We start from the raw sequence: 144,179 nt of genomic DNA on the forward strand, positions 1-144,179 counted from the left end.
CAGTCTTAGAGGGGCAGGGATGATTGGTGTATGTACCAGTAACTGATTGCAGCAGGGGGTCATGCTCTGAACATGGCAGTGGGCTGAAAATTAACCCCGGGGTTTCTCTGAGGAAAATGTACCCCCATTCCCTAGAGCGTGCAGGTGGATGGGTTCTGCAGACGGACCATATGCACCCAATGTTTTTGGTTGTAAGGACTGGGAGATACCACTTATCCTTGGGCCCCTGTCATGGGTGGCTGGGTGACCTGAGCAGAGCTGCCAGTCCTTAGGCCCCTGATGTGGGTAGGTGAGGACCCTGTTTAACAGGCAAAGCAATGTCAAACACCAAACACCCACCTCCCTACCGCATGGCAGAAATGGTTGGAGTCTGCCAACAAGCCTCTATTCTCCCGAAATTGGCCCACACAGGTCCATGCTGAAGGGAAAGGTGCTCAGAGTTCATGGACTGTTTATGCCTGGACAGGAGCCACTTCTGTCCTGAGCTCCCCTGGGTAGTGAAGCTGGCAAATTATCTTTTCCCCCAAATGCAATTTTTTTCCTTCTCCAAGGCTGGGAGGTTGTCTCTAGACACTCAGCCGTGCCTATCTCAGGCCCAGGGAATTTAGCCGCTGAAGCTGGCTTGCGGGTGGGGGGACATGGTAAAATATATGCAAGTACTTAGCTTTTGCCAAGAGCGCCATTCTTCTCTGGTTCTGGAGGTGTGAGTAGGCTGTGTGGCTGGCTGCTTCTCCCTGAGGAAAGTGTGGCTAAACTCTAGTACCAGCCCATTGTTGCTGCTCTGGGAATGGCGCCTTAGGGCTCCCCGCGATTCAGGTCCAGTAATTCCTCTCTGTTTCTGAACCGTCTCTTCCTCCCCCTGCCCTTCTGTTTTCTAAGCCTGCCTTTGATGCTCAGAGCTCCTAGCTTGTCATAAATATACTCATTTCACTTGTTTTTTCTGGTCTTTGTTTTAAACAAGTCTCGCAGGAAGCGTCTGACTATTCCTCCATCTTGGCTTTGCCTCAGGAATCATTCATATAAAGCAGTGGTTGATGTGATTTTTGGTGATAAAACAAACAGCAATTTATTTTTAGTTATTAAATGTGATTGGGCATATTCATTTTCAATAATGTAATTGGCAATATGTAAACTCCAAGTAGTTCATAAGAGTGTGCAGCTTGTAAAAAGACCAGACTTAATGGTCTGACAGAGACTGGAGGAACCCCCGAGACTATTGCCCCTGGACGCGCTGCTAATCCAGAATTGAAACCATCCCCAAAGCCCATTCTTCAGGCAAAGATTAGACAGAAGTATAAAACAAAAATAAAATAAGTGGGAATGTAAATCTTAGTTCAGTCAGATACATGAGACAAAAAAGGTTGCTACTGTCTAGAGGCAGGATGAGAAGGCAGGAAGGAACAGGAACTGGTGGTCCAATGGACACAGGGAAGCTAGGATGGAAAGGGGTAGTGTACTGTCATATTGTGGGGATTGCAACTAATGTTACAAAACAATATGAGAAATTAACTTGAGTTGTAAACTTCTATGTAAAGGACAATAAAAAAAGAAAAAGAAAAAAAGAATATGTGGCTGTTTTCCCTGGGTCTTTCCGTTTCCCTTTCTTCATGATTGGTGATTTGTGCTGCCTGAGCTCAAAATAAAATATTTGAATAGCAGTCATGGATATAGATATTTTTCTTTTCTTTTTCCTTTATCATACTTTAGATGAAGGTTTATAGAACAAACTGGTTTCCCATTGAACAGTTAGTACACATATTGTTTTATGACAGTGGTTAACAACCCCAAGACACGTCAACACTGTCACTTCTCAACCTTGGATTCCCTTTTCCAGCTTTCCTATTCCCTCCTGCCTTCTAGTCCTTGCCCCTGGGCTGGTGCACCCCTTAGTCTTGTTTTGATTTATAGGTCTGTCTAATCTTTGGCTGAAGGGTGAACCTCAGGAGTGACTTCATTACTGAGATAAAAAGGTGCCTGGGGGACATACTCTCAGGGTTTTTCCAGTCTCTTTCAGACCAATAAGTCTGGCCTTTTTTTGTGAGTTAGAATTTTGTTCTACATTTTCCTCCAGCTCTGTCTGGGACCCTCTATTGTGATCCCTGTCAGAGCAGTTTGTGTTGGTAGCTGGGCACCATCTGGTTGTGTCTGACTCAGTCTGGCAGAGGCCATGGTAGATGTGGTCCATTAGTCCTTTGGACTAACCTTTCCCTTGTATCTTTAGTTTTCTTCATTCTTCCTTGCTCCCAAAGGAGTGAGACCAGTGTTGTATCTTAGATAGTGCTCACAGGTTTTTAAGACTCCAGACACTACTCACCAAAGTAGAATGTAGAGCATTTTCTTTATAAACCATATTATGGCAATTGAGTCAAATGTTCCCCGAGACCATGGTCCTCATAGCCCTCAGTGCAACAATTCAGTCCCTCGGGGAGTTTGGATGTGTCTGTGGAGCTTCCATGACCTTGCCTTGTACAAGTTGTGCTGGCTTCCCCAGTATTGTGTACTGCCTTACCCTTCATAAGTTAAGGCTTATATTGTAAGCCCTAGAAAAACCACTAAGAAAATTACACAAAAGTGGAAGTGAAAAATAAACGAAAGAATATTATAGTATGAAATATTCACTTAATGCTAAAAAAGCAGCAAAAAGGAACAGAAAAACAAAACAAACAAAAAAACTATGAAATATACAGAAAAAATGAATTGCTGATGTAACTTTAACTATCTCAGCAAGAGAAAACATGAACGGATTAAACAATCCAAAAAAGGCATAAATTGTCAGACTGGGTGCCAAAAAACCAAGAATCACCTATATGCTGTCTACTGGAGACACACTTTACATTCAGACACAAGTGAGAAGTAAAATATATCATACCGAGATCATCAAAGGAAAAAGAGTAGCCTTTTCAACAAATGGTGCTGAAACAACAGGATAGCCACATGTAAAAGAATGAAGTTGGACCCTACCTTATCCCACATACAAACATTAACTGAAAATGGATCAAAGACCTAAATGAAAAAGCTAAAACTGTAAAACTCTTACATGAAAACACGGGCATAAATCTTCATGACTTGGATTAGGCAGTAGTTTTTTTAAACATGTCACAAAAAGTGCAAGCAAAAAAAGAAAAAAAAATAGACAAATTGGATTGGATCTAAGTTAAAAACTTTTGTGTTGCAAAAGATATCAACAAAATAGTAAAAGACAACCCAAAGAATGGTAGAAAATATTTCCAAACCTTGTATCTCATTAGACACCTGCACCTAAAAAATATAGAGAACTCTTAAAACTCACTAATAAAATGGCAAATAAACTCAAAAAATGGGCAAGGATATGAAGGAACTTTTGTTCAAAGAAGAGACACTGTGGCCCATACCAAAGAAAAACCAAACCCACTGCCGTTGAGTTGATTCCGATTCATATCTGCCCTATAGGACAGAGTAGAACTGCCTGATAGAGTTTCCAAGGAGCCCCTGGCGGATTCAAACTGCCAACCTCTTGGTTAGCAGCCAGAGCACTTAACCACTACACCGTGGCCCATAAGCTCATGAAAAAATGTTCAACCTTATTAGTCATCAGGCAAGGGCAAATCCAATCCACAAAATCCTACCTCACACTAACTAGAATAGCCATAATCAAAAGATGGACAGCAAGTGCTGACGAGGGAGGAGAGAAATTAGAACCCTCGGACGTTGTTGGTAGGAAAGTAAAATGGTGCAGCTGCTTTGAAAAAGTCTGGCAGTTTCTCGAGAGGTTAAACCTAGAGTTCCCATATGACCCAGAAATTTCACTCCTAAGTATATACAGATAATTATTATTATATATTATAATAATTATTATTCATAATAGCCCCAAATGGAAGGAACTCAAATGAACATCAACTGGGGAGTAGATAAACAAAATGTAGTCTATACATAGAATATAATATTATTTGGCTGTAAAAAGAAATGAAGTTTTGATAGGAATAAAGTTTTGCCTGATAGATGAAACTTGAAAACATTACATGGAGTGAAAAAAGCCAGACACAAAAGACATATTGCCTGATTTAATTTATTGGAAATGTTCAGAATAGGCAAATCCATGAACAGAAAATCATTTGAACAGAACAAAGGACTACCTTGTGGAAAGGTGTACGTCAGGGTTTGTTTCACCATACCTAGTCAATCCGTATGCTGAGCAAATAATCCGAGAAGCTGGACTATATGAAGAAGAACAGGGCATCAGGATTGGAGGAAGACACGTTATCAACCTGTGATAAGCAGATGACACAGATTTGTTTGCTGAAAACGAAGAGAACTTGAAGCATTTACTGATGAGGATCAAAGACTACAGCCTTCAATATGGATTGCGCTTCAGCATAAAGAAAAAAAAATTTCTCACAAGTGTAACAATAAGCAACATCATGATAAACAGAGAAAATATTGAAGTTGTCAGCGACCTCATTTTACTTGGATTCACAATCAATGGCGATGGAAGCAATGGTCAAGAAATCAAATGACATATTGCATTGGAGAAATCTGCTATAAAAGACCTCTTACAGTGTTAAAAAGCAAAAATGTCCCTTTCAGGATTAAAGTGCTCCTGATTCAAGCCATGTATTTTCAATTGCCTTATATACATGAGAAACCTGGACAATGAATAAGGAAGGCTGAAGAAGAATTGATGTCTTTGAATTATGTTGTTGGAGAAGAATATTGAATATACCATGGACTGCCAGAAGAAGGAACAAGTCTGTCTTGGAAGAAGTACAGCCAGAATGCTCCTTAGAAGCAAGGATGGTGAGACTTCGTCTTACGTACATTGGACATGTTATAAAGAGGGGCGAGTCCCCGGAGAATAACATCATGTTTGGTAATGTAGCAATCAAAAAGCCAAATCCACTTCCATAGAGTCATTTCTGACTCATAGTCACCCTATAGGACAGAGTAGAACTGCCTTACAGGGTTTCCAAGGAGGGGCTGGTGGATTTGAGCTGCTGACCTATTGGGTTAGTAGTCAAGCTCTTAGCAATTGAGTCACCAAGGCTCCTGGTAAAATAGAGGGTCAGCTAAAAAGAGGAAGACTGTCAATGACATGGATTGACACAGTGGCTACAACAATGGGCTCAAACATTGTGAGGATGGTGCAGGAGCAGACGGTGTTTCGTTCTGTTGTATACAGGTTCACCGTGAATCAGAACCAACTCGGTGTACCTAAGAACAAAAACATAATAAACATAAACACCATAGGGGTGGGCAGCTAAGGCATGGGGTTGGGGAGGAGAGGAGTAACTGACTATGGGTACAGAGTTTTTCTGGGGGGCCATGATGAACATGTTCTAAAATTACTGTGGTGAAGAATAAACATATCTGCAAATATATTAAAATCCACTAAATTGTACCCTTTAAATATGTGAATTGTAAGATATGTAAACTATATCTAAATAAACCTGTTGTTGTCAGGCTTATTCTGACTCATAGCCACACTATAGAACAGAGTAGAACTGCCCCATATGGTTTCCAAGGGGTGGCTGGTGGATTGGAGTTGCCGATCTTTTGGTTAGCAGCCAAGCTCTTTACCACTGTGCCACCAGGGCTCCATATCTAATTAAAGCTGTTGAAAAATCTATGACTATCTTAAAAGTAGTCTGATCTCATACTATGTCATGACAAAACATACAATAAGATTATATTTGTTACTCTTTTTGATGTAGTGTCATTTAAAAAAAAATCAGTTACTTTCCTATTCAATGATATATATTAGATGAATTTCTCTCTTGAAAAGGTGCATCTGTGATATAATATAATGTCAGAGAGACTAGATTTTTTAAGGAGCATTATATTAGGGATTTCGCATACTTATTTTTATCACACAGAGCACAAGAATCTTGACTTTAAATATATGTTAACTTTACCTGGTCTAGATGTTGATGACCACCTGTACTAATCACTAGATTAATTATTTAACTCGTCAAATTATAACTATTGAGAAAAACCTGAAAATAAATCCTTTGGGTACATATACAGGATATTAAAAAAAAAAAAAAAATTGGTGTGCCCAGGTGTTAATTTGCAGTTTCTGATTGCCAGGAACTGGGAAGCACTCCAGCCAAGACTGATTATGGGGAAATCACCAATTCTGACTCAGTCTGGAACTTTTTCTCTTTAGCCTTATGGTTTCCTACATGTTTGCCTTTGTCTTCATGACAGTCTCCTGTAAACTACAGGGCAACAAGTAACAAGGACAGGGGTGGGCATTGTCCCTCCAAAGCGTGGCCTATGAAAATAACTCAAGGAGTGTCACTCTTTGAACAAATTTACTGCGTTTTACGTTCTTAACATTAGACATCCTGGAAGACCCCCTGTCTAGAATAATCACTTCTTTATATATGGGTGTTTGATACTAATTGTAGAGAAATTTCATTCTTGCTCAACAATTTCTCTAAATTTAGAATTTTAGTACATTGAGTGAGATAACACACGATTAGCTCAGTTTTCACTATGTAGTAGATTTTCCACAAGTGTCTCCCTGACTCTTCCAAATTTTTATTTACTTTATTGACCTATGCTCTCAATTGCATGGGAATTAAGGTGGTAGGGATGGTTTTACTGCTTCCAATATAATCTGCAGTTTTCCAATTTGACTCTTGGACATGATGGTGCTTTTATGGGCACTGCATCTGTTTGTGCCTCTAATTTGCCAACCACGACCACTACGTGACGGGTATAGATTACTTTAGTGTTAATGAGAATGTAGATTTCAGATGGAGCCACACCTAAAAAATTTTCTTCCGTCCCCCAAAATTATTATAACATTATAGTTATAATAATATTTCCTGTGTGCCACCAACTCATTTGTTGGCTGCAGACTTTGAGGGATTTACATTTCACTTACTTCTAGTATTTTTGTACTCAAGATCATAAAGGCATCTTACTCTCCTCACTCAAAAATTATTTTGCTGAACCTTATATTTTATGGTTTATATAAGTATGATAATGTACAAAAGTTCTAAAATGACATGTGAATCTTTCAATAGTTTAAGACCATTCTAGACTAGTGATATGAATCAAAGAGAAATAAGCTAAATAAGTCAAATCAGATTAGTTAAGGACCAATACCTATTTTACCTTTTGTTGGTATCACTTAGTAGGTGGCCAATTTTTATAATAGTAAACGTTGAACACCAAGCTGTGGTATTTTCAATATGCATGTGAAAACTGGACAATAACTAAGGAAGACCAAAGAAGAGCCGATGCCTCTGAATTATGGTACTAGTGAAGAACATTCAATGCTCTGTCAGAAGAATGAACAAGTCTGTCTTGGAGGAAGTGCAGTCAGTGTGGTCCTCAGAAGGGAGGATGTTGAGACTTGTATCACATAATTCAGACATGTTATCAGGAGGAACAAGTCCCTGGAGAAGGACACCATGCTTAGTAAAGTAGGCAGTGAAAAAGAGGTAGACCCTCAACGAAATGGATTGACACAGTGGCTGCAACAATGAGCTCAAGGATGGCAATGGTTGTGAGCGTGGTGCAGGACCGGGCGGTTTTCTTCTGTTGTACGTGGGGTCACTATGAGTCAGAACTGACTCTACGGCATCTAACAACAACAACAATACGTTGAACAGGGATGGCGACAGTGGGTTACACTCTGCATAGTGACATCCTCCGGAACCTAACTTAAGTGAAGTTGTTCACGGTGTATCGTTTCCTTTTCTGTGCACATACACAGTGATATTATTTAAACATAGTTCATAATAAAGGAGACCCGATATTAGATTATCTGACCTACGAGAAGATGCTAGAAGAAGAAACAACTGACTTTCAAGGTGTAGAGCCCACTTGATCCACCCTTTGATACCTTCTGGATTTTTCTTTTTTTCACTGGTGGTGCTGCTGAGTGCCTTCTGGATCCTCCTCCGTCACTGAACCATGACACGTCGGAGTGTTCTAAGGCTCACCCCCAGAGCTCTGTGTTCTCCTGTGCACTCATGTAGCCCTGGCCTGAGGTACATACATACGTGATAAATCTCAATTTATTTTGGTGCTGTGGAAAACCACACAGGAGCTTGAGGCAAAGGAAAAACCAGCAGTACTGATCTTGTCTATATCCATTTCCTATTTCTGTGGTAAAAAATTATCACAAACTTGGCAAGTTGAAAATACAAAGTTTTTATGTCACCATTCTGTAGGTCCGAAGCCCAGTAGTCTCGTAGAATTTCTGTTCTCCAGGTCCTACAATCAAGGTGTTGGCTGGGCTGAGCTCCTATCTGGAGGCTCAGAGGAGAATCCGCTGTCAGGCTTATTCTGGAAGTGGGCAGAATTCAGTGCCTTGGGGTTGTAGGACTTCAGGACCCTATTTCCCTGCTTGCTGTTGCCTGGGGTTCTAGCTAGCAGTGACCCCTGGCCATTTCCTGGTTAATGACTCAGCGACACCTGTTTTCACAGTCAGCAGTGGTTGGCGTGTCCTTATTTTTCAAATCTCTAGCCACATCCCTCTGAGTGGCCGTTCTGAGGGGTCATGAGGTTGCACTGGGTCCCCTGGACAATCCAGAATGGGTGCCCTAAGGACAACAGATCAGCAACCTTCATTCCATCCACGAAGTTCATTTGACCAAGCTATCTTTATTTAGAATTTTGATATGTTGCTCACCATGGATTTTTTACATTAATTTTGATTTAAAAAATAATACTGCGTGAAATATTACTTATCTTGATTGCTAACTTTTCGCACTCCCTTAAATTTTGTATGTGAGGTGTTCAGGACTGAATTGTGTCCCCAAAAAGATATGTTGAAATCCATACTCCTTGTACCTGTCAACATGACCTGTTTGGAAATAGATTCTTTAAAGATGCTGTCAGTTATCATGAGATCATTAGGGTGGGCCCTCATCCAGTGTGAACGGTGTCCTTATGAAAAAAAGGAGAAAAGACACAGACACAAACCCAGAGAGACACAGAAAGTAAAGACAGAGACCAGAATGATGCGTGTCCAAGCCAAGGACACCTAGGGTTGCAGGAGCCACCAGAAACTGAAAGAGGCAAGGGAGGATTCTCCCCTAGAGCCTTCGGAGGGAGCACAGCCCTGCTGAGACCCCGAATTCAGACGTCTAGCCCCCAGAGCTGAAACACAACAACATTCTCTTGTTTTCAGCAACCCAGCTCGTGGCACTTTGTTGCAGCGCTCTGTGCCCAGATACACAGATGTGTCCCCAGTGTTTAAGACAGAACCTGATACCATATCTTCTCTAGACTCTAAACAAATACTCAGCCCTTGGTAGATGCAACCCAAAGGCATCAAACATAATACAGTGTGTTTTTACAGAGCATAAAAATGGGCTCACAAAGAGCCTAAAGTTTCTATATTTGCAGAAAATGGTGGGCTTTCTCCAATAATTGGCCAACTCGTGTCAAATGCTCTGAGACCACCTAGACTATGAACAGACCGCTCCTCAATCCGAAGTCAGCTGCAGGTCCCAGGATCACAGATTTATGGGTATTCATACAAATAAATTCTGTGCCTCAGACCAATGGCATTATAAACAATTTACAAGCAGGGAATTGATGGGCAAGTGTTAAGTTTATGTCACTGTCTTATTTAACCCCACTCACTGCGCCTGGCGATGCAGGATCCAGAGTTACCACAGCCATGAAGATGTGCACAGCTCACTACATCAGAGGATTAGTTTTACAGGGTTCTTGTGTGGTGACAATTTGTGCTCTATGTTTTGTTAAAAAAAATTCCAAAACCAAACCCATTGCTGCTGAGTTAATTCCTACTCATAACGACCCTATAGGACAGAGTAGAACTGCCCCATAAGATTTCCAAGAAGCTGCTGTTGGATTTGAACTGCCAGCCTTTAGATTAGCAGCTGAGCTCTTTACCACTGTGCCACCAGGGTCATGATTTGTTAGAGACAATGAACTGGAAGATACACTTTGTGTAGGAATAAGCACAACCTCAAAAAGCATACTTGGAACATTAATTCTTTCAGCAGAGGCCGATACATTCATACATGCAATGCCGAGTTAGGCGCTGTGGTGGACACAGAATACATAATAGATGTCTCTGGTCTGAAAACAAAAAACAAAAAAAAAGGCACGATCTAGTTTTGAGATATTGCATATGTACACTAAAGACTTACCTACATATAAAGGAATCAAAAGTACGAAACATAATTAAAGCAGTAACTATTGAGTAGCTACTATGTCCTGGGTGGTTAAATGGTTAATGTGCTTGGCTGCTAACTGAAAGGTTGGAGGGTCAAGTCCAGCTAGAGGCACCTAGGACTAAATTCCTGGTGGTCTAGGTCTGAAAATTCAGCCACTGAAAACCCTGTGGAGCACAGTTCTATCCTGACACACAGGGAGTCATCATGAGCTGGGGCCAACTTGACAGCAACGGCTTTACCGGTACCATGTTCAAAAGCATTTGCCAGGAGCAGTGGAGATATCTTAAGTACAGCCATCATTCATAGGTTGCATAAAACCATGAAATCCCAAAGGGTTGATTTATCCAATAAGAATATGGTAAAGTGAGGGATCAATTCATGTATTTGAGAAATTTTTATACAAGTGGAAATGTATGAGCAGGTGCCCCTTTAAAAGGATAAAAAGAGGTACAGTGTTCCAGGTTGAGAAGATGCTACATCCATGTTATAGAGACATTGTAATTATTAATAGTATTATCCAACATGTATACAGTGCTTTGTATTGTGCAGAGCGAAGGCGATTCTTGACTTAAAACAGGAAAGAATCCCTACCCATGGGCTTTAAATGATTTCTGTGGATGCAGAGAACAAATGGAATTTTAATAGTACTTTTGACTCCTAGAGACACACTGACCCCAAATTCTCATTCATTTCCCCAAGTTTCAGTGTTGAAAATGAATTCCTTGTTCAGCAGTACCTTTTAAAATTGAAACTCTCTGGAACGTTTAGGGCCTTGAACTAATAATGGATTATTTGACAGTTGGCTGAGAGCAGAGTAGGTTTATTAGAAGAGGCAAGGATGCTGAGTACAGTATCGGGCACTTAGCACAACTGAATTGCCTTCGTTCTCCTCCTGGTGGACCCTAAAGGGCTGGTGTGAAGGTACCAGTGGCACACTTGTCTTTCTGTAGGGCTTTTCCTGAGCCTGCCTTTTCTCTGTGTGTGTTTTGGGAGTGACCTTGTCGAGATTATGACAAAACACAAGGGTCATGGTAATTTATAGGCATATGATACTGTTTCTTACAAGCCACACTGAGGGCTGGGGGAGAGGATAGTGGTAGCGCCAGTATCTAAATTGGTTGATCTCTAATTTTGAAGGATTTCAAGGCTAAAGGAAAAATCTTCCTGAAAAAATATTTGCTTAAAATTCTATCAATTGTTGTCATTATTAGTTTCTGTTGAGTCAGCTAAGACATGTGGCAACTTTACGAACGATAGAATGAAACATTGCCTAGTCCTACATGATCTTCATGATCATTGCCATGTTTGAGTCCCATTGTTGTGGCCAATGTGTATTTTTAGTGTCTTCCAACCCAGGGGTTGGAATATTGAATATACCATGGACTGCCAAAAGAATGAGCAAATCTATCTTGGAAGAAGTACAACCAGAATGTTCCTTGGAGTCAAGGATGGTGAGACTACATTTCACATACTTTGGACATGTTATCAGGAGAGATCAGTCCCTAAAGAAGAACATCATGCTTGGTAAAATAGAGGGTCAGTGAGAAAGAGGAAGACCCTCAACAAAATGGAGTGACACAGAGGCTGCAACAATGGCCTCAAGCATAACAATGATTGTGAGGTTGGCTCACAATCTTCTTTTTTTTTCATTGTGATTATGACCCTGCCCTGGACCCTGCCTCTCCAGTATTGTGTACTGTCTTACCCTTCACCAAATTTATCACTTATATATCGCCTGTTTAGTGTTTTTCTATCCCCAGCCCTCCCTCGTAACCATCAAAGATTGTTTCTTTTTGTGAGTAAACTTTTTAAAGAGTTTTTACAGTAGTGATCTCATACAACATTTGTCCTTTTGTGATTGACTTATTTCACTCAGCATAACGCCCTCCAGGTTCACCCATGTTGTGAGATGCTTCTCAGATTCATCAATGTCCTTTATCGTTGCATAGTACTCCATCGTGTGTGTTTCGTTATGTTGTACATAGGGTCGCTATGAGTCGGAACCGACTCGAGGGCACCTCACAATAATGACAACCTAGGGGGCTCATCTTTCAGCACTATATTGGGCAGTGTTCCACTGAGATCCAGAGCATTTTCATTACTAGTTATCAGAAGTAGATCCCCACTGGAACTTCCACTGAAAGCCTGCTGGTGTATGAAATACCCATAGCATAGCTTCCAGTATCACAGCAACACACAAGCCACCACAGTACAACAAACTGACAGATGGAAGGACTGAGATCTATCAACAGACTTTCCCTATCCTACCTCTTTAGTTTAAGGATTTGCTCTGTGTGAAAATGCAATTTCTTCTTGGAGAGGATACACAAAAAGTCTTTTCCTAGTTTTTCGCACCCCTGTCATGTTGCACGGTGTATAAGGGAATTTTCCAAGAGCCTGCTTAACAGTGATGAATAATGAAACTCGGATAAGTGGGGAGAAGAGGGCACTGCCAAAGGGGTGGAGAACCAGGGAAAGGGAGGCTAGAAAGCCAAAGACAAGCTCTCCTTACATTACAATCTTGGTTGGGGTTTCCCTTGAGTCAATCACCTCCTGCATGTATGAACGATGCTACCTTTATTTGAAAGCATGGTGCATGGTGTGTCACTTTGGTAGTCCCATTCAATTCAATAACTATGAAATGTGTGGGTCCAGAGGAGTCATGTGACATGTCCCAGCATGTATGTGAGCACAATGCCTACAAAAGTATTAGGGGACAGAAAGAAAAAAGTCAGATAGCCTGAATGAAAGAAAGTAAAGTATGAAAATACAACTTTCTGTATTTTCTGTCCTACAAAAAACAACAGTAAAAAATTACCCATGTACTGATGTCATAATGGGGATTATTGACTATTAAGATTTCTTCTCTCTTTGGACACATCATCAAGAAAGACCAGTTGCTAGAAAAACAACATCATAATTGGTAAAGTAAGCAGTGAGTAAAAAAGAGAGAGACCCATAATAGCCACCACAATGGACTCAAACACACCAGTGGTCATGAAGATGGCACGGGACTAGGCAATGTTTCTTTCTGCTGTACATAAGGTCATCATGAGTTGGAGCCAACTCGACAGCAGCTAACGACAACAGCAATGCTATATGCCGGCACTGTTTTGGGTACACGTCAGGGAACAAAAGACATACAGATCCTTGCTCTTTCAAAACAATTTCTAGCAAAGGAAAGACGGACAATTAAAAATTAACCTAATGAGAGAGCATGTTATCTGGGACATCACGATTTGATAAATGCCACGGAAAAGAGAAAAGGTAGGACAGGGTAGAAGGACCAGGCAGGAAGAAGTGAAGGGGTGATGTGTAAGATCCACAGAAAGAGTGAATTCTAATTAATCTGTAAACATCTCTATGTCAAATGTATTTCCATGAATTTAAGACTCTTAAATTTGCCTAGAAACAGAATTTTCAGGAAATTATTGAGAGTAAGCTTAATATGTCCATCTCATTTAATCAATACTTAAAAAAAAAATTTTTTTTTTTTTTAAGTACTAGTCAATTATTCAGCTGGAAGCACTCTGCTCCGCCTTAACCAAAAACCCATTGCCATTGTGTCAATTTCTGACTCACAATGACCTTGTAGGACAGAGTAGAGCTGCCACATAGGGTTTCCAAGGCTGTAAATCTTTCAGGAAGCAGACTGCCACATCTTTCTCCCATGGAGTGGCTGGTGGGTATGAATTGCCAACCTTCGGTTAGCAGCTGAGCACTTATCCGCTGCACTCCCAGGGCTCCTTGCTGTACCTCAGCCTATACCGAAGTGCAGCACATAGTGTGTGGGGTTTTCCAGAAGGGCATTCCAAAGCAGATATGAAAGCAGGCCATTAAAGATGAGGGGGAGGTAATGAGATTTGTTATGGGTTGAATTGTGCCCCCCAAAATGTGTGTCAACTTGGCTAGGCCATGATTCCAAGTATTGTGTCATTGTCCACCATTTTGTCACCTGATGTGATTCCCCTATATGGTTTAAATTCTGCCTCTATGATGTTAATGAGGCAGGGTTAGAGGCAGTTATGCAATCCAGAAGATTAGGTTGTGTTTTAAGTCAATCTCTTTTGAGATTTAAAAGAGAGAAGGGAGCAGAGAAACAGGGAGACTTCATACCACCAAGAAACAAAAGTCAGAGAATAGCAGGTCCTTTGGACCAGGGATTCCTGCTCTGAGAGCTCCTTGACAGGGGAAAATCCATAACAAGGACCTTTCCCCAGAGCCCACAGAGACAGAAAGCCTTCCTCTGGAGCTGGAATCCTGAGTTCGGACTTCTAGTCTCCTAGGCTATGAAAGAATAAATTTCTCTGTGTTAAGGCCTTCTATTTGTGGTATTTCTGTTATAGCAGCACTAGATGACTAAGACAGGATTATAAGGACGAGTCCAAAGCCCACCGATGGTTTAGAGACTCAGGCACACAGCCTGGCGGAAGGGAGCCTGCCTTGCCTTCCGAAGGCGGGAGTCCCTGTGAGCCTGCAGTTGTCTGGAATGGGGGGAGCAGAATAAAATCGCAATCTCTGTAAAGTTCCCTCAGTGTCGAGAGCTACAGGGGACTCGGCTTCACCTATTTCAAAGGCAGAACTCCAAGTGACAGACAAGCACAGAATGTGACATTTTGATCTGAACAGAAGAGCTCTTTAGTCCAATGGTGAGTGACAGGGTTTGGAGGGCTGATTAGACTGTAGGCCAAAGCAAAGTGCTGTTGCAAAATACCATGTGTCCTTCAGAGAGACAGGCTGAGGGACTTAACAGGAAGAGAACCAGGGCAGCTGAAATCCACTCAGCACTGAAATGGTAAAGAATGGGAAGACCACATTCAGGCTTTGACTTGGGTTTTCACCACAGAAAATGAATACGAAGAATAAAGATTTTCTTAATCTATTTTCTATTATCGGAAGTACCACAAGGGGAATTTGGTGAAAATGAATTACAGTCATCTGTGTATGGAAAGTAATAAATGGTCGGTCGATCTTTGTGAATGGAAAAAAAAAAAAAAAGAATGAGAATAATTTTAGCTCTTGAATCCCAGACACTGTACCTTGCTTGATTATAACAAATGTTAATAGGTGGCAGAAGATAGGAAAAAGCACTTCTCAGATTTGAGGATGAAAAGGGAATATGAGAAAGAAAGGAAATTAAAATATCCTGAGCTACAATTGGGAGCCAGAGAAGCTGCCAAAGAATTCCTTGAGATTTTGAACGGTAATATTCCTGTCCATAGTAACTCACCATGATTGGAGTTCACCCTCAGGTTAAAAAGGTGGTGGATCTCAGACATGAACCCAGGTGTGGCCAACTCAGCCGCCCTGCTCTTTTCACTCCACACTGTCCTCACTGAAGGCAAAGGATGTAACATGGGTATAAAAGACTTCATAAGTCAATTAATTATAGTTTTATTTTATTGCACAGATTTTTTTTACATGAAATATATTGAAAATATGAATTCAGAAATCAAAAGGAAGAAAAATCATTCATAATTTTATCATGTTATGATATGAACATTTGTTTCTTGGGATATATATGCACATATATGCACATATATATACATATATACTATATATGTGTGTGTATAGAGATGTGTGTGTACAAACATATAAATACATAATTGCCGTGAGTTGGAAATGACTGGATGACAACTAACAACAACAACATTTACACAAATATTAGATTTTGTGTAGATCAAGTGGTAGCTGTAATAGTCATTCTCCTCATGATTTTCACTTATATAATGTCATAAGCTTTTTCAGTTTTTGAGTTCCCTTCAAAACATCATGATTAATTTCTGAAAATTATTCTATGGAAATACGGAATCATCATTTATATACCATTTCCCTTTGGAGAAATAAATGTCAACACCCCAAAACCTGTTTATTGGAATCACGATGCAGATGAATTCCATCCCTTGCAATAAATAATTATTCTCTCTCCCCTTGTAATGAATTTATTACAACAACAACAAAAAAGACAAAACTGTAGAGTTCTGATTGGGCGATTTCATCACAGTGGTGTTAATTAGCATGTTCCTCTGTTCTTAGTGTCACCTACCAGTTGGAAGTTGGAGATCTCACAGAGACTTGACGACTCAGGTTAGAGTTTTCCAGAAGCGCCTCCACCAGGAAGCACAGTGGGATGCCGTCCTCTCTTTTTGTAAGGTTAGAAGCCATTCATAATTATTGCCTAGATCAATTATTCACCAGGGATTGCAAAATGGTGATATTCTCATCTTAAAATCTCTTCTCTTATTAGCTGCTACACTTCTGTAGAGACACGCCACTTCTTCAAACATTTGGCTATTTTGATTTCCTATAGGAAAAAAACAAAAAAACACTGCCTTTACTAGTTTTCAAAATAATGAGTTGGATGTTGAGGTGCAGTGAATTTTTCACATGGCCCTCCTAGCCATGCATGGTCTTGTGGCCCCCACACAGTGATTGGGTGGGGCTATGCAAATAAGTTGTTTATGGCTCACTAAAGAGACTAGACAGGTTGCTAATAATGCAAATAAGGTACGTGGAGACCTTGTGGGGGTAGGACCATGCAAATAAGGTGCATGAAACCCTAATGAGGGGATTGGTCAGTTTTGCCATGCCATTAGGTTTAAAATGAGCCAATCCCAAAGGCTGGGAAAGTGAACTCACTACCATCAAGAGGAAGAGGTGGTAGTGGAGTGTATCCTTTGGATCCAGGGTTCTTTCTAGACCCTGGAGACAGCTGTGACACTAACAACGTGAGACAATGCTGTAGGTTTCCTGGCCCGCAGAGGGAGGCAGCTACAGTGGACATTCAGAACCACAGAACAAGAGAGCAGAGAGCCTACAGGGAGGAGATTTCCTGGCAGAGTAGGGTGCCTCCGAGAGCTTATTGACAGAGATAAAGAGCTTTGTATCACCTGCCCAAGCAGGGCAGAGGCCAGGCCCAAGAGGAGCCTGTCCTGAGGGGCCGTGCACAGCAGATAGAAGGGCTTGCTTGCTTGCACAGCCTAGAGCAACTGAAAGAGCTGCCCTGGTCAGAAGTTGTCGTGTGCTGAAAAAGGGAGAGGTGTGCTCTCCACTTTGGGGAAGACTTCTAGACCTTGCCTACATGCTTCCTGATCCCCAGTTGTACTATTACTTCCTTAATAAACCTCATAATCATGAGTGTGGTCTGTGAGTTCTTTGTGGCCATTGCAATGAATTAATAAACTCAGCAGAGAAATAGAGAGCACCATAGGGGGGACGGCCGGTGTCAGAATTGGTGAAAAGTTTGGGAAGAAGAGGCATGTCTGATCTTCATCTTGTAGGAGTCACCTTTGGACTGAGCCTGATCTTGATTATCTTCCCCACTTCTGAGGCTGAACGATGTCTGATGCCACCATGCTACTTTTGTAGATGTCTAGCATCATCAGAAAGGAGCCCTGGTGGAGCAGTTAGCTTGACTCCTAGCTGAAAGGTCAAGAGTTTGAACCCACCAGTGGCTTAGTGGGAGAAAGATGTGGCAGTTTGTTTCTGTAAAGATTTACAGCCTTGAAAATTATATTGGGAAGTTCTACTCTGTTGTACAGGGTTGCTACGAGTCAGAGTTGGCGGCAATGAGTTTGGTTTTCTGAAGCATCGTCAGGTGATAATTGAGGTACCTCTCTCCTATATGTATATATTATTATCATGAACTCATGGATTTAATGTTTGGTAATATTTTCAACCCACTGCGGCTCTTGCTCGTACTGATGCTCAAACTCCTCCATCATGACTAGTGGGAGGTTGAAGTTGCTCCTTGTCTTGACTTCTGCCATCTCTGTGGCTTCTGGATACAGCAGGATAGTCTGGGCTCATCTGGTACATTTTCTGCCCCACACCAGAAGCCAGATGCTTCTCTAAGGAGCCCTAGTTCTTTTAACAGGAATTGGTGTCCAGAGCTGACAATTTGCCCATTAGGGTTGCTCAATGAGTTGGTTGTTATTTTCAGTGGTGAGGGCTAGAAAATATGTGGTTTGGTGTTGTTTTCAGTGTATTATGAAATCATGATGATCCAATTCAAATTCCTGCTTTCAATGAAATAAACATAATTACTCATCCGCTCTGTCCTACAATACACACAAAACAGGCTCAGATTAAATCTATCAACAATACTAATGGGCATGTAGTGTCTGAAAACAGCTGAAGGGTTTTGCAGCGCTTCTGTCCTAATACATATCCCAGTAAGAGTGTACTGTCTAGATAAACAATTAGGATTATGTGTTTCATTGTGCTTTTTATTACTATGGATTACTTTTTACTTAGTTTGGTTTTGTAATTTATTTTACATATATCCAAGGTAAAATCTTATAAAACAAATCTTCTGTTCTATTCTCTCCTTTTCCCAATATATTTTTGTTCTTGTTTATATAAATATATACCTTCTTTTGTTGCAGAATATATTCCCTGAATTGCATTTTCAGTGTTTGTTCTCGTCTATGGCTGAGATTCTGTTTCTCTTTCTTCTTTTGTTTTTATCATTACTGTATATTATCTTTTATCTAATCCTTCTTAGGCTTTTATTTGTTAATGTCGGTAATTTTTCTCTTTCGCATTTTGTATTTCTTTTATGATCTCATTTTGTTTATTCTGTTGATCCACTGTTGTCCTTCCAGTTCAGTCTTTATGACATACTTTTTATTTCTAATTCTTTTCCTGTGTTCTTTCTTAGCTCTCTTTTCAGTTTTTCTTTTTGCCCAGTTGCTACATTTCTGATCTTTTCTAATTAAGGTTTATGCAATGCTGTTATAGCTTCTATTATTTAAAAAGCTATTTGAATTCTTTTAAAAAACATTAGTTCACAGTTTCATTTGTTTTGGGGCATGCATTTCTGGTGTTTCTTCATTTGTGTACAAATTTTCCTACTCAATGTTACTCATCAAAATTTAGTATAGTATTTGAATGTAAGCCTTTTCTATTGCATTTGTGTATGTAAAGTGGGTTTATACCCCAAGTTCTTAGGGTGTGGGGCAGATCTTGGTGACCCTCCACCAGGTTCTTCCAGAGCACCACATTTTTCCTGCCCCCCAGCGGCACTGGGATTTAGCTTCCAGCATCTTCACCCTCCATCCTGCTCCTGAGGCTCTTTCTCAGGACAGCCTGGAGTTGGCTGAGGCAGCTGGCACACAGGACAGGTAGAGTCTCCAGCCGACCTTGTCTTTAAACAGCTATGGGTGTGGGGTAATAAGAGCTGTGGGTCAAAGTTACACCCAGAGTTCCCTTACAGGTTGTGGTCTTTCTGACGAGGCAGCTGAGTCCCTTCCACATAGTGGCCCTTCCACCTTGCCCAGCACATGCTCAGCTCTGCTTACCCCTCTAGAGAGGACAGGGTCAGGGTGAATGTCTTGCTGACCTACACACTCAAGCTTTTTCTTTCCCCCTAACATCCAGCCCTCACCAAGATCACACATTGCATGGATTTGTCTTAATCTCTTGCAGGCCAGGCATGACCCCTAAGGGTGTCACCCGGCCACACCGTACTCCTGGTGCTTCTTATGTTCTGCCAATGTTGGCAAGAGAGGCATCAGTGTCTTGAAAATCTGCTTTTGCAGGGGATGTATGAGGCAAAAGGTGATAATAATGTGCAAAACGCAACCAATAAGTATTCTTTTTTTAACGTTTTTACTTTTTAGCTTTTCTCTTGACTCATGTCTTTGGCATGCCCTTAATCTGCTGTATGAGAACCACTCAATAATCTCCCTGGGGGCTTGATTGGAAAAACACACACATCCTTACCAAAGAAAACAGTGACTTAATTAGGGATAATTGACCTTTTATATACATCTTAGTGGAGAAGGGAAAATCGCTGAAGACTTATTTATCGACACCATATGGTGCTTCCTCGCGGTGATACTCAAATTATGTAGAACAAGCCTAATCAAAACTAAATAGCTCATGGAAAGGTCTTACAATCTAAGATGCTGCTCTTTTAATTCTGGAAGCTTCTAGATACCTCATCTTATCAAAAAAGCACTTTATGCGTTCCTTCCTCCCCATCCCCAGAGCATGCCAACTATCTAGTAAAGCAAAGCAGTCTGCAAAAATCATCCACAATTTTCAAAACCTGAGTGTCATTTTAATGCTTGTTGTTGTTGTTAGTTGCTGTCAAGTCAGCTTTGACTCACAGCCAACTTAGGTACAACAGAATGGAACGCAGCCTGGTTCTGCACCATCTTCTTGGTCATTGGTGTGTTTGATTCCATTGCTGTGGCTATTGTCTCAATCCATCATTGTGGGTTTCCTTCATTTTCATTGGTCCTAATGCTTTTTTTTTTTCTTTTTTAATGCTTACCATTTATTTATTAATATTTTGAATATAAGTTTTCAATAACTTGCATAACTACAGCCACATATTGTGCTAAAGATTGCAAAGATAAAATACACCACCCCTGCTCTCAAGGGCTGGCACACCTTGCACCAGAGATCTGATATGAAAGTAGTAAAATGCGTCTGAGTAAGATTCAAGCAGAAAAGAAATACGTGTTAAGTATATTGGGCATCTCACAGAGTCACTGAACACCAAGGAGCCCAGAGAAGGGGAAGGAGAGGTAGGCTGGAAGGTCAGATCTGCAGTCAAAATTCACAGCCAATGAGGACCAGTCCTATAAGGACGTTACCACTGGTGCACCTTTCCAGTTCTCTGCCAGAGACTCCCACCTGCATAGGTAAAGCAAACACATAACCACATCATCAACAACAATAATACAGGAACCTCCCTGTTCCTGCTCACCTGCTTTTGTTTGCTAACCACCCCCAGATACAATATTCTAGGCTGGCAACTAGCTCCCCTGTGCCCTGGAGCTGTCAGGAGAAATAGCTTTGATAGTGGATGGCTGGCTCAATACTTATAAAGTAGGTTATTTCCCAAACATCATAGGTGGTTCATATGGCAAGGAGAAAAAACACGAGCCAATACAACTACACACATTCAACGTGCTGTATTAAAACTCTAGATGATTCAGAAGAATATATTGAAATGCTTTCTACTCAGTAAAAATTAAATTCAAAAAAATGCCTCAGTCTAAAAGACAAAGTACTTAAGAATAAATCTAACCAGGGACGTAAAAGACATATACAAAGAAAACTACAAAACACTAGTGCAAGAAAACAAAAGAGACTTACATGAATGGAAAAACATATCATACTTATGGATAAGAAGACTAAACATTGTGAAAACGTTAATCCTGCCCAAAGTGTTCTACAGATATAATGCAATCTCGATCCAAATACCAACAGCATTCTTTAATGAGATGCAAAAACTAATCATCACCAACTTTATATGAAAAGAAAAGAGGCCCCAGATAAGCAAAGCGTTATTGAAGAAAAAGACAAAGTAGGCCTCACACTACCTAATCTCAGAACCGACTATACAGTCATTCTAGTCAAAACAGCCTGGTATTCGTACAATGGCAGAAACACAGACCAATGGAACAGAATCGAGAACCCAAATGTAGATCCATCCACCTATGGTCACCTGATATTTGACAAAGGACTGAAGTCCATTAAATGGGGAAAAGACTGTCTTTTTAACAAATGGTGCTGGTATAACTGAATGTTCATCTGTAAAAAAATAAAGAGGACTCATCACAACATACACAAAAACTAACTCGAAATGGATCAAAGACCTAAATATAAAATAAAGTGGTAAAGATCATAGAAGTAAAAATAGGGACAATGCTAGGGGCCCTAACACATGGCATAAATAGAATATAAACCATAATTATCAATGCACCAATACCAGAAGAAAAACTAGATAAATGGGAGCTCCTAAAAATTAAACACTTATGCTTCTCAAAAGACTTCACAAAAAGAGTAAAAAGAGAACCTACAGACTGGGAAAAAATTTTTGGCCATGACACATCCAACAGGGGTGTAATCTCTAACATCTATAGAATATACTTCAACGCCTCAACGACAAAAAGACTAATAACCCAATTAAAAAATGGGCAAAAGATATGAACAGATAATTCACCAAAGAAGACATTCAAGACATGAGGAAATGCTCGAGATCATTAGCCATTAGAAAAATGCAAATCAAAACTACGATGATACACCATCTCACCCTGACATTACTGGCATGAATCAAAAAACAAACAAACAACAACAACAACAAAAAACAATAACAAATGTTGGAGATGTTGCAGGAAGATTAGAACTCTTTTGCACTGCTGGTGGGAATGTAAAATGGTAAAACCACTATGAAAAATGACATGGCGCCTTCTTAAACAGCTGGAAATAGAAATACCATATGATCCAGCAATCCCTTACTAGGACCTAGAGAAATAAGAGCAGTCAGACAAATAGACATATGCACACCCATGTTCCCTGCAGCATTATTCACAACAGTAAAAAAAGAAAAAAAAATGGGAACAACCTAAGTGTCCATCCACAGATGAATGGATAAACAAATTTATGGTACATACACAAAATGGAGTACTATGCAACAATAAAGAACAATGATGAATCTAAGAAACATCTCACAACATGGAAGAATCTGGAGGGCATTATGCTGAGTGAAATAAGACTATCACAAAAGGACACCAGGGTTTTCAATATTGTATGAGACCACTGTTATAAAAACCCAAGAAAAGATTTACACACAGAAAACAAAAACGAAAACACAATCTTTGACAGTTATGAAGGAGGGGAGGTATGGGGAGGGGAACTTACTGAGTAAAAAGTAGATAAGTGTTAACTTTGGTGGATGGAAAGACAACACACAATACAGGGGATGTCAGCACAACTTGACCAAGGCAAAGTCATGGAAGCTTCCTAGATACATCTAAACACCTTGAGGGACTAAGTTACTGGGGCTAGGGGCTGGGGACCATGGTCTTGGGGGACATCTAGGTCAAATGGAATAACATAGTTCATAAAAAAAAATAAGTTCTACATCCTACTTTGGTGAGTAGCATCTGGGATCCTAAAAGCTTGTGAATGGCCATCTAAGATACATCTATTGTACCCACCATATTTGGAGCAAAGGAGAATGATGAAAACCAAAGACACAAGACAAACATTAGTCCAAAGGACTAATGGACCACAGGGACAACAGACTCTACCAGCCTGAGCCCAGAAGAATTAGAGGGTGCCTGGCTACCACCACAGACCACTATGACACAGATCGCAACAGAGGGCCTCAGACAGAGTGGGAGAAAAATGTGAAACAAAGTTCAAATTCACACAAAAAGTCCAGACTTACTGGTCTGACAGCAATTGGAGGAACTCCTGACACTACGGCCCCCAGACACCCTGCTAACTCAGAACTGAAGCCACTCCCGAAGCCTACTTTTCAGCCAAAGACTAGACAGGCCTATAAAACAAACACACGTGAGGAACGTGCTCCTTAGTTCAATCAAGTAGATGAGACCAAATGCGTAACACCTGCCCAAAAGCAACGATGAGAAAGTGGGAAGGGACAGGAAAACTGGATGAATGGACATGGAGAATCCGAGGTGGAAAGGGAAAGGGGGAGAGTGCTGATACATGGCAGGGATTGCAACCAATGTCACAAAACAATTTGTATATAAAATTTTGAATAAAGAACTAAAAAAGAAAAAAAAAAAAGACATCCATTACATGCATAATTGTAGTGGTACAGAATCATATTACCTCATGGTTTTCCTCCAAGTTACACAAGCCTGAATGATTGAAAAGTTTTTTTTTCTTAAAATCAGCATAATTCAGTCTAAAGGACAATTAGATATTGGATCTTGAATTTCATATTTGTCTGAAAAAGATCTGATCCCAGTTTATATGCTCTGAAAATTTTGAATATAAAATCTAACATGGTAGAATAGCATTAAAAACTCTCGGAATCTGTTCCCACCTAATCTTTCTGGTATCGTATACAGTCACTTTCTCCCATAAAAGTTGTGCTCTACCTTGTCCTCTTTTCTTGCTGTTTTCCGAGCATGGCCTACATTTTTCTAATTCTCAGCCTTAATTCGTGGTTTTTCCTTGACCTGGAGGATTCTGCCCCCTACTTTTCTGTCTAGGAGAATATAAGTGGTCTGTGGATACACAGCAGGAGTGCCAGTTTCCCTGTGAGCCCACCCCAAGTTCTCCAGGAAAAGACAATAGATAACTGTCTGTATTTTACACTAAGGTGCCCTGGTGGTGCAATGGATAAGTGCTTGGCTGCTAACCAAAAGGTCGGCAGTTGGAACCCACCCAGGCACTCCTCTGGAGAAAGACTTGGTGATCTGCTCACATGAAGACTGTTGTTGTGAGGTGTCGTCGAGTCGGTTCTGACTCATAGCGACCCTATGCACAACAGAACGAAACACTGCCCTGTCCTGAGCCATCCTTACAATTGTTGTTATGCTTGAGCTCATTGTAGCCACTGTGTCAATCCACCTCGTTGAGGGTCTTACTGTTTTCCGCTGACCCTGTACTCTGCCAAGCATGATGTCCTTCTCCAGGGACTGATCCCTCCTGACAACATGTCCAAAGTATATAAGATGCAGTCTCACCATCCTTGCTTCTAAGGAGCATTCTGGCTGTACTTCTTCTAAGGCAGATTTGTTCCTTCTTTTGTCAGTCCGTGGTGTATTCCATATTCTTCGCCAACACCACAATTCAAAGGCGTCAATTCTTCTTTGGTCTTCCTTATTCATTGTTCAGCTTTCACATGCATATGATGTGATTGAAAATACCATGGCTTGGGTCAGGCACACCTTAGTCTTCAAGGTGACATCTTTGCTCTTCAACACTTTGAAGGGTCCTTTGCAGCATTTTTACCCAATGCAATACGTCTTTTGATTTCTTGACTGCTGCTTCCATGGCTGTTGATTGTGGACTCAACTAAAATGAAATCCTTGACAACTTCAGTCTTTTCTCTGTTTATCATGATGTTGTTCATTGGTCCAGTTGTGAGGATTTTTGTTTTCTTTATGTTGAGGTACAATCCATACTGAAGGCTGTGGTCTTTGATCTTCATTAGTAAGTGCTTAAAGTCCTCTTCACTTTCAGCAAGCAAGGTTGTGTCATCTGCATAACGCAGGTTGTTAATGAGTCTTCCTCCAATCCTGATGCCCGTTCTTCTTCATATAGTCCAGCTTCTCAGATTATTTGCTCAGCATACAGATTAAATAGGTACGGTGAAAGAATACAACCCTGACGCACACCTTTCCTGAATTTAAACCAATCAGTATCCCCTTGTTCTGTCCGAACAACTACCTCTTGATCTATGTACAGGTTCCTCACAAGCACAATTCAGTGTTCTGGAATTCCCATTCTTTGCAATCTTATCCGTAATTTGTTATGAGCCACACAGTTGAATGCCTTTGCATAGTCAATAAAATACAGATAAACATCCTTCTGGTATTCTCTGCTTTCAGCCAAGATTCATCTGACATCAGCAACGATACCCCTAGTTCCACATTGTCTTCTGAAACCAGCCTGAATTTCTGGCAGTTCCCTGCTGCAGCCATTTTTGAAACATCTTCAGAAAAATGTTGCTTGTGTGTGATATTAATGATATTGTTCTATAATTTCCACATTCAGTTGGATCACCTTTCTTGGGAATAGGCATAAATATGGGTCTCTTCCAGTCAGTTGGCCAGGAAGCTATCTTCCATGTTTCTTGGCATAGACGAGTGAGCACCTCCAGTGCTACATCTGTTTGTTGAAATATCTCAATCGATATTCCATCAATTCCTGGAGCCTTGTTTTTCACCAATGCCTTCAGAGCAGCTTGGACTTCTTCCTTCAGTACCATTGGTTCCTGATCATATGCCACCTCTTCAAATGGTTGAACTTCAACTAATTCTTTTTGGTATAATGACTCTGTGTATTGCTTCCATCTTCTTTTGATGCTTCCTGCATCTGTTTTTTTTTTGCATCGTCTAATATTTTCCCCATAGAATCCTTCACTATTGCAACTTGATTTTTTCTTCAGTTCTTTCAGCTTGAGAAACACTGCATGTTCTTCCCATTTGGTTTTCCATTTCCAGCTCTTTGCACATGTCATTATGATACTTTGTCTTCTGGAGCCGCCCTTTGAAATCTTCTGTTCAGTCCTTTTACTTCATCAATTCTCCCTTTTGCTTTAGCTCCTTGACATTCGAGAGGAAGTTTCAGAGTCTCCTCTGACATCCATCTTGGTCTTTTCTTTCTTTGCTGTCTTTTCAATGGCTTCTTGCTTTCTTCATGTATGATGTCCTTGATGTTATTCCACAACTAGTCCGGTCTTCGGTTACCAGTGTTCAATGGGTCAAATCTGTTCTTCAGATGGTCTCTAAATTCTGGTGGGATATACTCAAGGTCATATTTTGGCTCTCGTGGACTTGCTCTGATTTTCTTCAGTTTCAGCTTGAACTTGCATATGAACAATTGATGGTCTGTTCTACAGTCAGCCCCTGGTCTTGTTCTGACTGATGATATTGAGCTTCCCATCGTCTCTTTCCACAGATGTAGTCAATTTGATTTCTGTGTGTTCTACCTGGTGAGGTCCGTGTGTATAGTTGCCGTTTATGTTGGTGAAAGAAGATATTTGCAAAGAAGTCATTGGTCTTCCAAAATTCTATCATTCGATCTCCAGCAATTTTTCTATCACCAAGGCCATATTTTCCAACTACTCATCCTACTTTGTTTCCAATTTTTGCATTCCAATCGCCAGTAATTATCAATGCATCTTGAGTGCACATTCGATGAATTTTAGACTGCAGCAGCTGATAAAAGCCTATTTCTTCATCTTTGGCCCTGGTGGTTGGTGCATAAATTTTAATATAGTCGTGTTAACTGGTCTTCCTTGTAAGCGTATGGATATTATCCTATCACTGACAGTGTTGTACTTCAGGATAGATCTTGAAATGTTCTTTTTTGATGATGGTGATCTGCTCCCACAAAGATTACAGTCTAGGAAACCATATGGAGTCGTTCTATCTGTCATTTAGGGTCACTATTTATGAGTCGAAATCGACTCCATGGCACACAACAACATTTATTACACTAGCAGTATATTTTACAATAGTTTCACACATCTGTTTCCCTCCAAGGATATGAGTCTATAAAACCCAGGATGGCATTTCACACGTGTGTGTGTGTGTGAGAGAGAGAGAGACGAAGGGTGCCTGGAACAATATAAATATTCTCTAAATATTGTTAAATGAACTATTAAGAAGGGCTGACATGTGCATAGAAAGTATCCTTTCATCTGCTGGCTCTTCAATCTCACCACAATTTTAAGATGGTGTTTTGTTTAATTCCTATCTTTAGTAGGAGCTCTGGTGGTGCAGTGGTTAAAGCACTCAGCTGCTAACTGAAAGGTTCAAACCTACCAGCCTCTCCAAGGGGGAAAGATGTGGTAGTCTGCTTCTGTAAAGATTACAGCCTTGGAAACCGTATGGGGCAGTGCTACTCTGTCCCTGTAGGGTCACTGTGAATCCGTCGGTTTACTGCAGTGGGTTTGGGTTTTTTGGTTCTTATCATTATTGTGTAAAAGTTTGGAATATATACAGAATACAGAATATTCATAACCCCAAAATACCATTGTAATTCTTAAGACACACTATAGGTGAGAAGATTAAACTACACTGGTTTTACATAGAAAATTGATAAAAATTAAAACTGACAAAAATGAAAAATGGATCCTTTATTGACTAACCGCGTACCCACGCAGACACTACACACCCATCTGCTGTGTTGCCTACTTGTCCCTTCACGTACTTTTAATTCAGAGTTTATGTGTGTGGATAGTTGGATCCACACAAGAAATGAAGGAAATTTATGTTGTTCTAGAAGCTTCACTGTAGGGTAGATTATTTTCTCAAAATATACCAGTGTTTGTTTGAAACCTAGGGTGAATCTTGACTTTTTTCCCCTAGCTATGCTCTTTTCTCCCTCATTACCGCTCAGTGTGTGGGTACATGTCATTAAGTTATCAGGCACAGGGCAAATTATCTAAAAGGCAAGGTAGCAGTATCTCATTTTTTCATCCCATCGAAGATTCTGCTTCTATGTATGGCTGCCATCTGTCTCTCTGCCAGCCCCACAGCACCTTCCTACAGAATCAAAGCCTCTTGTCACATTTACAATCCTTGAGAGTGGCAGATGACCCAGTAAGGAAGGTAAACACAGGCTTACTTACACTTACATGCTAATCTGTAGTAAACAATTTCACACGGGTTTCACCACATCAGATGTCACCACAACGGATGTCACCACATCATATGTCACCACATCGGATGTCACCACATCGGATGTCACCACATCAGATGTCACCACATCAGATGTCTGATCAGGTGGGTTTCTCCCCCAGTCAGGCAGCGGGAGAGTCTTTGCCATTTGTTGATGGCATTTGTTGGTTTCTATCATCAGCCAAGGACATTTTCCTTCACCCTCAGCTGTAACAATGGTTACCACCACTTATTAAGCAGGGAGGAAGAGCCCGGTATTTTGCCAAACACGTGGCATGGGGTAACTCTTTTAGTTCTTGAAAGAACCTTAAGGAAAATGTGTTACTATGGTCTCCTTTCAAGCCCTGAGGAGACTGAAGCTTCGGGTGGTTATACTGCAGACGTGGTAAGGGCTCAGTTCAGGTTTCTACCAGGTTTGATGTCTGCAAAGACTTGTGCTTCCCACTGCATTGTCTTTATGGGAAAATCACTGTACAAACAAATAACAGCTCTTGCAAGTTTCTTCAGATGGTGATCTCTAAGGGTGGTCTTTTTGTTGTAATTCAGGGTGCTGGTTGTACTAAGTAAGGGTGTGCTTCTGACCAATAGAGTAAGCATTGGAGGCTTAAGGCATCTGCGGAGGCTGGGTCCATATCTTGATACCTTCTATGGCCATATCCATCCTGGTAGCAATCACACCACTGTTGGGTTCTACAGAGTGCCGAAGAATGAGCCATGGCTTTAAGGTTGTCTTTCTGGGTAGGAAGTAAGAAACATTGGCAAACAAAAGCTGCTTTTATTATATTTATTGTATATAGTCCTTCGCTACCACCTATCTGTCAGTTTCTTGTATTGTAGTGACTTGCGTGTTGCTGGGATACTGGATGATATGACACTGGAATTTCAAATACCAACAGGGTCAACCATGGTGGACAGTGTTCAATGGAGCTTATAGACTAAGACAGGCCAGGAATAAACATGTGATGTCCTACTTCTGAAAATTAGCCAATGAAAACTTTATGGGTGACAAAAGAATAACCAGATCACACTCGTTGCTGCCTAGTCAATTCTGACTTATAGCAACTCTGTAGGACAGAGTAGAATTGCCCCACAGAGTTTCCAAGGCTGTAATCTTTATTGAAGAAGACTGCCACATCTTTCTCCTATAGACTGGCTAGTGGTTTAAACACCGACCTTTTGGTTAGCACTTAACCACGTGCCACCAGAGCTCCTTGACAACAGAGTAGTGTCCAATACAGTGCTTGAAGATGAGCCCCCTATGCTGGAAGGCTCTCAAAATACCTAGTGGCCTCAACAATGAACTCTAGAATTTCAGTAATCATGAAGATGGTGCAGGACCAGGCAGCGTTTTGTCCTGTTGTACGTGGGGTCACCAATAATTGGAGCAGACTTGACAATATGTAACAAGTATACACATACATAGACACACACACACATCTGTGTGTGTGTGTCTATTCCTATAGTCCTTAACCACCACTTGTCTGTCAGTTTGTCGTACTGTGGTGGCTTGCGTCTTGCTGTGATGCTGGAAGTCCCGAAGATACTGGAACAGAATAATTGGTGGGTCAAAGCAATTAAGGGTGACTTCTGACCCTGACACTAAGGAGTGCCTGGTTTTGGACTTACTTTCCACAGTAAACCCTATACAACTGGTCATATATATGAAGAAACTGCTATTAAACACTGCAGATTGTTCAGGGCTTCAAGACTTAAAAAAAATGAAGGAAGTTCCCCATTTACACAGCTTTTTGCCCAGGAGCAGTGTCTAAGCTGTCACACAGAAAGATACAGTACAAGAAAGAAGAGCAAGCTCACTGGGTGCAGGAATAGGAGGCTGGAAGATGGAATTGCCTAGGCAGCTGGGAGTCACAGGATTTCAGGATTTCCTATAGAGCTACAGTAATTAAGATAAGCGTGGTAATTAGCATAAAGCTAAACAAAATAGATAACAAGAATACACTAGAGAACCCAGAGACAGACTTACAAATATAAGTCAATTTTAATTTTAGACAATCACAACACAAATGTGGTTATTTATTTTTAATTTTAGACAATAGCTCCAAAGGAGGTCAATGGGAAAAGGGACTTATTTTCAATAAATAATGCTTAACAATTAGTTATTTTATGAAAAAAAGAGACTTCAAATTATATCTGGCACCAAACACACAAAAAATTAATAAAGAGGACCCTTTGAACTAAACATGAAATTGAACAGAGTGGAAGATTTTAGAAGAAAACATGGGAGAATATATTTTCTAACTTGTGGCAAGCAAACATTTTTAGGACACAAAAAGCTTTAACCATAAAAGAAAAAAATGAAAGAAATAAAGAAAAGGAACTAAAACTAAAATGATGAATTGGGACTCACACCAAAATTAAAAACAAAAACAAAAAATCTTTCCAAAAGGCAGCGTTAAAAAGGAAAAAAGAAAGCAACACACTGAGAAAGTATCTGCAGCATGTATATCACGTCTATCTAACAAAGCTCTCACACTCAAAATCTATGAAGAACTCCTATAAATCATATAAAAATGGGTGAAATACTTCAGCTGATCCTTTATATAAAGAAGTCAGAATGTTAAATGTATAAATAAATAAGTATATGCTCAAACTTCTTAATCATCATGAAAACGCAAGTTAAAACCACATCAAGATGTCACCACATTTCTGCCAGAATTTCTAAAAACAAAACCAAACAAAAAAATAACTGATTCTCTCAAGGGCTGGTAAGGGTGTGGTGTGGGTAGAATCTCAAAAATGTCTAGTGCAAACGTTAAATGGCAGGACATCACTGAAGTGCTGTTTGGTGGTTTCCAATGAAATTAACCATGCCACGCACCCTAGGACCCAGAAATATCACTCTTAGGAATTCACTCAACGTATGCCCACGAAAAGAATCATACTACAAAGTCCACAGCAGCTTTGTTCATGAGAGCTAACCTGGAAATGAGCCATCCGTAGGCTGTAGCGTGTATTCTCGCTATGGCATCATCCCCGTCAGTATCCAGATGCACTGCCTGATACGAACAACAACGAGATGAACTTCAAAAGCATTACTAAGTCTGAAAGACGCCAGGCAAAAGCAGCACGGATTATATATTCCTATATATTTGTAGTTTGGAAAAAGGCAAAACTTTTCTAACGTGAACAGAAATTAGATGGTGGTTGTCACAGTAGTAAGGGTGAGGTATTGGCTGGAAAGGGGACCTGGAAGTGCTGAAACACACAACATTAGCATAGAAACATCCAGTGTTAAATAAAGTTAGCAGTGAACTGGGGCTGGGTGTGTGGAGCAGAGAATTTCAAATGTGATAACTTCCCCATTTACTCCTAGGAAACCTTTTATGGCAGAACGGCTTTGATTTAGTGTAGCTCTACAAAATGACTTTTACGTGTTCTTACTGGGTTGAAAACCTCTATTAACCAAGGGTTACTCCAAATTTTGAATTCTTTATAAGGCAGACTGTAAATGGAAAAATGATATATTTAAATATTTATATATGTCTATGCCTACATCCCCATCCATGTATGTGTGATTTTCCCCTTGTTATCCAAGTCTCTGGACACTGGCTAATCAGACCACAGACAAGTAACCTCTCCTGAAGAAGTTCTTGCTATTACACGTTCCTGCTCTTCACCTCTCCTTAATTACACAGATAAGAGGTTAAAGTATATAGCTCAAGGTAGCTGGAATTATTTGGGAATAGAGAGTTGGGAAATTGTTGTCATTCGGAAACTTTTACCATAAATTTGAAAGCCTTTCCCTCTGAATCACCCTGCTTTCAAGTAAGCCCTTTGAAAATGTAGCTCTGTGTCTCTTTAATTCAATATTTTACAAGTAAGACGCACACTGCCTGGCCTGTAGCAAGTGCTCAGTAAATACTTGTTGAGAGAGAACTGTGGAACGAGTCCCGCCCATGGTAGATGATTGGTGGGGTCTGAAATAGACAGCACTGCCAAACCCACGGAAGCACGGTGCAGCACAGGACAGGACACTTTGACCCTTTTGTCCGCGATGTATCCCCAGCACCTCGTAGCAATCTTGGTACATTGTAAGTGCTCAATAAACACTGATGGAATGAATGGATGGAGGCTCTGTATGACCCCAGATCTCTAGGGGCTGCTGTTTCAGAGAGGAAAATGGTCCTGGAAATCACAACAAAGAAAGTCAGGAGGGTGACAGCAGAAACCCTAGGGACTGAGAGAAAGCAGAGCTGGATGTTCTATCCTCAAGGCTTGGGCTTGGTGGGAAAGCAAATGAAATTCTGCAAAGGACTAACAAAGAGAGTGAGCACACAGGGCGAGGCAGAGCTGAAGATGACAGAGACCATCATCGCAGAAAGTAAACTGACAGTTTGAGACCAGAGGATCCAAGTGTGTTCCATGTGAAAGACATCTGAAGAGTCATCTCCTACCTCAAGCAGTGAATAAAGCCAGACCAGTTGCTGTCAAGCTGGCTCCTACTCATGGTGACCTCATGCATGTCAACTCCATAAGGCTTTCAATGTCTGATTTGTTTTGGAAGTAAATTGCCAGGCCTTTCTTCCGAGGCACTTCTGGGTGGACTTTACCCTCCAACCTTTCAATAGCTGCCAAGACGTTAGCCATTACTGATATAAATTTCTACTAGGTGCTCTTTATTGAATCATTTTATAGATGGGGAATCCTTTATCTCATGAGACAGTTGATTGTATTTCCCTACAATGTCACTACTACAGAATTACTTCTCATATTGAGAAGAAATCTACATTTCTAGCATGTACATGCATTTTTCTTTGGACTTTTAATTCCACGCCAGAGTAAGTTACTTTCGCCACGATGAGTATTTCCGTGTTTGTAACAGAGTTTTGCTCTTAGTAAGCCTTGATCAGGATAAGGTATCTCCATTTCTTCCATCTTTTCTCACATGATATGATTTTGAATTCCTTCACTGTTCTCCTTCTTTGTCTTCTAGTTCTACAATGACCTAGTAATAAAAACACACCTGGGGTATTATGTCTAAAGGGTACGTATAAGTGTGGGAAGAACCTTAGCTCCTTCTGTGTAGTGACTCTGAATGTAAGAATGACTTCCTCTTTTTGTAGTATTCTCATTTCATTGTTGACTTATATATGCAGTGAATTATATTTTTTAAGCTTTCCATAGAGTATTTTGTATGCCTAGTATTGATTTTAGTGCAACCAAAAGACATGGCATTACCTAACCAAATTAACAAACAAAACACCAAACCTGTTGTGATGGAGTCAAATTCTGACTCATAGCAACTCTGTAGGACAGAGCAGAACTGCCCCATAGCGTATCCAAAGCTACACTCTCTCCAGCCAGTAGAGATTTTTATGTATAAGTTGTCATTTTTGTTAGGTTCCATCGAGTCAGTTTCAACTCATAGCGACCCTATGTACAACAGAACCAAACACTGCCCGGTCCTGCACCATCCTCACAATTGTTGCTATGCTTAAGCCCCTTGTTGCAGCCACTGTGTCTGTCCATCTCATTGGGGGTCTTCCTCTTTTTTGCTGACCCTCTACTTTTTTTTTTTTCTACTTTAGCAAGCATGATATCCTTCTCAAGGGACTGATCCCTCCTGACAGCATGTCCAAAGTATGTGAGACGTAGTCTCACCATCCTTGCCTCCACGGCACATTCTGGTTGTATTTCTTCCAACACAGATTTGTCGTTCTTTTGGCAACCCATGGTATATTCAATAGTCTTTTCCGACATCATAATTCAAAGACGTCAATTCTTCTTCGGTCTTCTTTATTCTTCGTCCAGATTTCACATGCATAGGAGGAGATTGAAAACTCCATGGCTTGGGTCAGGCACACCTTAGTCCTCAAGGTGACATCTTTGCTTCTCAACACTTTAAAGAAGTCTTTTGCAGCCAATTCGGCCAATTCAATGTGTCTTTTGATTTCTTGACTGCTGCTTCCACGGGCGTTGATTGCGAAGCCAAGTAAAATGAAATTCTTGATAACGTCAATTTTTTTTCTGCTTATCATGATGTGGCTTACTGATCCAGTTGTGAGGATTTTTGTTTTCTTTATGTTGAGGTGTAATGCATATTGAAGGCTGTAGTCTTTGATCTTCCTAAGTGCTTCAAGTCCTCTTCACTTTCAGCAAGCAAAGTTGTGTCATCTGCATAATGCAGGTTGTTAATGAGTCTTCCTCCAATCCTGATGTCCCATTCTTCATATAGTCTAGCTTCTGGGATTATTTGCTCAGCATACAGATGGCATAAAAAAATAAAAATAAATAAATAAATAAAAACAGATTGCATAGGTATGGTGAAAGGATACAACCCTGATGCACACCTTTCCTGACTTCAAACTACACAGTATACCTTTGTTCTGTTGGAAGGACTGCCTCTTGATCCATGTACAGATTCCTCATGAGCACAACGAAGTGTTCTGGAATTCCCATTCTTCACAGTGTTATCCATGACTTGTTATGATCCACACAGTCGAATGCCTTTGCTTAGTCAATAAAACACGGGTAAACATCCTTCTGGTCTTCTCTGCTTTTAACCAAGGTCCGTCTGACATCAGCAATGGTATCCCTGGTTCCATGTCCTCTTCAAGTCTGGCTTGAATTCCTGGCAGTTCCCTGTTGATATGCTGCTGCAGCTGCTTTTGAATGACCTATAACAAATTTTTGTGTGTGTGTGATATTAATGATATTGCTTTATTATTTCTTCATTTGGTTGGGTCACTTTTATTGGAAATAGGTGTATATATAGATCTTTTCCAGTTCATTGGCTGGGTAGCTGTCTCCCAAATTTCTTGGCATAAATGAGGGAGTACTCCCGGCACTGCATGCATTTGTTGAAACATCTCGGTTGGTATTCCATCAATTCCTGAAGCCTTGTTTTTGCCAATGCTTTCAGTGCAACTTGGATTTCTTCCTTCGGTACCGTTGGTTCCTGCTCATATGGTACCTCCTGAAATGGCTGAACGTTGACCAATTCTTTTTGGTATAGTGACTCTAAGTATTCCTTCCATCTTCGTTTGATGCTTCCTGAGTTTTTTAATATTTTCCCCATAGAATCCTTCAGTATTACAACTGGAAGCTTGGAATTTTTTCTTCAATGCTTTCAGCTTGAAAAATGCAGAGTGTGTTTTTCCCGTTTGGTTTTCCATCTCCAGGTCTTTGCACACATCACTATAATAGTTTACTTTGTCTTCTCGAGCTGCCCTTTGAAATCTTCTCTTCAACTCTTTTACTTCATCATTTCTTCCTTTTGCTTTAGCCACTGGCTGTTCAAGAGCAAGTTTCAGGATTTCTTCTGACATCGATTTTGGTCTTTTCTTTCTTTCCTGTCTTTTTAATGACCTTTTGCTTTCTTCATGTATGATGTCCTTGATGTCATTCTACAACTCATCCGGTCTTTGATCATTAGCGTTCAACTAGTCAAATCTATTCTTGAGGTGGCCTCTAAATTCAGGTGGGATACACTCAAGGTCGTACTTTGGCTTTCATAGATTGTGCTAATTTTCTTCAGTTTCAGCTTGAACTTGCATATGAACAATTGATGGTCTGTTCCACAGTCAGCCCCTGGCCTTGTTCTGACTGATGATATTGAGCTTTTCCATCATCTCTTCCCACAGATGTAGTCTATTTGATTCCTGTGTATTACATCCGGCAAGGTCCATGTGTATAGTTACCATTTATGTTGGTGAAAAAAGGTATTTGCAATGAAGAAGTCCTTGGTCTTGCAAAATTCTATCATACAATCTCCAGCATAGTTTCTATCACTAAGGCCATATTTTCCAACTACTGATCCTTCTTTTTTATTTCCAACCTTCACACGCCAATTTCCAGTAATTATCATGGCATTCTGATTACATGTTTGATCAACTTCAGACTGCAGGAGTTGGTAAAAATCTCCCATTTCTTCATCTTTGGCCTCAGTGGTTGGTACATAAATTTTAATATAGTCATATTAACTGGTTTTCTTCGTAAGTGTGTGGATATTATTCTATCACTGACAGCATTGTACTTCAGGATGGATCTTGAAATGTTCTTTTTCAGAATGAGCGCAAAGTCATTCTTCTTCAAGTTGTCGTTTCCAGCATAGCAGACTATATGACTGTCAGATTCAAAATTACCAGTACAGTCCATTTCAGTTCATTAATGCCTAGGAAATCAATGCTTATGTGTTCTATTTCATTTTTGACAATTTCCAATTTTCCTAGATTCAAACTTTGTACATTCATATTCCAATTATTAATGGATGTTTGCAGCTGTTTCTTCTCATTTTGAGTGGTGCCACATCAGCAAATGAAGGTCCTGAAAGCTTCCACGTCATTAAGGTTGACTCTAGTTTGAGAAGGTAGCTCTTCCCCAGTCGTATTTTGAGTGCCTTCCAGAAGGGGCTCATCTTCTGGCACTCTATCAAACAATGTTCAGCTGCTGTCCACAAGGTTTTCACTGGCTAAATCTTTTCAGAAGTAGACTGCCGGGTCCTTCTTTCTAGTCTGGAAGCTCAGTTGAAACGTGTCTGCCACGTGTGACCCTGCTGGTATTTGAATACCGGTGGCATAGCTTCCAGCATCACAGCAACACACAGGCCCCCACAGTATGACAAACTGACAGACACGTGGGGGGGTATGCGTAAGTATTCTGAGCTATCTTTCCTGGCTCAATTCCATTTATAAATTTGATAAGCGTGATATCAATCTTGGGTATTTATTGTGATTTCCTTTGTGGTCATAATTTTAAAATGTTTCTTCTGTTCTTGAAAAGGATGTTTATTATTTTGAGTGTACAAAGCTTGCCCACAGAATTGTTCAAAGCACCTCCTTATTAATTTTTAGTCTTAGTATATACGTTTCTGATAGAAGTGTTTAAACAGACATTTGTAGGTTTGAAAAATTCTCCTTGTAATTCTATCAATTTCTGTTCTATGCCTTCCATTCACATCACCTCTGTATGATGCATTTTATAGAATTTCAAGTATATACAACATTTTCCATCACCCAGTTTCAAAAGTTACCTATTCTTGGTATTCTCTTGTTTTACCTATACCTCCATTTACTCCCCCATATTATTATGAAACAAAACCCACACTTCATAGCAATTTAGACACAAATATTTCTATATTCACCTCTAAAAAATAAAGAACTCTTTCTTTAAAGCACAAAAGAAAAAATACATTATCACACCTAAATGATAAATAATAAGGCTTCCCTAATACCTACAATGATAAAATATCTTCCAATATCAGGCAGTTCTCAAATTTCCTGTAATTCTATAAATGTCATTTAAAAAAAAAGTTGGTGTGTTTTAATCATAATCCGAAAAAAGCCCTCACATTGTGACTTGTTGATAGGTTATTTAAGTCTTTTAATTTCGAGATTCCCCATTTATCTTTCTCTTGAAGATTTTTTTTTTTATTTGTTTAAGAAACTGGGATGTCTGTCCTCTAGAGTTTTCTGCATTCTGAGTTTTGCTTCTTGTGCCCCTAGAATCCTGCAGGAGCTTGGATGTGGCCCTGCCCACCTCTTTGCATTTCCATTCTGTTCATGGGCTTGATTACCTTATTTTGATGAACTACTGTGCTACTGAAATTTTCTCTTTTACATTCCATCAATATTTGACTTCTTTACATGCAGAGGGACTCTCAGATCATGAACATACCATGCTGTCTTGATCACTGCTCACCTATTTTCATGCAGTGGGTAAACAGCAAGGGTGATTCAAAGAAGTATGAGGGGTATGTCTTCACTTTCATACAGAGTGTTGAACTTGAGTTGTGGATGGCAGTGGTACAGAGCAGGAATGCCTCAGGCTCCATGGCTCTCAGGCTCTCAGGATGCTAAGTAGCACTCACTAGTAGCCATGAGTTAGAAATCACTAGACGGTAACTGTGACAGAGGGGCATTTGATAGATAAAATATTTATGTAGAAACAAATGGTATGGCACCCAGGAAAGAACTTCGTACCAGAAAGTCTATAAAATGGGAGCTATTCAGTAAGTATGAATCTAGAGACTAAAACCTCCATCAGAGGCCAGAGTGAGGCACCACCTTGAAGCAAAGTCCATTTGACGAATTTTGTGCCAAGGCCAAATCAGAAGTGGGCATCTTTAGCCTAAATGAGGGATGCTGGGTCTTGCCTTGGAAATACATCTGAGATATTATAGGAATTCAATTGATACCAAAGTACCATTAATTAATTTAAAAATTATAATGCTAAGGACTGTTTAAGGTACTAGAAGTTGGGCAAGCAATGAGAACATGATAGATAAAGTTGTCGCAATGATGGAGGAGATAACTTTAGATATGTTCCATGAGAAAAAAATCACAGAGTAGGTGATGTTGGCGTTAAACCCAAAATGTGAAGAAGGAGCCAGTCATGTAAGATTTTAGGATAGGTGCACCATGGGAAGAGGCAACAGCAGGTCAAAGGCAAAATCTCCCTATAAGTTTCTTTGACATCGTGGACACTTATTTTTTCCTATTCTTGAAACATTTTGGCTTTGAGTAGAACAATCTACATAAAGTAGTTCAGTGATTATCTTTTTATTAATTTGTTTTTCAGCATTGAGTGTGTATTCAAATTTAAGTATATAGTGTGCTAATCACATCAGTTGTACTTAAATTCAAACGCTCATTTTTGGATGACATACCACACCTTCAGGAATTCCTGCTCACTGAATGCTGAAGACAAGAAGATGTAATTTTTCCAGTAAAGTTCAATGACCTCAGAGCCTACTTGGTACATTAACTGAGGTTTAGCCTTGTTTCTTATATCTGGGTACATCTGAGGAAAATCTATGCAGAGCTAGGTGAACTGGGACATACTAAATAGACAGAAACTTTTTTTTTCATTTTTTTTTTTTTTTTTTTTTTTTTATAATAACTTTTATTAAGCTTCAAGTGAACGTTTACAAATCCAATCAGTCTGTCACATATAAGTTTACATACATCTCACTCCCTACTCCCACTTACTCTCCCCGTCTTGAGTCAGCCCTTTCAGTCTCTCCTTTCTTGACAATTTTGCCGGCTTCCCTCTCTCTCTATCCTCCCATCCCCCCTCCAGGCAAGAGTTGCCAACACAATCTCAAGTGTCCACCTGATATAATTAGCTCACTCTTCATCAGCATCTCTCTCCCACCCGCTGACCAGTCCCTTTCATTTCTGAAGAGTTGTCTTCGGGGATGGTTCCTGTCCTGTGTCAGCTGAAGGTCTGGGGAGCATGGCCGCCGGGATTCCTCCAGTCTCAGTCAGACCATTAAGTTTGGTCTTGTTATGAGAATTTGGGGTCTGCATCCCACTGATCTCCTGCTCCCTCAGGGGTCCTCTGCTGAGCTCCCTGTCAGGGCAGTCATCGATTGTGGCCGGGCACCAACTAGTTCTTCTGGTCTCAGGATGATGTAGGTCTCTGGTTCATGTGGCCCTTTCTAGACAGAAACTTTTTGAAAAGTTTTGGTAGCAAACCAAAGCTCTGGATCATGCATGATTTTATTTGACAGGTGTTTGCAAGGGGTTATTTACATCCGCTAAGGTACAAGGTGCATACACCTGTTTCCACTTAAATCACTTTAGAGAAGGGTGTAAGGAGGTGAATTCTGCCATCTTCCTTTTAGCTTCCTAATGACTGCCAGGTGGTAGAAAAAGAAATGGTGTTGAATTTTATTGAGAAGACTTTTGTGCTCTACTGAATTTTTTCCCCCAGTTTTAGAAGTCTTTGTTTTAAAAATTGGGATTAACTTTTTCACATCTCTGTGGGGAACAAAACTCTTTAAAAACATATTTTTGATACTTTCTAAATCACTGTTACTGTAATATAATTCCTTTTTCAGAGGTGAATGCCTATGCATTTTATGAGTGAAATACAACAATGGCTTTATTTTCAATGAGCCCACTTACATACAGCCTTCAAACTTTATTCTGATCAATAGAAAAGCTATTGGGCTTTATGAAGTAAACAAGAAAATCCCATATGAAAGAAAAAAATGTATTAACTACCACTGGCTATGGTTTCTTCTGTTTGCCCTACTGTTTAATAATTATAGAAGCCAAGTAGGAAAGAGCCCAAGATTACCAAGTCCAAATACCTCACGTGACAGGTGAGAAGAATAGGGCAAACCCATTTAGTAGAAGAAATGATTCATACTGTAGGTGTCTCGGCCCAGCCCCAGCTTGTATTATTAGAGCTCGCTGCCTCTGATTGGCCATTCTATCCCTCATATCAAATATAAACATCCATTTCTGCAAAATTCCTGAGTGCAGTACATGAGAGGTTATTATGTAATGACTGTCTCCCTTCTGTGGGTTTGTCTCTCTCTATTCCTTTTTTATAAGACAACACTCAGCAGTGATAAGGTTTAGGACCCAACCTACTCTGGTATGACCTTGTTAACATAAAAGGAAGAAAACCCCTATTTCCAAAGATGGTCACTTTCACAGGTTCAAGGGTAGGATTTCAACATCTTTTGGGGGACACAATTCAGTCCACAACAAGCAGCATGGCACAGCCGTTGCTATCAAAGTTGATGTTGCAGAGAGTCCTTTGCACTTCTCGCCTACTGTGCTGACAGAAACCAGGGGAACAACCTCAGTCCAGGCTGTCTTGTCTCCAGTCCTTAGACCTGGAAGGGCCTGGGGTAGGCCTGGCTTTGCTGACTCATCTTTGCTTGCAGAGCTTGTCAATCACTGCTCCAGTAACCCCCTGCATTTTGATAATCAAAATCTTCATTCTGACTCGTGAATTATCCACAATATCTACTAAAGTTTCTGCTGAGGTCTGTCTTGACTGGATTGCACCCTGTATCTGTACATTTCTGTTCCCTTTCATTTGCATTTAAATGGTGAGCTTCATGTCCCAAACCCCGATGGTCCCTCTGTGTGCGGTCAATTACACTGGAAAAGCTAATTTGTGCTAAGTTTTTAATGGCCCATTTTACTGCCCTTCTGAGAAATCATATTTATTTGCAATACCCATCTCAAGTAAAATGGTCAGCCTGTAAGGATTACACTCCCATTGGCGGAGAAGACTAAGGAAGACATTGCAGACAATGAACCTCATTTACTTACCCTCCTAAATCTCTCAAAATGTCAGGGAGAAGAGGCATTTATAGGAAGCGTTTCAGGAGAAAGTGGTTGAGAGGACTGTGCCTGGTAGATCATAAAGATAACAATGGCTCAGAGAAAGAACACTACGATAGGATTTCCTTCTATTCCAGTGTCTCATTATCAACCCAACACATTCACATTCTCCCATTTGGACTCTCTGAGAATGGGGTCTGTGTGCCTTGTCGTATGTCTGCCGCATCCTTTTTCTTTCTTGTGACCAAATTCTGCTTCTTCTTTAAGACTCAGTTAAAATATCAACTCCTGTTTAAAATGCTCCCTTACATTCTCAGGAAAATTCAATTTCACCTGCTTGTTTTTCTTCATCATTTGGTCCCCGTGGTAAGTGGAGCAGCTATCCCATTTTATTACAACTATTTGAATATTTTCTTTTCTCTAGCAGACCAAAAATATTCATTTTTAGCAAACATTCCATGTTAAATTTTGTGTTCCTTTTCAGGTCTTAGCATGGTACCTGGACCATAATCTAGAGAGGTAAATGAATGAAGAAATGAAAATACAACCCTAAAAACGAGTAAAATATTGAGGGGGAAAAAGGGGGAGGAGCTTGTGGCAGGTACAATAGTAGTAATTGTTACTTAAGAAAAAAATTCTATTTCGGCCATAGGGAGATTATAAATATCACCATTAGACATGTTCATAAACTATGAAATTGGGTTAAGAAATACCAGTGAGTCCAGTCTTGGGGAGTCTTGTGATTTGATGAAGGTAATCAGTTCTGTTTTGGTTTCTCACACCAGACAAAGGTGCCCTGACAGCGATGCTCAACAAAAGACGGGGGTGATTTTATTTACATAGAGCAGCATCAGAGTAAAGGCTTGAGAGACCCCGGTGTTCCTACGTCTGGTTTGCTATTGGTTTACGTCTTACTCTGTTACAGTCACAGGTTAACTTTGATCAGTGTTTGCTTCAGAGCAATCTGAGCACAAGAAATCTGTTGAACACAAGTTTTCGTCAGAGCCCACCAGCTTGTGTGGAGCCTTCATTTGTGTCTCAAGTTGGTGATAGCAGTTGATCTTTTTTATGAGTTTTTGTTTCACTTTTGATCAAACAATGCTATTACTGCTTTTTATCTCCGAACATCTGCTGCTTAATTATCCTCATTTTTATTATCACTTCAGTTATTTTAAGAGAAGACAAGGTGTTTAAATCGGAATGAGGGAGGCATCACTACACATGAAGGTATAAAAGAGGTGGTATTAACAGCAGCAAGCACATTTAAAAGGAGAAATTATCTGCTATAAAGCTTAGAGATTTTGGTATCTTGTGTAATAGATTAACTTTTAATGAATACCATTGATTTTGAGAATATGTAAGGCTTAGATTTAGTCAAGATTAAAAAAAGAAGATAATTTTTGTTTCCTGTTGTACTATTTAATTTCCACTTTTTAAGAAAATCACTGGAGATATCTACATTCTTTAAGGTGAAAGTCATTTTATTCTAATATTAGTTGTAACCCTTAATGATATAATCATTCCAGAGAAATACGTCTTCTAGAACACTGTTTCAATATGAGATATTTGAGTAAAGTCACTACAGCAAAATATCTGCAGTTTCTTCTAGTCTGAAATTTACCTTTGAATTGTTTTTCTAGATTAGTCTGATTAAGCATAGCAAAGAACCAAATTTCCTAAGAATTATACATTTGGCTTTTTAAAATACATTAAATACCTTGTTAGATCTCTAGTTGTACCACAGGCCCGTCGTTATACTTAAAAAAAAAAAATCCATATAAATTTATACTAGAAATTTATTCAATATCCAAATCTGTCATGTCAGCTATTTAATCTCTTATGAATATAATTTCTCCACTCTGGGAGCTAGGCATCTTGCTAATTACACAGTTTCTCTGCAGAATATCAGTAGATAGCTTTTAGGATTGTGGTGACCCTCAGGAATGATGTTTGTGATGATCACGCAAATCCTGGATATTTCTCCTCTTCTACCTTTCTCAGCCTATGAGGAAGCACAGCAGTGCTTATTAAAATATTTCAAAAAAATAATGCTCTAATACTAGCTCTGTTGACCCCAGGAATTAAACAATGCTTGCCTTGCCATGAAACCCGCTGGTGGGGAGTCCCAACACAAGAGTTCACTTTGCAGATTCCTTGTTAGTGACTAAGAGAGGGAAATAAATTAATAGTATCTGCCAGTTCGATTTGTCAAGCATAGGAAATATTATTTTCAAATGTCCTTCTATTATCTGGAAAAAAATATAATTCTACATTGAATTAATAAAGCACCTGCGTTCCTGACACATAGGCATAAGACGTCATTGTTTTTTTAATCTGATAATTTAGAGGCCTTGGATATGAAACGTTAAAGCAGCAGCTGGGCACAGTACAGCGTTCTTAATGGCTTTGCTCAGAAAGTATCATTGCACCTACTTCTTTGCCTAGTAGTGAAAGATGGCAACTAACTAACTCCTTTCACCTTAATGCTAATCAGAAATAACTCTTACTGTCAGTACAAGAATGGAACAACTTCTCCACTGGAAAAGCTGACCTCTAGGTCTCAGGTTAGGTGGCACTGCAATATAACAGCAACATTTGAGAAAGACTTACTAGTTAAAATACGGAAGGCAGGGAGATGGAACAGGCATACTTTTCCTTCCTCCTTCCATTAAATACAACTAAAAATTTCTGGGCATAATACACAAATGTAAGGAGATTCTGAAAGTTGGAGAGAAATAATAACAAAAATAGCCCAATAAGAATGTCATTTATTTGAACACTGTAAGTCACAATAGCAATGGACTTGGATGAAAGAAGGAAAAAAAAAAAATGAAGTCTTACAATAATTATAGCCACTATGAAGTACAGAGTCAGCGGAGAGGAGGAAGACCCTCAACGAGGTGGATTGACACAGTGGCTGCAACAATGGGCTCAAGCAAAACGATTGTAAGGATAACACAGGACTGGGCAGTGTTTCGTTCTGTTGTGCACAGGGTCACTATGAGTCGGAACTGCCTTGACAGCACCTAACAACACCACCACTATGAAATGGAAGATAATACAAGCGCTGCTTATCAAAGCCTGTGAGATAAAGCCAGAGCAGGAAAATTACAGCCGCAAGTACTTAGAATAGCAGAGAAGAAAGGCTGGAAAAGTCTGTGTTATATAGGCAGAAATAAGACAACAGAAAAACGTCAGAGTAGCAGGAGAAAGCAATACGGGTAAAAGCAGGAGTTAACAATGTAAGCAAGCAAAGCAGCAAAAGGGAAAATCATCCACGACTGGTCATTTGGAAATACTAATAAAACTGACAAACCTCTGGTGACATTGCTGAAGAAAGAAGTGAGGATAGAGAACAAATAATGTTAGAAGTAACAGAGGGCGTAACTGCAGCAGCTGGAGCAGTAGCTGGGACAGACTTGGAATACAGCATACACTTATTAAAGCTGAGCTTTTTTTTTTTTTTAATACTAGAACAGGTGTGGGTTTTCTAGACTGTAATCTTCATTGGATCAGACGGCCAGGTCTTTCTTCCTCGGAAAAGCTGGGTGGGTTTGAACCGACAACCTTTAGATTAGCAGCTGAGTACATAACAACTGTTTGTGCCACCAGGGCTTCACACCTTATATATTACACTTGGATAATTTACAAAAAGGAAAAAAAAAAAAAAACTAGGATATATACTGTGACATCAATCACTGAAAGTGTTATTTAACAAAGATAACAGAAATTGATCACTTTGGACACCTATAGAAATGATTAGGACAACTTTAACCTTCCTCGATAACCTCAGGGAAATTAAAGGATGCTAAAATTCTTCGTCAAGGTGAATTCAAAACAGTTTGTCAAATTTAAAAGACCAAGTAATTGAGTCTCAGATTATTAGTTAATTCCATATAATAGTTATCATATTTTCAGTTTTATGTTAACTTACTGTTCCAGCAATTCACTGGTATTTTTACATCAAAAATATATCTTTTTTGTACATAAATGATCTAAACAACACACCTTCATTAGCATATTCGAGCAGCTTCTATCTTGTCTACATTATAGAGGAAGATCATTTAGGGAAACGCAGAACTTAGATGTTAAGGGTATTCAGCAATGTGAAACAGGATCAAGTGCTCCTTGAAGAAAGTTTTAAGAAAATTTATATGATGCTCCAAAATGTTACAACGGCTGACATGCCCCTTGAGAGCTAAGTGGTTTCAGTTTGAAAAGAGGCCTCAGATAGGAGCTGTTTTCTTTTTAACTCTCCAGTTTATCATGGGCCATCGTCAAAATGGAAGCAGAAAACAGGAGTGGAATAAATGAGAATAGTTGCTTGGGGGTATGACGAGTGATAGGGGAGGAATTTACATGGCATATAGGAACAACTTTATTCGGGGAGAAATTGGATATGGTAAATTTCCTACAGATAATTTCTCTTCTCTCACTCTTCTTGTTTATATTCAAAATAGTTCTGCATAATGATTCGGTCTTGCAAACAAGTTCTAACAAATAGATCTATGGAGTGATGGCATGGGCCAAAAATAGCATGGGTATTCAAGGCAAAACACAGCATGTGAAGCCTTAAGGGTCTTCATGTCACGTCCCCTATCTGGAAATCATGCCTAGAAACCTCAGCCAAGTAAAATACAGGAGCTCAATAAATCCATGTCACAGTGTTCCCTTACCCTTCTCATAACTATCATTAGACCCTTGTTCCAAGATAATTTGTATACAACGCACCTAAACTTGAACACGAAAATGTATCTATAGCTATAACAAAATTATAACAGGTTTGAGAGACAGTTAATGGAAGAAAAATAAGTGGTAGCAAAGATTCTGAATGTAAAGAGATTATAAACCAAAGATCAGTCAATGAATTTTAAAGGGTAGCTTTTCTAGAGTCAGAGGCAAGAGTAGTATTCAAGGAGAGCCCCCAACATGTCAGTAAATTATCTGAATAATTATACTGAGAAGAAAACTGAGTCATCGTATGTGTTCAGTTGTGCATATTTAAAAGTATTAACTTTATTTACACAACCAAATAGTATCAGTACATATACATACGTATATGTATGTGTATATGTATACGTATTAATTTGAGAAGTAAAATAGGCATCTAGAAATCAATTGCCTATATGTCTATTTGGCACAGTGGTTAAAAGCTCAACTACTAATCAAAAGATCCACAGTTCAAATGCACCAGCTGCTCCTCGGAAACCCTAATGGGGCAGTTCTACTCTGTCTTATAGGGTTGCTATGAGTCGGAATCAACTCAACGGCAACAGTTTTTTAAATATGTATATATATGTATATTAATATATATCTATGTATATATGTATGTGTATTAATATATATACCTACTGTCTTAGTCATCTAATGCTGCTATAACTGATACCACAAGTGGATGGCTTTAACAAACAGAAATTTAGTCTCTCACAGTCTAGGAGGCTAGAAGTCCAAATTCACAGTGCCAGCTCCAGGCGAAGGCTTTCTCTGTCAGCTCTGGAGGGAAGTCCTCGTCATCAGTCTTCATCTGGTCTAGGAGCTTCTCCGCACAGGGACCCCAGGTCCAAAGGAGATGTTCCCCTCCTGGTTCTTGCTCAGTGGTGATGAAGTCCTACTGTCTTTCTGATCACTTCTACCATTTATATCTCACAAGAGATTTACTCAAGGTACAACCTAAACTTGTAGACTGAGTTCTGCCTCATTAACAAAACTGCCTCTAATCTGGCCTCATTAACACCATAGAGGTAGGATTTACGACAGACAGGAAAATCACATCAGATCACAAAGTGGTAGACAATCACACAATACTGAGAATCATGGCCTAGCTGCCTTGACACGCATTGTGGGGGGATACTTATTTACACTTCAATCCATTACACATACATGCGTATTGATTTCTAGATGCTGTTTTACTTCCCAAATTAATTACCATGTGTAAACACATTAATATAATCAGCACTTCACATCCTGGCTAATTATATAAGCTGTTGGGCAAGACGTGACCCAGCATGGATCCACACATGCCTTACTGGAAGTTCCTGTAAATGCTGCATACTGCAATTCATCATTAAATGTGCACGTGAAGTACCCTTTGTGTTTCATTTCATGCTACGGTGTTTGGTTCCAAGCTGATCCTTGGGCCAGATTTTCAGCTGGTTTGAGTGCAAGTGTGGGAAAGTCAGACTTTGTCTTCTTGATGTTAACTTGTTTAACTCAGTTAACTTTTCAATGTGCAATCTGTTTCAAAGTACAAACTATACCCCTCTATCTTGGTGTTGGTGGTGTAATGGTTAAGAGCTACGGCTGCTAACCAAAAGGTCAGCTGTTCGAGTCCAGCAGACACTCCTTGAAACCCTATGGGGCAGTTCTACTGTGTTGTATGTGGTCACTATGAGTAGGAATCGACTCGAATGGCAACTGGTTTAGGTTTATCCAGGTGACAAAAATATATTTCTAGGTGTGGACACATCAACCCTGGGGGGAAAAAAAAAGTCCAGGACAATCATAACCCCTTGAAAGTAAAAACGAATATCATATTTTTCCTGTAGGAATTATTCATTTCTTAAAATATTAAAGATCTAGACGTAGCAGTTCAGATATCCCCCACAGTATAGGGTGTCCATTAAGAACTTAAGAACACAGACTTTTAAGCTAGGCTGCCTTGTTTTGAACCCTGGCTCTTCCACTTAGTAAATACATGGTCTTGGTAAGTTTATTTAACCTCATCTTCACCAATGATTTTTTTCTCCTAAGTAAAATAGAAACAATGGTAACAACTACTGCATAGAATTTTTATGAGGGTCAAATAAGTTAACACATATCAAGTCCTTGGAATACAACCTGTTGCTGTTGTTAAGTGCTGGTGAGTCAGTTCTGACTCATAGCGACCCCCACATGTACAACAGAGTGAAACACTGCCTGGGCCTGTGCCATTCTAATGATCACCATTATGCTTGAGCCCATTGTTGCAGCCACTGTGTCAATCCGTTTGGTTGAGGGTCTTCCTTTTTTTCACTGGCCTTCTACTTTACCAAACATAATGTCCTTCTCCAGGGCCTAGTCCCTCCGGATAACATGTCCATGTCCAAAGTGTGTAAGATGAACTCTTGTCATCCTTGCTTCTAAGAAGCATTCTGGCTGTACTTCTCTCAAAACAGATTTGTTTGTGTTTTGGAAGTCCACGGTATATTCAATATTCTTTGCCAACACCATAATTCAAAGGCGTCAATTCTTCTTCAGTCTTCCTTATTCATTGTCTTGCTATTAAAAAAAACCCAGTGCCCTTGAGTCAATTCCGACTCATAGCGACCCTATAGGGCAGAGTAGAACTGCCTCCTAGAGTTTCCAAGAAGCGCCTGGCAGATTTGAACTGCTGACCCTTTGGTTAGCAGCCGTAGCACTTAACCACTACGCCACCAGAGTTTCCATTGTCTTGCTATAGCATTATATAAATGTCTGCTAAAATTAGTATTATTAAAAGGCATCATTGTTACCATATCAACACCAAGAGACAGAGTGATGCCTTAATTACATTGTTCAAATATTCAAATTTCCCTTTCCCAAGATTTATTTATATTATGACTCTGTTTATAACGCATGGATTCACAATCTCAATGTTTTCTCAGTTTTTTATTCAAAAATAGATAATAAGATTATCACACAGGGATCTCAAAAGCTATACTTACACATAATGTTTTAAGGCAAATATAATTAAGGACACAATTACAATTAATTTTATTGTATTATTTAACTGGTTTTATTCTTTTATCCTTGATTACAGAGGGCTATTACTAGATTCCAGTCCCTGTAATTTACGGGGAGTTATAAAACCTTCCAACCATTCATTTTCTACTCAAGTGCAGGCTTTGGTTAATTAACATCCTTTCAGCTTATCTCATAATTACTAAACATATTTTATTTTCCTTAGTTCTTTTTTTTTTTTAGTTCTTTAGAAGTTTCTGAGAAAAAACAAATTGTCTGATTGGGGATAATAATAATGAGAAGGGGGCAATGAGCATGATAATCAGAGAAGAAGATGAATAGTCAGAGTAAGAAGAAGGAGGACGAGGAGGAAGGAGAAGAGGAGGTAGAGGATATAAGGGAAGAGGAGGAGGAGAAGGTAGAGGACAGAGGAGGAAGAAGAGGAGGTAAAGGAGAGAAAAGAGGGGAGGAAGAGGTGGTAGAGGAGGGAAAGGAGTAGAAGGAGGAAGAGGAGGAGGTAGAGGAAAGGAGAAGGAGGAAGAGGAGGAGGAAGAGTTAGAGGAGAGAAAGAAGGAGGAGGAAATAGAGGAGAGAAAAGAAGGGGAGGAAAAAGAGGAAGCAGAGGGAAGAAAGGAAGAGGAAGAGGAGGAGGAGGAGGAGAAGGGGGTAGAGAAGAGAAAGGAGAAGAAGGAGGAGGAAGAAGAGGTACAGGAGAGAAAGGAGGAGGAGGTAGAAGAGAGAAAAGAGGAGAAGGCAGAGGAGATACATATTATAATGTAATATATCTGGCATGGGTGAAAATGTATTTTTTAATTATTCTCTCTTTATATATCCTGTGATGTCATGCATCAAAGTAAAATTAGAAGGCTTGTTTTTTATATGAATAATATGATAATTAAGTTTTAGTTCTAAAGGAGATTTTAAGTAACAGCAACTCTAACCTTGAGTCTCTGGGTGGTACAAATGGTTAACATGCTCAGGGCCTAACTGCAAGTTTCGAAGTCCAAGTCCACCCAGAGACACCTTGGAAGGGAGACCTGGTGATCCACTGCTGAAAAATCAGCCATTGAGAACCCCGTGGAGCACAGTTCTACTCTGACATACAGGAGGCCCCCACGAGTTGGAATAAACTTGATAGCCACTCATTTTTAATCTAACTGCCTGTATCAGTCAGGTCCAACCATGAGATGGAAGCCACTCAAGAATTAGAACAGACAATGTATAAAACAAAGAAGTAACTGTAACAGGAAATGGAGGTAATAGGAGATTTATAGTAAGAAATAGAGAGAACTCTAGAGAATTTAGGATTCATAGGTATAAGGAACAACCAACCACTACTTTAAGGCTGAAATAGAGTGCCCCCCAAATTGGTGATTAATACCTTTGTGAAGACTGATAGTAGAATCAAGCCAAAAATAATCACCTAAATCCTATGTCGATGGTGTTTCTACCATGGTAAGTAATACCAATAATAATTCAACAGAAAAAAAAAATTATTTAAAAATATTTTATCATTGCCAGTTAATTTGCTTATTTTTATTTCTTATAAAAGCATTTGTAAGACGATATTACCTGTGAATAAGTATTTTAAGATATTATAGTACATACATCTGCTATAAAATGAAAGTTGGGGGAGGTCGCATTGAGGTGGCGCCAAGATGGTGGAAGAGTCAGATGCTTCATGTGGTCTCCCTTACAACAAAGACCCCAAAAAACAAGTGAATTAAATATATATATGACAATCTAAGAGTGCTAAGCATCAAAGACAAAGCTGAAGAATTGAACTCAGCAACAAACAGGTGGAAAGAGAGACAATTCAAAAACAGCAGAAATGGAGAATTATAGATCGATGGTACCCTGCTAGCCAAACGTACACAGCGTGGACACTTTGAGACAAGCAGCAGCATCCCAAGCCAAAACCCACACTGTCTGGTGCAGCTAAGCAGGTGCAATTGCACGTAGCTCCAGAATCAAACCGGGGGGGATACCAGACCTGCGAAAGTTAAGTGCATGCTCCAAACCCATCATGCTTAATACAACCCCCACAACAGAGCTCCATGGGCCATGGAGCCCTACTTCCCCCTCATCCATCCCCCTCCCTGCTCCAATATCAGTCCAGCAGCATTCAATACGCCATGTACCCTAAACTAGGAACTCATGGTCTTGATCTGGAGGCTCCCGCCCATTCCACCAGGCACTGGCACAGGGGGTCCATGGGCTTTCAGCACCTCCACCCTCTTTGGTCACCCGCCTTTGATCACCCACTCAGTGCCTTGCTGGATGAGCTGGCACAGCATGTTCACACTGGTATAAGGAAGGCAGAGTTCCCAGCTGATGCCCATTTTCAACAGCAGCAGCTGGGAGCTGCAGATATGTGACATTTGACTCCACCCTGCCCCGTAAGCTGGTAGCTCTCAGCCCGGTACAAGGTACCTGGCCCTTAGTCCAGACACTGCCACAGCGGGTCCACAAACTTGCAGCACCCTTCACCCCCTCTGATCACTTGCATCAGTGCCTTGCTGGCTGAGCCGGCACAGCGTGTCCTCATTACGAGAAAGCAGGCAGGGCTCCCAGTTGAAGCCTATTTTCACCCATAGCAGCCACGTGGGCCCTGCAGATCTGTGGCATTAGACACTGCTCTGTTCACTGGTGCAGGGAGTTCACAGACTTTCTATCCCCTTCACCCCCTCCCATCACCTGCACCAGTCCGTTACTGGCTGAGCTGGCACAGCACATTCTCATTTGGTCAAGGTGGCCAGGGCTCCTAACTAAAGCCCACTTGCAGCAGCAAAGCAGGAGCTGAAGATCTATAGCATTCACTACTGCTCTGCTGCCTGAGAAGGGACCTCAACTACCCATGCTAGGGGCCTGAGGGCTGGTGGTTCCACCCACTCCATCCAGCTGCCCATAACAGGGCCTGAGAACAAGTGGTGGCCCCCAATCCCTCCAGCCAATGGCACTGGGCACCCAAGGACCAGCTGCACTACTTCTCCACTATGTGATCTAGTAGACAGGGGCATGCTCTCCATCTGGGCACCTGGGGGCAGCCAACAGGTCACTACCTCACCTCCTGCATTGCTTCCCACTGCAACCAGGAAACTTTGCTCCAAACACACCTACGCAGCCCTGCCTGGGCAGGACTGTAAGTGAGAGACTCCACAACACACACTTGGTGACCGATGACCCAGGCACCTTTGCCCCAACCATCTGGCAAACGGCAGAGTGCACACCCAACACAATGACCAGGGAGAACACCTGCAACCACAGCCAGATAGCCAGCAGGACAGATACATCACCTCACCAAAAACACCGCCTACATCCTCAGCAGCCCCATAAGAACAGTGAAGAGAGTCCTGGGATCACATACCGAACAGCTGCTCTGCCCACCTGGGGACAGGAGGTGAGAACTTCAATATGACCAGATTAATGACCAGAGTAGCATGCACATCTTGCCTATGCAGATGTATCACAACAAAATAAAACAAAAATACAGGATGCAGTAAACCAACATACAATAAATAAATAAATATAATAACTTCTTGATGTCTCAGAGACAAGAGTCAATATTGAATCACATAAAGGAGCAGGACAACCAAAGCAAGCAACCAAAATAAAGAACCAGAAAACTTTCTGAAGGAAGATAAGACTATGGAACTACCTGATTAAGAATTCAAAAGGCTAGGATATTGAACTCTCCAAGAGATCAAGAAGGAGATCAGGCAAAGCACACACAAAATCAAGGAACACACAGACAGAACAACAGAAGAATTCGAGAAAACAGTACAAGAAAAAAATGACAGAATAAATAGGCTACTAGAAATCATACAAAAAACAGTAACTAGGAATCCAAAAGATTAACAGTAGAATTTCAGAATTAGACAACTCAGTAGATGGTCATAAGAGTAGAACTGAAACAATGGAAGACAAAATCAGTGAGACTGAAGATAAATCCTTTGACACCAATTTGTTTGAGGAAAAATCAGAAAAAAAGAATGAAGAAAGCCTAAAAATAACTGTGGAATACTATCAAAAGGAAAAATCTATGCATGATCGGAGTTCCAGTGCAAGGCTGATAATGGAAAAAACAGAAAGAATTGTTGAAGATTTACTGGCAGAAAACTTTCCTACTGTCACGAAAAATGATAAAATATCTATCCAAGAAGCTCCATGAGACCCATACAGGATAGGCCCCAAAAGAAACTCACCAAGATATATCATACTCGAACTCTCCAAAAACCGAAGACAAAGTAAGCATCCTGAGAGCAGCTGGAGATAAAAGAAAAGCCACCTACAAAGGAGAACCAATGAGACTAATCTCTGATTGCTCAGCAGAAACCATGAAGGCAAGAAGGCAATGGGATGACACATATAAAACCTTGAAGGAAAAAAAAAAAATTGCCAGGCAAGAATTACATGTTGTTGTTGTAGTTAGGTGCCATCGAGTCAGCTCCGACTCATAGCGACCCTATGCACAACAGAACTAAACACTGCCTGGTCCTGTGTCATCCTCACAATCGTTATTATGCTTGATCCCATTGTTGCAGCCACTGTGTCAATCCGCCTCATTGAGGATCTTCCTCTTTTCCGCTGACCTTGTACTTTGCCAAGCATGATGTCCTCCTCCAGAGAATGATCCCTCCTGACAACACGTCCAAAGTATGTAAGATGCAGTTTTGCCATCCTTGTTTCTAAGGAGCATTCTGGTTGTACTTCTTCCAAGACAGATTTATGCATCCTTCTGGCAGCCCATGGTGTATTCAATATTCTTCGCCGACACCACAATTCAAAGGCGTCAATACTTCTTCAGTCTTCCTTATTCATTGTCCAGCTTTCACATGCATATGATGAGATTGAAAATACCATGGTTTGGGTCAGGCCCACCTTAGTCTTCAAGGTGACATCTTTGCTTTTCAACGTTTTAAAGAGGTCCTTTGCAGCAGATTTACCCAATGCAATGCGTCTTTTGATTTCTTGACTGCTGCTTCCACAGCTGTTGATTATGCATCCAAGTAAAATGAAATCCTTGACAACATCAATCTTTCCTCTATTTATCATGATGTTGCTCATTGGTCCAGTTGTGAGGATTTTTGTTGTCTTTGTGTTGAGGTGCAGTCCATACTGAAGGCTGTGGTCTTCGATCTTCATTAGTAAGCGATTCAAGTCCTCTTCACTTTCAGCAAGCGAGGTTGTATTATCTGCATAACGCAGGTTGTTAATGAGTCTTCCTCCAATCCTGATGCCCCGTTCTTCTTCATACAGTCCAGCTTCTCAGATTATTTGCTCAGCATACAAATTAAATAGGTATGGTGAAAGAATACGACCCTGACACACACTTTTCCTGACTTTAAACTGATCAGTATCCCCTTGTTCTGTCCGAACAACTGCCTCTTGATCTATGTAAAGATTCCCCATGAGCATGATTAAGTGTTCTGGAATTCCCATTCTTGGCAATGTTATCCAAAATTTGTTATGATCCACAGAGTCTAATGCCTTCGCATAGTCAATAAAACACAGGTAAACATCCTTCTGGTGTTCTTTGCTTCTAGCCAGGATCCATCTGACATCAGCAATGATATCCCTGGTTCCACGTCCTCCTCTGAAACTGGCCTGAATTTCTGGCAGTTCCCTGTCGATATACTGCTGCAGCTGTTTTTGAATGATCTTCAGCAAAATTTTGCTTGCATGTGATGTTAATGATATTGTTCTATAATTTCCACATTTGGTTGGATCACCTTTCTTGGAGGCATAAATATGGATCTCTTCCAGTCAGTTGGCCAGGAAGCTGTGTTCCATATTTCTCGGATACTCCTTCAATTCCTGGAGCCTTATTTTTCACCAATGCCTTCAGAGCAGCTTGGACTTCTTCCTTCCGTACCATTGGTTCCTGATCATATGCTACTTCTTGAAATGGCTGAACATCTACTAATTCTTTTTGGTATAATGACTGTGTATTGCTTCCATCTTCTTTTGATGCTTCCTGCATCATTGAATATTTTTCCCATAGAATCCTTCACTATTGCAACTCGCGGCTTGAATTTTTTCTTCAGTTCTTTCACCTTGAGAAACACCGAGTGTGTTCTTCCCTTTTGGTTTTCCATTTCCAGCTCTTTGCACATGTCATTATAATACTTTACTTTGTCTTCTCAAGCCTCCCTTTGAAATCTTTTGTTCAGTTCTTTTACTTCATCAATTCTTCCTTTTGCCTTAGCTGCTTGGCACTCAAGAGAAAGTTTCAGAGTCTCCTCCAGTATCCATCCTGGCCTTTTCTTTCCTGTCTTTTCAATGGCCTCTTGCTTTCTTCATGTATGATGTCCTTGATGTCATTCCACAACTCATCCAGTCTTTGGTCTCCAGTGTTCAATGCATCAAATCTATTCTTCAGATGGTCTCCAAATTCAGGTGGGATATAATCAAGGTCATATTTTGGCTCTCGTGGACTTGCTCTGATTTTCTTCAGTTTCAGCTTGAACTTGAATATGAGCAATTGATGATCTGTTCCACAGTTGGCCCTTGGCCTTGTTCTGACTGATGATATTGAGCTTTTCCATCATCTCTTTCCACAGATGTAGTCTATTTGATTTCTGTGTGCTCCATCTGGTGAGGTCCATGTGTATAGTCACCGTTTATGTTGGTGAAAGAAGGTACTTGCAATGAAGAAATGGTTGGTCTTGCAAAATCCTATCATTCTATCTCCAGCATTGTTTCTGTCACTAAGGCCATATTTTCCAACTACTGACCCTTCTTCTTTATTTCCAAGAATTGTATATGCAGCAATATTTTTTCTCAAATAGTATGGCAAAATTAGATCATTTCTAGATAAACTGAAATGAAGTGAATGTGGAAAAACTGGGCCAAAATTACAAGAAATATTAAAAGGAGCCCTCTGGTTTTTTTTTTTTTTCTGGTTAGAGAACCACAAACATCAGACAACAATTCAAGACAACCAATAATAGACAACAATCTGAGACTAGGACACAGGATAGATGAACCAGATACCAACCTAGATAGAGAATTTTCAAAAATAAAAGAAAACTAAAAGACTGAAAATAGGGGACCAGATACGTCAAAATGTAAATGATGGGAGCATCAAAACATAGAAAAGGAAATAAATGGTGTAGTCATAAAACTTCCATATGGAGAAGAAGTCAAATGATATCAAGAAATAAAACACTGGCTTAAACTTAGGAAAATAAAGGTAAATTTCAACACAACACAAAGGAAACTAATAAACTAATCCATTGAAGTAAAAAAGAAGAAAAACATCAAGACTCAGCAGACACAAAATGAACAATAATGAAAGAAATGAAAAGAACTCAGCACAGAAAATTAAGTTGAACAAAGAAATGATCAACACCACCAAAAAAAGGAAAAACTGACAGCAGTAAACTCGCACCTATCAAAAATTCCACTGAAGGTAAATGGCCTAAATGTACCAGTACAGAGATAGAGAGTGACAAAACGGATTAAAGAAAAACATGATCTATCTATACGCTGTCTATAAGAGACACACCTTAGACACAAATACATAAATAAGCTAAAACTCAAAGGATGGGAAAAAACACATCAAGCAAACAATAACCTAAAAAGAGCAGAAGTGGCAATATTAATCTCTGATACAACACACTTTAAAGCAAAATCCACTGTAAAGGATAAGAAAGGGCACTGTATAATGATTAAAGAGGCAATACACCAGAAGGACATAACCATAATACATATATACAAACCCAATGACAGGGCTCCAAAACACATAAAACAGACACTGACAGGACTGAAAGGAGAAATAGACAGTTCCATAATAATAGTAGGAGACTTCAACGTACCACTTTTGGTGAAGAAAAGAACATATAGAAAGAAACACGATAAAAATACAGAAGATCTAAATGCCACAATCAACCAACTTGCCTTTGTAGACAAATACAGAAAACTGCACCCAAGAGCAACAAAGTGTACATTCTTTCTCACTGCACATGAAACGTTCTCCAGAATAGATCACATTTTAGGCCACAAAGCAAGCCTCAAAAAAATCCAAAACATCAAAATAATACAAAGCATCTTCTTTGATCAGAATGCCATAAAAGTAAAAATCAATAACAGAAATAGCAAGGGGAGAATTAAATGTATCAAAACTGAACAATGATTTGCTTAAAAACTACTGGTTAATAGAAGAAATCAAGGATGGAATAAAAAAAAATTTATAGAATCAAATCAGAATGAAAACACATCTTACCAAAACCTTCGGGACACAGCAAAAGCAGAGCTTAGAAGTCAGTTTACAGCAATAAACACACACATCAAAAAAGAAGAAAGGGCTGAAATCAAAACAAACACCCTACAATCTGAACAAATAGAAAGAGAGCAACAAAAGGAGCCCTTTGGCACTAAAAAAAGGAAATAATAAGGCTTGGAGCAGAAATAAATGAGACAACAGAAAAACAACAGAAAGAATCAACAAGACCAAAAGTTGGTTCTTTGAAAAGATCAACAAAATCAACAAGTCTTTGGCTAAACTGACAAAAGAAAAATAGGAGAAGAAGCAAATAACTCAAATAAGAAATGAGATGAATGATGTCACAACAGATCCAACTGAAATAAAAAAATCATATCAGAATACTTATTATAGTTGTACTCTAACAAATTTAAAAACCTAGAGGAAATGGGCAAATTTCTGGAAACACACTACTTACCTCAACTAACACAAACTGAGGCGGAAAAATTAAGCAGACCCATAACAATAGAAGGGATTGAAGAGGAAATTAAAAAAAAACTCCCAACAAAAAAACCCCTGGCCAGGATGGCTTCACTGGAGAATTCTATCAAACTTTCAGAGAAGAGCTCACACACACCAATACTACTCAAATTATTTCAGAGCTGTCATGGATTGAATTGTGCCCCCCCAAAATAATTGCCAGCTTGGTTAGGCCATGATTCCCAGTATTGTGTGGTTGTCCTCCATTTTGTGATTGTAAGTTTGGGTTAAAGACGATTAGGGTAGGATTGTAACACCCTTACTAAAGTGTGGCCTGCACCACCTTTTATCTTACAACAGATGAAAGGAAAGCAAGCAGAGAAGGGGGACCTCATACCACCAAGAAAGCAAGTGGAGAAGCTCCTACTTGAAGGGAATATTGATGATAACTGGGACTTTCTAAAACTAAAACACTTGTGCTCATCAAAAGACTTCACCAAAAGAGTAAAAAGAGAACCTATAGACTGGGAAAAAAATTTTGTCTATGATATATCCCACAAGAGTGTAGCATACTTCAACATCTCAACAACAACACAACAAATAATCCAATTAAAAAAATGGGCAAAGGATACAAGCAGACACTTGACCAAAGAAGACATTCAGGTGGCTAAGAGACACATGAGGAAATGCTCACAATCACTAGCCACTAGAGAAATGAAAATCAAAACTACAATGAGATACCATCTCAACCCAATAATCTTGGTATTAATCAAAAAAACAAAAAATAACAAATGTTGGAAAGACTGCAGGGAGCCTGGAACTCTTATGCACTACTGGTGGGAATGCAAAATGGTACAACTATTTTGGAAAATGATATAGTGCTTCCTTAAAAAGCTAGAAATACCATATGATCCAGCAATCCCATTACTAGGAATATATCCTAGAGAAATAAGAGCCATCACATGAATAAAATATGTACGACCATGTTCACTGAAGCATTATTATACAGCTGCAAAAAGATGGAAGCAACCTAAATGCCCATCAGTAGATGAATGCTAAGCAAATTGCTGTACATACGCTCAATGGTACACTAGGCAATGATAAAGAACAATGATGAATCTGCAAAACATCTCACAACTCAGATGGTTCTGGAAGGCATTACGCTGAGTGAAAGAAGTCAATCAACAAAATGACAAATATTGTATGAGATCACTATTATAACGTATTGTTTTGGGAAAATCTTCTGCAAAAGACCTCTTTAAAGTGTCAAAAAGCAAAGCAAAGGTGTGCCTGACCCAAGCCGTGGTGTTTTCAATTGTCTCATATGCATGTAAAGCTGGACAATGAATAAGGAAGACCAAAGAAGAATTGACACCTTTAAAATATGGTTTTGACGAAGAATATTGACTATACTATGGACTGCCAAAATAACAAACAAATCTGTCTTGGAAGAAGTACAGTCAGAATGCTCCTCACAGACAAGGGTGACAAGACTTCATCTCACATACTTTGGACATGCTATCAGGAGAGACCAGTCCTTGGAGAAGGACGTTATGCTTGGTAAAATAGAGGGTCAGTAAAAAAGAAGAAGGCTTTCAATGAGAGGAATTGACACAGTGGCTACAACAATGGGCTCAAACATAATGAGTGAAATAAATCAATCACAAAATGACAAGTACTGCACAAGAGAAGATGGTGCAGGACTGGGCAACGTTTTGCTCTGTTGTACATAGGGTCACTATGAGTCAGAACCGACTTGACAGTACTTAACAATAACCTAACAACATTATTAAAAGAACTCAAGAAAATGTTTATACACAGGGAAAAAAAAAATTCACGAGGGTGAGAGAGAGGGTGAGGGTAAATCACTAACAAGCTAGTAAACAAATGTCACCTTTGGGGAGGGGAAAAACACACAACACAGGGGAAGCTAGCACAATGAGATCAAAGCAAAAGCACAGGAGTTTCCTAGACACATCCAGGCACCTTGAGGGACCAAGTTGCTGGCACTATGGACTGGGCACCATAGTCTCAGGGAACATCTAGGTCAATTGGCGTAATACACTTCATGAAGAAAATGTTCTACATCGTACTTTGGCAAGTAGTGTCTGGGGTCTTAAAAGCTTGTAAGCAGCCATCTAAGGTACATCTATTGGTCCCATCCTGTCCAGAACAAAAAAGAATGAAACTAATCAGATACAAGGAAAATTTTAACCCTCAGGACTAAAGGACCACATGAATCACAGCCTCCAGCAGCCTGAGCCCAGAGGAACTAGATGGCACCCAGCTACCGCCACTGATAGCTCTGACAGGGATCACAACAGAGAGTCCTGGACAGAGCAGGGGAAGAACGTAGAACAAATTCAAATTCACACATCAGGCTTCCTGGTCTGACAGAGACTGGAGGAACCCCTGAGACTATGGCCCCTGGACACTCTGCTAACTCAGCTGAAACCACTCAAAGCCCACTATTCAGACAAAGACTAGACAGGCCAATAAAACAAACAATAACACACATGATCTTCTTAGTTCAATCAAGTGTAAGAGACCAAATGGGCAACTCCTGCCCAATAGCAAGACCAGAAGGCGGAAAAGGACAGGAAAAATGGGCAAATGGACACAGGGAACCCAGGGTGGAAAGGCGGAGAGTGCTGTCACATTGTGGGGATTACAACCAATGTCACAAAACATGTGTATAAATTTTTGAATGAGAAATTAACCTGAGCTGTAAACTTTCACCTAAAGCATGATTTAAAAAAAAAAAAAAGAAGAAAAGAAAGTTGGGAAGGTCATGATAGGGTATTTTTGTCAAAATCCTTTTTTCTTAATAAATGAGATGTATTTAAAGCAAAATGTACAGACCTTAAAGGCATTGCTTGAAATGTTTTCACAAAAATGTATGTCCCTGTAACCACCCCCCTCACTTAGTACTTTGATCAGTCTCAGGAATTCCCTAGTCAATTTTACACTTACTCCCAGATGAACCACTGTTTTGACATTATGACTTCTCCTGAGTGTCACAAACAGTTAAGCTTAAGTCCTTAGCTACAGGCCAAAAGGTTGGTGGTTTGAACCCCCCAGAGGTGTCATGCAAGAAAGACCATGGTGGTCTGCTTCTGAAAGGTCACAACCTTGAAAACATACAGAGCATTTTTCAACTCTACTCACGTGGGTTCACCATGAGTCAGAAACAACTTGATGGCCAATAACAAAAACAACAACAGTACTTAATTAAATGGATTCATGTAATCTATTGTGCCTGCCTTCTATCTCTGAACAACACAGTTTTGAGATTGTTACATGTAAGAACCTGTCCCTTTGTTATTGCTATTATTCTATTTTATATATATATATAAAGTTTGCCATAATTTGCATAGCCATTTTCTTGTTGATAGACAAGTGGATTGTTTCTGGTTTGGGTGTGAATATGGCTGCCAAGACTGTTCTTTTTCATTTTCTTTGGTGGGCATGTATTTCTATTTTTTTTTTTTAATAATTTTTATTGTGCTTTAAGTGAAAGTTTACAAATCAAGTCAGTCTCTCACACAAAAACCCACATACACCTTGCTAAAAAAAAAAAAAAAAAAAAAACTACACACTCCCAATTACTCTCCCCCTAATGAGACAGCCTGCTCTCTCCCTCCACTCTCTCTTTTTGTGTCATTTTTGCCAGCTTCTAACCCCCTCCACCGTCTCATCTCCCCTGCAGGCAGGAGATGCCAACATAGTCTCAAGTGTCCACCTGATCCAAGAAGCTCACTCCTCACCAGCATCCCTCTCCAACCCATTGTCCAGTCCAATCCCTGTCTGAAGAGTTGGCTTCGGGAATGGTTCCTGTCCTGGGGCAACAGAAGGTCTGGGGGCCATGACCACCAGGGTCCTTCTAGTCTCAGTCAGACCATTAAGTCTGGTCTTATGAGAATTTGGGATCTGCATCCCACTGCTCTCCTGCTCCCTCAGGGGTTCTCATGTTCCCTGTCAGGGCAGTCATCAGGTGTAGCCGGGAACCATCTAGTTCTTCTGGTCTCAGGATGATGTAGTCTCTGGTTCATGTGGCCCTTTCTGTCTCTTTGGCTTGTAATCACCTTTTGTCCTTGGTGTTCTTCATTCTCCTTTGATCCAGGTGGGTTGAGACCAACTGATGCATCTTGAATGGCTGCTTGCTAGCGTTTAAGACCCCAGACGCCACTCTTCAAAGTGGGATGCAAAAGGTTTTCTTAATAGATTTTATTATGCCAATTGACTTAGATGTCCCCTGAAACCATGGTCCTCTGACCCCTGCCCCTGCTACGCTGGCCTTCAAAGCATTCAGTTTATTCAGGAAACTTCTCTGCTTTTGGTTTAGTCCAATTGTGCTGACCTCCCCTGTATTATGCGCTATCTTTCCCTTCACCTAAAGTAGTTCTTACCTACTGTCTAATTAGTGAATACTCCTCTCCCACTCTCCCTCCCTCCCCTCCCTTAACCACAAAAGAATGTTTTCTTCTTAGTTTAAACTATTTCTCAAGTTCTTATAATAGTGATCTTATATAATATTTGTCCTTTTGCAACTGACTAATTTCACTCAGCATAATGCCTTCCAGGTTCCTCCATGTTATGAAATGTTTCACAGATTCCTCACTGTTCTCTATCGAAGCGTAGTATTCCATTGTGTGAATATACCATAATTTATTTATCCATTCATCCATTGATGGGCACCTTGCTTGCTTCCATGTATTTGCTATTGTAAACAGTGCTGCAATAAACATGGGTGTGCATATATCTGTTCGTGTAAAGGCTATTATTTCTCTAGGATATATTTCAAGGAGTGGGATTGCTGGATTGTATGGTAGTTCTATTTCTAACTTTTTAAGGAAGCACCAAATCGATTTCCAAAGTGGTTGTACCATTTGACATTCCCACCAGCAGTGTAGAAGTGTTCCAATCTCTCCACAGCCTCTCCAACATTTATTATTTTGTGTTTTTTGGATTAGTGCCAGCCTTGTTGGAGTGAGATGAAATCTCATTGTAGTTTTGATCTGCATTTCTCTAATGACAAATGATCATGAACATTTCCTCATATATCTATTAGCTACCTGAATGCCTTCTTTAGTGAAGTGCCTCTTCATATCCTTTGCCCATTTTTTAATTGGGTTATTTGTCTTTTTGTAATTGAGTTTTTGCAGTATCATGTAGATTTTAGAGATCAGGCACTGCTCAGAAATGTCATAGCTAAAAACTTTTTCCCAGTCTGTAGGTAGTCTTTTTACTCTTTTGGTGAAGTCTTTGGATGAGCATAAGTGTTTGATTTTTAGGAGCTCCCGGTTATCTAGTTTTTCTTCTATATTCTTTATAAAGTTTTCTATACTCTTTATGCCATGTATTAGGACTCCTAACATTATCCGTATTTTTTCTTCCATGATCTTTATCGTTTTAGAGTTTATATTTAGGTCTTTGATCCGTTTTGAGTTAGTTTTTGTGCATGGAGTGAGGAATGGGTCTTGTTTCATTTTTTTGCAGATGGATATCCAGTTATGCCAGCACCATTTGTTAAAAAGACTGTCTATTCCCCATTAAACTGTTTCAGGGCCTTTGTCAATTATCAACTGCTCATATGTGGATGGATTTATGTCTGGATTCTCACTTCTGTTCCAATGGTCCATGTATCTGTTGTTGTACCAGTACCAGGCTGTTTTGACTACTGTGGTGGAATAATAGGTTCTAAAATCAGGTAAAGCAAGGCCTTCCACTATGTTCTTCTTTTTCAGTAATGCTTTATTTATCCGGGCCTCTTTCCCTTCCATATGAAATTGGTGATTCGTTTCTCCATCTCATAAAAGAATGTCCTTGGGATTTGGATCAGAATTGCATTAAATGTATAGATCACTTGTGGTAGAATAGACATTTTTATAAAGTTAAGTCTTCCTATTCATGAGCAAGGTATGTTCCTCCACTTACGTAAGTCTCTTTTGGTTTCTTGCAGAAGTGTACTGTAGTTTTCTTTGTATAAGTCTTTTTCATCTCTGGCAAGATTTACTCCTAATTATTTTATCTTCTTGGGAGCTACTGTAAATGGCATTGATTTGGTGATTTCCTCTTCGATGTTCTTTTTGTTAGTGTAGAGGAATCCAACTGATTTTTGTATGTTTGTCTTGTATCCTGATACTCTGCTGAACTCTTTTATTAGTTTCAGTGGTTTTCTGGAGGATTCCTTAGGGTTTTCTGTGTATAAGATCATGTCATCTGCAAACAGAGATACTTTTACTTCTTCCTTGCCAACCTGGATGCCCTTTATTTCTTTATCTAGCCTAATTGTTCTGGCTAGGACTTCCAGCACAATGTTGAATAAGCATGGTGATAAAGGGCATCCTTGTCTGGTTCCCGATCTCAAGGGGAATGTGTTCAGGCTCTCTCCGTTTAGGGTGATGTTGGCTGTTGGCTTTGTATAAATGCCCTTTGTTATGCTGAGGAATTTTCCTTCTGTTCCTATTTTGCTGAGAGTTTTTCTCATGAATGAGTGTTGAACTTTGTCAAATGTCTTTTCTTCAACAATTGATAAAATCATGTAATTCTTGTCTTTTATTTATGTGGTGGATTACATTAATTGTTTTTCTAATGTTGAACTATCCCTGCATACCTGGTATGAATCCCACTTGGTCATGGTGAATTATTTTTTTGACATGTTGTTGAATTCTATTGGCTAGAGTTTTGTTGACGATTTTTGCATCTACATTCCTGAGGGATATAGGTCTATAATTTTCTTTTTTTGTGGTATCTTTACCTGGTTTTGGTATCAGGGATATGCTGGCTTCATAGAATGAGTTTGGTAGTATTCCATCCTTTTCTATGCTCTGAAATACCTTTAGTAGTAGTGGTGTTAACCCTTCTCTGAAAGTTTGGTAGAACTCTGCAGTGAAGCCGTCCGGACTAGGGCTTTTTTTTGTTGGGAGTTTTTTGATTACCTTTTCAATCTCTTCTTTTGTTACGGGTCTATTAAGTTATTCTACCTCTGTTTGTGTTAGTGTAGGTAGGTAGTGTGTTTCTAGGGATTCATCCATTTCTTCTAGGTTTTCAAATTTGTTTGAGTATAGTTTTTCATAGTAATCTGATATGATTCTTTTAATTTCAGTTGGGTCTGTTGTAATATCGCCCATCTCATTTCTTATTTGGGTTATTTGCCTCCTCTCCTGTTTTTCTTTTGTCAGTTTAGCCAGTGGTTTAGCAATTTTGTTGAGTTTTTCAAAAAACCAGCTTTTGGTCTTCTTAGTTCTTTCAATTGTTTTTCTGTTTTCTATTTCATTAAGTTCAGCTCTAATTTTATTATTTGTTTTCTTCTGGTGCCTGTGAGTTTCTTTTGTTGCTCTCTTTCTATTTGTTCAAGTTGTAGGGCTAATTCTTTTATTTTGGCCCTTTCTTCTTTTTGGATGTGTGCATTTATTGATATAAATTGGCCTCTGAGCACTGCTTTTGCTGTGTCTCAAAGGTTCTGATAGGAAGTATTTTCATTCTCATTGGATTCTATGAATTTCTTTATTCCGTTCTTAATGTCTTCTATAATCCAGTCTTTTTTGAGCAGGGTATTGTTCAGTTTCCAAGTGTTTGATTTCTTTTCCTGGCTTTTCCTGTTACAGATTTCCACTTTTATGGCCTTATGGTCAGAGAAGATGCTTTGTAATATTTCAATGTTTTGGATTCTGCTAAGGTTTGCTTTATGACCTAATATGTGGTCTATTCTAGAGAATGTTCCATGTGCACTAGGAAAGAAAGTATACTTAGTTGCTGTTGGGTGGGGTGTTCTGTATATGTCTACGAGGTCAAGTTGGTTGATTGTAGCATTTAGGTTTTCTGTGTCTTTATTGAGTTTCTTTCTGGATGTCTTGTCCTTCACCAAAAGTGGTGTGTTGAAGTCTCCTACTATTATTGTGGAGCTGTCTATCTCACTTTTCAATGCCGATAGAGTGTGTTTTATGTATTTTGCAGCCCTGTCATTGGATGCATAAATATTTAATATGGTTATATCTTCTTGGTGTATTGTCCGTTTAATCATTATATAGTGTCCTTCCTTATCCTTCCTGATGGAATTAACTTTCAAGTCTATTTTTTCAGAAATTAATGTTGCCACTCCTGCTCTTTTTGATTGTTGTTTGCTTGATATATTTTTTTCCATCCTTTGAGTTTTAGTTTGTCTGTGTCTCTAAGTCTAAGGTGTGTCTCTTGTAGGCAGCATATAGGCAGATTCTTGTTTTTTTAATCCATTCTGCCACTCTCTGTCTCTTTATTGGTGCATTTAGTCCATTTACATTCAGGGTAATTATGGATAGGTATGAATTTAATGCTATCATGTCTTTTTTTGTGTGTTGATAGCTTCTTTTTCCCACTTGATTTTATGTGCTTTGTAGGCTTTCTTTATACATTGTCCTTTTCTCATATTTGTTGTTATTTATTTTGTTTCTGCTGAGTCTGTATTTTTCCCTTGTATTTTATTTTGATGAGTAGGATAGTTCGTCTCCTTTGTGGTTACCTTATTATTTACCCCTATTTTCTATATTTAAAACTAACTTTTATTTCTTTGTATGGCCATATCTTTCTCTCCATATGGAAGGTGCATGATTACATTTCTTAGTCTCTCTTTATTATTTTAATGTTGTCGTCTTCTATTTAATAACATCGCTGTTACTTTGTGTTGGGCTTTTTTTTTAATCTTGCTTTTTTGTTTTTTTGATTTCCCTGTCTGGGTTGACTTCTGGTTGCTCTGCCCAGTGTTCTAGTCTTGGGTCGATACCTGATATTATTGATTTTGTAACCAAACAACTGCCTGTAGTATTTCTTGTAGTTTTGGTTTGGTTTTTACAAATTCCCTCAACTTGTGTTTATCTGGAAATGTCTTAATTTCACCTTCATACTTAAGAGACAGTTTTGATGAATATATGATTCTTGGCAGGCAATTTTTTTCCTTCAGTGTTTTAAAGATGTCATCCCATTGCCTTCTTGCCTATATGGTTTCTGCCAAATAGTCTGAGCTTATTCTTATTGGCTCTCCCTTGTAGGTGACTTTTATTTTATCCCTTGCTGCTCTTATAATCGTCTCTTTATCTTTGGTTTTGGCAAGCTTGATTATAATATGTCTTGGTGACTTTCTTTCAAGATTTACCTCATGTGGAGTTCGATGAGCATCTTGGATAGATATCTTCTCATCTTTCACAGTATCAGGGAAGTTTTCTGCCAACAAAATCCGCAACAATTTTCTCTGTATTTTCTGTTATCCCTTCCTGTTCTGGTACTCTAATTACTCGTAGGTTATTTCTCTTGATAGAGTCCCACATGATTCTTAAGGTTTCTTCATTTTTTAAAAATTCTTTTATCTGATTTTTCTTGAAATATATTAGTGTCAAGTGATTTATCTTTGATTTCAGAAATTCTAGCTTCTACTTGCTCAATTCTGCTCCTCTGACTTTCTATTGTGTTATCTAATTCTGTAATTTTATTGTTAATCTTCTGAATTTCTGATTGCTGTCTGTCTATGGATTTGTCCAGCTTATTAAACTTTTCATTATGTTCCTCAGTAATCTTTCTGAGTTCATCAGTTGCTTTATCTGTGTGTTCCTTGGCTTGTTCTGCGTATTGCCTCATTTCCTTCCTGATGTCTCGAAGGGTTCTGTATATTAAACTTTTGTATTCTGCATCTGGTAATTCTAGGAATGCACTTTCATCTAAAAGATCCCTGGATTCTTTGTTTTGAGAGCCTGTTGAGGTGTCATGGCCTGTTTCTTTATGTGACTTGATATTGACTGTTGTCTCTGAGCCATCTATAAGTTATTGTATTAGTTTATGCTTGCTTACTGTGTCGTAGCTGCTTGCTTTGTTTTGTTTTGGTATACCCCTATGGGATGCTTGAGTGAGCTAGCTTGATTATTTTCAGCTTTGGAGCTCTGGTGTCCTGTCCCCAGCTGGCTAGAGCTTTTATCAGGTATATCAACCTGGGAGTCCATTCAGTTTTCTTGTATGATTTCAGCTCAGGTTTCCAGGTAGCTGATCATCAAGACTGTGGTACAGGCTCTGTCCTACAGTCTTAGAGGGGCAGGGGTGATTGGCGTATATACCGGTATCTGATTGCAGCAGGGGGTCACGCTCTGAACAAGGCACGGGGCTGAGAACCGATCCCTAAGTGTCTCTGAAGAAAATGCGTCTCTGTTCCCTAGAGCGTGCTGGTGGGTGGGCTCTACAGAGGGACCATGGGCACCCAACGTTTTTGTTGTAAGGACTGGAAGGTACCAGTTATCCCTGGACCCCTGTAGCAGGTGGCTGGGCCACCCAAGTGGAGCTACCAGTCCTTAGGTCCCTGTTGTGGGTAGGTGAGAACCTTGTTTAATAGGCAAAGCAATGTCAAACGTCAAACACCCACCTTTCCACCTCACAGCTGAAATGATTGGAGTCTGCCAGCAAGGCCTATTCTCCCAAAATAGGCCCACACAGGTCCATGCAGAAGGGAAAGGTACTCAGGTCCACGGATGGTTTATGTGTGGACAGGAGCCACTTTTGTCCTGAGCTCCCCCAGTTAATGGAGATAGCAAATTATGTTTTCCCCCCAGTTGCAAATTTTTTCCTTCCCCAAGGCCGGGAGGACAGCTCCAGGTGCTCACCAGGGTCTATTTTAGTCCCAGGGATTCAGCCACTGAAGCCGGCTTAGGAGTGGGGGGGGGGGGGCACGGTAAAATATACGCAAGTACTTAGCTTTTGCCGAGAGTACCCTTCTCGTCAGGTTCCAGAGGTGTGAGTGGGCTGTCTGGCTGCTGCTTCTCCCTGAGGAAACTGTGGCTGATCGCTAGGACCAGCCCGCCACCCCTACTTTTGCTCCGGGAACTGTGCCTGAAGGCTCCCCGCGGTCCAGTTCGGTACCTCCTCTCCGCTTCTGAACGGTCTCTTCCTTCCCCTGCCCCTGAGTTCATTTTCTAAGCTTGTCTTTGATGCTCAGGGCTCCCAGCTTGTCACAAATATACTCGTTTCAGTTGTTTTTTCGGGTCTTTGTTGTAAAGAGGCCTCGACGAAAGTGTCTATCTATTCCGCCATCTTGGCTCCCCCTCTGTATTTCCATTTTAATTCACTAAATTCCTATGAGTGGAATGGAATCCCTGGCTCAATGGATAGTTGTATGTTTAACTTTATAAGAAATTGCCACACTGATTTCAAAATTAGCATCATATACTCTCACCATAAATGTATCACAATTTCAGTTGTTGTACATTATCTCCTTGGTCAGACCTTTAATTTTTAACAGTTCTATTTTTTGTAAAATGGTTTCTCACTGAGATTGTGGAGAAATTTTCTGTGCTCATTGGCTGTCCATATGTCTCCTCTTGTGAACTGCTGAATCAATGATATTGCTCGTATGTTGTTTAATTAGATTGCTTTTCTCCTAATTATGAAGTTCTGGGGCTTCTTTATATACATTGAATTGTTTTCATTGTTGGTTGCTTTTGACTCATGATGACCTTATGTATAACAGAATGAAGCATCACCTGGTCCCGCTCCATTCTGATGATGTTTATGATCACTGGTATTTTGGGGCTCATCTTCCGGTGCTATATTGGATGATATTGTTTTATGATCCATAGGTTTTCATTGGCTGATTTTCAAAAGTAAATTGCCAGGCTTCTCTTTCTAGTCTGTCTTAGTCTAGAAGCTGTGCCAAAACCTGCCCACCATGGGTGACCCTACTTGTATGTGAAATACTGGTGGCATAGCTCCCAGTATCACAGCAACACGCAAGCCACCATGGTACAACAAACAGACAGACGGGTGGTGGATATATGTTGAAGCCACATTCTTTATTAAACACAGGTGTGGTGAATATGTTTGCCCTGTCTGTATATTCCCTTTTCCTTTTCCTAATTGTGTTTATGGACGAGTGGAAGTTTTTAATTTTATTAAGGTACAATTTATTACTCTTTTATTGTTACTCTTGTTTGTGTCTTATCTAAATATACATATTTTTCCTATTCTAAGGGTATCAACATATTCCCTTATATTCATTTCTATACGATTTACTGTTTTAGCTGTAACTTTTACTTTCCTGAACTTTCAAATTAATTTACATACAATATGGGGCAGAGAGTAAGGCTCATTTTTTAATACGGGTTTTTTTTTTTTTTAATGGATATTTTTCTTCATCATTTGCTGAAAAGACTTTCCTTCCACATAAAATTGCCGTGGCACCAATTGTTTCAGAACACAATTGACTATGTAAGTATGTCCTGGTGGTGAAGTAGTTAAGAGCTTGGCTGCTAACTAGAAGGTCAGGAGTTCAAATCTACCAGCTGCTTCTTGGAAAACCCTGTGGGGCCGTTCTGCAGAGTCAACAGCAACGGGTTTAGTTTTGGTTTTTATGTGAGTGAATACTTTCTATTCCTGTGTCTTTATTTATCTGCTTTATTTATGTATTTATTTATCCTTCCTTATTAGAATACAATTTTTTTGATTATTTCATTATCTATCTTACTACATTTTTAATATTTGCTGAATTTACATAGATAAATATGGTATAATGTATTCATTAATCCTCGTATTAGTAAAACTTTCAGTTCTCAGGTTTTTAAGATTTTTTGTGAGACATAATTGTAAATATTGCTGCAATTAATACCTATTTGTTTATTGTGTAGGATAATAATGTACAAGTAATATTATTGGAGAAATTTTTAATCATGTCAATTTAAATTTAATAGATATTTTAGTAGTGAATACACTATTTTATTCTCAATATCTACCTTGATTTTGCCTGTTCGGTGAAAAATAATTGATTTTTGCGTATCTATTTTTTTGGGTTTGTTTTATTTTTTTACCTAACCAGTTTATCAAAAGTTCATATTAATTCTAGCAATTCTACTTTATATATATATATTTTTTGCCAAGCACAATCATATTATATGTCTTCTTTTCCCAATATTTATAAAACTTACATTACCTTATTGTCTTCTTATTTTAACATAACCCCCAAAATTGTATCAGAAAGAAAAAAAAGTTTATGCTAACAGGGATTTCTGATCTGATCATGATTATAACAAAAATGGCTTTGACATTTCACCACTTAAAATGATGCTTAATTTCCCTGGTTGGTAAATCCTTTCGCAGATAGCGTTGTTTGCTTACGTTATAGCTTTCCCGAACGCTGCAGCCTTGCCCTCCATCGCTCACTACACAGGTTTACGTAATCAGCTGCTCATTTTCCAAGGCTCCTTCGCATCTAGGGGTGGCTTTGTGTAAATATCCTCAGGGTTCTAGTCAATATTTTTCAAACCCAAGGTTGTAAGTGGAACATGAAAGCAATTCAGTGGGCAGCAACCAGAATAAAATACATACAGCATAGACTAGAAACGCATGTACTGCGTGTAGCTATGATTTACGAAACATTTGCTTCAATGTGTGTGTGTATATATACGAATATATGTATACACAAACACATATAGGTTTACTAGGAAAAATACATGTTTGGCTTGATTTATGTTAAAAACAAGTTGTAAATATCACTGCTTTAAGTCACAATCGTTTAAATTTGGTGTCACTTGTTGTTAAGTGCATCTGAACTGATTCTAAAATTGATACATGTAACCGTGTGCTTTGGGTAACATCCCTTAAGAAACAGAAGTACTTGTATACAGAAGTTAAGACGGCCTTTCATTTATTCCAGCTGGAAAGACTGTGAGTCTCCAGATGAAGTGGGGAAATGTTTTATCAAACTGTTTCTTATTTTATCTTGGGCTGCATGAAACACAGGGCACACTCAACCAAGTGACTGCAGACAACTTTGCAAACTGACTCTAAAAGGTGCTAAGAAAACTAACAAGGAAGTGTGAAGAACCTCCAGGCCAGCAAGAATGGAAATACATTGCTATGGATTGATTGTGTTCCCCAAAAGGATATGTTAAGCCCTAGCCCCGTCCCCCCAATCTGTGACTAGTAACTCGTTTGGGAAGAGTCTTTGAAGGTGTTATTGGCTAACATGAGGTCATGCTGAAGTAAGGTGGGCCCTAAACCAGTCTGCGTGGCATCCTTCTGAAAGAGGACAAGAGACACAGAGACACGGGGGAAGACGGCCATGTGAAGATGGAGGCAGAGACAGAGTTATGTTGCACCTACACACTGAAGGATACCTGGGGATACTAGAAGCTGGGAGAGATAGCAAAGCATCTTCTCTTAGAGGCATGAAGAGAGCAAGACCCTTCAGACATCCTGAGTATTGGCTTCCAGCCTCCAGAATTGTAATACAATGAAACTCTGTTCTCATAAACTACCAAAATTGTGGTTTTTTTTTTTTTTTTAACAGGAGCCCTACAACACGAATACAGGCACTATCAATGATACACCTGAAGAAATAACGGGCAGGATTGGGCTTCGGAGCCAGAGACTAGTTGCTGTAGGAGAGGGGTCTGGGCAGGAAATGGGTCCCTCTATGAGAAATGCTGCCTTGCTCTTGACCTCTTTCTGACACCTCCACTGCCTGGGTCAAAAACAAAACTACAGTGCAAAAGGTATTTGAGTTGTGCAGTCCATAAAGGATGGAGTCCCTAGACTACTTACTAGTTGAAAGGTTGGTCGTTTGAACGCACCCAGAGGCACCTGGGAACACAAACCTGGAAATCGGCTTCTGAAATGTCATAGCCTTGAAAACCTTATGGAGCAGTTCTACCTGCATGCCTGGGGTCACATGAGTCAGAATGACTTGGTGTCAACTAACAACAACACAACAGTCCATAAGGTTAGCCTCTGCCCCCAGGCAACACCATTACAGAGAAAAGAGCATCTCTACATTTGATAAAAGCTTCAATAAATAAAAAAGAGGAAAAATTATGACATATATGCACCTCAAATCAGCCTAAAAATATCTCAAGAATTTGCAGAACTGTAGGGAAAAATGGACAAATATGAGGTTTTTTTAATACGCTCATCTTGGTAATTGATAAATTAAGCAGAAAAAAAAATCACTAAGGATAAAAAGATATGGATAATGCAATTAACTAATTTGATCTAGTAAATAAATATACACTACACTCCACAACAGCAGAACATGTCAAGCATTAAAGAACACTTATGAAAACTGACCACATACAGGGATATGAAACAAGGCTTATCATATTTCAAAGGTTTGTTATCATGCATAAAATATTCTCTCTGTACATAATGAATTAAATTAGTGATCACTTAAAAAAAGAGAACTAGCAGATCACCAAAACCCCCAGGGAGAGGGGAGAGAATGCAATATTAAGTGGGATTGTGTGTAAGATTCCTCAAGAAAGTGATATGTGAACCCAGATGTGAGTGTGATGAGGTAGTTGACCACCGAGTTATCTTGCAGAACTCTATTCTAAGCAGATGGAAAAGCTGGAACAAAGGCCTTATAGAGACCTGTGCAATGAACAACATGGCGGCCAGCAGGGGCAGATTATCCAATAGGCAGGTAAGCACAGAGCTTACCTTGCTTCCTGGATCATTTGTGGCCAACAATTTCACATTTTTCACCACATCAAAGATTCTGCTTCTAGGTATGGCTAGCATCTGTCTCTCTCCCACACCCACAGCACCTTCCTACAAAATCAAATCCTCTTTTCAAATTTATAATCCCAAACAGGGGCAGATGACCCAGTAAGCAAGGTAAGCACGGGCTTACTCGTGCTTATTTAATAATCTGTAGTGAGTAATCTGTTCATTACATACGATCTGGTAAGCAAGGTAAGCACCCTGCTTACCTTGCCTATTGGAGAATCTTCCCCTGGTGGCCAGTGTGGATCGAGTGAGCAAGAAGTGGTTAGACAGTGAACAGGAGACTGAGTGTGAGGGCCTTGTAGAAACTTCCAGAAATTTTGGATTTTACTCTAAGCAGGATGAGGAACCATGTAAGGTTTTGAGCAGAGGAGTGGCAAAATTTGACTTATGCTTTGATAGAATTACCCTGGCTTCCTCACTGTGAATAGATCAGAGGAGGACAAAAATATCATTTTAGAGACTTGTTAGGAAGGTATTGCATGATCTAGACAAGAGATCAGGGTGGTCATACTGAAAATGAGACCTGGCTGCATGTTGGATATATATTGAAGATACAGCCAACACGATCACCTAATGGTTTGAGAGAAAGGATAGCTCAAAGGCTGTTGGCTTAAGAAACTAGATACAGGGCATTGACATCAAATAAGATGTGGGATTCTGCAGTAAGATTAGGTCCTGGGGATGATCAGGGGTTCAGTTTCAGATGCATTGTTTTGAGATACAAAGGACCTCTCAAAGTTAAGATATCGAGTCAGCAGCTAGAAATATAAGTCTGGATTAAAGAAGAAAATCCTGGGCTGGACATATAAATTGGGGTGTGGACAGCAAGATGACATTTAATCTTGTGGGCCTGGATGATATCACCAAGGAGCTATATATTGATAGAGAGGAAAAGGAGCCCAAAAATTGAATCCTGAGGCAAACAAATATTGAGAATCCACCATAAGGCAAAGAAACCCTTGAAGAAAGATGAGAAGTAATAAAGACAAATGAAGAAAGTGAGTTAGGGAGAGAGTAATCAATTACATATGATAAGTCCTAATGATAAGCCAAATTATATGAGAACTAAAAATCAATATTAGGTTCAGCAAATTAGAGAGTATTGGCAACCTTAAAGAACACAGTTACAGTAGGATGTTAGGTAGCAAAACTGGACTGAAATGTGTTTTAGTGAAAATGGGAAAATAATAATAGAAAAGAAATACAGACAAATTTTTGAGGAGTCCAGGGGAACAAAGAATGGCAGGTTGAGTCAAGTAGAGTGTAAATAACACATGATGTAGGAAATATCTACTCATTGTGCTTTAGGTTTTAGGCAGTATAAAACCTTCAGTAAAACTGTTACTTTGTTAACTGTAAAGACAGATCTGAGCTGTCAGCTCTAGGAAGATTGATCAGAAAACAATGCTAATAGTTCATGTTGGTTATGTGGAGGCTAGAAATCTATGTGGAGACTAAAACAGAATATGGAAACTGAGGACAACATTTCTGCCAAGTGTGGAGATCATGTTCAATTTGCAAATTGTATGATTGAATAATAAATCTTCCTTGTGGTGCAGTGGTTAAGAGCTACAGCTGCTAACCAAAGTTTGGCAGTTCAAAATCCACCATCCACTACTTGAAAACCCTAAAGGGCAGTTCTATTCTGTCCTATAGGGTTGCTATGAACCAGAATTGACTCAAAGGCAATGGGGTTTTGAGTATTGTTTTTAACTTTGTTTCCATTTTCAGAAAATCTTTTACAGCTATTTGACAATTATTACAAGAAAGAGATGACCTGAAGGGTGTGGCAACTGGTAGAACTGAAAATAGAAATAAAATGGAACAAAGAATGTTCAGAAATCTGTACAACTCATGGTTTTGAAAAGCAAACACTTCTAGATCTCAAGGAGTAAGATATGATACAGAAAAAGGTTTTGCGTTACAAAGGCTGAATAATTTAACAAACTGACAAAAAGAGCAGAGGTATGGCCATCCCACCTATTAGTCCAAATGCACTGAATATAACCTGGGAATGCCATGGGCTAGCATGCAAATGAATAAGACATAATTGTAAATGGCACCTTGGAAATAAATGTGGTTCTTTCTTGGCACTGGAATTGACTGGAAAGAAATAGAGCAGGAGCATAATGAATTTCTGAGAGTTGTCCTGCCAAAAATCCAAAGGCTGGACTAAAAAGCCTTTGAATGTAAACAAACAAACAAACAAAAAATGCTTGGCTTTATTGACTTCTATAAGCAGATTGCACCACAACATAAGAAAATAAAAATCCTCACAACTGGACCAATAAGCAACATCATGATAAACAGAGAAAATATTGAAGTTGCCAAGGATTTCTTTTTACTTGGATCCATAATCAATGCCCACAGAAGCAGCAGTCAAGAAACCAAACGGCGTATTGTGTTGGGCAAATCTGCTGTAAAAGACCTCTTTAAAGTGTTAAAAAGCAAAGATGTCACTTTGAGAACTGAAGTACACCAGGCCCAAGCCATGGTCTTTTCAATCGCTGGGTTCTCTAGAGAAGCAAAATCAGTAAAGCATAAAAATATATATACAGAGAGAGATTTATATCAAGGAAACAGCTCACATAGTTGCAGAGGCTGGAACGTCCTAAGTCCCCGTGGATCAGCATAGATGCTTCTTTTGATTCATGTAGCCACAGAAGCTGGTGAACCCAAGATCAGCAGGTCAGTGAGCAGGGCTCTTGCTCATAGCCTGTGAAGATTGGCAAATGCCAAAGACGGCAGATAAGCTGATAGCTCAAGTCCCAAGAACTGGAGGTCAGACAAACAGGAGACAGGCACAGGATCCAGAGTGGGCGAAAAAGACAGAAAGTCTGCTTATATGTGGATGCAGGCCACTCCCCAAGGAAACTCTCTTTCAGCTGATTGGCTATTCACCGAAGATTCAATCATTGGAGTGATCACATACAAATACTGAGAATCATGACCCAGCCAAGCTGAGACACACATCTTAACCACCACAGCAGTGAAAAGCTGGACAATGACTAAGGAAGACGAAAGAAGAATTGATGCTTTTTAATTACGGTGTTGGTGAAGAATATTGAATATACCATGGAATGCCAGAATATTGAATATACCATGGACTGTCTTGGAAGAAATATAGCCAGAATGCTCCTCAGAAGTGAGTATGCAAAGACTTCATCTCATGTACTTTGGACGTGATATCAGGAGGGACTAGTACCTAGAAAAGGACATCATGCTTGGTTAAGTAGAGGGTTACCAAAAAAGAGGAAGATGCTTAATGAGATGGGTTGACACAGTGGCTGCAACAATGAGCTCAAACATAGCAATAATTGTGAGAATGGTGCAGGATCAGGCAGTGTTTCTTTCTGTTGCACATAGGGTCGCTATGAGTCAAAACCAACTCTAAGGTACCCCACAACAACATGAGCAGAAAGTAGGTCCTTAATCTTTACACCCCCCCAACACGTCTGTCAGTTTGTTATACTGTGGGAGTTTGTGTGTTGCTGTGATGCTGGAAGCTATGCTACTGATATTCAAATACCAGCAGGGTCACCCATGGTGGACAGGTTTCAGCTAAGCTTCCAGACTAAGACAGACTAGGTAGGAAAAAGGACCTGGCAGTCTACTTCTAAAAAGAATTAGCCAGTGAAAACCTTATGAATAGCAGCAGAACATTGTCTGGTACAGTGCCGGAAGATGAGCTTCCCAGGTTGGAAGGCACTCAAAATATGATTGAAGAAGAGCTGCCTCTCAAAGTAGAGTCAACCTTAATGACTTGGATGGAGTCAACCTTTCTGGACCTTCATTTGCTGATGTGGCACGACTCAAAATGAGAAGAAACAGCTTCAAACATCCGTTAATAATTGGAACCTGGAGTGTACGAAATATGAATCTAGGAAAATCATAAATCCTCAAAAATGAAATGGAACACATAAAGATTGGTATCTTAGGCATTAGTGAGATGAAATGGACTAGTATTGGTCATTTTGAATCAGACAATCATGTGGTTTATCATACAGGGAATGAAAACTTGAAGAGGAATGGCGTTGCATTCATTGTCAAAAAGAATATTTCAAGATCTATCCTGAAGTACAACACTGTTAGTAATAGGATGATATCCATATGCTTACAAGGAAGACCAGTTAATACGACTATTATTCCAATTTATACACCAACCACTCAGGCCAAAGGTGAAGAAATGGAAGATACTCACTGACTTCTGCAGTCTGAAATTGATTATACATGGAATCAGAATGTACTGATAATTACTGGTGATTGGACTGTGAAAGCTGGAAGCAAAGCAGGATCAGTAGTTGGAAAATATGGCCTTGGTGACAGAAATGATGCCTCAGATCATATGACTGAATTTTGCAAGACCTGTTGGTCTTCATTGCAAATTCCCTTTTTCACCAACATAAATGGTGATTATGTACATGGACCTCGCCAGATGGAATACACAGGAATCAAGTCGACTACATCTGTGGAAAGACACAATGGAAAAGCTCAATATCATCAGTCAGAACAACACCAAGGGCCGACTTCGGATCAGATCATCAATTACGCATATGCAAGTTCAAGTCGAAACTGAGGAAAATTAAACAAGTCGATAAGGGCAAACGTATATAAAGTATATCCCACTGAGTTTAGAGACCGTCTCAAGAATAGATTTGACACATTGAACACTAATGATGGAAGGCGAGACGAGTTATGGAATGACATGAACTACATCATACCTGAAGAAAGCAAGGGGTCACTAAAAAGAGAAGAGACAAGGAAAAGACCTAACCAGATGTCAGAAGAGACTCCGAAACTTGCTCTTGAACACTGAGTAGCTAAAGCAAAAGGAAAAAAAAATGATGAAGTAAAAGAGCCGAACAGAAGATTTCAAATGGCAGCTCGAGAAGACAAAATAAAGGATTACGATGATATGTGCAAAGACCTGGAGACAGAAAACCAAAGGGAAGAACACGTTTGGCATTTCTGAAGCTGAAAGAACGGAAGAAAAAAATTCAAGCCTAGGGTTGCAATACTGAAGGATTCTATAGGGAAAATATTAAACGATGTAGGAAGCATCAAAAGAAGATGGAAGGAATACACAGAGTCACGATACCAAAAAGAATTGGTCGACATTCAGCCATTTCAAGAGGTACCATATGATCAAGAACTAATGGTACTGAAGAAAGAAGTCCAAGCTGCACTGAAAGCATTGGTGAAAAACAAGACTCCAGGAACTGACGGAATACCGACTGAGATGTTTCAACAAACAGATGCAGCCCTGGAAGTGCTCACTCATCTATGCCAAGAAATTTGGAAGACAGCTACCTGGCCAACAGACTGGAAAAGATCCATATTTATGTCTATCTCCAATAACGGTGATCCACCCAAATGGGGAAATTACCAAACAATATCATTTATATCACATGCAAGGAAATTTTGCTGAAGATCATTCAAACGCGGCTGCAGCAGTATATCAACAGGTAACTGCCAGAAATTCAAGCCAGATTTAGAACCAGGGATAACATTGCTGGTGTCAGATGGATCCTGGGTCAAAGCAGAGAATACCAGAAAAATGTTTACCTGTGTTTTGTTGACTATGCTAAGGCATTCAATGGCGTGGATCATAACAGATTATGGGTAAAATTGTGAAGAATGCAGATTCCAGAACGTGTAATTGTGCTCACAAGAAACCTGTACACAGATCAAGAGGAAGTTGTTCAAACAGAACAAAGGGATACCGTGTGGCTTAATGTCAGGAAAGGTGTGTGTCAGGGTTGTACCCTTTCACCATACCTATTCAATCTGTATGCTGAGGAAATAGCCCAAGAAGCTGGACTATATGAAGAAGAATGGGGCGTCAGGATTGGAGGAAGCCTCATTAACTACCTGCATTATGCAGATGACACAACCTTGCTTGCTGAAAGTGAAGAGGACTTGAAGCACTTACTGATGAAGATCAAAGACCACAGCCTTCAGTATGGATTACACCTCAACATAAAGAAAACAAAAATCCTCTCAGCTGGACCATTTAGCAACATCATGATAAATGGAAAAAAGATTGAAGTTGTCAAGGATTTCATTTTACTTAAAATCCACAATCAACACCCATGGAAGCAGCAGTCAAGAAATCAAACAACATACTGCATTGGGCAAATCTGCTGCAAAGGACCTCTTTAAAGTGTTGAAAAGCAAAGATGTCACCTTGAAGACTAAGGTGTGCCTGACTCAAGCCATGGTGTTTTCAATAGCCTCATATGCATGCGAAAGCTGGACGACAAATATGGAAGATGGAAGAAGAATTGGCGCCTTTGAACTGCGGTGTTGGTGAAGAATATTGAATATACCACGGACTGCCAAATGAACAAACAAATCTGTCTTGGAGGAAGTGCAACCAGAATGCTCTTTAGAAGCAGGGGTGGCAGAGTACATCTCAGATACTTTGGATATGTTGTCAGGAGGCATCAGTCCCTGGAGAAGGACATTCTGCATGGTAAAGTAGAGGGTCAGTGAAAAAGAAGAAGACCCTCAACGAGATGGATTGACACAGTGGCTGCAACAATGGGCTCATGCATAGCAACAATTGTGAGGATGGCACAGAACCAGGCAGTGTTTCATTCTGTTGTGCGTAGGATCACTATGAGTCAGAACCAACTCGATGGCACCTAACAACAACCACAACAATCTGTACCACATCCAAGGAGGCATACCCTCTAATGCCCACTTTAGATGTCATCTCGGAATGTCACAAGAAGCAGCTCTCCAAATGCCAGGGCTCATGACAGTAATGGACAAAGCAATTCCTCCCAGAATGAAGAGCCACAGGGAAATCCCTTCATGGGCTAAGCAAGGAAACTACACTGCAGGACTATAGAAATGCTATGGACAAAGATTGCCATTCTTCCCTTTCCAAATAGGAGTATGTATTGCTCTATGGTTGTTGTGAGCAGGCTGATACCTTGCCTCTTCAATTCATAAATTCTTGGACCAAGAGGAGTCATGTTCAGGTCTGATGGAGAGGAAGATAGACATTGCATCCATTGAATTGGATGTCCACTTCAAAATTATGTGATGATCAGAGATGATCTGGGATAGCGACAATGTTATTTGTTCACCTACCCTTTTATTTTCCTCTCATGCACAGGGATAGAGTCCCCCAATTTTCTTTCTAGAAAGGAATCCATACTCCTATCTGTCTTGGCCACTAAACCCCCAGGAGACTATTGGTCTTCATTCTTCTTGAAAGCTAATAGCCCTGTTATTTTCTCTGCCTAGATGATGGGTAAAATGATTTTCCCTGTGTGTTTGTTTTTTTAATACTTTACATAAGTGTCATAATAGTCTTTTTAATCTACCCAATATTTAAAAACACTTATAAAAGATAATGTCTATGGTATAATAAGTACATGAAGAAAAATAGACAGTACTGGGAATGAGGAAATCAATACGGAAAAGTGCATAATATGTGTAAATCTTAAGTAATAAATCTTTAAACCTGAAAGATGAAGTGATAAACCCATGGCTGTTGTGTTGATTCTGGCTCATAGCGACCCTATACAATAGAGTAGAACTGCCCCATAGGGTTTCCAAGGCTGTCATCTTTATGAAAGCAGACTGCCACAGCTTTCTCCCAAAGGGCAGCTGTTTGGTTCTAACCACGAACCTTTCGGTGAGCAGCTAAGTGCTTAACCACTGTGCCATCAGGGCTCCTTATGGGATGATAGCCTAGCAAATTTTAAATATTGTAATGTTAATTTTTGAGCATTATTTGCTCTTGCTTAGTCTCTTCTTTCCTGGACCATTTTTATTTAAAGTTCTATCTAAGTAGAAAACAATATTACAGTTTCAGATTTATACACATGCCCAAAGGTTTCTTTCTTGTGTTCAAGACCTGGGGTTGGCAAACTTGTCCTGCAAAGGGCAAGATAGTACATAGTTTAGACTTTGCAGACCACAAGCAGTCTCTGTGGCATATTGTGCTTTGTTGTGGTTGATTTTTATTACAACTTAAAAAAAAAGGTAAAATCCAATTTTATTGCAATTTACAAACAGTGTAAAAACCACTTTCCAACCACTGTTCCTTTCATCTTCTCTGACCCCTAAGCAATATACTCCTGTTCTTGGTATTCTATTGATCCTTTATTAGTTGTATCACCAATTGCATTTGATCAGTGGGTCATTAAACTTGGCTCTTTCAATAACTTTAACTTTGTGCATCACGTTTACACCAATGGTACAGCATAGGGAACAGCCTACAAATTACGGCCATCATCTCTTACCTCCAGAATCTACGGAGCCTTCCCAAATGTTCCCAGGTCTCTACTAGGGTAGGGAAACTGGTCAATATTGAAACAGGCACAATTGACTCTTTCCAGGTTTTCCATTCTTATTCTTGTGATACTTATCAATTATTTGGGTCTTCTTTGAACTGTTGCTCAAAAGAGCTTGCACATACCTCTTAAAAAACTTTTATTACAAAATTTCTCTTTATTATTTCATCTTTCCCTGAAAATTGGATTACAGTATGCATTATCCAATCTCTGTTTGGATGGGGAACACTTGTGTTTTTTGGTGTGTACTTGCGGATCAGACCCTTAGCTCTCCTCCAGCTTCCCCTTCTTCCTTTAGTAATAGGATCTCCCAATATTGGTTAGCCAAGGCTAGCCCAGTTAGCCTTGCATAGTCACCTTAGAGGTAAGGGTGTGTGACTGGTAAATTCTGGTTAATGTGGTGTAAGTAGGAATGATCTGTGCAACTTTTGAAATGTGGCATTCTCAGCCTTTCTTTTCTCTCCCTCCCAATCATCATCTTCAGTGCAGACTGGGTGGGTAGAACTGGAACAGTCCTTATAAGAACTGGATATTCAAGGTAAGTTTGAAAGAGCAAGATTTGAAGGATATGGTTCCTAATGATTGTGATGCATCATACAAGCCTTGGATTACCCGTCTGGACTAAGGAGAGAGGATCTATCTTATTAAATTTATTATGTTGTTGTTAGATGCCCTTGAGTCAGTTCTGACTCATAGCGACTCTATGTACAACAGGAGGAACATTGCCACGTCCTGCACCAGCCTCACAATCACTGCTGTTTGAGCCCATCGTTGCAGCCACTGTGTCAATCCATCTCACTGAGGGTCTTCCTCTTTTTTGTTGACCCTCTACCTTACCAAGCATTATGTCTTTCTCCAGGGACTGGTCCCTCCTGATCATATGTCCAAAGCATGAGATGAAGTCTCACCATCCATGCTTTCAAGGAACACTCTGGCTGTACTTCTTCCAAGATGGATTTGTTCATTCTTCTGGCATTCCGTGGTGTATTCAATATTCTTCGCCAACACCATAATTCAAAGGCATCAATTTTTCTTTGGTCTTGCTTAGCCATTGCCCAATTTTCATGTACATAGGAGGCACTTGAAAATATCAAATTCATTAGTATGTTGAGTCACTATGAGTCAGAATCAACTCAAAGGCAGTGGGTTTTTTTTTTTTTTTTTTTTGGTTTTGGATCTCTCTGTTAAGCAGCTGAATGAATAACCTAAATAACATACTATTTTAGCATTTAACATATGATAATACTTCAGAGATGCCAAATAATATTGAAGCTAAATAAAATTGGAAGGTTTCCTAAATCAGTAATCGAATAATTCTGGGTAAGCTTTGCCATTTTCCAAACCAGAAATTTTATAATGTTTTCCATTTAGCAGCTGATTTTTGTGTATTTTATAAATGATCATGCGGATCTGATAGTGAGTTGCAATGACACTGAGTATTTATAGATTGTTGATTTATTATTTAATGAGTTAGGTGATTGGAGTCTGAGGATGTTTAAATATGCAATAATTCCTTAGCTGTTTCAAATGATTAATACCTGAATGCACTCAACATTTCACTCATTGCCTGTGTATACTTGTCCACCAGGATGATAAAGCACTAATAGATTTTTATTACTAACCAGGGGCAAAATGTGTTTCTCTCCAGCATTTTTGTGACTATCCTAACATTTTACAACGGATGCCCAGAGCAAATCGAAAAAGTTGGAATATAATAAAGATGAAGCAAATGTAAATGACTAGGCAGGGTACAGATGGCTATTTTTTTTGGATAAAAATTATTCAATATAACTATTTTTTTTTTCCTCTGGATAATGGTCTAGTAGAGAAAATATTTCAAGTTTCTATTTCACGGAATCATAGGTCTTAAAGCTGAAAGGCATGCTGGATGACAATCTGTCCAAGCCCTGGCTCACGGCAGGGGAGACATTAATATCACTGGTCCACACTCTGGTTAAGAGCTGTCCCCTTGAGGACTAAGGTGTGCCTGTCCCAAGCCATGGTGTTTTTAACCACCTGATATGCATTCAAAAGTCAGACAATGAACAAGGAAGACAAAAGAAGGATTGATGCCTTTGAATTATGGTGTTTTTGAAGAATATTGAATACGTCATGGACTGCCAGAAGAATGAGCAAATCTGTCCCGGAAGAAGCACAGCAAGAATGCTCCTTAGAACTGAGGATGGTGAGACTTTGTCTCCCTTACTTTGGACATGTTATCAGGAGGGACCAGTCCCTAGAGAAGGGCATCATGCTTGGTGATATAGAGGGTCAGGGAAAGAGAGGAAGATCCTTAATGAGATGGATTGCCACAGTGGCTGCAAAAATGTGCTCAAACATAACAACCATTGTGATTATGGCCCAGGACCAGGCAGTGTTTTGTTCTGTTGTATACAGAGTTGTAATGAGTCAGAAGCGACTTGACAGCATCTAACAACAACATCTCTGACAATGAGAAAATTAAATCAGATAGTACATTTAAAGTATCAGTGAATGCCAACTAAGTTTAGGTATTGAATACATAGTATAAATTGTTGCTATTATTATTATTAATACTGTATCTCTTATTTGTATTGTTATTATTGAAGTGAATTTAGAAGGAGATATCCTTCAGCAAAATAAAGAAAACAAAAATCCTCACAACTGGACCAATAAGCAATATCGTGATAAACGGAGAAAAGATAGAAGTTGTCAAGGATTCATTTAACTTGGAGTCACGATCAACAGTCACGGAACCAAGAGTCAAGAAATCAAAACATGCATTTCTTTAGACAAATCTGCTGCAAAACACCTATTTAATGTTAAAAAGCAATGATGTCACCTTGAAGACTAAGGTGCGTCTAACCCAAGCCATGGTGTTTTCAGTCACCTTACGTGCATGTGAAAGCTGGATAACTACTGAGGGAGACCAAAAACAATTTTATGCCTTTGAATTGTGGTGTTAGCAAAGAATATTGAATATATCATGGGCTGCCAAAAGAACGAAGAAATCTGTCTTAGAAGAAGTACAGCCAGAATGCTCCTTAGAAGCAAGGATGGCTAGACTACATGTCACACATTTTGGACATGTTATCAGGAGGGATCAGTCCCTGGAGAAGGATATCATGTTTGGTAAAGCAGAGAGTCAGCACAGAACAGAAAAACACTGGATGAGATAGATTGACACAGTGGCCGCAACAATGGGCTTAAGCATAACAATAATTGTGAGGATGGCATAGGACCAGGCAGTGTTTGGTTCTGTTGTACATAGGGTTGCTATGAGTCGGAACCGACAAGAAGGCACCTAACAACAGTATCCTTCAGCAAAATGAAAATAGAGATTTGGATGTTGGAAGACAGATCAGAGTGTAAAGGTATATTTGAGAGTCATTACTGTAAAGGTGTAGTTGACAGAACAATGTTAGAAAAAATTCTAATACAGTTTTGTTCTTTAGTAGTTTTTGTTGAAGAGAAAATTGAGTTACATGAAATTTGAACATCCTAAGTGAATAAATGCCAGAGCCTGTTAGCTACCAGCTGTATGAGTCCACAGAGAGGCAAAATTTCTTCATACACCCTGTGCCTGAATAAATACATTTCAGGCTTCAAAGCTTCCTCCACTAGAGGAGGCTGGCTTTAGGCCAACGTTTGAAATACGCAAAGTTTGTCCTTAGATGCTGCCTTTTCAAACTCATTGCAGGCAGTGAAGAGGGAAGGGTTATAGAATAAGACCTAGAGAATCCCTAAGGGTCTTAAGCTTCAGGCAGATAGTATCATGGCATATTCTATTCTCTCCATCATATATTTTTATAAAAGTGAAATCAAGTTAAATGAATATTCAAAATTGCCTTGAGGGGGGAAGGAAATCACAGAGGGAAAGGCAGTTTTAGGGAAGCACAGTGAATCCAACAGAGGACTTGACTTTTGTAGGGGTGGTTAACACAGATGATTGTCATATAAACATTGATGCATTTGTAGTGGCAGCTGATAGAAACATATCCTTTTTCAGTGAAAGACTTTCAAAAAAAGAAAAAGTCACTGCTAAAACCTGAGATTGTGGTGAGCTCAAACTATGGTCTCCAACAGCAGCAGTCCCAGAATACCTGAGAGACTAAATATTTGGTGCCAGATTTAGGTTTCCAGCACCACAGCAACACCCAAGCCACCCCAGTACAACAAACGGACAGATGAGTGGTGGAGAGGACTTGATGCAATTACTGATGAAAATCAAAGACTACAACCTTCAGTAAGGATTACACCTCAACATAAAGAAAGCAAAAATCCTCACAACTGAACCAGAAAAGACTGAAGTTGCCCATGATTTTATTTTGCTTGAAGCCATAATCAACACCCATGGAAGCAGCAGTCAGGAAATCAAAAGACACATTGCATTGGCCAAATTGGCTGCAAAAGACCCCTTTAAAGTGTTAAAAAGCGAACACTTCACCTTGAGGACTAAGGTGCACCCGACCCAAGCCATGATATTTTCAATAGCCTCATATGCATTTGAAAGCTGGACAATGAATAAGGAAGATCGAAGAAGAATTGATACTTTTGAATCGTGGTTTGGCGAAGAATACCGAATATACCATGGACTGCCAAAAGAATGAGCGGGTCCGTCTTGGAAGAAGTACAACCAAAATGCTCCTTAGAGGCAAGGTTGGTGAGACTGTGTCTTACATACTTTGAACATGTTATCTGGAGGGACTGGTCCTGTTGAAGGACATCATGCTTGGTAAAGTACAGGGTCAGCAGAAAAGAGGAAGACCCTGAAAGAATTGGATTGACACAGTCGCTGCAACAATGGGCTCAAGCATAACGATGATTGTAAGGATGGCACAGGAGCAGGCAGTGGTTCGTACTGTGGTACACAGGGTCACTGTGAGTCAGAACTGACTCAACAGCACCTAACAACAACAACAACAGCACCACCAGCTCCCTGACCTGGGGCACATGTTAACTGGTTTGAACTCACATTCCTGCAACTGTGCAGTGAAGATGAGGTGAAGGAGAACACAGCAGTGTACCATGAAGTGCCCCCAAGTGGTCACAAGTGGAATCTCCCAGGTCATGAAGGTAGATACAGAGGAGGGCCGATGGCCCAGCACTCTCTAGCCAGACCCTCAGGACCCAGGGGCCACGTGTTGCAGCCAGCATGCTGAAATGACTTAGCTGAGGAGTGAAACTGCGTTTCCAAGAGCTGTCACACAAGGTGGGGTGCACAGCAGCGAGTTGCAGCACTATGCATCTCAAAACCATGGCTGGCTCCTTGTACATGAGCTGCCAAGACCACTAACACCCAGGGACACTGCTCAGGGCTAGGGGGCATGTAAAGGGACACTTGTCACTCTCCTGTATTACCATCTGGTTTGCAACCTTTATCTGTTTTGTTGTTGTTGTTGTTGTTGACTCCCAGAAATCCAAAGTTAAAATAACTTTGGATGAAGATCTCAGCCACCATTTTACCCACACTTAGATATAAAATAGCCCGAGTGTTCCAACCTAGGTCTGAATGTCAAGCCATATCTAGACATCTAGTGCCTACCTAATACATGCCTGTAATATTTTGGGAGAGAAGGGCTTTAGAAGACTTTTCAGATTAAACCATCTCTGCAGCTGCCTAATTACCACATAATTAGGGTGAACCTAGAAGCTCCTGGAGATGCAAATGGTTAAGTGCCAGGCTAGTAACCAAAAGGTTGGCAGTTAAAATCTACTCAGGGGTGCGCAGGAAGACAGCTCTAGTGATCTCCTGCAAGAAGTCACAGCCATTGAAAACCCTATGAAGCAAGCACAGCTCTCCTCTGACACACGTGAGGCCACCATGAGTTGGAAGTGACTTGATGGCAACTGGCTTTTTTTTTTTTTTTAGAATAGCTCTATGACTAGGTGAGTTTCTATAGAGAGTAAGAATTACTCTTTTCATTTTTATAGATTAAGCCTAAACATTTTTTTTTGTTTAAAATTTCACCCTAAAGTAAGCACAATTAACTCTTTCAACATCCACAGCACCCTAATTAACTACTATAAACCATTACTGTAATACCATAAAATCCAGTTGAATATATGCTCTCAAGGGTAAATCTCTTTGCCTCCTGCAAAATATAATTTTATTTGCTTATTATACTCATGGACTTGTGCTAACTGAGACAGTGTTATGATAATTTTTTATATTCCATCTGTAAAATGATACATTTAATTGACCACAAATTCACAAACTTGTAAATGTATACTTTATTGTTTTGTCTTTTTCCCCTGTAAAAACCAAAAAAACAAAACTTTCATCATCAAGTCCATTCCGACTCCTAGCGACTCCATAGGAGAGAGTAGAACTTCCCCATAGGAAACCCTGGTGGTGTAGTGGTTAAGAGCTTCTAACCAAAAGATCGGCAGTTCGAATCCACCAGGTTCACCTTGGAAATTCTAGGGGCAGTTCTACTCTGTCCTATAGGGTCACTTGAGTCAGAATTGACTCGACAGCAATGGGTTTGGGGTTTTTTTGGTAATCTTTACAAAAGCTGACTGCCACATCTTTCTCCCACGGAGCAGCTGATGGGTTCTAACTGCTGACCTTTTGGTTAGCAACTGAGCTGTTTAACCACTGTGCCACCAGGACTCCTTTTCTTCTCCCATAGACTCCCTGAAATTAATAAACATTTTAAGTTGGAGGAATTGATAAACAGACTTAAATTATTTGCAAAGCCTACAAAGTAATTTTGAGAATTCATAATGGAGGCGAGGTGGGCCAAATGAATTCCAAATACATTTAGATTCATTTTGCCAAAAATTGATTAGGTTATGACTCTAAAATTCCACTGCTGTTATTCCATTAATGGAAGTACTGTATCTGGTAGTATCTGCGCTAGAATATTTGGGCATATTTAAATTTACTGGGTGAACTACAGAAATCCAAATTGCAAACCTGCTTGGGTTATCTGTGAGCCCACTTCCTGATCCTCAGCCTAGTCATGAAACTAAGGTTAAAACCTGATATACAAACACACACACACACACATATATATATATATATATATATATATATATTTTTTTAATAAAACTGACATTCAGTTTCTGGAAACTTCTAACCTATCGGACAACCTGGTATGGACTGTTCTTTCTGTCTTTTCTAATATATTCAGATATCCTATGCATCTTAACTATTTACTATGAGTTTCACAGTATACCAACCAGTCTTTATGCCTCTGGAAATCGCTGATAGTATGTTTTTCCAGCTCTAATGCATTTAGCGTCAAGGTGGGTCCCTTTTGAAATCTATGAAACTTAGCTGACCGGAGTTAGAGCCTGATTGTTGTGTAGGTTGAGATTCTATTAGAAGATACTTCCTGGATGTGTTAGTTTTGTAAACTTTTGCCTTTTTCCCTTTATTTCTGTAAGATAAGGCTTGCAAGCATGATTATGACTTTCCTGTGTGATAGTGAGCCCTGACGGATTTGTTTTAGTTTTTCTGTGTCATATTTGGAAAACCAGAGGTTTCCCATGTAACCTAACAGAAAGGCACCTACAATAAAGTCTCTAATAGTTCTTATTGGTATACTGTCATACCAATATCAACAGGACCAGAGTGCCACTTACCTTGTATTACCAGATCATATTTCTCAAAATCCATATTACCAATCGAAAACGTAAACACCCTCAAATTAGTAAGCACGCATTCCAATACTGAAAACACATACCATCAACAAAATTAAAAAAAAAAAAAAATTGGTAATGAAAGGGTTTTAGCAGAGGTACATGAACAAAGAGCCTGGTTTTTCTCCTGTGGAATGAGCCACTGTGGGGAAAAGAAGGCTTCACAACGAATTATGCCACGTGGTAGCTTTTTGGCACAGTCAATTACAAAGTATCTGGTATCTAGAGTTGGGAAGATCCTTAATGGGCACTGTGGTGGCTGACAGGTGGCTGTGATGCTAGAAGCTATGTCACTATGTCAGTGCATTTCAAAAACTATCAGAGTCACTGTGCTAGGCTAGGTTTCTAGAGAAGCAAAACCAGAGAATATATATACATATATGTACATGCCGATATACATATATGTATAGAAAGAAAAAGAGAGATTTATCTCGAGGAAATGGCTCATGCAGTTTTTGAAATAAAACTGACATTCAGTTTCTGGAAACTTCTAACCTGTCAGACAACCTGGTATGGAGTGTTTATTCTTTCTGTCTTTTCTAATGTATTCAGATATCCTATGCATTTTAACTATTTACTATTAGTTTCACAGTATACCAACCACTCTTTATGGCTCTGGAAATCGTTGGTAGTATGTTTTTCCAGTCCTAATGCATTTAGCATCAAGGTGGCTGACAGATCTCAAGGACAGCAGGTAAGCTGCTGGCTGAAGTCCTAGGAACTGGAGGTCAGATGATGATGAGTTGGATGCAGGATCCAGAGCCAGCAAAAGCCAGTAAACTTTGCCAGGAAGCCCATATATATTAGGTGCAGGCCACACCTCTGAAGAAAATCTTGTTACAACTGATTGGCTGCTCACAGCAGATCTCATCACGGAGGTGATTACGTCTTTACACAACTGCCAAGCTACATCATAACTGCCAAACCACTGAGAATCATGGCCCAGCCAAGTTGACACACAACTTTAACCATCACAGTCATCCATGGTGGACAAGTTTTAGCTGAGCTTCCTGACTAAGTCAGATTAGGAAGAAAGGCCTGGTAATCTACTTCCAAAATTAGCCAATGAAAACCCTACGGATCACCACAGAACATTGTTTGATATAGTACTGGAAAATGAGCCCCTTTGATTGGAAGGCACTCAAAATATACAGATGCTGCAACAATGGAGTCAAACACACCAATGATTGTGAAGATGGTGTAGGACTGGACAACGTTTTATTCTGTTGTACATGGGGTCACTATGAGTCAAGGTCAACTCAATGACAACTGACAACAAAAAGAGTATTAATTAATTTATCCTTCCACCGTTTTTTAAAATTTGAAGCGTATTTTGTGGCAGACACTCTGCTAAGCATTGCCCTTCAGGAGGTTAATGTCAGGCTATTCAGCGTCTGCAGTTTCTCACCCTCCTATGTGGTAAGTTAGGCATTGTAGCAATACTGCCCAAACTCTTACAGTGACTAACAATCTCCTTGCTTTGAGTGATCTCCCCAGATGCTAAGACAGGACAGTGACAGCACACAAGTAGAACGCTCCAACAACAACTTCTTCTGAAAGAAAACCACGAGGCCACCCCGGGAAGTAAGCCAGTGATCCACCCCAGGAATTTGTCCTCATTTTGAGCCCATGGTTGTCCTTCCCCTTTGCCATTGAGTTGATTCTGACTCATAGAGACCCTATAGGGCACAGTAGAACTGCTACTAGGATTTCTAAGGTTGTAATCTTTATGGCAGCAGACTGTCACATCTTTCTCCCGTGGAGCAGCTGGTAGGTTTGAAACATGACCTTTCTGAAAGGAGCAGTGTGGGAAAGAGGTTGAATGGGCCTAACATCCTGGGCATTGTGGTGTTGTTTTTACCTGGCTTGCACAGTTAACTTTTGCATACTGGTATACAATAAAGACCCTCTCGTTTCTCAGCTCACCCCCATCTCAGTACTGGCTTCTGCAGAGGTAGCTCGGATCTGTGCTTTGCGGTAACATTTCAGTTAGTAGACGAAAACTTAACCACGATGCCACTAGGGCTCCTTTTGGTTGTCCTTACAGGTGTGGAAGACATAAATGCTTATCCTCACTCTAGCATCAAGCCTACGTACCAGGAGAATGAAGAATCACCCCACTTCCCTAGTACATCAGGTTCTGCAAACAAACTAGGCATAGAAACTGCCTTTGTCTCTGAAACTGTTCAAACTGCTTAATTATAGTTAGCTTTGAAGTAGACTATGCATGTCAACCAAAAATACTCACCACGTCTGTCACTTGGGCAGTGCACATGGATGGTTCCTCATGGTTGGTGTTGTCTGTAAGTCCAAGATCTGCTGCCCTGGCACTTTCCATACAATGCAGGGCCCATAGAATCCATGAAAACGAAAGCAACGTACTTAGGAAGATAGCCAGTTAAATCAAATGAGGTGAAAGAAAAACAAAAACAACTACCATCAGGTATGCCTTGTTAGAAATGGTTAAGAAAATTGTTACTTCATGTTTTCAAATATAATCATAAGAGTTATAGACCCGAAGATACTTTCTAGCAGAACATCTTAAACTGTTGCTTATACCATCTTTCCTTTGTAGCCTGGGTTCCAGAGCTTCCCCTTATCTGGTCTACACTTTTCATCCAGATGTCTGTGTGGCTGGAAGAACATGAGACTGAGTCTTGAGACTCAGTTTCCAGGTCTTGCTCTGGCATGAAATCCTGTGTAGTTTCGGTCAAGTCCTCCATGTTCCTCCCTTTCAAATGCCTCATCTGTAAAGTGAGGAAATTACTCTAGGTGGCCTCTGAGGTTCTCCTAGCTTCAGCATGGAGGCCTTTGTGTTTATTTTTACTCCCCGACCCATCCTCACATGTAGTTAACACCCTCTGCACCCGGCACCCACTACAACCTACACTGGGCTACTGGCTCCCTACCTGAAAGCAGGCTCCGTGAAGACTGAGAAGGTAAACATCTTGTTCACGGACATGTCTCCATGATCTTCTAGAAATAAATATTTGTTATGTAATATGATTCATACTTGATTATTTGCTTCTACTTTTCAGATATCTTTTATATTCTCTTCTCTTAATTCCCTCAGGAAATACTTACTGGTGACCTCATCACCTACTTCTTTTTGATTGTCAAATCCTATCTGTCTTCAGAGTCTGACTCAGCTCCCTGACCGTTCCATCTGCAATGAATCTGTCTTACTTACATTTCTACCATATACAAAATGGTTATCATATTATTACAGACCTAAGAATATAACCTGTAGAGCTCATTAATATACTACTTGTATCATTTTTTAATGGTTCTAATTTTCCCAAGGAGTGTGTGAATTCTCCAAAGACAGGGACATTGTGACACATGTTTTCTAAAACTTATCCATGCCATGTGACCTCATAGCGGACATGGAATAGAATCTCAACACTGTAATTTAACACATTCTCCCATGTGTGCACACACATCTGCATGTATACACACACACACACACACACACACAATCCTGGAGGGCACATCACTGTCCAGGGATCCACAGTGGTAACAATTGGAACAGGAAAAAGGGGGAAGTGATACAGACCCCAGGAAACGGCAGCTAAATATTTACTTAATTGGCTGGAATAATGGTCAAGCCATAACTTCTGGAAGAACAAGTTCATGTGTATCATCCTAGTTCTGAGTTGTGCCCCTGGTTTGGGAAGGCCCTTGTTTTCAAATTTTTCCACCTTTTTTTTTTTTCATGAGAGAAGTCAAGTAGTTTGAAGTTATGCTGGTACACAAAGCATTTTAAAATAGCCTTATTTATGAGCAGTCATCTGTGAAGGACTCATATTTAAGGAACCTCACTGTGTCCTTTTTGAGATTACAGCTTCTATATAAGTGACAAATATATTTAGATGGAGTTTAAAGTGTTCTGTGCAGTTTTCGATGTGTATAGTTAGCATTCACATCTTTTAGGACAAAATCCCTATAGAGAAATGCTTAAGAAAAATAACTACTAATAAATAATGAAAACAGATGTGGTCTCAGAAGGGCAACAGCGGGCTACACTTCTAGGGAATGCATTTGAGTAAATGATTTATGCTTCTCTTCTGAGGAAAAAATGTAAATAGGTTTTCTGGCTATCCTTTCCTTATTCCCTCAAAATTCAAGACAGAGAGAAGTGAGAGAGACTCCTAACACTTTATCTTATGTCGACTTCATCTTGATGAATACTATGTGTGGGAAATCTCAAAAGAAATGTAAATGTAAGGTAATCATCAATTATTCCCTATTTTATATATTTTTGTAACAAAAGCACTATTGATCCAGTAAACTTTTGATGAAAAAAGCATTGTGTAAGTAATTTGTGATTAAGAAGATGGCAATGATAGAGTTATATAGGGTCTTAGAACATAGGGCCAAACTATATCCCCATAAGTTATTCTTATTAGAGAAAAAATATAAGAAGAGATGGTTATATCTGGATTTTTTTCCCCTACATTTCAAAAAGAAATAAGCAGCATCCTAGAGCAGAAGAAATAAAAATTGGGGCTTTTTCTACTAAGGGAAAGCACTTTGTTTGAAGGCCTGCTATGTGGCATTTGTTAAAATTTTAGACTAATGACAAAACTAGAAATATTGATGATTGTCGTGAGTATAAAGGGATTTTGGAACTTCTGGGGGAAGAACATGAGAAAAGACAAAAGTTTAGCACTAAATGGAGCCTCAGAAATCATCAAGTGGCTCGTTTTACAGGTGATAACACTAAGCTCAGGGCATACGTTGACGAGGTCAAACTTCTACAAAGACCTAGAATCCAGATTTCTTCATTCCCAGAAATGCAGTCTCTTTTGTAATTACATTTAAATTGATAAATTGAAGTTCAGTGAGTATTTCAAAGTATAACCAAAAAACACACCCACTGACGTCAAGTCTATTCCAACTCACAGCAACCCTATAGGATAGAGTAGAACTGCCCTATAGGGTTTCCAAGGTTATAAACCTTTACGGAAACAGACTGCAGCATCTTTCTCCCATGGAGCAGCTGGTGAATTCACATCACCATTCTTTTGGTTAACAGCCGAGGGCCTAATCACTGTGCCACCAGTGCTCCTTTTTGAATTAGGCTTTTTAAAATTTCTTTGTAAATATATTATTATAATGTCACCTCTTCTAAAACAATCACTTTCAATTGACTACTAAATTGAATGCAAACCCCCAAGGGTCACCAACAGTAAGCTCCTGACAGCTTTGAAGGCTTACTTTCGTGTAGAAGAGCCTGAGATTTTGCCCTACTTGCAAGAAAACAAGCTAGCCTGCCATGTTTCAGGAATCTGGTAAAAGACAGGAGATTCCTGGGTCAGAGACAAAAGACTTGCTTCCGCACAGCACAGCAGGCAGCATGACCTTGGCCCCTCAGGTCCCACTGCAGATACTACTCACTCAGTGGGTTTATATCACAGCTGAGGGATGCTGGGCTTAGGGAACCTGATTTTCTTACAACAGGCTACAAGCCTGCAGAGAGATTTTATTGCACTGGACATAAGCAAATCTTCATTTTCCTCATGAGAGAGAAACTGTCACTATCTTCCAAGGCTGTTCACCATACAAACATGCTTGGGAAGGTATCCTGGAGCTAACGGACAATAAGTGCTTCACTCAGAAGACATGCTGAAATACAACAGAGCCATGGAGAACTGTGACCCAAGGCCTTCTAGTATCAATTCTTTTATTCTTCAGTCATTATCTTCATTCATTAATAGAGCCATTCATTTATCCACCCTTCCTCCTATTCACCCACCCTACAATTTACTCAACAAATGTGACATCCCTGTGCCTTGAACTGTGCTGGTCTTCTGTAACTCTCTATTTTAACCAAACTGAATTGAGTTTTCTACTAAAAATAATAAAATAAAATAAGAAAAAAAGGATTTTTCTAACACAATGGTAATGTCTCCTCTGATACTGTTGCTTCAAATTAGAAAACCCTCTAGCACTTATTTCTACTTATTGAAACCTACTGCTTCACTCAATAAAAACACACCATATTCTTCATTCACTCTCTTCTGATTCCCAGAATCGGAAATAAAAATCTCCTGTTGCTGAGTTCATAGAACACTCACAGTTACCATTTTCATAATCATTTGGAGCTCTTGTTTTCCCTGCAATTTGTCTGAGTCATTTATGTTTAGTTACAACTCCCTATCCTGGAGGGTTAGACCCATGAGAAGAGAGCCAGCATATTCCTTACTTTTTTAAAATATCCTTTGTGGTCTCCTGCTCATAGCTATAAGCCACATAATAGACATATTAATTAAAACTGATATCCTTTGGATTTAGTCCCTGTTGCAGCTGGGCTTTTGCTATGCAAATTAGAGTAATTAATGAGTAGTTACATTATTTATCTCATTTTTTCAAAACATTTTTACTTCCATAAGGTGATTTTAAATTTATGTATGTATGATATAGACACAGACACAGAGATAGAAACATAGATACACACACACACACACACACACACGTGATATGTAGATATATATTTGTTTTTTTCTATGTACACGTGTATATGATATATAGATATATGTAGTTTTTTTTTTTTTTAATGTATATAGATACATAAATCTGTCTTGGAAGAAGTACAGCCGGAATGCTCCCTAGAAGCAAGGATGGTGAGACAGCTTCTCACATACTTTGGATATGTTCTCAGGAGGGATCAGTCCCTGGAGAAGGACATCATACTAGGTAAAGTGAAAGTGAAGAGGAAGTACTCACTGATGAAGATCAAAGACCACAGCCTTCAGTAGGGATTACACCTCAACATAAAACAAAAATCCTCACGACTGGACCAATGAGCACCATCATGATAAACGGAGAACAGACTGAAGTTGTCAAGGATTTCATTTCACTTGGATCCACAATCAACAGCCATTGAAACAGCAGTCAAGAAATAAAAAGTAGAACGGCACTGGGAAAACTGCAAAAGACCACTTCAAGGTGTTGAAAAACAAAGGTGTCACCGTGAAGAATAAGGTGCGCCTGACCCAGGTCATGGTGTTTTGATCACCTCGTATGCGTGAGAAAGCTGGACGATGGATAAGGAAGACCGAAGAAGAATTGATACCTTTGGATTGTGGTGTTGGCAAAGAATATTGAATATACCACGGACTGCCGAAAGACTGAACAAATCTTTCTTGGAAGGAGCACAACCAGAATGCTATTTAGCAGGAAGAATGGCGAGATTACATATCATATGCTTTGGAAAGTTTATCAGCAAAGATCAGTCCCTGGGGAGGGACATCATGCTTGGTAAAGGATCCGCGACAAAGAGGAAGACCCTCAAGGAGATAGATTGACACAGTGGCTGCAACAATGGGCTCAAGCATAACAACCACTGTGAGGATGGCGAAGGATCAGGGGGTGTTCTTTACAGTTTTACCTAGGGTCACTGTAAGTCAGAACCAACTAAATGACACCTAACAACAACAAATACACACACACACACACACACACACATATATATACTCAGTGGGTTTGCATCACAGCTGAGGGACCCTGGGCTTAGGGAACCTGAATCCCTTACAACAGTCTACAAGCAAACCTTCCCTGTGGCCTGCAGGGAGATTTTATTGCACTGGACAGAATCAAATCTTCATTTTCCTCATGAGAGAGAAACTGTCAATGTGTATATATCTAGTTGATTCCGACTCATGGTGAACTCACGTACGCAGAGTAGAACTCCGTAGCGTTTCCAAGGTTGTGACTTCTCAGAAACAGATCTCCAGGCCTGTCTTCCAAAGTGCCTCTGGTGTCTGAGTGGGCTCAAACCACCAACATTTCAGCTAGTAGTCAAGCACTCACTGTTTGTGCCACCCAGGAACTCCATATATTTACATCTATATTTATGCCCACTTCTATGCTTCCCTCACTCCCTGTTCCTATGCCAACATTATTGCCCTTCCTGAGGCTGAATTCACTAATTCAGGAACCAAGTTCCTAACTAACTCAAGGGTCAAAGATGAAACACAATGGTCCATAAAATATATTTTGAAATGAATAATATAAACTATTATTTTAAAACTTGAGAAATATGTCAACAGGTTTTACCCACTGCTGTCAAGTCAATTCTGACTCATAAGGACCCTGTAAGACTGAGAATAATGGCCCCATAGGGTTTCCAAGGCTGTAAATCTTTATGGAAGTAGACTGCCACATCTTTCTCCCAAGAAATGGCTGGTGGGTTTGAGCCGCTGACCTTTCTGTTAGCAGCCAAGCACTTAACCACTGTACCATTAGGGCTCCTTTCAACAGTTTATAAGGGTAATATATTTAGCATTAAATACCCCCTGAGCAGGAAAAGTCCCACCCTCTAAGTGGGAAATATCTCAGTATCATCAAACAGAACAATACTGGGGCAAACTGCAGATCAGACCATCAATTACTCATAGGCAAGTTCAAACTGAAACTGAAGAAAATTAGAACAAGTACACAAGAGCCAAAATATGACCTTGAGTATATTCCACCTGAATTTAGAGGCCATTTCAAGAATAGATTTGATGCACTGAACACAATGACAGAAGACCAGACAAGTTGTGGAATGACATCGAGAACATCATACGTGAAGAAAGTAAGAGGTCATTAAAAGACAGGAGAAAAAGTAAAGACCTAAATAGATGTCAGAAGAGACTGAAACTTTTAACAACCAGGATTTTTTCTGTCTTTGGTTTTAGTGAGTGTGACTATGATATGCCTTGGTTTTTTTCTTTTGGTGTCTATCCAGAAGGTTAGGGTTTGTTGAGCTTCTTAGACGGTCAGCTTTTCATCATTCATGTCAGGGAAGTTTTCTGTCAATGATTCTTCAATGATCTCTGTGTTTTCCATTTTCTCTCCCTGTTCTGGAAGTCCAATCACTCACAAATTTTTGCTTTTAATTTTATCCCACATAATTCTCAGGTTTCTTCATTTTTCTTTGTTCTTTTTTCTGATTTTTCCTCAAACAGAGTTGTAGCCAACTGTTTGTCTTCAATTTCATTGATTCTGTCTTCCACCATTTCAGTCCTGCTCCTCAATCCCTCTATGACATTGCCCATTTCTGAAATCTTGTTCATCTTATGGATTTCTAATTGTTCTTTTTGTATGATTTCTAGTTGTGAATTTATTTTGGCATTTTGTTCCTGTATTACTTTCCTGAATTGCTCCATTTTTTTTGTCTATATTTTCCATGAATTTTTCTACCCGTTCCATAAATTTTTCTATTTTTTTCCTCATTTTTGTCTGCTTTTTGCTTCAACTCTTGGGTTGCTCTAAATATTAGAGATTTGAATTCCCTGTCATGTAGTTCTAGTGCCTTTTCTTCCACTGGAAAGTAATCTGGTGTTTTATTTTGGATGCCTACTGGACTATCCCATCCTGTTTTCCTATGTTTTGATATTGTCTGCTGTCTTTGAGACATTCAGTAGTTAACTTCTTCATTTCTTGATTGTAGATTTGTTTGTTTTGTCCTACTTTTTTAGTTTTATTTGTTTATGTCTGAGCAGGTGGGCTGTGCTTTCTTTGTCATTTGCTCATCTGTAGTCACAATACTTCTCGCCTCCTTGTCCAATGGGCAGGGCCAGTCAATCAACTATGGTGCAGCAGACCATGTCCAGCTGAAGGGGAAGGGCTGGGATGAGTTGTTTGTGGCATGTACTAGGGCCAACAGGGCAGGCCAGGAATCAGTGCTAGGCAAGTCCCAGGAGGCCGTTCCTGTGCTGCTCAGGGGTGTGATGTTCATTGCACAGTGCAGGTAGGCAGGAAAGGGTGGGGGCGTTGTGATGTGTGGAGCTAATAGGGGTATGGGAAAGAGGGGAGAGAGAAGAGAGAGAAACAGGAGCTAAAAACAAACAAGTCAAGGAAGAAAGAAAGAGTACTAAGGGAGCTTGCCATTGGAGTGGAGAGAAAAGAAACAGAAATGGAGAAAAGCAAAAAGGAAAAAAAAAAATGAGTAAAATGGAAAAAGAAAAAAAAAGCAACTAGATAAAAATTTGGAAAAAAAAAAAAATAAAAGCCCCTAGGAGTCCCGGAGTCCCACCAGTGGGGCTTCTAAGACTGGGGAAGTGGCTCCCAGGCTGCACGGCACAGCTTGGCTAGAGGGGGTATAGATGTCACACAGTACCAGGTATTCAGGAGACAGGAAAAGAAGATAAGCATAGAGAGATGAGAACTGAGAAATGAGGAAAGACAAAAAGGGAAAAAGAGAGAGAAAAGGAACTAAAAAATAAAAGAAAGAAAGAGAAAAAAGAAATGCCTCAGGGATCCCACCTACATGGCTGCACAGAATGGGGGAGTGGTTCTTGAGCTGTGCAGTGCAGCCCAGCTAGAAGGGGCTCCCAAGCTGCGAAAAGAAAAAGAAAACACACAAAACAGAACAAAGCAAAACAAGGCAAAAAAAAAAAAAAAAAAAAAGCCCCAGGGATCCCACCAGCATGGTGTCATGGCCTGGTGGAGAGGTTCCCCAGTTGAGCATGGCTTCACAGCCTTTCAAGAAGAAGCAAATATGGCACATGGAGCCAGGTGTTCCACAGAAAGGAGGGAGAGGTGGTCGGAGGCACAGAAGAAAGCAAAAGAGACAGGAAGAACCAACACCAGCTCAGGAGCCCGGGCCTGTATGGGCAGGGCGAATCCAAGCAGCCTGAGGCAAAAGCAGTTGCCTTTTGGCCAAGAGACTGCGGCTGGTCGGGAGCAGAGGAGGCTGAAGCCGGGAGGAAGAAGGAGCGGGGGTGGATTAGGAAAGCGTATATCGCTTGTTACCGTGTGCTGTGTCTCCTGCTGGGAACTTCATGAAGCTGCTTTCCCATACTCCCTGTCAGCTGATCTCCAACGTGGGTGGGGCGAATCCACGTGGAACAGTCGCTGCACTTCCTGGCTGTCTGAGCCACCGCAGCCAGCCAGGAAACTCAGAGGTAGAGCAGCAGGGAGAGGATGGGGGATGGAAACGTGTGCATCGCTGGTTACTGGGTGCTCTGTCTCCTCTCGGGAGTCCTGCGAAGTTGCTTTCCCGTGCTCCCTGTCTGCTGATCCCCTACAATGGCAGATCCGGGCTGCATTAGCGATGGGGCCGTCCACACGGATCTCTCCTCACTCTCTGTCCTCTGTCAGTTTCTTATTCCATTTGGTGCTTGGCTTAGCTCTTGATCCCTTCATTTGACGCTTCAGGTTCCAGGAAGGACATTTGTCTCTTTTTTACTTAGTTTTTTGGGTCTTTGCTGTAGAGGGATGGCGTGGTGCTTCTGTCTATGGTGCCATGTTGGCCCGAAGTGAAAATAAATTTTAACTGCAAACATGGATGGAATTAAAATTTAATGTTTAGCTAAAACAGGCAAAAGTCAATGATAAATTGTTTAGAGAGATTTTTATTCACAATGAAATTAAAAATGAAAAAATAAATGAATAAAATCAAAGATATGATTAGCATTGAATTTGGCATAGTTGTTATCTTGGGAATGTGTTTCAGAGGTAAAGGTAATTTTCTCTTTCCTAACCACCCATAGGAAACCCTGGTGCTGTAGTGCTTAAAAGCTACTGCTGCTAACCAAAAGGTCGGCAGTTGGAATCCACCAGGTGCTCCTTGGGAACTGTATGGAGTAGTTCTACCGTGTCCTATAGTTTCGCTATGAGTCGGAATTGACACGAAGGCAGAGTTTGGTTTTTTTTTTCCTTATAACTTTTCAAAATTATTACTATTCATTTAACTGTGGAAATACTATGCAAAATATTATATACACAGCAACTTAAAAATGGCTGAAGATAGATCGTGGTAAGAAGAAGCTGTGCTTCATTGTTGTTGCTGTTAGGTGCCATTCAGTTTGCTCCAACTGGTAGTGACCTTACGTATCACAGAAAAAAAAAAAGGTGACCAGTCCTACACCATGCTCACAATCATTGCTATGCTTGAGCTCATTGTTGCAGTCACTGTGTCAATTCATATAATTTAGGTTCTCCCTCTTTTTCACTGACCTTCTACTTTACCAAGCATGACGTCCTTCTCCAATGACTGGGCCCCCCAGTGATGTGTCCAAAGTCAGTCAGAAGAAGTCTCACCATCCTTGCCTCTAAGGAGCATTCTAGTTGTACTTCCCCCAAGACGGATTTGTTTGTCCATTGTATATTCAATATTTTTTATCAACACAATAATTCGATGTGTCAATTTGTGTCTTCCTTTTTCATTGCCCAGCTTTTCCATGCATATGAGACAATTGAAAACAAAATGGCTTGGGTCAGGCACACCTTAGTCCTTAAAGTGACATCTTTGTTTTTCAACACTTTAAAGAGGTCTTTTGCAGCAGATTTGTCCAGTGTAATACATTGTCTGATTTCTTGACCGCCGCTTCCACGGGCATTGACTGAAATCTTTAATGACGTCAATTTCTTTGTCATTTATCATGATGTTTACTGGTCCAAGTGTAAAGAATTTAGTTTTCTTCATGTTCAGATGTAATCTGTACTGAAGTCTGTAGTCTTTCACCTTCATCAGTAAGTGCTTCAAGTCATCTTCACTTTGGGAAAACAGTTGTGTCAACTGCATATCTCAGGTTGTTAATGAATTGTCTTCCAATTCTGTTGCCAGGTTCTTCTTCATATAGTCCAGTTCTTCAGATTATTTGTTCAGCATACAGATTGAATATGTAACATGAAAGGATACAAACTTGCCACACACTTTCTCCAGTTTTAAACCACACAGTATCTCCTGGTTCTATTCTCTTGATGAATGTACAGGTTCTGCATGAGAACAATCAAGTGTTCTGGAATTCCCATTCTTTGCAATGCCATCTGTAATTTGTTATGATCCACACAGTCAAATGCCTTTGTGTAGTCAATAATACACAGGTAAACTTTCGATATTTTCTTCTTTCAACCAAGATCCATCTGACATCAGCAATGTCCTTTGGCGAACCTGGCTTGAACTTCTAGCAGTTCCCTGTCGATGTACAGCTACAGCCGTTTTTGAATTATCTTTAGCAGAATTTTGTTAGAATGTGATACTAAAGATATTTTCAATAATTTCCACATTTTGTTTGATCACCTTTCTTTGAAATGGGCACGAATATGGATCTTTTCTAGTCAGTTGTCCAGATAGCTGTCTTCTAAATTTCTTGACAAAGATGAGTAAGAGGTTCCAAAGTTTAGTTTGTTGCAGCATCTCAACTGGTGTTCAGTCATTTCTTAGAGACTTGAACATGGCTTGTACTTCTTCCTTCAGTACCAGTGGTTCTTAATTATGTGCTACTTCCTGAAATGGTTGAACACTGACCAATTCTTTTTGGTACAATGGCTCTATGTATTCTTTCCATTTTCTTTGGTACTTCCTGTGTCCTTCAATTTTTTGCCCATACCTATTGCCATCGAGTCAATTGCAACTCATAGTGACCCTATAGGACAGAGTAGAACTACCCCCATAGGGTTTCCAAGGAGTGGTTGGTGGATTCAAACTGCTGACATTTTGGTTAGTGGCCAAGCTCTTAACCACTGTGCAACCAGGGCTCCTTTTTGTCCACAGAATCTTTCAATATTGAAACTCCATCCTTGAATTTTTTCTTCATTTCTTTCAGCTTGGGAAATGCTGACTATGTTTTTCCTCTTTGGTTTTCAAACTCCGAGTCTTTGCACATTTCACTATAACACTTAACTGTCTTCTTGAGCCACCATTTGAAATCTTCTGTTTGACTCTTTTACTTCATCATTTCTTCTGTTCACTTTAGTTACTCTGTTTAGTTTCAGAGTTTCTTCTGACATCCATTTTGGTCTTTTCTTTCTTTATTGCCTTTTTAATGACCTTTTAGTTTCTTAGTGCGTGATATCCTTGATGTTATTCCACAAGTCTTCTGGTCTTCAGTCATTAGTGTCATTGCATCAAATCTATTCTTGAGATGGTTTCTAAATTCAGGTGGGGCATATTCAGGGTCGCACTTTGGCTCTCGTGGACTTGCTTTATTTTCTTCAGCTTCAGTGTGAACTTGCTTATCAGCCATTTATGGTCTGTTCTGCAGTTGCCCCTGGTTTTGTCTTGACTGATAACACTGAGCTTCTCCATTGTCTCTGTCCACAGATGTAGTTGATTTGATTCCTGTGTAAGCTACCTGGTGAGGTCCACGTGTATAGTCGTTGTTTCTGTTATGTGCTAAGCCTGCTTCCTTTTAATTTATTCCAGGTAGTCTGTGATTACTTTTTTTAGATCTTTACATTGTTTCTGTAATGTAGGTGTACCATACTGAAAAAAGTGTTGAGGTTGGCTGTACCTGCTTTCAGTTTACCTCACTTTCAAGCCACATTATCTGGAAAATCTCTTTGTGCCTCAGTTTTGTCACATGTGAAATGAGAAAATAAAGCCTGCTCTGAGGGGGAACTCATTACAATCGTGTGGATTCAACAAAAACTGCACCCCCTTGAGGTGGAATGGAGGACAGTGAATATCTCAGATACCCGTGTTGTTTGTACTCCTTCCCTTTATTTCATTGACTGATTATGTTCACCAGTATTTGACATTCCTGGTGACATCCAGCATCATCCTTTCCCTCAGCATGATTTATGGCCTCCTCTTGTGACTGCAACATAGCCCCTCTATATGTCAAGCCCACCGGACGTCTGTCTGTCTGTTGTACTGTAGTAGCTTGCATTTGCTATGATGCTAGAAGCTATACCACTGGTATTTCAAATACCAGTAGGGCCACACATGGCGGACTGGTTTCAGTGGAGCTCCTAGACTAAGAAGAACTGGGAGGAAAGGTTTGATAACTGACTTCCAAAAATTAGCCCATGAAAACCCTAGGGATCACAATAAAATATTGTCTGATACAGTGCTGGAAGATGACCCCCTAGGTTAGCCACAGTAATGTACTCAAACATACCAATGATGGTGAAGTTGGTGCAGGACTGGGCAATGTTTCATTTAGCTATACATAATGTTGCCACGAGTCAGAGTCAGTGACAGTGCGTTAAGTAGAAGTTATGTGCTCTTAGTGCCTGTGGCTATTGTTGGATAGAGATGGTTCTGAGCTCAGGGCTACCTTAATCCAGACTGGAGTTTTCAAGACTTATTGGCTAGGGATAAATACCAAAAGAGTTACTATTACTGCTACTAAAAACAATAGAAAAGAATGCGGCGATCCTTTGGTGGTGGTGAGGATTGCTATGGTATGGGAGGGAGGTGAATTGGGAGGAAATGTTGAAAGTCATGTGATTGTGGAGAGTGGCTTAACCCATGTGAGATTCGTGAAACCTCATTTCATCTGGGAGGTAAGTTTGAGATTTTACAAGAAGTTGAAGTCTTAGGTCAATAAAGCCACTTAAGTCTCTACAAGGCTGGCTGTGCATGGCCATTCCATTCCCCAAGCATCTCCGCAGAGGTCATATCCACGGAAGCAGTCTCAGGGAGTAAGAACTGCCCTTGGTGTTGGAGGACTAGGTAAGAGAACATGTGTGCAGCCAGCTAACACAGAGCTTGCCTTACAGAAGGTACCCACCTAACACTAATTTATAAAATGAAATCCAGTTATTAAAACATAATGCATGATCTCTGGGATCAGCATACTGAGTCCTTGACATAAAATATTTTTTCCCTTCCCATTGGCCAAGAATAGGGTTCTTTCCTGTGCCTGCCTGGGAGGCGTGGGGAAGGGGGAAGGAAGCTGCAGGTGATGAGTTAAGTGGCCCAGGCAGGTCATTATAAAATTAAGAAACATCAAAGCATCTAGCTGCAAACTTTAGTGATCTTGTATTCCAAGGAAGTGGTGAAAGCAACATAGGTGGAATTGAGCAAACTGATAAGCTGAAATAATTTATTTGAACAAGGAAAATTAAAGAAACCTTCTCTTAAACTGTCAACAACACAGAAAAAAAAAGACATCAAAATGACAACACTAAACTCATACCTATCCATAATTACGCTGAATGTAAATGGACTAAATGGACCAACAAAGAGACAGAGAGTAGCAGAATGAATAAAAATCAAAATCCGTCTACATGCTGCCTACAAGACACACACCTTAGACTCAGAGACACCAACAAACTAAAACTCAAAGGATGGAAAAAAATATATTAAGCAAACAACAATCAAAAAAGAGCAAGAGTGGCAATATTAATTTCCAACAAAATAGACTTTAAAGTTAAATCCACCACAAAGGTTAAGGAAGGACACTACATAATGATTAAAAGGACAATATACCAGGAGGATATAACCATATTAAATATTTATGCACCCAATGAAAGGGCTGTAAGGTACATAAAACAAACTCTATCAGCATTGAAAATTGAGACAGCTCCACAATAATAGTAGGAGACTTAAACACATCACTTTCAGTGAAGGACAGGACATCCAGAAAGAAGCTCAATAAAGACATAGATATCTAAATGCCACAATCAACCAACCTGACCTCATAAACATATACAGAATGCTCCACCCAACAGCAACCAAGTATACTTTCTTTTCTAGTGCACATGGAACATTCTCTAGAATAGATCACATACTAGGTCATAAAGCAAGCCTTAGCAGAACCGAAAACATCAAAATATTACAAAGCATCTTCTCTGACCATAAGACCACAGAAGTAGAAATCAGTAACAGAAAAAGTAGGGAAAAGAAATCAAATACTTGGAAACTGAATAATACCCTGCTCAAAAACAACTGGGTTATAGAAGACATGAAGGATGGAAAAAAGAAATTCATAGAATCCAATAAGAATGAAAACACTTCCTCTCAGAACCTTTGGGACACAAGCTAAAGCAGTGCTGAGAGATCAATTTACATCAATAAATGCACACATACAAAAAGAAGACAGGGCCAAAATCAAAGAATTATCCCTACAACTTGAACAAACAGAGAGAGAGCAACAAAAGGAACCTCAGGCACCAGCAGAAAGCAAATAATTAAAATTAGAGCAAAATTAAATGAAACAGAGAACAGAAAAACAATTGAAAGAGTTAACGAGACCAAAAGCTGGTTCTTTGAAAAAATTAACAAATGGATAAAACATTGGCCAAACTGACAAAAGAAAAACAGGAGAGGAAGCAAATAACCTGAATAAGAAATGAGATGGGCGATATTACAACAGATGCAACTGAAATTAAAAGAATATCAGATTACTATGAAAAATTGTACTCTCACAAATTTGAAAACCTAGAAGAAATGCATGAATTCCTAGAAACACACTACCTACCTAAACCAACACAAACAGAGGTAGAACAGCTAAATAGACCCATAACAAAAGAAGAGATTGAAAAGGTAATCAAAAAACTCCCAACAAAAAAAAGCCCTGGTCCAGACGGCTTCACTGCAGAGTTCTACCAAACTTTCAGAGAAGAGTTAACACCACTACCACTAACGGTATTTCAGAGCATAGAAAAGGATGGAATACTCCCAAACTCATTCTATGAAGCCAGCATATCCCTGAAACCAAAACTGGGTAAAGACACCACAAAAAAAGAAAATTACAGACCTATATCCCTCATGAACTTAGATGCAAAAATCCTCAACAAAATTCTAGCCAATAGAATTCAACAACATATCAAAAAAATAATTCACCATGACCAAGTGGGATTCATACCAGGTATGCAGGGATGGTTCAACATTAGAAAAACAATGTAATCCGTCATATAAATAAAAAAAAAGATAAGAACCACATGATTTTATCAATTGATGCAGAAAAGGCATTTAACAAAGTTCAACACTCATTCATGATAAAAACTCTTAGCAAAATAGGAATAGAAGGAAAATTCCTCAACATAATAAAGGGCACTTATACAAAGCCAACAGCTAACATCATCCTAAATGGAGAGAGCCTGAAAGCATTCCCCTGGAGATCGGGAACCAGACAAGGATGCCCTTTATCACCACTCTTATTCAGCATTGTGCTGGAGGTCCTAGCTGGAGCAATTAGGCTAGATAAAGAAGTAAAGGGCATCCAGATTGGTAAGGAAGAAGTAAAGTATCTCTATTTGCAAATGACATGACCTTCTACACAGAAAACCATAAGGAATTCTCGAGAAAACTACTGAAACTAATAGAAGAGTTCAGCAGAGTATTGAGATACAAGATAAACATACAAAAATCAGTTGGATTCCTCTACACCAACAAAAAGAACATCAAAAAGAAAATCACCAAATCAATGCCATTTACAGTTGCCCCCAAGAAGATAAAATACTTAGAAATAAATCTTACCAGAGATGTAAAAGACCTATACAAAGAAAACTACAGTACACTTCTGCAAGAAACCGAGAGACTTACACACATGGAAGAGCATACCTTGCTAATGGATAGGAAGACTTAACGTTATAAAAATGTCTAGTCTACCAAAAGCGACCTATACATTTAATGCAAATCCAATCCAAATCCCAACAACATTCTTTAATGAGATGGAGAAACAAATCACCAAGTTCATATGGAAGGGAAAGAGGCCCCAGATAAGGTAAAGCATTACTGAAAAAGAAGAACGAAGTGGGAGGCCTCATTCTACCTGATTTAAGAACCTATTATACCGCCACAGTAGTCAAAACAGCCTGGTACTGGTACAACAACAGATACATGGACCAATGGAACAGAATTGAGAATCCAGACGTAAATCCATCCACATATGAGTAGCTGATATTTGACAAAGGCCCAAAGGCAGTTACGTGGGGAAAAGACAGTCTTTTTAACAAATGGTGCTGGCATAACTGGATATCCATCTGCAAAAAAATGAAACAAGACCCATACCTCACACCATGAACAAAAACTAACTCAAAATGGATCGAAGACCTAAACATAAAATCTACGATGATAAATATCATGGATGAAAAAATAGGGACAATGCTAGAAGCCCTAATACATGGCATAAACAGTATACAAAACATTATTAACAATGCAGAAAAGAAACTAGATAACTGGGAGCTGCTAAAAATCAAACATCTATGCTTATCCAAAGACTTCACCAAAAGAGTAAAAAGATTAACTTCAGACTGGGAATAAGTTTTTAGCTATTACATTTCTGATTAGCATCAGCGTCTGATCTCTGAAATCTACATGATGCTGCAGAAACTCAACAACAAAAAGACAAATAACCCAATTAAAAAATGGGCAAAGGATATGAAGAGGCACTTCACTAAAGAAGACATTCAGGTCGCTAACGGATACATGAGGAAATGCTTACCATCATTAGCCATTAGAGAAATGCAAATCAAAGCTACAATGAGATTCCATCTCACTCCAACAAGGCTGGCATTAATCCAAAAAAACACAAAATAATAAATGTTGGAGAGGTTGTGGGGAGACTGTAACACTTATACACTGCTGGTGGGAATATAAAATGGTACAACCACTTTGGAAATCCATTTGGCGCTTTCTTAAAAAGCTAGAAATAGAACTACCATATGATCCAGCAATCCCAATCCTTGGACTATATCCTAAAGAAATAAGAGGCTTGACACAAACAGATATATGCACACCCGTATTCATTGCAGCACTGTTTACAACAGCAAAAAGACGGAAGCAACCAAGGTGCCCATTAATGGATGAATGGATGAATTATGGTATATTCACACAATGGAATACTAAGCATCGATAAAAAAACGATGAATCTGTGAAATATTTCATAACATGGAGGAATCTGGAAGGTGTTATGCTGAGTGAAACTAGCCAGTTGCAAAAGGACAAATATTGTATGAGACCACCATTATAAAAACTTGAAAAATAGTTTAAACAGAGAAGAAAATACTCTCTGATGGTTACGAGAGTGGGGAGGGAGGGAAGGAGGGGGTTTTCACTAGATAGTAGATAAGAACTATTTTAGGTGAAGGGAAAGACAACACACAATACAGGAGAGGTCAGCACAACTGAACTAAGCCAAAAACAAAGAAGTTTCCTGAATAAACTGAATGCTTCCAAGGCCAGCGTAGCAGGGGCAGGGGTTTGGGGACCATGATTTCAGGGGACATCTAAGTCAATTGGCATAATAAGATCTGCTAAGAAAACATTCTGCATCCCACTTTGGAGAGTGGTGACTGGGGTCTTAAATGCTAGCAAGTGGCCGTCTAAGATGCATCAATTGGTCTCAACCCACCTAGAGCAAAGGAGAATGAAGAACACTAAAGATAGAAGGTAATTATGAGCTCAAGAGACAGAAAGGGCCACATAAACCAGAGACTACATCAGCCTGAGACCAGAAGAACTAGACGCCTGACTACAACCGCTGACTGCCCTGACAGGGAACACAACAGAGAACCCCTGAGGGAGCAGGAGAGCAGTGGGATGCAGACCTCAAATTCTAGTAAAAAGACCAGACTTAATGGTCTGACTGAGACTAGAAGGACCCTGGAGGTCATGGTCCCCAGACCTTCTGTTAGCCTGAGACTGGAACCATTCTCGAAGCCAACTCTTCAGACAGGAATCGATTTGACAGCGGTGGTTTTTTTTTATGGGATAAAAAATGATACTAGTGAAGACTGAGCTTCTTGGATCAAGTAGACACACAAGACTATGTGGGCAGCTCCTGTCTGGAGATGAGAGGGCAGAGGGGATCAGAAGCTGGCAGAATGGACATAAATAGAGAGTAGAGGGAGGGAGTGTGCTGTCTCACTAAGGGGATAGCAACTTTTTTTTTTTTTTTCTAGTGCCATATAACAAGATGTATGTGAATTTTTGTATGACAGATTGACTTGATTTGCAAATTTCACTTAAAGCACAATAAAAATTAAAAGAAGAAAAGAAACCTTTTTTTTATGATTAGAGGTGATAAATCCAGCATGCCTTGCGTTTCTTGGCATCTTTATATTCTCTGATCCACAGATATGGTATCCAGCTGAAGAAAAATGGAACGTGAAGTTCCACCCACCAGTCACCTTCCCCTCTTAGGATTTTCCTGGGACCGGTCCAGTGTAATTGACAAGAGATGAGCACTTAGAGAAAGAACCCCTCCGCCAGGTGTTGGATCCCGCCCTATTAGCATGAGATATCAAGGGGCCAGCCGCTCCACCTCTCTGACCTTCAGTTCCCTCACCTGTAAAACGGTAATAATGGTAGGAGTGCCTCCTGCGAAGGGCAAGTGTGAGGACAGAGGCAGTCTGCGCACAGGTGTGCCGTGTGCTCCAAAAATGCCTGTTTTCCTATTATCCAGTCTAGAGGAGCGCCCACCACCCCTGTGAAGAGCTGTCAAGATGAGAGCTGAAATCCTGCAGCCCCCATATCCTCTAGCCCTCACCAAGTCGCTACAGGTGAGGTTATTAATATATTTCAATTGATTGACAGTTGCCCCTTCGTCAGTTATTTGATTTATAATTTTGAGCGAGTTATTGAATTTATAATTTGGACGGAGCTCCAAATGCACTTTCGATATATGTGCATCCCCCGTGCGGTTACAACAAATCATGGGCGGGCGAGCAACATTTACCGTAAGACACACACATCTAGCCGCTGGATTTAAAGGGCAATGAGATTTAGGTTTCTTCAAGGGAATAAAGGGGGTTGATGCTGCAGGTAACTGCAGAAGAAGCTATGTGAGCACATGAGGGAAGCCGTACCACTGATAACCAGAAAAATTCAAATTTTATTTGTGATTTTGCCGCTTCCTGGGCTGCCCCACAAATATTGAGAGCTAGACCGGACGGCGGTGACTGCCCGGGTCTGTTTTTACTTCACATACAGCAGGCAAAAGAGCTCAAGGCCACAGAGCGGTTGGTGGCTAAATTGGGGATTTAATCAAGTTCCCCTGACTCTTCTTTAGGCATGTTTCTACTGTACTGCAAGGTTCTTCTGTGACTCAGTTTCCCTCCCTGAAAACTGTAAGGAGAACAATAAAAATCCACTGTATCTTTGGAGGTTATTATTATTATTTTTAAATAGGCTTTATTTTTTTCAAGCAGTTTTATGTTTACAGAAAAACCGTGGATAAATCTCAGAGAGTTCTCATATGCCCAGTCTTCCCTCTGGACAGTTTCTCCTGTCATTAACATCTTGCACTTGTGTGGTGAATTGGTTATAATTGATGAGCCAATATTGACATATTATCATTAACCAAAGCCCACAGTATACATTAGGGTTCACTCTTCATGTTGCATGGTCCTCTGAGTTTTGACAAATGCATGCTGTCTGTGTCCACCGTGGAAATATCATGTGGAATAGGTTCTCTGCTCTAAGACGGCCCTGTGCTCCACCCATTCGTCCCTCCGCCCTTCCCCTGAGCTCCTGGCAATCTCTGACCTTTTCACTCTCTTTGTATAGCTTTGCCTTTTTCTAGAATGTCATCTAACTGGAGTCGTATAGCATGTAGCTTTTCCAGACTGGCTTCTTTCACTCAGCAGTACAGGTTTAAGTATCCTCTGTGGCTTTTTGTAGCTCATTTCTTCTTATTGCTGAATGTGGAGTTCAGCTTTTTTTTTTTTTTAACATGACATGAGATAATGCATTTGAAAGAGCTTTAAATTATAACCAAAACCAAACTCATTGCCGTCGAGTCAATTCCGACTCCTAGCAACCCTATAGGACAGAGCAGGACTCCCTTATAGGGTTTCCAAGGATTGGCTGGTGCATTCAAATTGTTGACCTTTTAGTTAGCAGCCGAGCTCTTAACTACTGTGCCACCAGGGCTCCACCATGGACCCGAGTCTTGGTTCCTTGCCAAGGAAACATTGCCAGGAGTGGAGCCGAGTGCACACTTGTAGCAGGTGGCTGCTATTGCATGGGGGACCCACCACCCACCTACTTTCACTTTCAGTTGTCACAAAACCCCAAGACTTTTTCTCATTTTCAGATGGAGAAACTGTCCAGCTGGGGTTTCGAACCCCCCGGGCCTGAGTCTCTCACTCAGCGGCACTGCCCCGGGATAGGCTCCCTGACTTGGGACCCACCCAGCCCGTCAGACGGAGATGGTGAATTTAGTGTTTTCTGGTGCGGCACAAATCCCTGCCTCTCTAAGACTTGACCCTAATTGTAAAATGGGTTTTTTCTCGCTGCAGTGCCAGATATCATATTAATCTTTCTTCCTGACCTCATTCTGGCAAATTGTCTTGGAGAGAGGAATAAATAATGTCCCTATAAATTGATTTATATGAACTCTAGTGTATAGTGCTAGGAAGAAATAGCAGGCCACGTTGGGCCTCAGTCAGTAGATCAAAAGTGCCTGGGTCTTGTTATCTGTCTTCATGCGGGGCTGGAGGGTGAGTACTGAAGTGGCCCGTCTCCTAAAGCCACACCATCCCCTGCGTTCCTGTACCTCACCTCCAGTGACCTGGCCTGAAATCCATGCACTGGCTTCTCCCACAGCCAGGACACGGCCTACCCTAGGAAGCTGAGCTCAGAGGGCAGGCCCGGGCTGGATGTACCAAGATGAACAATCAGAAGCAGAGGGTGGGCTCTTGGACTTCAGAGGACTTAAATCAGCTCAGCAGAAATCGCAGCTTTCAGAGCATCATGGGCTAGGCCATCTCGCCCTCAGCTGCGTGATTACCGCCCGGTGATGTCCAATTTCACTTCCACACTCTCCTTCTGCTGCCAAGTGCAACCTTCATCCTGCACAGCGGAACCACATGCTCCCAAACTAATTCGGTCATCTTCTACCCGTGGGAAATTCCTGCGCTCTGTATCGGCAGGTCGGTGTCATCTTCCATTCGACTTAAAGCCTCTTTGTTGAACACCTGCTGTTTGGTCAGCCCCCCCAAAGATGTGCTTATTCTCTGACCCACAAAACATTAATATGCCATCGAAAGAGAAATAAATCAAATTGCCTAAAAAATGAAATGCAATCCATGATCATGGGTTAAAGATACTGTTACAGATAAGTCCAGTAAAGGGGGATTTCAAAAAGGATGAAGCCTAGGCTGGAGCCCCTGGGTAGTCCAAATGGTAAATGTGCTTGGAAGTTTGAGTCCCTGCAGAGGTGCCACGGAAGAAGGGCCTGGTGATCTACTTCCAAAAAATGGGTCATTGAGAACCCTTTGGGACATAGTTTTACTCTGACACACAGAGGGGTGTCATGAGTCAGAGTTCATTGACAGCATCTAACAACAACAACATTTAAGACAAATTCTAAAGCATAAAAGGTATAGGGAAGCATCCAAAGAGGACCCTTGGGCCAGAGCTTCACAGGTGACAAAAGGGATGATAACTTAGACACAGGACGCTTGGCGAAATGACACAGGTACAAAATAAGAGCGGTTTATTATAAAGGCAATAATTTTGGCAATCGGTGGGATAGCAGTTGAATGGAAATACATATGCACCAGTCAGAATGGAGCTAAGAAATCAAGCTGAGAAGTACTGACTTTGTCATGAGAGGAATAGGGAACATCGAGTGATTCTAGAGCAGAAAATGATAGCATGGTAACAACAACAACAAAAAAAGTATAGACACGACACCTGAGTGCATCTGCCGAGGATGGCTCGTGAGGAACCAGAGGCAGGGAGTGTGTGTGCCCAGGAACACACAGGGGCGGTGGCAACAACAGAAGGGCTGAGCAAAGGAGCTAGAGGAAGGAAGTGAGGGCAGGCGGAAGGGAATGAAGCATGAGGCAGACGCCTCTGGAGGAGCCTGGTGGAGGCTCCACAGTACTTCCTGGTGGGGCCCCCAGATTTGGGAAATAAAAACACAGGAGACAAAAAAAGACCAGAGTCATTGCCATCGAGTCTATTCTGACTCATAGCGACCCTATATGACAGAGTAAAACTGCCCCATAGGGTTTCCAAGGAGTGGCTGGTGGATTTGAACTGCTGACCTTTTGGTTAGCAGCCAAGCTCTTAACCACTGCACTACCAGTTAAATTGACATTTCAAAACAAACGACGAATGATTTTTAGTACACCTACGACCCATCTTTGCATAATTACATGAAAAACCCATTCATTGTTTCTCTGATATTCAAATGTAACTGGGTGTCCTGGATTTTATCCAGCAGCCAGCCCTGCCCCAGGAAGTTCCCTGTTCTAAAGATCACCCTCCAATACAACGATGCTGGAAGAACAATCATTTTGATGTTCAGAGAAATATGAATCCATGATATTTGCTCAGGATCAGAAATACAGACCATGTGTAAGTAAAAACTCAAGAGTCCACATAACAAATCCTGCCGATTGAGAGGAAACTGAGATGAGGGAATTTGCAAAGTTAGTGTAAGCAGAAATAGTGGGATTTTAAACCACATTGTGACTAACAGATGTTCTGAGAGAAAAAGTGGAAATTGTAGAGTTTCAAGAGAGAATATGCAATTACCTAGCACTTGCAGTTTCAAAATTACAATAAAACACAGCCTACTGTTTTGAAGAGTGGACAAGAGCTTGAATGGAAAGTGCTCTATGCATGGGTGAATTGCTCTCCACGATGATGCCAATTTGACTAAACCCCAGGGCTGGCCACGAAAGGAGGCAAAAATAATTTGTCATATATTTTTCAAAAAGGGAATGATGATTAAACATAGGTATTAGTTTATTTTTTTTTTTTTATTAGTTAGGGAAATAAGTACATGAAACTCCCTGAGAGGCGAAGTCTGCATTAAAACTTCTAAGAAGCTCAAGAATTTATCTTCTAACAAACCACAGCCTCAAACAGTATTTGATCAAAGAGCTGTGTAGGAAGACAAATGGCTTAAAATACATAGAAAAGATAATGTAAAATACAGAAATCCGAGGGCAGAGGAAAACCAGTGAAGCACAACGTGTGGAAGGTGCAGGATAGGGAGAGCGGTGGTGAGTGCACGAAGCCGGCTGGTACTTGAGTAATTCAGTATCTGGGCCTCCTGTCCCACCTTCAACATAAACAAACCTACCCATACAGGGCACGGCTTTACTTCATGCAGACTTTCTAGATTGCTCTAAAAAAAAGAAAAGAAAAAAAAAAAAACCATCGAGTCTCCAACTCATGGTGACCCCGTGTGTGTCAGAGTATAACGGTACTTCAAACAGTTTTCAAGAGCTGATTTTTCAGAGGTGGATTGCCAGGCCTTTCTTCCAAGGAGCCTCTGTGTGGGCTTCAACCTGTCTTTCAGCAGCTGAGCATGTTAACCTCATGTCCCACCCAGGGCCTCCTGCAGATTGGTCTAACCACCATTAAATTCTTCATCCTTTAACAAACTCTTATAGTCTAGCCATTTTTTTTTTTCTCATATTGACAGGCAGTCACATATGTTTCATTTCTTACATCTTATCTTTATGGTCATATTGTCATCTTATGAGCAAAAATCGTGATTTTATTTTTTGTTTATAGTCATGAATACATAATATTGGGTATAATGGGCTTGGTAAACACTCAATAAATTCAACTGAAAGATGTGAAAGAAAACTTGGTGAAACCTTGACTAAGAAGCACTTTTTGATGGAAGGACTGAATAGAAAGCTGATTTGTTGGCTGGCTTGGAACATGGGGGCTTGATCTGGTGACCTGTTGTCTATGCAGGCTTCTTGCAGTGCGAAGAAAGGCAGCTCATGAAGGGCAGTGTCCCACCTCCCGCAGAGCAGTGGGAAGCAGGTGGCTCCAGTCAGGGCTCCTCCTTGTCTGTCTGTCTGTCAAGACAGGTTTTAAAATCTACAGTGGCCTCCACCTGTGGCTTTCAAATGAAGAGCATTTTCATTTGGAACACAGTCGGTTATTAAATATTCATGACTCGAAGGCAATGGGTTTAATGGGGTTTTATTGCAGGAGAACCCTGGTGGTACAGTGGTTAAGAGCTTGGCTGCTAACCCAAATATCGGCAGTTCAGATCCACCAGCCACTCCTTGGAAATCCTATGGGGCAGTTCTGGTCTGTCCTATAGGGTCACCACGAGTCAGAATCGACTTGACAGCAATGGGTATTGCAGAAGGAGTCATCCCTGGATGGTGCAAACCATAAAGCTCTCAGCCACTAACCGAAGGTTGGTGGCCCGAACCTACCAGAGGCACCTGGCAATCTGCTTCCCAAAAGTCACAGCCTTGAAAACCCTGTGGAGCAGTTCTACTCTGTACACATGGAGACACTATGGGGTTGCCATGAGTTGAAATTGACTCAGTGGGAACTTAAAACAACAATAACAAAACTATAGAAGGATATACTAGACCAGCTGCAGCAGTCAAAGCTTTTGCACGAAAAAAAGTGCTCGCCCTGGAAGGACACAGCTAACCCCTGGCTGACCAGCAGGATCATCAAGAAAAGTGAACACTTACAGATTCCCAGGGTCCAGCCTGAGTGGTTCCAGTTCATTAGGTCTGGGGTGAGACTCAGAAATCTAGAGAAATAAAAGAAAAATTTCAAAGTTTTTTTTTTTTTTAATCAATCATATTTGGGAATCATGCATCTATTTTATTGCCATGATTTCATATTTGGGGAAATTGCAACATCAAGGGGTTAAAAGAGATTTCAGAGTAACGTGTAGCTTTTGACTGTTGATGCTGAGAATAACGTTCAGGTGTCCAGTGTCAGCGGTGTGGTACTTTCACATTCATGCTTCAGCTGCGAGATTTGTCCCCAAAAGTAAATCTTGTCCTTTGACTAGCCATGTCCCTTTCCACAAGTGCTGGGACATGATTGAGAAAACCATGGTGATCTGCCCCTTGGAAGGAATATTTTTGAAAACAGAGAATTTCAAAGGATAGCTGCGAATCCAGGCTCAAGGAGAGTCGTCTATGGGTGGGATGAATATTAAAGCCTTTCAACCAGGTTACATGAAAGCAATGGGTACTCTGTCGCCACCACAGTGTGGGGACAAAACCCTGTGGGCCGACTAAAGGTGCACTGTCCAAGCAAAACGTGTTTATAACACAAAGATTTAATAGGTAAATCTGTGGTTGTTTTAGTCCAAAACGTGACAGCGCCTTAACATAAATTAAAACTCGCTCTCTGTCTCACACAACTTTGTTTTTACAATGATACAGCTTATCATTCCATTTTACAGATATGTCAGCCTAAGGTCAGGGATGGGTAGCACGGTGAGCACTTATTTTTGAGCCCTGTACTCCGTAACTGGAGAGTGCCGCCTAGAGGCAGGGAGGCCTGTGAGAAGAGAAAGGAGAAACCGCAGAGCTGAGGTCAGACATGAGTCTCCACTCCTCTACCTTGTGAAGAGCAAAGAGAAAAGGCCACGTGGAGATGGGCGGTTACTGATGCAACAGGGCAGGATTGGCAGATAAAAGACTGGACACCTCGTTAAATTTGAATTTCAGATAAACATTTTTTAACTATATGTGTTTGGGACATTCTTATACTTAAAAACAAACAAACAAAAAACATATGTTGTCCTTTCAATGTAACCAATGCCCATCACCTATGAAGTCACCCCTGGGTTCCTCACTACTACCTTCATTGGTGGGCTAAAGGACTGGCATCCAAGGAAAAACTTTCAAGATGTCAAAGTGACATGGAACTCCCTGGAGACACCAGTGAACAAATCAGCGTCCTGCCTTGAAGATGTGTGGAGAAGGTTTCCATCCACTTTAGATTCACACACTGGCCTATGGCCATCACGGTGGCCCTGCTCATGTCCCCACAAGTCACAAAACAATTCACAAAAACTGTGTTCTGCTTTAGCCTCTCCGCCATCTCTCCAACATTGCCAGGCATGAGAAGGGCGCCAATGCCTCAGGTAGACAGTGACACCATTACTACCCCCCTATTAGTGCACATATCCCCAGCTGTCCCTAACCCTCATGAAGGTCACCTCATGAGAACTGGTCCACTAATCTGGGGAACGGCTTATTCTAAATCTAAAAATCTAGCCACTCTTTTATAAACAGAAATGCATTTCTAGCAATTTCTAACCAGTGGCTCTACTTTTGAATATTTAACAACAAAAAGTTTAGCATTCCTTATGTGCTGAATTTATATGAGCTCCAGCTGACGCAATGGTCTCTCCAGGGTCACAGCTGCTTCAGATTAGTTCCTGAGATTGGAAGTCCTGGTCACCTCGGGCTTTCTATACTGGCCCAGTTCTTTCCAGGTCAGTGAAACATTCACAGATGTGTAATGAGGACCACATTCAAATGAAAAGCACTACCAGATATAGATGTTGTTATTAGGTGTCATCAAGTTGGCTCCAACTCATAGTGACTCTATGTACAACAGAACAAAACACTGCCCAGTCCTGCACCATCCTCTCAATCATTGTTACGCTTGAGTGCATCATTGCAGCCACTGTGTCAGTCCATCTCATTGAGGGTCTTACTCTTTTTTTCATTGATGTGCTTCTTCAGGGACTAGTCCCTCCTGATAACACGTACAGTGTTTTGCTAGTATTCATATGGTTTTCACTGGTCAATTTTTTCAGAAGTAAGTCACCAGGTCCTTCTTCCTAGTCTGTCTTAGTCTGGAAGCTATGTTGAAATCTGTCCGTCAAGGGTGATGCTGCTGGAATTTGAAGTACCAGTGGCATAGCTTCCAGAATTGCAGCAAGGTGTAAGCAAGGTATAAGCAAGGTGTAAGCAAGGTATAAGCAAGGAAGAAGTCCAAGCTGCTCTGAAGGCATTGGTGAAAAACAAGGCTCCAGGAATTGATGGAATATCAATTGAGATGTTTCAACAAACAGATGCAATGCTGGAGGTGCTCATTCGTTTATGCCAAGAAATATGGAAGACAGCTTCCTGGCCAACTGACTGGATGAGGTCCATATTTATGCCTCCAAGAAATGTGATCCAACCAAATGTGGAAATTACAGAACAATATCATTAATACCACATGCAAGCAAAATTTTGCTGAAGATCATTCAAAAACGGCTACAGCAGTATATCGACAGGGAACTGCCAGAAATTCAGGCCGGTTTCTGAAGAGGACGTGGAACCAAGGATAGCTTTGCTGATGTCAGATGGATCCTGGCTGAAAGCAGAGAATACCAGAAGGATGTTTACCTGTGTTTTATTGACCATGCAAAGGCATTCGACTGTGTGGATCATAACAAATTATGGATAACATTGCAAAGAATGGGAATTCCAGAACACTTAATTGTGCTCATGGGGGACCTTTACATAGATCAAGAGGCAGTTGTTCAGACAGAACAAGGGGATACTGATTGGTTTAGAGTCAGGAAAGGTGTGCGTCAGGGTTGTATTATATCACCATACCTATTCAACCTGTATGCTGAGCAAATAATCCAAGAAGCTGGACTATATGAAGAAGAACGGGGCATCAGGATTGGAGGAAGGCTCATTAACAACCTGCGTTATGTAGATGACACAACTTTGCTTGCTGAAAGTGAAGAGGATTTGAAACACTTACTAATGAAGATCAAAGACCACAGCCTTCAGTATGGATTACACCTCAACATAAAAAAAAAAGAAGACAAAAATCCTCACAACTGGACCAATGAGCAACATCATGATAAATGGAGAAAAGATTGAAGTTGTCAAGGATTTCATTTTACTTGGATCCACAATCAACAGCTATGGAAGCAGCGGTCAAGAAACCAAAAGACGCATTGCATTGGGCAAATCTGCTGCAAAGGACCTCTTTAAAGTTTTGAAAAGCAAAGATGTCACCTTGAAGACTAAAGTGCGCCTGACCCAAGCCACGGTATTTTTGATCACATCATATGCACGTGAAAGCTGGACAACGAATGAGGAAGACTGAAGAAGAATTGATGCCTTTAAATTGTGGTTTTGGCAAAGAATATTGAATATACCATGGACTGCCAAAAGAAGGAACAAGTCTGTCTTGGAAGAAGTACAGCCAGAATGCTCCTTAGAAGCAAGGATGGTGAGACTGTGTTTTACATACTTTGTTGTCAGGAAGGATCAGTCTCTGGAGAAGGACATCATGCTTGGCAGAGGACAGGGTCAGCGGAAAAGAGGAAGACCCTCAATGAGGTGGATTGACACAGTGGCTACAACAATGAGCTCAAGCACAGCAATGATTGTAAGGATGGCTCAGGACCAGGCAGTGTTTCGTTCTGTTGTGCATAGGGTTGCTATGAGTTGGAACCGACTTGACAGCATCTAACAACAACAACAACATAAGCCACCACAGTACGATACACTGACAGGTGCGTGGTGACCAGATATCTAGAGATACATATGATAGGATGATGCATCTGAAATTGAACTGTTAAACGTTTCCTTCCATCTCCACTTCGCTTGCCCCTATCTTAACCCAAGTTATGCAGCCATTACACTCTCATTCCCTCAAAGGAGAGAGACATTAGCATGAAGAGCAGAGAAAGAGGGGACTGAAGGGTCTCCTTTATCCTGAAGATTCTGCCTTGGGAGTTTCAGGAACTGCTCATCCTAGGGAACTGAGAGGCATAGACAACTTTGTTGAGGAAAGGCTGTTGGAGGGTGATAGAGTAGGGTAGGGTTAAATGGCTCTCCTTCCCTCTTCAGCTCCCCACCTGTAAAGGCTTTCTATGCTAGGGGAAGAGGTTAAGCAAGAATAAGAAAATAAAATGCATTATGGGCATGGCGGATCGCAAGAGAGATCTGACTAAAAGAAAATAAACTAATAATAACTTTCTGCCTAAAATACATCCTGTCACTTTACTTATACCTATGATGACCATAAAATATGTCACTAAATGTTGGCAATTTTGAGAGTAATGGAGGGCTCTAACAAGATGCGTAGATGCTAGCTCAGGAAAGCAGGGTTGCCTTCTGCCCCAGGCACATCAGGACCTATGGCTATCTTTCTGATAACACTCTCGTGTCCCAGAATCCTTCTTCTAATGGGCAGCAAAATAGAAATAGAGTAAGCTCCTTTAGTTTACAATAACATCTTGAGTTCTTGGCCTCAGTTTTCATATCTTGGTCTGTCTTCTCCTAGCCTTATTTTATTTCCTAGTGAAATACTTTGAGAGCAGCATAGACTGAAAAAGTAGCCTAAACAGGGAAGAGTATGGTACTTAAAGAACAGTGGAGAACTGAGGATGTTTTAACAAGAAATATAAAAGGCTAAGACAAGAAAAACTGTTGAGCTGCGCAGTTTTTCAAGTCTAAAAGTCAAGATTCATAGTGCTAATCAAACAAGAGAGCAACTAAATTTAAAATTGAGGATAAAACAAACTGTTCATTAACTATGAATGGTGTAGGTATGGGTTAAATATATGAATATTTTCTATTATCAACTCTCTCATTATTGTACTCCTAAATAAGGGTGGCACAAATGAACTTTTATTACTTATGATCCTCTAAACTTTCCTCCTTGTCTAGAAACTGACAAGGAGTCAAGAGACTTTCATGTTGCTATGAAATTTTCCTTCACGCTTTTTGTATCGTTAGAAATTACTCAAAGTTCCTACTAGCAGACATTAAGGCATTTATTGGAAACTATTTAAGTGTTAAATGAGTGACATGTCATTGCTAACATAGAAGAGGTTTCAAAATCCATCTTCTCGATGAGTTCCAGGTTAATGAAATCACTTATCCTCACATGAACCTGGGATCCAGCCTCCAGACAATCTGCTCCTTAAATAAGAGAAAGGAACTCTGGAAAGCATGGCCCCAGGGATGAATGTGCCTGGCAATGAAAAGTAGGAGAGAGGCGTGAGGGAGTGAATAAAGGGATCATTACAGAGCCCAACTACAAATATCCCAGCTCAGGAAAGTTCCTCCCAGCATTTGAGTGTTTTATGTGTTGCTGACACTCCAAAGTGAGCATCTGACCTCCTCAAATAGCTGCTTAGAATCCTTCGCAGGTCCTCCATAATGTCAAATGGGTAACAAGTAAAATTAAATTCCTTAGTGAATTTTTCCTCTCTGGGCTCATTTCATTACAATGTCTTTCTTGTGATTTCCTTTGGTTTTCTTTACAACCGATCTATTTATATTTCTGTCGTTATTGAACACCAACTTCTTACATGCATCTTGCATTTCTGATGTGTTTATGCAGGCCTGTTTCTTTCTATATAACCGAGATCACTTGGGAGTAGAGGTGTTTCCCACAGTTGAAGAATTGCTGGGGAATGAAGCAGACTTAGAGGAGGGAACCAGTTATTTCCCTACCATTTAGCTTCAGGAGCTGATATTGGCAGATTGATTCTGCCAATAGTGGCTCTGGACCATCTGTTCCACTAGATGTCAATGCAGTAACTACAGGGATGTTTGTATTTTATTAGTTCTAATCTTTAAGTGGTCAAATAAGAAGTAAAATAAGTACCTAGAGAATTTATTAATGATGTGATTAACACAGTATGTAACAGTACATATGTATGTCCTAATAACAACTTCCCAACTGATAAGTCAACTGAGTAGAGAAGCTTGACAAACACTACCTCTGCCAGGTGATCCAGGTCAACTATAAGGATAATAAGTCATGCAGATGGTACGTACTGTTGATATGATGTGATGGAAATGCTTCTTTACCTCTGTGGTCTTCTTCCCAAAACCTATAACCTTCCTCTAATAATGAAGAAATCACCAGACAAATCACAATTGAGGGACATTCTACAACATACCTGACCAGTCTTCCTCAAAACTATGAAGGTCCTTAGAACAAGGGAAGACTGAGAAACTGTCGTAACCGAGAGTAGCCTTAGGAGGCATTAGGTAAAAATTAAGGAAATCTTAATAGAGCATGAACTTAAAACAGTGTATCAATATCGGTTTATTAATTGTAACAGACGTAGAACACTAAAGAAAGATTTTAATAATAGGGGAAGCTGAGTGTAGTATATATAAGAACTTTCTGTGCTATATTTGCAATTTTTCTATAAATCTAAGCTCTTCTGGAAATAAAATGAATGGGCTTAGCACAGATTGTAAGTGGCAGAAAAGTCAATGACTTTGAAGACAGATCAATATAAGTTATCCAATCTGAAGAACAGAGAGACAGAAAGAGACAGAGAGAGAAAAGGATTTAATAAAAAATATCCCTATGTGTATGTAATTAGATTTAGCATAGAGAGAAGAGAGTTGGATTTGTCCAGGAAATGTGTGAGAAAATGATAGCCAAAAATTCATTTGCTAAACATTTGAATGATAGGTAATAGAGAATACGATGATTTGAGTTTCTCCCTATCAGAGAAGATTTGGGAATTCATACAGAAGCATGAGGACTATTGTGACGCATATAACACTGACATCCTAATTTTGGTTTAGTTCTGGGGGCGGAGTGTTAAAGAGTAGAAATACATCTTCCTTAACACTCTTGTCAGTCGTGTGCTAATGGGGACAACATAGCTGAGGAAATACTTTCAAAGCGGATGTGGAGAAAGGGCATTAAGCTGTTGACTGAGGATGAAAGAGTGAAGGAATATCAAGGGAGGCGGAGAGACTATTTTACAATTTTATGTCAAAGCCACGTAGCTGAGAACTAAGAAGCAACAGATTTGTGCCACATTCAGAGCATCTCCAGAGAGTCTATCCAAACTTGTCTTTCCTGTATTATACGCAGACACTTCATAAAAATGAATCAAGCTTTCTCTGTCATCATCTTTTTTTTCTGTTATACCCATCTATTTACTAAATGCATTTGCCAAAGGAACTTAAGAATTCAATGGCTTCCATATTGAACCAGCTCGACATTTTTATTTCCCAGGATTCAAAGACAACTCGTAATGGCTTTTTGTGCTTCACCAAGGCAGTAATGGCCTCTTACAGGCACGAGTTGTCATTACTCTGATGGATTTGCAGAGAAGGGCAAAGAACAGTCAGAAACCTTCTCAGTGCCGTATGCCCCCCACCCAGGGTTGAAGAATTGCTCTTAATACGTTTCTCTGCTGCTGTGCAATTGGAGGAGTGCCTGGTGGCGCTCAGTCGGTTGCTAACCCAAAGGTTGGAGTTTGAGTCCACCCAGAGGTGTCTTGGAAGAAAGGCCTGGCAATATACTCTTGACTTTGAAAAGCCTGTGGGTTGCTCTGACACACACAGGGTCACCACAAGTCAGAATAGACTCAAGGGCAACTTTTTTTAAAATATATACCAGGAAGTTAGAGAGGCTCTCTTTGTGCTCATCTGGGTACCCACCCATTGCCCATTGTCCCTAGGCCTCCATTACTCACTTTTCCAACCAATTTTGTGGCTGAGCATGTAACTTCTGGCACCCACCCTCGAAGCAGATCCGTTCACACTGTAAAATTAAATTAAATGAAAAACACAGTCCCTTGTTAATCATCTTATTTAATACTGCTTCACCCAGAAAGGATTCAATCATTCTGGGAACCAGGCTGCAATCCAATCTCTTTTCCATTTACAGTAAACCAATTCAATTCCCCACATCTCTGTTTTAAGGGGAATTTAATTGTCAGCCAGGCTGACAAGCCTGCTGCTTGACACTTGCATGTGGTCCCAGTGGACTCAAGATGACAAATCAATGTTAATTTCCAGTGAATTGAACAAAATGTGAATATTTCATCAGAGATCAAACTTATTCTCAATTCATTCAACAACGATGTATGAAGATTGGTTTTCAATTTTAGGCACCTCATATTTAACAAAATTAACAAAGTCAACGAAATTACACAATATTTCCCATCACTAAGATATGGATTCTGTACAATATATTTTTGCTTACAAAATCTTATTATTATGAATTTACAAAGCATGTTTAAAATACACACACCTTTTCCTATTTAGTTACGAGCAATCTAATTGAAACCACCAATATTTCTGCCCCAAAGCAAATATGTAATGTTTAAAATTAATGTCAGTGAAGTGACACTACCATTTTTAAAGATAATATTCATTAATTAAAATGCTTGGCTTGATCATTTAAACTGTAAATAAATGTTTTTCCTTTACCTCTGGCATTTGAAGCAGATGTGTATTGTAATACTGATTCTATTTCTGGCCAGCTAAATCATCTCAGTCCAGATATATAACCTCTCTGAGCCCCAATTTGCTTTTGGAATATGGAAACTTCCCTTAAAGAACTTTGTCAATGTGAAATTAAAAAAAAATGCATGTGGGTGCATATTTATTTACTTTTGCATATGTGTATCTACATATGTGCATAAAACATACTATTTGGCTCAACTCTGATGTTTTTTTTCCTGATGTTTTATAAATATTTCCTTCAGTCTTTCTTCTTTCCAATATGAATTACCTCTTTTTTAATTCAGTGACTGTAACATTTACATCGTTTTGGGTTGTCCTAAGCCTTCATTTTGGTAGCTTTGAAGGATGGTACTTAAAAGGTCATTTCTTCCTTCACAATTAAAGTAACAGCTTGTCTTAATACAGAGCCTCATAGCTCACAGTGCATTTTTACACATTTTTATCTTTAAGGTCCCCAATAACTCTGCAATATTAGTAGCCTTCAGCTACATAGCTTCACTTCACATCATTAGAAAGAACTGGAGGTTGAGCAAATACACCAATTAGGCAATAGTTACAGAAGAGTAAGAGATGAGTCTGGGAATAGATGGTATTTTTTCAACATAACTTGAAAGTGTTTTGAAAGGCAAGAGGCACATGTGTCATGGTAGAGACGACTAGTTGTGAACGTAGGTCAATTCTACCCTCCCTCTTAGTAGCAGACCCTCTAAGTCTTAGCTGGGTGCATAGACCCACCAGTAAGGAACTGTATTTATCAGCCTCATTTCCAATAAAAGACACCATATGACTAAGTCATGGGCAGTAGAATGTGATCAGAATTGACCAACTTCTAAGTCACCCTATTAGCAGAAACATGAATATGTTTTATTTTTCACATGCAAGTAAACTTTGCTGAAGATGATTAAAAAAGTTGCAGAGGTGGAGCAAACATGGCGTCGTAGACAGAGACACCGCACCGTCCCTCCACAGCAAAGACCCCAGAAACTAAGTAAAACAGAGATAAATGTCATTCCTGGAGCCCTAAGCATCAAATGAAGAGATAAAGAGCTCAACCAAGCATCGAATGGGATAAGAAACTAACAGAGAACAACAGAGAGTGAGGAAAGATACGGGCGGAGGTCCCCTATTAGCTAATGTACCATGGATTCGCCTTCTTGGACTCCCGCTGGGACCAGTGCACAGGGAGTAAGGAAAGCAGATTCTTGAAGCTCCCAGCAGGAGATAGAGCTCCTGGTAACCAGCAATACATGTTTCCCACCCCCCACCCTTCTTACCCCTGCTGGGCCCACACCGCTTCCCAGCCGGCTGAGCAACCAAAGTGCAGAAGGCTCCGGCTCTGTGCTGCTCGGATTCGCCCCACTCACACAAACTACGCATTTGGACATTCAAAAGAAAAAAAAAAAAATCTGATACCAAAGACAAAGATGCTTCTGTTCTATAGAAAAGGGTTTGCTGAGTTTGTTGGATTTTTATAACCCCCTTCGAACCATAATCCCTTTGTTGTTGTTGTTTATCAAAGTAACTGCGTCCTCTGGAAAGGCAGAGTGCTTTTCCAATGGCCCTGACTTTGCACTTAACACGTTTCAACTAGGATTATTCTATTTAGTCTCCTCATTTATTTTTGTAAATCACATACTTCCAAAATACATTTGAAGGATTAGTTGAAAAAGACAAAGATACAATAAAATTATAATATTAGAAGGTGGATTTGAAGGTAATTATTACATCAGGAATCTCATTGCTGAACTATAAAAGAGATTTATATTTTAGACCTGTACCTAAGGGAAATTGAACAGCATTATAGATAACACATACAAGAACAGCTATAAAATGCACAACCAGGAGACTTCCGATTCTGGCCATGAGAGAATAATGCCTATGGGATGCATCCTCCTCCTACCTCTTTATCAACTATATTCCCAACCATAATGACTCAACTGCCTTATAAGAGGAGAATCGTTCAAAGAAAATTGTGTGATATGCAATGGAATGCTGTTCAACATTAGCAACAAAAGAGTATGGATGAATCTTGGAAAACATCATGTTGAACAAAATAGGCAGACACAGACAGCGCCTACTCAATTATTCCATTTACACGAAGTCCAAGTCCAGCCCAAACTAACCTTTGATGATACAGTTGAGAACAGTGGCTGTCTATGCGTTTGGGGGTTGACTGGAACTTTCTGGGATGATGACAGGTTCTAGGTCTTTGTTGGGTTATTGATTTCATGGTCATATACTTTTGCCAAACTTATAAATTGTATACTTAAAACCTGTACATTTTACTGTGTGAAAATTATGCCCCAATGAAAAAATATACAGTTTGGCTATTTACTGTGTTTGTTTATAATAAAACCTGAGAGCCTATGTCCAGATGTTGAGCACTTTTCCAAGAGAAAGCAAGGGTGCTATCCTGAAGGTGAGTAACATTGTAATGGTCTCGCTTGAAGAAAAAGTTTGCCCTTCAGATTCTGAAAGAATAAAAGTCTAGCATGTCCTGATCTTATTCAATTAACTTAGAAAGGCTTTTGATGGACACTGGAATGGAAGCAACTAAATAATGATATTTTACTGACAAGGAACTGAGGTTTTCATGAAAAACCAAATATGCAGGTGAAAAGCTACAGATTTGTATCATTGCCCAAATAGTAAGAGTCTCACCTCTCCCCCAAAAGCAGATGTGAACCTGCCCCAGATTCCAAATCTGCTACCTTATGTATTGATTATCCTTATATTGAGCTTCCACGACCTATAGAGGTACAAGGATGAAAAAATGCCGTGGAGTTTGAAATAGGTCTAGGTCTAAATTCTACCCCTGCCTTTACCAGCTCTATAAAACACTGATGAAAATTCTTAACTTCTGCAAGGCTCATCTGCCTAGTGTGTAAAAGAAACGTCAATCACTATCAATTAGGGTGTCATGAGTATTCAGTGAGATCACGTGTGTGAAGCATCTGAAATGATAAGTTTTACAATTTGAGGGCAGGTGTGTGTGTTTGCACATCTGTATCATGAGTGTCTCATCTCTGTCTGATATTAATCTTATGTAAGCAACACACATAATCTTATTTTTTTCATAGCCATATGAAGAGGCCTGGCAGTGCAGTGGTTAAAGGATGCTAAACGCAAGGCCAGCAGTTTGAACCCACCAGCTGCTCCTCAGGAGAAAGATGAGACAGTCTGCTTCTGGAAAGATTACAGCCTTGGACACCCTACGGGGAAGTTCTACTTTGTCCTCTAGGGTTGCTATGAGTCAGAATCAACTTGTTGATAACAGGCATAGCCATATGGAAAAAAGCTTTTAAAAAGTAAAATTAATTTAATAACATATTTTCTGTAACTCCATTTATGCAAAAGATCACTCAATATGTAATTAATATAAAAACATAATAATGAGATGTTTTAGTTATCTAGTGCTGTTATAACAGAAATACCACAAGTGGGTGGCTTTAACAAAGAGAAATTTATTCTCTCACAGTCTAGGAGGCACAAGTCTGAGTCGAGGACATCAGCTCCAGGGGAAGGCCCCTTGGTTCTAGAGGAAGGTCCTTGTCGTTAATCTTCCCCTGGTTGAGGAGCTTCTCAGCCACAGGGGCCCCAGTCCAAAGGACGCGCTCTGCTCCCAGTGCTGCTTTCTTGGTGGTATAAGGTCCCCAACTCTCTGCTTGCTTCCCTTTCCTTTTATCTCTTATAAGATAAAAGGTGGTGCAGGCCACACCCCAGGGAGACTCCCTCTACATCAGATCAGGGATGTGACCTGAGTAAAGGTGTTACCTCCCACACTAATCCCTTAACGTAATCTAATCTTGCCTCATTAACCACAGTCAGAGATTGGGATTTACAACACACAGGAAAATTACATCAGTCACAAAATGGAGGACAACCACACAACACTGGGGATCATGGTTTAACCAAGTTGACACATATTTTTGGGAGACACAATTCAATCCGTGACATGGGATCTTTTATATTCTTTTATTTATGTAAAAGCTTTGGGATGAGTTGTTTGCTGTACACTCAGAAGACATCTTGGTTTGGACCAGGTCCATTCCAAACGCTCAGTTCACATGTGACCAGGGACCCTTGTTAGACAGGCAGGTCTCTACAGTGTGACATGGAGCAGGCATTCAAGGAATGTTTTAAATGAATGATGTGCCAACTTACAAACTAGAGGAGAGATCAAAGACATTTCTCCTAGTCAATGGCACTGGGTTACTGGGAGTGAAATTTTTTTAAATTTTTTTGTTATTGTTGAGAACATACAAAGCAAAACATACATCAGTTCAAGGGTTTCTACATGTACCATTCAGCGACGTTGATGGCAGTGTTGTGCAGTCCTTCTCATCCTCCTTTTCTGGGTTTTCCTCCCCCATTAACATAAACTCACTGCCCCCTAAGGTTTCCTATCCAGTCTTCTGAGTTGCTGTTCTCAGTTAGATCCCACGTAGATCTTAAAAGAGCATAAGGCTCAAGCTTAGCTAGCGTTTTATTACACAGAAAATGATACATAATTGAAATAAGATAAAACAATTTTCAGTGTGTAATTATTATTTTTTTAATTATTGATAATGTATAAGTGCTCTGTTGTTTTGAGCCTGATCTTAATCAGAATGGATTTAATGCATGTGTTATTAGTTGTGCATAAAAAGGCTATAGTACTCTGTTACAGCAGAAGTGGCAGGGCCAGATCTTGACTGCACTTGTCCAATGTTTTCTCTAAGCCTCCCAGGCAACTGTAAGACGCAGACTTTTCAATAATTTCCATGATTTCCTTTGTTTATCTTTGTTTATTTATGGTAGGGATACATTTGATGACAATATAAATTTATTATTTTCTTTATAGCTTTTAGAACACTCTGCCAGATTAATTCAGACTATTTCCAAGCTCAGTGTGTTATTTCGAAACAAGCTTTCGCTATAGAGTAAATAAAGGAAGATACCTTGTATCAGGCACCTACAAAATCGCTATTTCCAGCTCTAAACAATCCCAGATCAAATGCAAAATGAAGAAAAAAACATCTTTCCTGGGATATCTATTACCCCTAAAGTGAAAAGCAAGGTACAGAATGTGCTCAGACGGGTGGCGGCTGCGCGTGAGGAATGCTGGCTGGGGACTGAACCCAGTCCTTCTGCATGGAAGGCGAGGATTCCACCACCCAACCACCACTGTCTCCCTTAGGAGTGAATACATTTACCAGTTCGGAGCACAGGCTGAGGATCAGACTGTGGGCTGCTGCTGGGGAAAGAACACAGCACAAAGCTTTTAATCTGTGCAAAGGAATGGCCGTGGCTGATTTGAAGATACATCTGAGAGCCTCCTACATAATGCTTAGCTAAATAGTCAGACTGGGTGGTATCTAAGGAGCTGGGAGGGAAGCCCTGAAAAACAAGGTGAGATCCCCCATGGACCTTCCGTGCATAGGAATTCAAGACTTGCTGCATCAAAAGTCAGTTTGGTACAAGCTTATGGGAAAGGCGCAGGACTGGGCAGTTTTGTTGGTTGTGAACGGCATCTCCATGGCCCTGAGCCGACTCCGTGGGGGCCCTCAACAGCATTCACCCTGAAAAGCCACTACTTATCCACCGGCTCACTCTGAATTATCCTTCCCTCCAGAGAATTTTATTTCATCAAAGCTCCTTAGCTTCCCTGGACCCCCAAGGCTTTAAAAGTATACTTGGCGATGTGTTTGCATTTTCCTTGTTGATGGTGGTGAAAAACTGTAAAACCTCCAGGGGGCGACTGAACAATTCACAGAAGAAGCACAAATATACTCAAAGAAAAAATGATATATCTCACTACAAAAAGAGAATGCCAAATACTTTAATAAGATATTGTCTTTCATCTTTTAAACTGGCAAAAAAAGATAAAAAGAAAAGATTGTTTCCTGTTTTCTGCAAATATGGGTAAATCATTTTCAAAAGTCACATAGCAGTACATTTTAAGAGGCTAATTAGGTTCATATTCTTTAATTCAGTTATTCTCTCTCTAAAAACCTGGGGGAGTAATCAGATAAGTATAAAAATATTACTTTACAAGGATTATCGTGACACAGTTATTTAAAACAGTAAAAAATTGCTAAGAACCTAAATGGGCAAAAATTAGAGAACGTTTAAATACATTATGGTGCATTTATAAAATGATTATAATGATTATCCTACTACCAAAATGGAGTTTTCAAAATATTTATGTCACAGAGAAACACTGGCTACATAGTGTTTACTTTTAAAGTGGCTTCCCTAATTATCCTTCTACCAATTTCAATAATAGAATGCAGCACCGCCCTATATCTGCAGTCTAGCTGTCTATATAAAACATGGGAGCAAAATGCTCCACTATATTCACAGTCTTTGCTCCTCCATCATGACGGTATGCATTATCCTTTATGCTGTTCTCTACTTTCCACATTTTCTACAATAAGGATGCATTGCTCTTGAAATTAGAAAAACAGTTTGAAATAACATTCAAAACGATTTGGAAGATTTAGATGGAGATAATTTTGTTTAGGTTCTCTAAGAGGCCAATTACATTTACTCGGGTCCAAGACCTTTCGTGGAGTCCCTGGGTGGTACAAATGGTTAACGCCCTCGACTGCTAACCAAAAAGCTGGCAGTTCAAGTCCACCCAGAAGCACCTTGGAAGAAAGGTCTGTTGATCTACTTCTGAAAAACCAGCCGTTGGAAACCCTATGGAGTTCTGCTCTGATGCACATGGGGCCGCTGTGAATCAGAATCGACTTGATGGCAACAGGTTAATATCTTTGGTGAAGGCTTTAAGGCTGGAAACAAAAAAAAATGCAGTATGAGACAGGGAAACAAGCAGATCAAGTGCTCTTTATAAAAGCACAGCCCTTCATTGCTGTAACAGCTCTCATCTTCATTTTGATCAAACTTACAGTGAAAGCAGCCTTTCAAAGAAGACATCCACTCTAGTACAGGCTGAAAAAACATAAAAAATGGATGCTATGCTGCTTGTAAAACTTGGGTTCTAGCCACTGATTTCCCCCTTCCTGCTCCAGGGGGTTCTAGGACCTGTGAGGAGAGAAGGAATAACTCCAGTTTAGAGCAGCAACTTATAGAGAGCTTAGCCGGTGCTTCATTTATTTATGACCCAGCCTACTGCATTTGACTAGCCTGACACCAGCAGATTACATTGCATGAAGGTGGGAAAAAAAAAACAGAAATTACGGCTTAGATTTAGAGAGCTAAAAACCCAAATACGCCTAATGTAATGACTCAGAGCATATTCTATTTTATAATGGAGCTATAACTTAAAAATATTTGTAAATATGCACTCACTTAGATTTTTTTCATAGTGCTTAGGTTGGAGATGGTAATAAAAAAGAAATTTAAGCCCTAAAATATTCACTTGTTTGTAATGTATGAGACACAGGTAATATAAATAAGAGCTAACCTTCATTGAAAACTTACTCTGTGAAAGGCACTGTGCTAAACACTCTTATACGGAGCTTGGCTGCTAACCAAAAGGTTGGCAGTTTGAATCTACCAGCTGCCCCTTGGAAACCCTGTGGGGCAGTTCTCCTCTGTCCTATAGGGTTGCTATGAGTCAGAATCAACTCCATGGCAATGGGTAACCTCAATAATGTGAGACAGACACTACTTACCATGCACTCTTAGCCCGTATTATAATTGAGAACAGTGGATTTTAGAGAAATAAAGTAAAAATAGCAATAAATGGCCACATCAGAATTTGGATATAAATAGTCTAATAGAGGGACTGCAGTCTTAATCCTAGGTTTTTTTCTGACTCCCTCTAAAATGTAAAAGTATAGATTATCTCCCTTTTTGGAGACATGGAGTTTTTAAAAATGTAAAAATAATATATATATATTTTTTTACTTCCTGTATTGATTAGATCCCAGCATGAAACATATGGCACACTTATATAGGACAATGCAAAGAGGGGTTAAAAAGGAGACTATGAGGTGGAGTCCCTGGGGAGTGCAGATAACGTGCTCCATGACTAGCAGAAAGGTTGAAGGTTCAGGTTCACCCAGAAGTATCTTGGAAGAAAGGCCTGGTGATCTACTTCTGGAAAAGCAGCCACTGGAAACCCTATGGATCTCTGCTCTACTCGGACACACGTGGGGTCACCATGAGTTGGAGTCAACGAAGTGTGGGAAGAATAAAGGCAACCTCAGGAGACGGTGCAATGCTAGCAACTGCAGCGATTGTTCCCACCCTGAGTCCTGGGTTGTGTAGAGAGGAACTGGTGGTTACTAAGCCCAGGAGGAGAAAATGGTGAGAACAGTCTAGCTTGAGAGAGGCTGTGACTTGGTCTAGAGACATGGCCACCTTGGGCACCTGCACAGAAAATGAGCCAGGAAGTAATAAATGTCTGTCCTCACTCCCCTCCTTACACCCGCCATAGCTCCAGTCCAATGATCAGGCTCCCCGCTGGCTGAACACAAACTGAAGCCAAGAAACCAGGTACCCAGAACAGGCACCAGACAGGTAGAGAAGATGGAGAGCAGATCTGGAGGGAAACACAGGAGAAGTGTGGTGCTCACCCAACCAGAACGAGAGTAATTTCTACACCCCAAACCGGCCCTTTGCCTCCAGTCAATTCTGACTCACAGTGTCCTTACAGGACACAGCAGAACTGTCCCAGAGGGTTTCCTAGATTGTAATCTTTAAGGAAGCAGACTGCCACATCTTCCTCCCACAGAGCGACTGATGGGATCAAACTGCCAACCCTTCAGTTAGCAGCTGAGCACTTAACCACTGCACCACCACCACGTGCTGCCATTGTTAGGTGCTATCGAGTGACTTCAGGCTTGTAGCCCCCTGTGTATAACAGGACGGAACACTGCCTCGTCCTGCACCATCTTCACAATCGTTGCTGTGTTTGAGCCCATTGTTGCAGCCTCTGTGTCAACCCATACCATGGAGGATCTCTCTCTTTCTTGCTGACCCTCTACTTTACCAAGCATGATGTCCTTCTCCAGGCACCATTCCCTCCTGATAACATGTCCAAAGGACACGAGATGAAGTCTCACCATTCTCACTTCAAAGGAGTATTTTGGCTGTAATTCTTTCAGGACGGATTTGTTTATTCTTCTGGAAGTCCATTGTATATTCAATACTCTTTGCCTTCACCACAATTCAAATGCATCAATTCTTTTTGGCCTTCCGTATACATTGCCTGGCTTTCGCAGACATATGAGACCATTGAAAATGTCATGGCTTGGGTCATGTGCACCTTAGTCCTCAGTGTGACATCTTGGCTTTGTAACACGTATTTTGCAACAGATTTGCCCAATGCACTATGTTGTTTGATTTTGTGACTGCTACTTCCATGGACTTTGATTATGGATCCAAGTAAAATGAAATCCTTGATGATGTCAATATTTTCTCCCTTTATCATGATATTGTTTATTGGTCCAGTTGTGAGGACTTTTGTTTTCTATATGTTGAGGTGTAATTCTACTGAAAGCTCTGTTTTTTGATTTTCATCAGTAAGTGTTTCAAGTCCTCTTCACTTTCAGCAAGCAAGGTAGTGTCATTTGCACATAGCAGGTTGTTATTGAATCCTCCTCTGTTCTGAACAATCTGTTCTTCTTCATATAGTCCAGCTTCTCTGATTGTTTGCTTAGTATATAGATTGAATAAGTATGGTGACAGGTATGACTCTGACACATACCGTTCCTGGTTTTAAGCCACTCAGTATCTCCCTTGCTCTGTTGAATGACTGCCTCTTGATCTATGTACAGGTTTCCTCATGAGCACAGTTAAGTGTTCTGGAATTCCCATTCTTTGCAATGTTATCTATAATTTGTTATGATTGACACAGTAGTCGAACGCCTTTGCATAGTCAATAAAACACAGGTAAACGTCTTTCTGGTATTTTCTGTTTCCGGCCAAAGATCCATCTGTTATCAGCAATTATATCCCTCCTTCTAAGTCTTCTTTTGAATCAGCTTGAATTTCTGGCAGTTCCCTGTCCGTGTACTGTGGCAACCATTTTTGTATTATCTTAAGAAAAATTTTACTTTTGTGTGATATTAATGATATTGTTTGGATAATTTCCACATTATGCTGTAACATCTTTCTTTGGAATGGGTGCCATGGTCTGTGACCAGGTAGCTGTGTTCCAAATTTCTTGGCATGGATGAGTGAGCACCCTCAGCATTGCATGCATTTGTGGAAACATCTCATCAGGTATTCCGTCAATTCCTGGAACCTTGTTTCTCGCCAATGCCTTCAGTGAAGATTGGACTTCTTCCTTCACTATCGTCAGTTCTTGATCCTATGCTACCTCCTGAAACAGTTGAACATTGACCAATTCTTTTTGGTAGAGCGATTCTGTGTATTCTTTCCATCTGCTTTTGCTGCTTCTTGAGCCATTCAATATTTTGCCCATAGAATCCTTCAGAATGGTAACACGAGGCTTGAATTTTTTCTTCAGTTCTTTCAGCTTGAGAAATGCTGAGTGTGTTGTTCTTCACTTTTGATTTTCCAACTCCAGGTCTTTGTACATTTTGTTACAATATTTTATTTTGGCTTCTGAAGCTGCCCTTTGAACTCTTCTGTTCAGGTCTTTTACTTCATCATTTCTTCCATTAGCTTTAGGTACTCTACACTCAAGGGCAAGTTCAGAGTATCTTCTGACATTTATTTTGGCCTTTTCTTACTTTCCTGCCTTTTTAATGACTTCTTGCTTTCTTCATGTTTGATATCCTTGATGTCATTCCACAACTTGTCTGATCTTTTGTCATTAGTGATTTATGTATCAAATCTATTCTCAAGATGGTCTCCAAATTCAGGTGGGGTATACTCAAGATTGTTTTTTGGCTCTTGTGGACTTGTTTTAATTTTCTTCAGCTTCAAATTGAACTTGTTGTTGTTGTTTTAGGTGCCGCCGAGTCGGTTCTGACTCATAGAGACCCTATGCACAGCAGAACGAAACACTGCCCAGTCCTGTGCCATCCTTACAATCGTTGTTATGCTTGAGCTCATTGTTGCAGCCACTGTGTCAATCCACCTCGTTGAAGGTCTTCCTCTTTTTTGCTGACCTTGTACTCTGTCAAGCATGATGTCCTTCTCCAGGGACTGATCCCTCCTGATAACATGTCCAAAGTATGTAAGACGCAGTTTTGCCATCCTTGCCTCTAAGGAGCATTTTGGTCACACTTCTTCCAAGACAGATTTGTTTGTTCTTTTGGCAGTCCGTGGTATATTCAATATTCTTCACCACCACAACAATTCAAAAATGTCAACTCTTCTTCAGTCTTCCTTATTCATTGTCCAGCTTTCACATGCATATGATGAGATTGAAAATACCATGGTTTGGGTCAGGCGCACCTTAGTCTTCAGGGTGACATCTTTGCTCTTCAACACTTTGAAGAGGTCCTTTGTAGCAGATTTGCCCAATGCAATGCGTCTTTTGATTTCTTGACTGCTGCTTCCGTGGCTGTTGATTGTGGAGCCAAGTAAAATGAAATCCTTGACAACTTCAATCTTTTCTCCACTTATCATGATGTTGCTCATTGGTCCAGTTGTGAGGATTTTGTTTTCTTTATGATGAGGTGCAGTCCATACTGAAGGCTGTGGTCTTTGATCTTCATTAGTAAGTGCTTCAGGTCCTCTTCACTTCCAGCAAGCAAGGTTGTGTCATCTGCATAATGCAGGTTGTTAATGAGTCTTCCTCCAGTCCTGATGCCCCACTCTTCTTCATATAGTCCAGCTTCTCAGATTATTTGTTCAGCATACAAATTAAATAGGTATGGTGAAAGAATACGACCCTGACACACACCTTTCCTAACTTTAAACCAATCAGTATCCCCTTGTTCTGTCCGAACAACTGCCTCTTGATCTATGTAAAGTTTCCTCATGAGCACAATTAAGTGTTCTGGAATTCCCATTCTCTGCAATGTTATCCATAGTTTGTTATGCTCTACACAGTTGTGTGCCTTTGCATAGTCAATAAAACACAGGTAAACATCCTTCTGGTATTCTCTGCTTTCAGCCAGGATCCATCTGACATCAGCAATGCTATCCCTGGTTCCACGTCCTCTTCTGAAACCGGCCTGAATTTCTGGCAGTTCCCTGTCAATATACTGCTGCAGCCACTTTTGAAATTGATCGAACATGCGATCAAGATTCATTGATAATTACTGGTGATTGGAGTGCAAAAGTTGGAAACAAAGAAGAAGGATTAGTAGTTGGAAAATATGGCCTTGGTGATAGAAACAATGTCGGAAATTGAATGATAGAATTTTTCAAGACCGACGACATCATTGCAAATACCTTCTTTCACCAACATAAACAGCGACTGTACACATGGACCTAGCCAGATGGATCACACAGAAATCAAATTGACTACATCTGTGAAAAGAGATGATGGAAAAGCTCAATATCATCAGTCAGAAGAAGGCCAGGGGCTGACTGTGGAACAGACCATCAATTGCTCATATGCAAGTTCAAGCTGAAACTGAAGAATATCATAGCAAGTCCACAAGAGCCAAAATATGACCTTAAGTATATCCCACCTGAATTTAGAGACCATCTGAAGAACAGATTTGACCTATTGAACACCAGTAACCGAAGACTGGATGAGTTGTGGAATAACATCAAGGACATCATACATGAAGAAAGCAAGAGGCCGTTGAAAAGACAGCAAAGAAAGAAAAGACCAAGATGGATGTCAGAGGAGACTCTGAAACTCACTCTTGAGCGTTGAGTAGCTAAAGCAAAAGGAAGAATTGATGAAGTAAAAGAACTGAACAGAAGATTTCAGAGGGCCTCTCGAGAAGACAAAGTAAAGTATTATAATGACATGTGCAAAGAGTTGGCGATGAAAAACCAAAAGGAAAGAGCATGCTCAGCGTTTCTCAAGCTGAAAAAACTGAAGAAAAAATTCAAGCCTTGAGTTGCAATAGTGAAGGATTCCATGGGGAAAATATTAAATGACGCAGGAAGCATCAAAAGAAGATGGAAGGAATACACAGAGTCATTACACCAAAAAGAATTAGTCGATATTCAACCATTTCAAGAGGTGACATATGATCAGGAACTGATGGTACTGAAGGAAGAAGTCCAAGCTGCTCTGCAGGCATTGGCAAAAAACAAGGCTCCAGGAATTGATGGAATAGCAATTGAGATGTTTCAACAAACAGATGCAGCACTGGAGGTGCTCACTCGTCTATGCCAAGAAACATGGAAGACAGCTTCCTGGCCAACTGACTGGAAGAGATCCATATTTATGCCTATTCACAAGAAAGGTGATCCAACCAAATGTGGAAATTATAGAACAATATCATTAAAATCATACGCAAGCAAAAATTTTGCTGAAGATCATTCAAAATTTTGCTGAACTTGAACTTACATATGAGAAATTGATGGCCTGTTTCACCGAGATCCCCTGGCCTTGTTCTGACTGATATTGAGCTTTTCAGTCATCAGTTTGATTCCTGTGCATTCCACCCGGTGAGGTCCATGTGTGTAGTCACCATTTACGTTGGTGCAAAAAGGTATTTAGAATGAAGAAGTCATTGGTCTTGCAAAATTCTCTCCTGTGATCTCTGGCATTGTTTCTAACACCAAGTTCATATTTTCCAACTATCACTCCTTCGTTTCCAACTTTCTCATTTCAATCGCTAGTGATTATCAATGTGTTTTGATTACATGTTTGATCAATTTCAGACTGTGGAAATTGGTAGTAATCTTCAGTTTCCTCATCTTTGGCATGTATGACTGGTGCATAAATTTTAAAAATAATTGTATTAACTGGTCTTCTTTGTAGGCGGATGGATACTATCCTATTACTGACAGCACTGTAATTTAGGATAGATCTTGAAATGTTCTCTTTGGTGGTGAACACTATCTCATTCCTCTTCAAGCTGTCATTCCCAACATAGTAGATTATATGATTGTCTGATTCAAAATGGCCAATACCAGTTTATTTCAGCTTATTAATGCCTAGGATATCAATCTGTATGTGTTCCATTTCATTGTTTTTTTTTTTTTTTTTTGTAGGCCTATTTAATCTTTGACTGAGAGGTAGACTTTGGGAGTCTCTTCAGTTGTAAGTTAGCATGGTTTCGGAGCCATAGTGTCGGGGGTTCCTCCAGTCTCTGTCAGACCAGTAAGTCTGGTCTTTTTTGTGAATTCGAATTTTGTTCCATACTTTTCTCCTGCTCTGTCTGGACCCTCTATTGTGATCCCTGTCAGAGATGTTGATGGTGGTTCCTGGACACCATCTAGTTCTTCTGGGCTCAGGTTGGTGGAGACTGTGGTTCATTAGTTCTTTGGACTCATATTTTTCTCATTTCTTTGGTTTTCTTCGTTCTTCTTTGCTTTGAACATCATGGGACCAATAGATGTATTTTAGATGGCTACTCACAAGCTTTTAAGACACCAGACACTACTCACTAAAGTAGGTTATGCCAATTTGCCTAGATGTTACTTAAGACCATGATCCTCACCGGCCTGCAGCCCCACCAGGTCCAGCCCTCCACCACCTACCAGCTCTCTCCATGTCATTTTACCCCCTTTCTTCCTTTTCTTTCTTCCCTCCTCTTAGTCCCACAGGCCACCTCTGCCCTTTCCTGTCTACCTCTGCCTTGCCACCTTGGCTAGAGAGCCACCAGCCTGCTGTCACCCCAGGTCCACCCCACTCCTACCTGTGAGCTAACATCTCACTTTTTTTTTTTTTTTGCATTTTTTTCTTTCTCTTCTTGTTTTCTTTCTCCCTCCCATCTAGCCCCATACATCACTTTCCTTCCTTTCCCATTGGCCCTCTGGCTTGCTCCACCCCCCCCCACTTGCCAGACTCCACTGCACAACCAGTCTTTTCATTTTTATTTATATGTTCGTTTATTCTCCCTTTTCTTTCTCCCTCCCACCTAGCCCTGTTTGCCACCTCTCCCATCTTCCCTATGGAACCACCACAATGATTAGGCTACAGAATGGCTGGCACACTGGGCTGCTGCTGCCCCAGGTTCACCCTGCCCCACCCACAGCCCCTCCACACCACCATTTTCTCTCTCCTTCCTACTTAACCCAGTATGCCTCCTCCTGTCCCTTCTCACTGGCCCCAGGTTTGCTCCACCTATACTTGCCCCACTTGTCGAGCTGATATTTTTTTTTCTTTTTTCCATTTTTTTCTTTCTTTCTTCCTTCCATCCAGCTCTGTACACCTCCTCCTCCCCTTCCTTCTGGCTCCTGGCTCATGCTGCAGATAGAGTGCTACTGGTGTGCTGGCCCACAGCTGCCCTGGGTGCACGAAGCCCCCACATGCTGGCCTCCACTATGCTGCTCCACTATATTTTACTGATTTCCATTTGTTGGTTTCCTTTTGACAATTTCCACACAAATTGTTCAGTGACATTAGTTACATTTATTTCAATGTGTCAACATTCTCTTTGTGTTCTGTTTGCTCCCTTTAAAGCACTCTAGTTTCCCTGCACCCCTGCCATCTTCTCATCTTTGCTTTTGAGAAATTGTTGATCTTTTGGTTTCATATTGATGGTTTTTAAGTAGGGCATCCATCTTCTGGGTAATACCCTTTATTTTGTGTGCCACTTAGCTATTTTGCTAAAAAGTAACCTCAGGGAATAGAGTTGGTTATAGGTTTAAAGCATGTCTCAGGGTGTTAATCTCAGGAGGGTCCTCTGTTCTCTGCTGTTCCAGTTTGTCTGGCTTTTTTTTTTTTTTAATAAGAATTTTAGTTATGCTTCATATTTTTCTCTTTCTATCCAGGACCAACAATCGTGACCCTGGTCAGAATGGTGAGTGGTGGAAGCCAGGTACCATCTAGTTCTTCTGGTCTCAGGGTAGGTGAATTTGTGGCTTTTGTAGGCTCATTTCTTCTCTGCTGTTTTGGTCACCCCCTTACTGTTTTGCTCCTGGTGAGTTGAGACACATAATTGTGTCTTAGATGGCTGCTCACAAACTTTTAAGAGCCCAGATGCTACTGACTTCAGTTGGATACAGATCATGATTTTATGAACTATGTTATGCCAATTGACTGAGTTGTCCCATGAGATTCTGGTCTTAAGTCTTTTTTTTTTTTTTAATTAATTTTTATTAAGCTTCAAGTGAACATTTACCATTCCAGTCAGTCTGTCACATGTAGGTTTACATACATCTTACTCCCTTCTCCCACTTGCTCTCCCCCTATTGAGTCAGCCCTTTCAGTCTCTTGTTTCGTGCCAATTTTGCCATCTTCCATCTCTCTCTATCTTCCCATCCCCCCTCCAGTCAAGAGTTGCCAACACACTCTCCAGTGTCCACCTGATTTAATTAGCTCACTCTTCATCAGCATCTCTCTCCCCCCAACTGACCAGTCCTTTTCATGCCTGATGATTTGTCTTCGGGGATGGTTCCTGTCCTGTGCCATCAGAAGTTCTGGGGAGCATTGCCTCTGGGATTCCTCTAGTCGCAGTCATAACATTAAAAAAAAAATTAGGTATGGTCTTTTCATGAGAATTTGGGGACTGTATCCCATTGGTCTCCTGCTCCCTCAGGAGTTGTCTGTTGTGCTTCCTGTCAGGGCAGACATCGATTGTGGCCGGGCACCAACTAGTTCTTCTGGTCTCAGGATAATGTAGGTCTCTGGTTCATGTGGCCCTTTCTGTCTCTTGGGTTCTTAGTTGTCGTGTGACCTTGGTGTTCTTCCTTTGCCTTTGCTCCAGGTGGGTTGAGACCATTTGATGTATCTTAGATGGCCGCTTGTTGGCATTTAGGACCCCAGGCGCCACAATTCAAAGTGGGATGCAGAAAGTTTTCATAATAGAATTATTTTGCCCGTTGACTTAGAAGTCCCCTCAAACCAAGTTCCCCAGACCCCAGCCCCTGCTCCGCTGACCTTTGAAGCTTTCATTTTATCCCGGAAACCTCTTTGCTTTTAGTCCAGTCCAATTAGGATGACCTTCCTTGTATTGAGTGTTGTCTTTCCCTTCACCCAAAGCAGTTCTTATCTACAGATTGATCAATAAAAAGCCCTCTCCCTCCCTCCCTCCCCCCTTTGTAACCACAAAAGTATGTATTCTTCTCCGTTTTTTCTATTTCTCAAGATCTTATAATAGTGGTCTTATACAATATTTGTCCTTTTGCAACTGACTCATTTCGCTCAGCATAATGCCTTCCAGATTCCTCCACGTTATGAAATGTTTCAGAGATTTGTCACTGTTCTTTATCGATGCGTAGTATTCCATTGTGTGAATATACCACAATTTATTTACCCATTCATCCATTGACGGACATCTTGGTTGCTTCCAACTTTTTGCTATTGTAAACAGAGCTGCATTAAACATGGGTGTGCATATATCTGTTTGTGTGAAGGCTCTTGTATCTCTAGGGTATATTCCTAGGAGTGGGATTTCTGGGTTGTATGGTAGTTCTATTTCTAACTGTTTAAGATAATGCCAGATGGATTTCCAAAGTGGTTGTACCATTTTACAATCCCACCAGCAGTGTATGAGAGTTCCAATCTCTCCGCAGCCTCTCCAACATTTATTATTTTGTGTTTTTTGGATTAATGCCAGCCTTGCTGGTGTGAGATGGAATCTCATCGTAGTTTTAATTTGGATTTCTCTAATGGCTAATGATCGGGAGCATTTTCTCATGTATCTGTTGGCTGCCTGAATATCTTCTTTAGTGAAATGTGTGTTCATATCCTTTGCCCACTTCTTGATTGGGTTGTTTGTCTTTTTGTGGTTGAGTTTTGACAGAATCATGTAGATTTTAGAGATCAGGCGCTGGTCTGAGATGTCATAGCTGAATATTCTTTCCCAGTCTGTAGGTGGTCTTTTTACTCTTTTGGTGAAGTCTTTAGATGAGCATAGGTGTTTGATTTTTAGGAGCTCCCAGTTATCTGGTTTCTCTTCATCATTTTTGGTAATGTTTTGTATTTTGTTTACGCCCTGTATTAGGGCTCCTAGGGTTGATCCTATCTTTTCTTCCATGATCTTTATCGTTTTAGTCTTTATGTTTAGGTCTTTGATCCACTTGGAGTTAGTTTTTGTGCATGGTGTGAGGTAAGGGTCCTGTTTCATTCTTTTGCAAATGGATATCCAGTTATGCCAGCACCATTTGTTAAAAAGACTATCACTTCCCCAATTGACTGACACTGGTCCTTCGTCAAATATCAGCTGCTCATACGTGGATGGATTTATATTTGGGTTCTCAATTCTGTTCCACTGGTCTATGTGCCTGTTGTTGTACCAGTACCAGGCTGTTTTGACTACTGTAGCTGTATAATAGGTTCTAAAATCAGGTAGAGTGAGGCCTCCCACCTTCTTCTTCTTTTTCAGTAATGCTTTGCTTATCCAGGGGTTCTTTCCCTTCCAAATGAAATTAGTGATTTGTTTCTCTATCCCCTTAAAATATGACATTGGTATTTGGATTGGAAGTGCGTTATATGTATAGATGGCTTTTGGTAGAATAGACATTTTTACTATGTGAAGTCTTCCTATCCATGAGCAGGGTATGTTTTTCCACTTAAGTATGTCCTTTTGAATTTCTTGTAGCAGAGTTTTATAGTTTTCTTTGTACAGGTCTTTTACATCCTTGGTAAGATTTATTCCTAAGTATTTTATCTTCTTGGGGGCTACTGTGAATGGTATTGATTTGGTTATTACCTCCTCGGTGTTCTTTTTGTTGATGTAGAGGAATCCAAGTGATTTTTGTATGTTTATTTTATAACCTGAGACTCTTCCAAACTCTTCTATTAGTTTCAGTAGTTTTCTGGAGGATTCCTTAGGGTTTTCCATGTATACAATCATGTCATCTGCAAATAGTGATAGCTTTACTTCCTGCTTACCAATCTGGATACCCTTTATTTCTTTGTCTAGCCTAATTGCCCTGGCTAGGACTTCAAGTACGATGTTGAATAAGAGCGGTGATAAAGGGCATCCTTGTCTGGTTCCCGTTCTCAAGGAAAATGCTTTCAGTTTCTCTCCATTTAGAGTGATATTGGCTGTTGGCTTTGCATAGATGCCCTTTATTATGTTGAGGAATTTTCCTTCAATTCCTATTTTGGTAAGAGTTTTTATCATAAATGGGTGTTGGACTTTGTCAAATGCCTTTTCTGCATCAATTGATAAGATTATGTGGTTTTTATCTTTTGTTTTATTTATGTGATGGATTACATTAATGGTTTTTCTGATATTAAACCAGCCTTGCATACCTGGTATAAATCCCACTTGATCAGGGTGAATTATTTTTTTGATGTGTTGTTGGATTCTATTGGCTAGAATTTTGTTGAGGATTTTTGCATCTATGTTCATGGGGGATATAGGTCTAAAATTTTCTTTTTTTGTAATGTCTTTACCTGGTTTGGGTATCAGGGAGATGGTAGCTTCATAGAATGAGTTGGGTAGTATTCCGCCTTTTTCTATGCTTTGAAATACCTTCAATAGTAATGGTGTTAAGTCTTCTCTGAA

This window comes from Elephas maximus, chromosome 8 (assembly GCF_024166365.1).
Source record: "Elephas maximus indicus isolate mEleMax1 chromosome 8, mEleMax1 primary haplotype, whole genome shotgun sequence".
In the NCBI taxonomy this organism is placed as follows: Eukaryota; Metazoa; Chordata; class Mammalia; order Proboscidea; family Elephantidae; genus Elephas; species Elephas maximus.